Raw genomic sequence first — 133757 nt, forward strand, 5'->3', positions numbered from 1 at the left:
GGTGGGACTGTTAACGGGGAGGCTGATGGTCACACAGCAGCCACAGTGGGGAACTTGGTGGGGAAAGGGGAGCAAGGCCAGCTCACAGGCAGCAGGACCTCTGTCATTCCCTTGTGACTGTCAGCCCTTAGCTTCCTGTTCCCCAAAGAACGGCCTGGCCTTCCGGAGGCATCGTGTGCAAGCATGTGCAGGTACTCTCCCTGCTTTCCTTAGCTGCCTACCGCCTTCGTCTTGGGGATGGGCTCTCACTGAACCTCAAACTTGCCTCTTTGTGAGACTGGCCAGCCCGTGGGGCCTCTGCGATCCACCTGTCTCTGGCCCCAGCGGCGGGTAACAGACATGTGGCCACACGGGCTTTTCCGTGCATCCTCGAGATAGGAACACTTTACTCACTGAGCCTTCTGCCCAGCCTCCTCCTGGGGCTCCTGACTCTGGCCTGGAGCCTGGGAAGGCTTCACGTCTAAACAACTGTAACGGCGGAGGTTGGAGAAGACAGCTCAGACACCCAACACCACTGGGACAATAGGCCCCTGGTGACCTGCACTGCCGGGCTGTGGGAAGAAGCCCGGACGATGTGTGGTGGGCCTCTGGCTCTGCTAGGTCTTGTGGGCAAGTGGGCTGCTGGAACCCATGAGGGAATGAGGCCAGAGCTCCCTGCACGCCTGGTCTGCAGAGGAAGCCAGAGGCCCCCGGCTGCGGGGGGCGGGAATGGAACGACACAGCAGGCAGTTGTGGGATCATAGTTTCTTTATGGGCTCCAGGGGTCACCAGGCTGGGCCAGGTGGCGGGTCACCGGTACAGGTAGTCGGCCTGGAGGTTGGCGGCAATCTCCGCCTCCCACTTGTCGCCGTTGTTGAGGAGCTTCTCCTTGTTGTACAGCAATTCCTCGTGCGTCTCCGTGGAGAACTCAAAGTTGGGGCCCTGCAAGGGCGGGCACAGATGGTCGGTCAGCAGGCAAACCCTTCCCAAGGGCCTCCGTGCTAGCCGCCTCGCCCGGGCTCGCTCACCTCCACGATGGCATCCACAGGGCAGGCCTCCTGGCAGAAACCGCAGTAGATGCACTTGGTCATGTCGATGTCATAGCGCGTAGTCCGGCGGCTTCCATCGGCTCTTGGCTCAGCCTCGATGGTGATGGCCTGAGGGAGTGGCCACAGGGCACTGGCAGACACCTCCGGGCCCCGGGTCTGCCCCTCACAGCTCAATCTGGCCCCTGGGGGGTATGCGTGGATGCCCCACGGCCTCAGGCCTCAGCCCTCCAGAGGGGCCACCACCCACATGGCCCCATTAGCCTCTGCCAGCTTTCTGCTTGGCATTTGCCTGGGTGACCCTCCTGTCCCACAGGAGAAGGCTACTATGATCTGTTTTGCTCCTTGAAAAGCTGTGGCCCTAAGAGCAGGAAGTGCCCAATGACAGTCATGTAAACAACCTTTCTAAGGATCCCCATTTATGGGAGAAAATGAAGACTCAGGGAGGTTGAAGGACTTCCTGAAGACACATAGTAATGAGGTACATAGGCTAAATTTTGAAAGTATATTCTTAACTATTGGTTTCTGGGGGCTGCATGCCAGCCAAGGGTAAGAAGGAACAGCCTGGGAACTACAGGCCAGGAGGACCTTTAAGGAACTTGACATTCCCTAGTGGCATGCTCAGTACCCACAGTGGAGTCTCAGAGCCACATCTGTGTTGTTGTTGTTTTGGTGGTTTTATCTATTTATTTATTGAGACAAGGTTTCTCTGGCTACTCTGTAGACCAAGAACTCACTCTGTAGATCTGCCTGCTTCAGTATCCCTGAGTGCTGGGATTAAAGGTGTGCACTACCATGACCAAGCCAGAGGTACATGCTTTTAATCCTAGCATTCAGGGACAGAGAGTGAGTTCAAGGCCAGCCTGGTCTACAGAGCTAGATCCAGGCCAGCCAAGGCTAAGAAACCAAAGCAACTAACCAACCAACCAACCAACTCTCTGGAAAAACAAACAAAAATTCTCTCCGGGCTACTGCTGCAGTTACAGGGAGGATATGAGAAAGGAGTGAGCTTGTCCTAGTGCACATGACCTGGGAGCCACGCCTGCCACCTCTGGTGCTGCTGGGGCGCCCCCAGGAGCTGCAGCTAGGCACGGCAGGCTAGCTAGTGTCACCGGGTAGGTCTGAAGGCTGCAGCTGCTGGGGCTCCTGCTGGGCACAACAAAGCCACCACTGCATCTTCCTGTTTGCGCCAACAGCCCCAGCTGCAGACACTCACATACTGCCCACCAGCACAATGGAAAGCCAGGCTCTGAGGAGCAGCCACTCCTTGGCTGCATGTCTTCGATGCAGGATGGGCACACAGACAGGACTCTTGATACTACCCCATGGCTGGTGGGCCTAAATGTCACATGATCTACTGGCTCCTAAGCTGGGATATGGGTGCGCGACATGGCCCGCTTGGGATGGAGGCTGCTCCTGGCTTCCCGGCTCAGCACAAGGACATCAAGGACTCACTGTCTCAGTTACAGGGTCAGGGTTGGGTCAGGCAGGAAAAGAACCTTTGTCAGGTGCTGTGGCAGTGCACACTGCTTCTATCTTAGCATTGCAGAGGCAGAAGCATGCAGATATCTGTGAGCTCCAGGCCAGCCTGCTCTCCGCTGGGAGTTCCAAGCCGGCTGCTCCTACAGTGAGACTCCATCTCAAAAGATAAGGGAACTTTCCAGGGGTCGTGTTATCAAGGTAGGGGTCGGATTTAGGGCCCAGCAGTCAGACGGCCAGACTCACCTGTGCAGGACAGATGGCCTCACAGAGCTTGCAGGCGATGCAGCGCTCCTCCCCGGACGGGTAGCGGCGCAATGCATGCTCCCCGCGGAAGCGCGGGCTCAGGGGGCCCTTCTCAAATGGGTAGTTGATGGTGGCAGGCTCCCGGAAGAGGTAGCTCAGGGTCATGCCCAGTCCTGTGAGTAGCACAGAGCTGGCGAGGTACTGCGCCCCTCCCCAGCACACCCACGCCCGCCTCTCCCCACTGGCACCCACCTCGAAAGAGTTCCGTCCAAAACAGAGTCTGAGCTGCGCGGTCAGTCACAGACTTCATGTCCATCTCGAGCTTCGGTACATTCACATACTCTGCGGGAAGTCACGTGGGGAGGTTAAGGAACCCGGCTCCGGAGAGTGAGGCCCGACTCTCGGCCCCAGCGGCAGCAGGTCGGCTCTCAGTGAGGCGCAGGAAGTCGGCCTGCAGCCCTGGGAAGCCAAAGCGGGCCCTGATAAAGGGGCACAGACCTGGCATCTCCTCCCCATCACACGCCTCCCTCCTTCAATGCCACAATGCCTGTGAGGCACACTTGCTCTTGATCACCACCATCATTTTCAGAGTGCGAGTGAAAGCTCACAGAGGTTCCCTGGCAAAGCAATTTCCCCGGCCTCAGGTGTGACCATGAACGGGAATGCTCAAGCCAAAAGATGTCAGCTTGTACTCACTGTAGGTTGCGGCCACTGCACTGCTGTGGAGGCTTTGGCCATTAAGATGCCCTGCAAGGAGAGAGGTGACATTCTACGGCTGGGCTTCAAGGCAGGAAGCTTGGCTCTCCCACCCCAGGAAAGGCCCCCAGTCCTACCTGTGCCCATGGCCTGGGCCAAGGCCCGAGGCAGCATGGATGAGGTCAGACGGTACATCTGGAGCGTGGAGAAGAACGAAAGTAAAGGGTCAAACACTGCCCTCCTCAGGACCCCTATCTCACGCCCTACTCACACACCATCCCATTGAGACCAGTAACCCCAACCCTCAAGCCAACCTCACTCTGCTGACTCACAGCATCTGGACACCCCAAGTTCCTTCTATTTCAGCTCCTAAGCGGCCTACCTAATCCATTTCCCCTCTCACTCAGTGTCAGTTCACACCAAAGCATCCTGACCACCACCACAGTGCACCGATTTAACTCGGAGCCAGGCTTCACGCCAGACGTCACAAGCCCTGGGATCCTGTCATGTGAAGTGACTGCCCCAAAGTTAGCAGGGGTGTTGGTACCAGGACAGGAACCCAGGGTCACCTGCGGTAAAACCTTAGAGGTTTACAGAGTCCTCGGGGTCAAGTCCCTCTCCCCAACCCGGGGATCTTCTGGAACTACCCCCAGCCTGCCGAGTGACCTTGGGCAAGTGATGTCCCCTTGCTTCACTCTTCTAACTTCCGACCTAGGAAGGGGGGTCCCGAAAAGCAGGGATGTGTGCAACCTAGGGGGAGTTGGCCGTGAGCCTGGGGTATCACCAACGCTCCAAAGAGCCCCCTGTGACCTTTGACCTCTAGCGGATCTGCCAATTCTTGACCTGTCACCCCGGGCATTCCTGGAGCCCAACCTACCACTTTCCCTCAGACCTTCCCCTTGACCTCTGACCCTATGAACGCAGAAGGCAGCCGGCGAGGCAGCGCATGCGCCTGAGGGTGCGAGCGTCTCGGCCCGCAGCTCGCAGAAGGACGAACGCAGAGGCCGCGGGTCCCGAGCCGACCCGGTGGACCCCAGGACTTCACGAGGTCAGCCGTGACACCCCGCTCGACCCAGTCGTCGCGCCACCCAAGTCCTATCTTCGCCGCCTTGCCCTGGACACCCACCTTGAAGCGCACCGGCTCCTTCCCAGGCGCTGGTGCGGGTCAGCCGGAAGGCGGAGCCTAACTCCGGGATGCTGCCATTGGCAGGATGCTCACGCCTCTTTCCGCGGTGCCCTTTTCTTCTGTGATCTGATTGGTGTGTGGGTGTGTTAGGGGGCGGGACAAAACAGTATTTTCCTCTGATTGGCTGATGGGAGCAGGGGCGTGAAGTTTTGCAGGGAGCTGCCATCTTGTGTCGAGAGGTTAATCCCGAAGACTTCCGGGCTGCTGAAGGCGGGACTTCCTGGGCGCGGTTTAGGACGCCGGTACAGCCTTGGGGGGCGGGGCGGGCCTGTGAGTTTTGTTTTGTTTTTTTGAGCACTGTAAAGATAGCAGCAGCTGTCTGCTTTGATCGCACGGCTTCATCTGGGCCTCGTAACAGCCGCGGGTAGCAGGACTTTTGTCAGATCAGCTTCCTGGGACTAGGAGCCATGCGGCCGTCTGCATGCCTTGTCTGGAGTGGTCATGAAAGGCTTCCTTAGAAGATGGTGTCCTAGCTGACCGTGAGGAGTCTGACAGGCCAGGAAGGACATGTTGACTTAGTCAAATACCGGGTCTGGCACGGAGAATGGATGTGAAAATTTTAGGTTTTAGCAGTTGAACGGCTGGCTGAAAGCACCGTCTCGTGGGGCATGGGGCTCAGACAGGTGGAATGTTTCACCCCTGAGTAGACTCTTGAGAAGTCCCCAGGGGACATGATGGAGATTCCATGTGCAGGGCTGAGAGGAGTAGGTAGGGGAGGGATCTTTGACTTACCGTGGAGGCAGAACCTCCACTCCAAAAAGGACAGGATGCTTACAGTTTGGGGTCAGCCCTCAGAGTTTAATACTCCCTGCGACCACAGGCTGTTAATTTATCTCCACTGTGCAGATAGAAAACCGAAGCTCAGAGGACTCAGACATGGGGGTCAGGGAATGTGGCCTGTACCAACCATCACTGCTTCCCCGAGGCACTAGCTGCAAGAAGGTGGGTACTTCGGATGTGACATTTTCTCCCAGATTCCAAGGCTAGCACTGGAAGGGACGGACAGGTCACTGCACCCCTTCCCACATTCCTGCCCTCAGCCTGTCCCATTCAGAACAGTCAAAGGTCCAAAAAGGGAAGCCCCAGAAGGAAGGGAGCTTCACAGACAAGGGCTAAGCAAACTGCTCTGTGGCCTGGGCCCTGGCAGGCTTCTTCCCTAGCAGCTGTGTTCCAGGGAGGGCTCCTGTGGCCGGCAGCCCCGCTCAGAGTAGTGTACAGCTGCAGCTTCTTTCCTCCATGGCCACCAGCAGCACCCTGAGGTTGCGCCTGGAGTAGGGTGGGTAGCGGAAGTCATTGATTTTCTCCATCCCTGGGCTGCGCAGCAGACAGGCGCGCTGGTTGGAGAAGGTGTCAAAGGAGAACTTGCCGTGGTATCTACCCATGCCGCTGGAGCCTGTGGACAGAGTGGAAATTGGGGCCTAGGTCTTTGAAGAGCTCCGACAGGTGGGCTTTCTGACCCTCTGTTTCCCCAGCTGCTGAGTGGCCTTAATCACAAGACATCATGGCTGGAAGGGTGAGCACCGAGCCTGCCCTGTACCAGTTGACCAGGTGCCGTGCAGGACAGGCAAACTGAGGCCAAGGGCGGGATTTCTGGAGCCAGGCTACCTAAAGTTGAATCCCAGCCCTGTCCTGCCTGAATCGGTATGCCATTTTGGGCAAGTGACTGTCTCAGGCTTCCCCTCTGTGAGAGTGACACCCTCCTCCTACGTTTATGGCAGACATCTTCAAACCTGTGTAGGTCCTGCTGTCTAGGAAGGGATAAGAACTCAACCCAGAAGGTCCAGGGTACATGGCCTGGATGGTTGGTAGGGAAGAAGCTGGCTCGTTGAAATGAGTGAAGCCAGAGGAACGCGGTATCAGCCAGATAGAGTGTGGGCAGGGAAAGGGGGCCAGGCCTCAGGCTTGGGGACAACTCAGCCTTGGAGATGGGGACAACTCAGCCTTGGACATGGTGACATGTCAGGGCCGGGCTCAGCTGTCTCAACGGACTAAGAGGGAGGGACGGGACTTCTGCACAAGACTAGGACTGGCCAGATGATTCCGTCACCCATGAGCAGGTGGAAGGACCAGGGCACTTTCAGTGAGGAAGTAGGACTGAAGGAGAGGGTCACATGCGTGTGGGTCTTGCTAGGACACAGCGGTGAGGTTTGCAGGTGCATGGGGACAGGGCATCTCCACATCCCAGGCCTCCTGGAAGCAGAGATACCCAGAGCTGGGCTTGCAGGGACCTGGGGAGGCTGACAGAGCATCATTTGGCACTAGCACAGAATTGAAGGCACCAGGACTGTGTGGGCATGGGTGGGCACAGACTGCAGGAAAGTTGAGGAGCTTAGTGGCCGGGGGAACCTCGTGTGTTTTCACAAAAGCCAATAAAATTCTCTCTCTCTCTGTGGCTTCTCACCCACGTGTTCAAGGGCAAGCACACCTGGAAGTTCCCACCACAGACTGTGGGGAGGTGGGAGGGAGGCTGGCTAGAGGGGACATGGCGGGTGGAGAGGGCTTCCTCGCCTGCCCAGAGTGGGCTGCATGTTCGGCATTAGGGTAGCAGATGGGATGCGACCTGAATCAGCCCAGCAGAAATCTGCTGCCACCTACCCACTCCTCCGAAAGGAAGGCTGGACAGCGTCATGTGCATGAAGCCATCGTTCCCGCAGAAGCCACCGCTGCTGGTCCGGGCCAGCACCTGTTTGACCACCTGGGAGAGAAAGGGAACCTTCTAAAGCACACACCTGGATGTGCCTTGTGTCAGTGAGTGCCTGAGGTCCAAGGTGGGCCTAATGGGACAGACTCACAGACATATTCTGTCTGCCTGTATGTGTCCCTGGCAGGGTGTTGGGACACAAGCCCAAGGAGAGATCATGAGATCTGGCATCACCTAGGGACAGGCATAGTGAGGTGCCACGTGGTCAGGGTTTCCCGGGGGGGAGGAGGTGGTGGCTGCTGAGTCTTGTTTTAAGTGAGACAATTATTCAAGAGAGAAGGGAAGGGCTTTGTGGGGCCAGTTTGGGCTGCTAAGGTCAGATTGGAGCTTAGCAGCTTGAACTTAGCTTTGCCTGACTTCCTGAAGGGTTTTCCTCCTGTGTGCAGGTCCCTGAAAAGCTGAAGAGGAAGGAGATGGGTTTCCCTACTTAATTTAATGCTGTTCAGTTTGGCCTTCTGGTGACAGCTCTGAGTTGGGCCTTGTGTGGTGAAGTGGATCCCAGCAGGGTGCACACTGCCTCAGCCCAAGGCTGCCGGTAACAACAGTGACACCAGAGGATGAGCAGGCTGGAAGATAGCCTGACCTCTGACTAGTGCTGGGCTCAGGACACTTTGAGGGACAGTTGGCCCTCAGTGCCCAAAAGGCTGTGTTGTTTTCCCACAGAGGATGGCTGAGTTCATAGGTGAGTCTGAGACGGTCCCTCACTCACGAGAGGAAGTGGTCACAGAGCTGGGACAGACTGGTGGCTTGTGTATTCACACAGAGAGATGGGTATGGTGGTGTGTGCCTATAATCACACCTGTGCAGGGAGGAGGGCCAGAAGTTCAAGGTAATCCTCAGCTACATAGTGAGTGGGAGGCTAGCCTCAGCTTTTTGAGACCTGTCTCAAAAAAAGGGCTGATGAAGCCAGGTGTGGTGGCAGAACTTGGGAGACAGAGGCAGGTGGGTGATCCCTGTGGGTTCCAGGACAGCCAGGGCTACACAGAGAGACCCTGTCTTAAGAAGGAAAGAAAAAAAAGGCTGAGGACATAGGTGGCTCAGTGAGTGAAGGCACGTGCTGCCTGACAACCTGACTTGATCCCCGAAACACACGTGGTAGGAGAGCGCTGACTCCCTCAGATTGTCCTCTGACACCACACAAATGCCATGACATGCTCACCTGAAGACGCGCGCGCGCACGCGCGCACACGCACACACACACACTAAGTAAATGTACAAAAAGAATACTGTTTTAAAAGCGGGGACCAGTGACATGTTTCGGTGGGTGAAGGCCACCAAGCCCGATGACCTGAGATTGATGCCCAGGAGCCACAGGGTAGAAGGAGAGAACCAGCTCCTGCAAGCTGTCTTCCGACCTCTATGTGAACACAAAAGTATACACAGTGTAATGAAAAGTGTTAAGCCAAGACCGTGCACAGCGCGCATGGATACACCATTCAGGTGTCGCGGCTCATGGGAAGATCTTGCGGGGGAAACTTGTCGGAGTCTGCGCTTTCACCACAGTCTTGGAGACCATCCAGGTCATCAGGCTTTGTGACATCTCTACTGGCTGGGCTATCTCACCTAGCCCCTCATTTGGTAGGTTTGTTGTTGTTTGTCTCTAATCTTTGAAGAATTATTTATTTTATGTCTATATTTTGCCTGCATGTATGTGTTATGTGTACCACATATGTGCTTGGTGCCGGAGGCAGTCAGAGGAGGTCATCAGATGCCCTGGAATTGGAGTTATGGATGGTTGTGAACCACCAGGTGGGTGCTGGGAACCAAACCTGGGTCCTCTGCAAGAGCAACTAGTGCTTTTTTTTTTTTTTTAAATCACCGCACCATCTCTCCAGCCCAGTTTGGTAGGTTTTAGCTAGTGTGCAAAAAGCCTTAGGTTTGATTCCCCAGGATCAAATGTCATCGGGTGTCATGGCACACATAATCCTGACACTTGGGAGGTGGAGTCAGGAGGATCAGATTCAAGTCCCCCTGGACTGTATAGTTTAAGGCTAGCCTAGGCTATATGAGACCTCATCTCAAAATATTGTTTGGCCAGGCACGATGGCACCCAAGAAAGTTTGGCTTATGGGAGGGAGGGCAGGGACAAAGCCAGGAGGCCACCATCCCTAAAGTTCTGTAATTACCCAGAGGGGCTATGCTCTCTGTTGCCACCCCTCCCACAGGCCAATTCCAGCACTCGATCCCACCTGGCTTCTTTTAGAGAAGGCATACAGTGCAAGAGGCTTCTCCCGCCGGTTGATGAACTCAACGGCCTCATCCAGGCTCCTCACAGTCACCAGGGGCAGGATGGGCCCGAAGATCTCCTCCTGCATCACAGGCTCTGTCTCCTGCACATCCACTAACACTGTGGGGGCTGCAATACGGGGGGTAACTCAGCCTCTCCACAGGCAGGACATGGCCTCCAAGAAGGACAGAGCCTGCACCCCACACAGGGAAGCCCAGGGTCTGACTTCCTAGGACCGCAGGCTTGGGGTCTGGAGTCTCAGAACAACAGAAGCTAGAACAGAAACTCTGAACCTCTAGAGTCGGGTCACAGCTCAGTGGATCCTGAGTTTGAGGAGCCACAGTGATGGGGTGCTGTGGCACTGTGCTCAGGCCAGGCTCCGGAGGTAGGGAAAGGATTCAGACATAGGCTGAGACCTGCTGTCCAGCGTGGGCGCCTCCATCTTGGAAGGGTCTCAACCCAGGTTAGAGGGAGACTCACCAATGTACAGATCGCTCTCATCGCTCTGGCCACCGATGGCCACGCGGCCACAGCCCAGCAGTCCCTGGAGACGCTTGAAGTGTTTCTGGTTGATGATTCTGCCCAGGTTGGGGGAGGTCTGCGGGTTGTCTCCGTAGAAACGCGTGATGGCATTCTTCAGGGCAGGCAGCAGCCTCTCCTGCATCTCCTGGCTGCACAGGATGTAGTCGGGGGCCACACAGGTCTGGCCAGCATTGAAGTAGCGGAACCAGGCCACACGGTTGGCCACGATCTGGGGGTCGCAGCTGTCATCCACGTAGCAGGGGTTCTTACCCCCCAGCTCCAGGGTGACGGGAGTCAGGTGTTTGGCTGCGGCGGCCATGACGATCTTGCCTACCTGAGGGTTCCCTGGGCACATGGAAAGGGCTTATATGCCTCTCGTTAGTCAACTGGCCAGGTGGATGGCCTCACCTGGCTGGGTCCCTGAACAGGGGCTCCAAAGGAGGAGTTTATTCTGCACTCCCAGCAGGGACTCTGGCTCCCTTCCTGCCCCTGCCCCTGTCTGCTTCTGCCTCAGGCTCACCTTGCAGCTTACTCTTCCACCCAGCATAGGACTAACCACCTCTCTATCTTCAGAAACCTTCCATTTCCATGTCTTCTGCCTTGTCCTCTAAGGCCAGAGCCAGCTCAGCCTGACTGATGCTCAGGCCCTGCCCCTGATGTCCTGGTCTACAGGCTCCTCTCCGAATCATCCTCCCTCATCTGCTCATCCTCCAGGCTGCTGCAGCCCTTTCCTGACACACATAATTCTTCCATTCCTTGTTTACTCTGCTCTCCTCAAACCCTGCAGAGGCACGTTAGGGACGGGGACACTTGCCTGTGATCAAAGTGCTCAGGAAACTGAGATAGAAGATTCAAGTTCAGTCCCAGTCTGGGCTACCGTGTGAGATCCTATCTCAAACAGTGGCCGAGGCAGCAAGGGTGGAGAAGGCTCTAATCCCCGTGCTCAGAGGCAAGGGTATTGGGAGTACAAGGTCACTGTCAGCTGTGAAGTGAGTTTGAGGCCAGCCTGGGTTATGTGACACCTTGTTTGGAAAAAAAAAAAAAAACCAAACAAGAGCAACAGGCCCTCTCAAGGCTGAGAGTTCAGCTCGATGGAGCACATTTGCCCAGCATTTAGGAAGTTTTGAGTTTGATTCCCAGTACCTCAAACACAGATAAAAGACTCCTGGACATACAGCCTCTGACAAACAGTCTGTGTACTCAGCAGAGATCCCCTGACTGAGGGAGGAGAGGTTGAGTGAACACTACAGACTGTATGCTGGATAAAGGACTTTCTTTTCTGGCATATCTGTGACTCAGATTTGCAGATGAGCAAGGCTGAATTAGTCATGGGACCTTGTAGCAAGATCATAGTCGGGTTTTCTTGGAACCTGGCTTAGTAACTGGCCTTGGGCTTTGCCTTGCCTCTGCACCTGGCCCTGGGGACCCGAACCTAAGGGCCACCAGGGCTGAGAGTGTACAGGTGACACCTCCTGCCTTGCCTACTTATGAGACTGTACCAAGGACTTTTCCCCACAAGAAAGACCAATCTGCCTTTGCTCCAGCAGCATTCCCTGTCCCCAGCTGGGCTTTTCCTAGGCTTGAAGGAGAGTCTAGAGTAAGTTCCGAAGCCCACCTCTCCCCTGCCCTAACCACATGCAGGTCACAGGCTACCCAGCTTGGGCTTAGGCCCCAGAAACACTACCCACTACCTCCTTCACCTTTTATGTCTTCCAGAAACTTCATCCTGGTCCCTGGAAACAGACACCTGGGACCGGGGACATGATAGTACAATGGCAGGTGACCTCTGGGAGCTAGCCTCACCAAGAGCTTGGGGGCAAATCCTATCCTGGCCAGCTGGGCAGCCCTGGGTTGGGCACCGATGCACTTCAGCAGCCTGAGCCAGCCTGTCAAGGCCGAAGGGAAGTCATGGGGTCTGCTGTCAGGGCCTGGTGCACTAGAAGGTTGGCATGCGCAGACTTTTGACTTGTGAGGTTGGGGGGGGGCTGGTGGACGTGGACCTGGGATTCTGCCCCTCTCTCTGAGGCGCTCAAGGCTGGAACCCTACCCCCCAAACCTTACCTGTGAAGAAGATGTAGTCAAACCTGTGTTCCAGCAGCTTGGCGCTTTCCTGGGGCCCACCCAGCACCACAGCAAAGCAGCTCTGCGGGGGCAGACAAAGGTCCTCAGACCCAGCTTCTGAGTGCAGATGTGGCCCACCCTGCCTGGGGCCCACCCACTTGCTTCACCCAGGCATGGACAGGCCCACTGAGAGCTTCCCCGGACAGGGGAATGTCTGAACACTGCAGACCTAGAGCAAGAGTGAAGCTAGGGCCAACTATGGGACCTCAGGGAACAGACTGCCCTGGCTAAATCCTAGGAGGGAAACTGAGGGTGAGAGAAAGTGACGTAGCCAAGGCTGTGCAACCCAGACGAGGTACTCTATGCAAGTACAGAAACTCATTCCTTTAATTCGGCACTCAGGAAGCTGAGTCAGGAGGATCACTATGAGTTTTGAAGCCCTGTCCAAAACAATATGGAGTGAGAACTCAGTAGGAAAAGTGCTTGCTGTGCAAGCATGAGGACCTGAGTTTGTGCCTGAGGACCCACTGAAAAGCCAGGTGTGATGGCAGGCACTTGTGACTCCAACACTGGGGGCAGAGAAAGATCCTAGAGGCTCACTGGTCAGCCAGGCTAGCCAAGCTCTCCAACCTCAGGAGCCAGTGAGAGACCTTGTCTCAAAAAACAGAGTGAACATCTCCAGAGGACCACCAGAAGAACACCTGTGGCCTCCACTTGCACATACATGTGTGTGCACACACACACACAAACAAGCTCATACACTCTCATATACACCTGCACACTAAAGGCTCCTCTGAGGTTGGGTCATGTCCCCTCGCCCAGCCCTAAGCCTCGACATACCTGGTCCAGATAGCGGGGCAGGACCTCAGCCAGGATCTTCTCAATGGCCTTGCTGGTCTCTGAGGGCTTGAGTACCACACAATTGCCTGCAGCCAGCACAGAGGGAATGCTAGGAGAAGGTAGCCACGCAAGGGATGTGCCGGCAACACCCGCCTTCACGTGAGGACTCAGACAGAAATCATACATAGGCCCTGGCCAGGGGCCACCTGGGAGCAGGGCCAGTGCCCCTGTCTTTCCTTTCTGGGTTCCTAGGTAGCCCTGAGCTCTCCGGTGAGCAGGACTGTGGGAAGGTGGAGGTCTCCTCCTTACCTGCAGCAATAGCCCCCACCAGTGGCACGAGTGTCAGGTTCAAGGGGTAATTCCAGGGCACAATGATGAGCACCAGGCCGAAGGGCTCCTTCCGGATGAAGGCTGAGTCCAGCTGTGTGGCCTGGGCCAGGGTGGGCAATGAGACTCTGTGGAGCCACGCTGTGGGAACAAGCGGTTCCCGAAGTCCACCTGCTCCCAGCTTACCAGGTTCTTGGACACTTTCTCGTCCTTCATCCAAGAACACAGGTTCCTGAGAGCTAGGTCCACCTCAGCCTGGCTGATGGCAATCTCAGACACCTCCGACTCAAAGACTGACTACAGAAAGGAACGAGGGTCAGGGCTGAGTCCTGGGGAACCCCAGAGAGTGTGGAAAGGGTATAGCTTCCTTCCCAAAGGTCCTCACTCTCTCTGTTTTTTTCAGACAGGGTTTCTCTGCGTAGCCTTGGTTATCCTAGACACTTTTTCTAGACCACGCTGGCCTTGAACTCAGAGATCTGCCTGCCTCTGCCTCCTGAGTGCCGGGATTACAGGTGTGCTCCACTGCACCCATCTGGTCCTGCATTTCTTCATCCTTTCATTCACTCATTCATTTGCCCACTCTTGAGAGCCCTGGGCTCCTGGAGGCAGATACAATGGGAAGAACAGGTGCAGAGGCCCTGTGGCTGGCAGGGCTTGCTCTGCTTCTGAGTAGCACGAAGTACAGAGAGTGGGGCGCCAGACACAACTCTCCCACCTTAGTTCCCACAGCCCAGCGGGACACTGCCAAGGGCTCTGGTGGCAGATGAAGGCCTGGAGAATGCCAGGCAAGACCATACAAGGGGCTATTCCATGCCTAAGCCAGGGCATTCTGTGTTTCCCAGCAGCTGGGCCTAGTGCGAGAAGGCTCTGCCTCAGACCCTGCTTTTCCTGGCTGCATGTCTCTCGGCAAGAAACTGCCTTCTCTGAGCCCCTCTCTGGGGCTAAGTGGCTGTGACTGTCCAACAGGAGCAGTGCTAGGGGTGAGGCGAGAGTATGGCCACAGCTGCCTGCCTTCCTGCCGAGGGCAGAGGCAGTGAGCCATCTGACTGGATGAGAGGGAGGCACCAGGTTGAATTTTCTGGGCTGCTGCATCCTTTGTAAGGTCCGGGTTTCTGGAGTCGGATGAGAAAGCAGAAGTGGAACCTGAGCTGAAGGGGGAAAGGTCGGGTCTCCTGGGTGCTGGGCGGGGCAGGTGAGAAGCTGCAGCAGTCAGTCCCAGCAGAGCCATCAGACTGGGTGTGTGGGGAGGTGTCTCTAGGGTAACAGGAGGGGATAAAAGGAAGAGGAACTCACTTTGGACAGCCATCCCAGGACTGGGGTACCCCGTATGGCTGCTGTTGGAACTGGGAGAGAACCCCAGAGCCTTTACGTCCAGAATGCCAAATGAGACCCAAGTCCTCCAGGGCAAGGTCCACTTCCTCAGGCCTTCTCTTCCATATCTCTCTGTCTCTCTCATTCCCTCCAGCCACTCTGGCTTCTGCAGCTCTTCAATCACAGACTCACAAGCTCTCCCGCCCCAGGCCCTTCGCACATGCTGCTGGTCCACTTCCTGGTATCCATGCAGCTCTTTCCTCCTCCTTCCTGTTTCTGCTCTGAGCCCCCCCCACACCCTTCTTAGAAAAACCTTCTTTGACACCCACATAAAAACCGGCATCGTGGTCTGGCCCCTGACTCGACACTGGAATGTCTGCAGCCTCACCTGCTGGTAAGCATGTAGCAGCCACAGCGTGGATCTGCTGCCATATTGTCACCAGCCCTTGTAGACACAGCTTTGTTCTGTGTGCCCAGAGACTGGCCTGTACCGGCATCAGGCACATACCAAGTTTCCCATAAACAGCCGGAGAGTAGATGGAGGACAGATGGGGGTTGGGGCAACAGTCAGCTGTGGCTCAGGGAAGGAGCTGGGGTCCCCCGGCTTTCAACTCCTCTTCCCAGAGGATGTGGCTGAGCTGTGACCCTTGTTCCGGCTGCACTGCCCTTGCTGACCCGGGGACACCCCCCACCCCGCCCCACCCCACTGTCCCTGCTCCATGCCACCTTGTGGAGGTCCTGAGCCAGCGCCTCCTGCAGCTGCTGTTTGTTGTCCCGCAGGAAGTGGCCCAGGCCCCGCAGCTGTGCAGCCCGGAACTCAGCCGGCCGAGTCTGCCCCGAGTTGAAGGCCTCCCGCAGCTGCCGCAGCTTGTCTTCAAATGAGTCCATCCTGCAGGGCAGTGCAGTGTGAATCAGGGCTGGGGCTGCAAGGGGGCCAGAATTTATGACACTCTTTAGCCCCTGCCCACTCCCAGTGGCCCCCAGGGTCTTCCCAGGGTCTGTCTCCCTTGAATAACTCCATCGGTGACAAGAGTGGCCTTTGGGCAGACACAAGAGGCATGTCTCCTTCTGCCAGGTGGATTTATAGGGGGCTACAGGCCAGGGACAGGCTGGAGACAGCTGTCCCCCAGCCTTCAAGGCTGAGCATTAGGGCCAGGGCTCTGCTTCTTCTTCAGTGAAGATTAGCTCTGACCCAAGGCCCCTTCTGCTCTAGTGCTCTCCCAGGGACTACCCTCCACTCTACCTGGCCTGGGTGGAGTGGACAGGAATGGGGTACAGTGAGGGATACCACCACAGCCACCACAGCTCAGGGACGCTGCACAAGAGGAGCCAAGCTGGCTGGGAGCGGCTCAGAGACCTTGGGTGACCTTGGGCAGAGTAATTTCTAGACCTTTGTGACAACTCTTGCATCTCCTTGGCACAAAGGGAAGAATGGCCCTGGCTTCCCAGAGTCCCTCCTGCCCCCTCAGCCATGATGCCAGCTGGAACACAAGAGAAGGTGACAGCTGGAGACAAGAGCCAGTAGGGCTGATGGAGAGCCACCAGCCAGGACTAGCAGACAGGGCAGGGGCCTGCTATTCCCCTGGGCTCATGCTGTTTATAAGAGGCTCATCTGAGGCGCCCTGTGACGCATTCACTCCTTGGCCTGGTATCAAGGACCCCATTGGGAACCATTTCCTCATTCCCTCCCTGGCTTCAGCTCTCAGTGTAACTGAAGCCTCTTCCCGGAAGCCCGCTCCGCCGCTCCTCTGTCTACTCACAATGGCCCCTCTGGTCTGCTTGGCCCTGTACGGAGCGCCAGCAAAGAATGGATGCCTAGTTACCTCCCCTTTTGGTGACACCAGGAGGCCAGCTCCACCTTGCCTATCTTAACTCTTCTTGGGGCTCAGTGCCCCAAACTTCCCAGTGTTGCTGGAGGCATGGGGACCTTTTGTTTTTGTTGTTTGTGTTATTTAATTTTTGTTTGCATGTGCGTCTGTGTAATGTGTGTGAGTGTGTGTGTGTGTGAGAGAGAGAGAGAGAGAGAGAGTTCCCATGTCCGTGCACATGCAGGCTGGCGCTGGTGTCTTCCTCAATTAGTCTCCACCTTATTGAGTCAGTGTGTCTCAGCGGAACCCAGAGTTCAGAGACCAGTGGGGCTGGAGAAGTGACTCCCTAGTTAAGAGCTCCTGCTGCTCTTCCGGAGGGCCCCAGTTCAATTCCTGACACCCACATCAGGCAGCTTACACTACCTGCAACTCTAGCTCCCAGGGATCTGACACCTCTGGCCTCTGTATTCACCTGCACTCACACACACACACACACACACACACACACACACACACACACACACTAAAAGTAAAAAAAGTCTTAAAGGGAAACTAGTGTAGCCAGACAGCGCGCTCTGCTGTCTCCACCTTCCGGCTACGGAGTTCCAGGTAGCTGTCCCACCACCCCCCCCTCCACCCCCACCCCACCCCGGCACTTGTGTGTGTCCTAATGCTTGTGTGGCAAGGGCTCTAAGTGCTGAGTCATCACCCCAGTCAAGGGTGTTTTGTTTAGTTTGAATGTGAGAAAAACAGCTCTAAAACTCTCTGTGCGGCGGAGATGGCCTTGAACTTGGGTCCTCCTGCTTAGATCTCGTAAGTACTGGGTTTATGGGCACACGGCACACGGCCTGGCTTAGCTGACAGGTTTTGTGAAGACGGACCCTTGCTGTCTGCTGTTGGGCCCAGCCTGGGACCCAGTTGTGCTACTGTCAGGCAGCTCCCTGGAGGCCTTTGGGACTGGTGTGTGGAGAGCAGTCATCTGGAACCAGAAGCAACCCCAGCGGCCGTGCCGAGGGGCCAGCGCTGACCTTCCAGGCCTCCTGTTCCAACAAGGCAAGCTGAGATGGCCGGGTACAGTACCACCCTCTGCCCCCAGAGTGGTACCAGTGTGTCTCTGGACTCTGTCTCTACCAGTTGTGAGACGCTGGGCAGAGCCGCTCTGTCCTGCCTCAGTTTCTGCTGGAAGATCTAAGAACAGACTACTATATAGACCATTTGTCACTGTTCCCAGAGAGACAGGGAGGCCAGCGGCCATGAGTCACCAGCAGGACCGGGGAGGTGTCTACAGTTCCAGCTCCCACTGTTTGAGCAAGAGGACCAGACTTCAGGTTTCCAGACCCAAGTAAACGCCACTGGGCATGTGAGCTCCTAGAATTCTAACCCCAGAAAGCAGAGACAGGACTCCCTGCAGCAGGCTGGCTAAGGAGGCTGCTCATATTGGCAAGCCTGGGTTTGCCTGAGAGAGCCTGTCCCAAAGAGAATAAAAGTGGGAAGATATGGAGAAAGGTTTCCAACATCAACCTCAGGCCTCCACACACACACATGCAAACAATGTGCAACCCCACACAGTGAACCCACACACGTGTGCAAACACGCACAGCACACAAACCCACGAGGAAAGAAAACAAAAAACAAAAAAGCCAGCACCACCAACAGTCACTCCCTCCCCAGTGCCCTGCTCACTGGAGTCTCTTCAGAGCCCACAAAAATGTAAAGCATGCTACCAAACCCTGTGGGCAGGGAGCTGGGGGCGGGGGTCTGTGCAGAACATTCTAGAAGTGCTCCTAGCAACGCTGGGGCCAATTCACCATGGCAGCGGGACACACACCTCTCCTGCAGGACTGCCCACCTGGCCCACGATGCCCTCTGGGGCTTGGTCGCTGTGGACTGAAACCTGAGGGGGTGCCTTCCAGGGGCTAAGGAGCCAGGCTGGACCCGAGTGCGAAGAGGAGCCAAGGCTATCTGCCATCTGGGATCAGGAGGCTTAGACTAAGACCTCACAGAGGAACTGGGAAGCCACCGTGGACGCACGCTTGGGGATTTCTGTGCAACTCCACTGGGCTGCGCGCACACCCCCCCCCCTCCCCACAGTCATCCTATCCTGCGTCTGTCTGCCCTGACTCCTTTAAACACTGCAACAGCAAGGGGCTGTTCTTCATCTCACTGAAGGAAACCAAGACCAGGGGACAGAACAGTAGCCAGCCTGAGGACACAGCTTCCTCCCTGCAGAGGCACAGAAGGCTGCCCGCTCCTGGTGCATGAGAACAGGGCAGCCTGAGGGAGGGGAGAGGAACTTGTGAGCTGCAGATTCAGGAGCAGAAGGGCACTGAGGGAAGAGGGAGCCTCGGAGTACGAGAAGCTAACCCGCTGGGGGCTCTCCCTCAGTTCTGTCATCCCTACCAATCTGCACTGCACCTTTCTGCCCAAGCCCTCAGCTCAGCTGCTGAGACCCAGGGCTGGGCTCCCCCTGAGGATGGGGTGGGAGTTTCCCTGAGGTCCAAATAGGACTGTGGGCCTGGGGATCCCTCTAAAAGCAGTCATCAGTCTGACATGGTGGGTCACGCCTGTAATCCCGGCAGCAGAGAGGCAGAGGCGAGAAGATTGCTGTGAGTTCTAGCAAAGTCCGTATGAACCAAAGCTACATGAAACCCTAGTTAAAAAAAAAAAATTATGGGCTGGCAAGATGGCATAGAGGGTAAAGGAGCCCTCTATGCAAGCCTCACAGCCCGAGCTTGCTCTCTAGAACCCACATAAAGGTGGAAGGAGAGACCAACTCACAAAGTCGACCTCTGACCTCCACCTGTGTGCCATGTCATGTACCACCCCGCATCATAAACAAATGTTCTTTGCTTGCTTGCTTGATTGATTGTTTTTTGAGACAGGTGTTTCTCTGTGTAGCCTTGGCTTTCTCGGAACTCACTCTGTAGACCAGGCTGGCCTCCAACACAGAGATCTGCCTCCAGGTGCTGGAATTAAAGGTGGACACCACCACCGCCCAGCTATAAACAAATGTTTCATCAAAACTTACACAGAATAAAAAGAACCACTACATAGGGGCTGGCTCTGGAGCTCAGTTGGGAGGGTGCTTGTCCAGTTTGCATGAAGGACTGAATTTGAATCTTTGGGAAGTGGAGGCAGAAAGGCCAAAGAGCTCAGGGTCATCCTTCGCTACACAGTGAGCTTGAGACAGCCTGGGCTACACAAGACTGTCCCAACAAACAAACAGGTGCTGGCTATGGAAGCCTGGGGGCCAGCACGGGCACCAGCTGTGGATACCCAGGGCTGCAGGGTGAGCCTGAAAACTGGAGAAAATGGGGAAGAAGTGAGCACACAGGCCTGTCCGCCAATGCCCAGGGGATCGGCTGCATGCAAGGGCCCTGCCCTGTGCTCTCGGAAGGGTCCAGCTGATGGATTTTCCCTCCACTTAGCCATGCTCTCCTCCTACCCCACTGGGTTCCTATGCCCAATCCCTCATCCTTCCTGCCTCACTTTCTTTATCTCTACCACAGGCCGCCATGGTCAAGGGCTCAGTGACCTGGGTACAAGTCCCAGCGGCTCATTTGCTGTCTAGGGGTCCTTGGGCAGGTCTCTTGGGCTCTTTGGCTCCTTTTTTTTTAATTGGTAAAATGGGTCAGTTCTCCATGGCACCTATAGGAGAAACTCAAAGGCAGAGGTTTAGAAAGGCTTGGTCCAGACACAGCTCCCCACCCCCACCCCCTGGGAAGCACTTAGCCATGATGGCTGCAGTGAGTGTTAGTGCCAGGGGGACTGGGAGAGAACTCCAGGATGAAGACTCGAGGCAACCTTAATCCATTGTGGGGCCAGGCCATGGCAGGGCATCAACCTCAGATGCAGGAGGGCTGGGATCTGGGTGACAGCGAGCTCAGGCATGGTCTCAGGACATGGAGACTTCCACCAGGACTGCCAGAGGTGGGGGTAGGTCAGGCTTAAACACCCCATGCCCTGAAAATGGAGGTGCTCCTGCTCTAATCTCCCGTGGGTGGCCTATGTGTGGCCTTGGCCCTGGGTTTCAGGAGGTTTCCAGAGCTGGGGGCAGCAGCTTCTTTCATCCATGGGTCCCCAGGGAGCTGAGACAAGACACTCCTAGGCCTGGAGACTGAGCTGCCTGCCCCGCCCAGAGATAAGCTGTCCAGAATATGAAGTCCTTGGAAACCACAAGTCCCTCCTCTGGCACGGCGGCCTCTCTTTCACCGGGCTCTGACAAAGTCTATTGCTAAGGAGAATTCTCTCTTATGATCCTTGGACTGTCCCTGGCTAGCCGGGCTAGCCTGATACTTAGTGCCTTGGAGAGGGCTAGTGCCTGAATGGATCTTCAGGGGTCAGGGGTCATGGTCTCTCTTGTGGAAGCCTCGTTCCTCATCCCCCCTCACAGGATGTCGAGTCTCCCAGGAGACGGGCTGGGGAGCCCAGTGCAGACTCAGGCCAGCTGGGCCTGGCACTCCGAGCTTCTCCACCCCCAACCCCCTTCAGTCTCTTCCTTCCCTTTTCTCCTCAAGCTGCAGGCAGATGGGGCAGGGAAGACAGAGGCTGCCTGTGTGTGGAGCTGCCAGTTTCCAGACGAGATAGGGAGCCCGGCACCCCAGAGTAGCTGGGACAAATCGGTAACAGCTCCACTCCCATCTCCCCGGGATACGGTACCTGAGGCCTCACCAAGTTGCCCTTCTTCCTGGCTGTCCGGCTCTGCCCGACACCCTGCCTTTATGCAAGGTCCAACAGCGCCTGCCCCTGGGGCGTGGCTGCCCTGGCCTAGTGCCTGACCTTGGCTTCAGGCCAGGTGGAAGCTGTTAGCTACGATTTTACCACTTCTATCTCGTAGAGGCCTAGAGATACTCTCTCAGACCGCAGACCGGGAGGCAGGGCCCAGAGACGGATGGCACTGGCTCAGTTCAGAGTCACACAGCAGTTCTGAGCATTGATGGGTAATGGGGGGGGGGAGGCTGAGGTGGGAGTGTTTGCAGCCCTAGGAGGTGGGACCCAGAGGCCTGCAAGATCAAGAAAGGCTGTGCACCGCCCCCCAGTCTCGCCTTCTCTGAGCCTCAGTTTCCCCGTCTGTTAAAAGAGGTCGGGACCAGGGTCCAGAAATGCGGTCTCAGGACTAGGCCCTCTGCCAGCTGTGTCCCAGGCCTCTGCCTGCCTATGACCTTCAATCTACCTCCAGATGCAGCCTGATCACAGACTTGTCACCCCCAAACCTCACATATGACAATGAGAAAACGCGACCCTGAGAGAGAACGGGACTTGGCCACACAGCATGTGCATGGGGCAGGACTACAACTACAGCCCTCTCCCCAAAGACATCCCCTCCGCCTGCCACCCCCAGGACAGCCATCATGACACCACGTGCTGCTGAGGTGGCCCCTGGGGTCCCGCTCCTCTGCAGGTGCAGAGCCGTGCCTGGCTCCGCTCCAGGGACACCTGTGGGAGCCAGCACAGAGGGGGATGATCCTTGAGCAGCTGCCGGGGGCCGACAGGCCGGTGATTGGATTACACGTGTGTGTGCATGAGAAAGACATCCTTCTCATGGCTGCCCTGGACCGCACTGTATCTTTCCCCTCGGGTGCCCTGGGCCAGCCTGGGGCCTCTGCGCCGACCTTGCACCTGGGAGACGCTGCTCCTCACCGCCTCACCCAGCTCCCCAGCCTACCTGGGAGGGGGCAAGAGAGGCCTTCGGGCCCACGCCCGGCCGACAGACCTGCAGGGTGCCGATGGCTGGGGTAGGTGCTGGGCTGAGGGGCCACTGAGGGCCTTGTCTTCTGCGTGGGATGGAGCCCCCAGCCGCCGCTCGTCACGTGGATCGGCATGTGACAGCTCGGCTGTGCTGGTGTCTGGAACGGAGCCAGACAGACGCACAGGCAGAGCGGCTGTCAGGTAGGGCTGAGCTGGGGCTGGGCTTGTAGCGTTCAGCCGGAAACTAGGCCCAGAGAGGGTCAGCCACTGGTCTGAGGCCACACAGCAAATAAGGGGCTCGTCTGGGAGCGCTCCTAGCCAGCAGGAGGCGTGTTAGAGGATTCCGAGAGCCTCGTTTCTAGTCAGTGGGCTGCCCAGGATGTCCCCAAGTGTTCAGGGGTTATATTTGTCTCAACTCAGGACCAGCCTGAGATGAGGCCCACCGGAAGTCCACATTTCTAGGGAAAGGTATTCCTCATCTAGAGGCCTCGGACTTAGCTGAATCATTGCCAGCATGGGACAGCCTAGAGTCACATGAGAGAAAAGCCTCAACTGAAGAAACGCCCACTCACTCACCTGCGGCCACGTCTGTGGAGGACTGCCTTGACTGTTAATTGGTATGGGAGGGCCAGCCCGTTGTGGGAGGCACCATTCCCTGGGCTGGTGGTCCTAGGCGACATAAAGCCAGCCGAGCACGAGCCTGTGGATCAGTCAGCCAGGAAGCAGCATCCCCGTCATTCCTGCCGTGCTCCTCTGTACTCTTGAGCCCCTTGGTCAGGGGAGATGCCACGTGTAACCCTGCCCTCAGGTTCCTGTCCTGATCCTGCCTTGACTTCCCTCAGTGATGGGCTGGACCCGGAGTTACAAGCGGAATAGATCCTTTCCTCCTCTTGGCTGTTTGATCACAGCAGAAGAGAAACAAGAACACTCCCCCAGGATGGGAGTCTGGAACACTGTGCCCCATGGTCCTTTCGCCTCCTTGTTCCTTGAGGCTCTTGGGAATGGGGCCTGGAATTCATGGCCTTGCCAACGGGAGCCCAGAGGAGGTGGTGTCATGACCAGAGCGGAGCCTTCCAAAGCTGGAGACCAGCTCAGAAGCCCCCACTGTTTTAACGGAAGGTTTCCTGGGGGACAGGGACAGACGGCTTGGGCCTGAGTGCTCCTGCCCCTTACCTGCAAACAGGACCTGACCAAGCCACATAACCCTCATGCAGTCTCTGTCCTCACCAGGAAACGGGGTTGATCCTATCTGTGTTGCAGGACTCGGTGACGGTAGAGCAGGAACCATCTGGAAAGAGCCTGGTAAGACGCCAGGAACACAGCAGCTCAGGGTGGGCGGCTGGCCTCTTTCCTGCTCTCCCGAGGAAGTGGTGCCTTGCCTGAGCTCCGTCCTCAACACCACGTAGAAGAGAGAAGTGCAAGGCTGGGTTCTTGGCAAGATCCTGTGGTTCGGAGTTCCACTCAGTCCCTTGGGGTATCCGGGCGTGGGCATGGGTTCGGGTGCACACTGAGCCGAGAAGAATGAAGCAGAATCTGACCATGTCAGGGCTGCAGGGTCCAGGTCCAGCTGGGAGTGCGGAGTGGGGTGGGGGAGGCCTTCTCCGAGGCATGCTACAGCCCTTTTGAGCAATTCTAGTTCTTTGCCAAAGGGGACAGGAAGCAGAGTAGTCAGGCGGCCAGTGCCGCCAGAGGCACGGGTCGGTGCCGGGAGCTCAGGTCCCACCGGCAAGGCCACAGGGTGGTCAGGTCCGGGGATCCAGTGGAGAGAGACGGCCTCTCTGAAAGCCTTCAAGGGTTGCCAGTGAAACCACAACTTTCAGAGCATCTTTGGTGAATGAGCTTATGGCCCTGTGTGTGTTCCATCCTAAAAAGCACTATATGAACCTTGGGCGTGGGGCGTGGGTTGGGGGTAAATGCACCCCATTGGTTGTGGCTGGCATGCTGGTGATGCTCTGTTTGCATCCAGGTGCCAGCTATGTGACCATCTGGAGAGCTGGGGGTCGAGGGGTCACGTGGGCCAGGGCGTGCAGGCTCGGTTCTCACTCCTGCCCACCTCACGCTTGACATTTCCCAGGTGTGAGCATGCTCCACCTGGACAGTTCCATGCCAGTTCTCTCTGGTGGCACAGTCCACGTGCCATGCAGACCGCTTGGCATCAGTAAGCGGAGGCTGCCAGTCGCCTGCCCTCTGCAGAGCTTGTGTGGCGCTGGTTGTGCGCTTGGGCCACGCACCCTCCTACCATTCCCAGGCATCTAGCTGAGACTGTAGGCCCAGAGGCGGGGCAGCCGCTCAACCACGGCGCCGTGACAGCACACTGAGATTCACATCAGCTTGGAGTCATCCCCCCTCTGTGAGGTCCTCTTTCCTGGAACCTCGTGTCTCAGTAGACAGCAGCAGCCCTGTTTCCTGGCCATTTGCTTAGAGGAACCAGGCTGGGTCCTTGTGTGGTCCAGGCTTGACCTTTCAGCTGCTCCAGGGCCCGACCTGAAGATCAGCACCACTGGCCTTGGCGTTTCTGAGACAAGATCTCCTTTCGTAGGCCAAGTTGGACTCACATTTGGAGCACTGTGTCAGCCGCTGAGCGCTGGGCTTCTAGGTGTGAGCCGCCACAGCCCACTTTCTCTTCTTCCTGTGAGGGACGAAGAGAATTTAAAAACATGAAATGTAGCCGGTGTTAGTGGCGCGCACCTTTAATCCCAGCACTGGAGAGGCAGAGGCAGGTAGATCTCTGAGCTCGAGGCCAGCCGGGTCTACAGAGGGAGCTCCAGGACAGCCAGGGCTACACTTGAAAAACCAAACCAAACAAACCCAAACCATGAAACATTATTGTAGAGAGGGCATTGGGAAAACGTGTGGGCCGTAGCTGGGCAGTCCTGGGGTGCACCTCAAGCTGTCATGGTCAGACTGGAGGCGGCAGAGACTGAAGTCTTGGCAAGTTCTCTGTTCTGTCTGCAGGTCACACTGGGTGTCTACCTGGGTGACCTCTATCACCCTAAAGCTCTCTGACAGATATTTCACAATCCATCTAAGTGTGCGTGTGTGTGTACCTGTGTGTGTGGTATGTATGTGTATGTGCCTGTGTGTACCTGTATGTGTGTGGTGTGTATTTGTGTGTACCTTTGTATGTGTGGTATGTGTGTGCCTGTGTGTGTACCTATGTATGTGTGGTGTGTGTGCCTGTGTGTGTGGTGTGTATGTACCTGCGTGTGTGTGGGCGAGGGCCACATCATGCTGTGGAGGTGAGAGGATCACGCACAGAAGTCGTTCTCTTCTGCTGTTGGTGCTCCAGGACTGGACTCAGGTGGCCAGATTTGGCGGGGAGACTGGCTGAGCCACAGGCTCTCCTTTCTGTCCTTAGATCAGTGGCTGACTGTGGCAAGGCGCTGGTCTGTCAGGCTGCTTTGTTCTTGAGTTCTCAGTGGAAAAACCGGCCTCCACCTGGAGTCAGTGATAGGCCGGATGTTTTGCCAAGTTCACCTCCTTCTGTTTGTGCGAGGATCACAGAGACAGGTTGTCGAGGTAAACAAGTTTGACTTCTCCATGAACCCCTTCATTGTACTGAGGTGCTCTGCTCTGACTATGAAAAGGGACTATGGAATAAACCGGTGCGACAGTTCCTGCTGGCAGCCCTCTCAAACAGAGCCCATGTGTCCTGTGTTGGTTTTTAAATTTTCCTTCAGTCCTCACTCCCCACTTAGGAACTGTCAACTCTGCCGGTGGGCTCCGGAAGCTGACCAAGACGGGGGCACAGGCTTTAGGGACATGATGCTGGCATCTGCCCTGGCACACAGGGACCTCTGCCAGTATGACTGAATGGGATGCAGTCCTGGGAGGGAAAGGGCTTCTTTCCGGTGCTTCCTCACACCCTCTTTAGAACATCTACATAGCACAAACTACACATATCACACACATAAACTACACACCCATGCACAAACACACATACACTACACACACATCACACATACACACCACCCAGCAAGCACAAACACACATTCACCACACACACATATACACATCTCTCTCACACATATATGACACACACACACACACACTACACCACACTGCCTTTCCCACTCCGTGTCCCAGGCTCACCATGGCCACCGTGTGGACTTTGTAATCACGTGAGACACTGGTGTCCACTCTGACTGCAGCCACACAGCTTCTGGCTTCCTGGTGCCCACTGTGCTGTGTCCTCCACGCCCCACACCCCTGGCACTACCTTTCTTGATGTTCTTCTTCTTCTTCTAAAGACAGTGTCTCGTGTGGCAGTCAGTTCTGATTCTAAACTCGAGATGTGGCAGGATGACCTTGAACCCCTGGTTCTCTTCCCTCCACTTCTTGTAGGTGTTCACAGACATAGAGCTGGGGGCAGAGCCAGAACTCACGAGCCGCATTGGAGCCCTGACTCCTCCTCCCTATAGAGAGCCCCTGGGCAACACAATGCAAGAGCCCGCTGTCTGCTTCGCCCTCACAGCACTCTCTGTCGCCTGGAGAAAGTCCTGTCCCCAGACCTCAGCCCCTAGACTCCCGCAGCCTGTGTGGGGAGCAGTTTGTCAGCCATTCCTCCTTCCGCTCACCTGCTTATTTTCACCTTTGTGTAGTGACTGATACTCTCCACGAGGGGAGCTTGGCAAGCAGTCAGCTTTTTTTTTTTTTTTTTAAGATTTATTATGCATAAAACGTTCTGTCTGCAAGAGGGCACCAGCTCTCACTATAGATGGCTGTGATCCACCATGTGGTTGCTGCGAATTGAACTCAGGACCTCTGGAAGAGTAGCCAGCGCTCTTAACCTCTGAGCCATCTCTCCAGCCCAGCAGTCAGCTTTGAAGACAGTAAAATCACAGAAACCAGATGGGACACGGGGGTTTACACCCCCTGACCAGGATGGCTTCTTACTCTGAGAGTTGATGGTTACAAGCAAGCCTCTCCACCCCAGGGGAGTCACCCACAGTGTATCTTAAGTCACAATAAACTGAGGGATGGGGAGGTGGAAATTGCTTCTTTTTCTTTCCTTCCTTCTTTCCCTTTTCTCTTTTTTCCTTTCTCTCTCTCTCTCTCTCTCTCTCTCTCTCCCCCTCTCCCTCCCTCCCTCCCTTCCTTTCTTCCTTTCTCTTTCCTTCTCTCTTTCTTCCTCACAGGGTTTCTCTGTGTAGCCCTGGAACTCTGTAGAGCTCTCACAGAGCTCCACCTGCCTCTGCTTCCCAAGTGCTGGGATTAAAGGTGCGAGCCACCACCGCCCAGCTGGTTTAAGCCACAAAGTCATGCAAGTGGCTGATTGGCAATAGGAACTAGCATCTCCCTGAGGGTTCCAAGATGCACACCGATTGCAGCACACACACACACACACACACACACACACACACACACTACACCCATACGCCACACCCACACACCATACATTCACAACACACACACATATCAAACATACACACTATACACACACAACACATGCACATATGCACACAAAAATCAGTCCACACAAACCACACACGTACCTCACACTCTACACCACACAAAAGTCACACACCCTACACACACCATACACACATAACATACGCACAGACAACATACATAACACACACATATACACACAAAACCCACACACTGCACACATGCACATAGCCCACACGCAAAACACACACACACACACACACACACACACACACACACTGCTTCTGGCAGGAAGGCGGTCCGCGGGGTGGGGCCTGCTGGACGGGGCGGTCTCTGATGAAGGAAATGCCAACCTGCTGCTGGAGCCCAGAACCGCGCCGCGCGCCCTAGGTCCGAGTCTGGCCATGCAGGCGGAGCCGCCGCTCTACCCTGTGGCTGGGGCCGCCGGGCCTCACGGGGATGAAGACCGCCTCGGGGTTCCTGACGGGCCAGAGGCTCCGGTGAGCAGGGCGGGGAACGCCAGGGGACGGCGGGCCCGCCGCCTCGCGGGCACCTGGATGGGGACGGGCCCTGGGGTGAGGGACGGGGCTCCAGCCGGGGGGTGCACACACCGGGATAAGACTGTCGGTGGAACCCGGCGTGCGTGAGGAGCTCAGATCTCGAGAAGAGGGCCCGGGCCTCCGGGCCGGTGGGCTGACCCCCCGAGTGGGAAACCCGGGCTCCTGGAGGCGGACGGGGGCGGGGCGGGAGGAGCGGGGCGTCGGGGCGTGATGAGTGCTGGGCCCGCAGCTGGACGAGCTAGTGGGCGCGTACCCCAACTACAACGAGGAGGAGGAGGAGCGCCGCTACTACCGCCGCAAGCGCCTCGGCGTGGTCAAGAACGTGCTGGCGGCCAGCGCGGGGGGCACGCTCACCTACGGCGTCTACCTGGGTAGGGCGGACCCTCGGACCCCAGCGTCCACCCCACCCCTCCACTCCCGAGCCCGGGAAAGAGAAACCTTGCGGCCGGCTGGCCTCCTTCCCCTTTCACTTCCCGGGTCACAGCTGCCCGGGGCGCGCGCTCCGGGCGGGGGTGGGGTGGGGTCTCGCAGGCCAGGTGCGCGTGGGTGGGAGTGCTGGGCTGCCCTCCCTCCCCGCTGACCCGGCGCCTGCCAGCCTTGCCCGCGGGCCCCTGGTTGCTTCCAGCCAGACTGCTTAGAGCCCTCCTCGATGCCCTCTGCCCCACCCCCACCCCCAGGCCTCCTGCAGATGCAGCTGATCCTGCACTACGACGAGACGTACAGGGAGGTGAAGTATGGCAACATGGGGCTGCCGGACATCGACAGCAAGATGCTGATGGGCATCAACGTGACGCCCATCGCCGCCCTGCTCTACACACCCGTGCTCATCAGGTGCCAGGCTGCCGACCTTGCTGCAGAGGCCGCTGCGCGGGGGCCACCCGCCGCCCTGGGGTTTTGGAGGGAGGGGGCGGGGCTCTGCAGAGAGGCCTTGCGTGCCTGGGAGTGTAAGAAGGAAAAGGGGAAATCCTCCCTGCTAGGGGAGGAACCAAGAGCCTCCCCCTACACACACACCCTCCGCTCCCCACTCCAGTCCCTGCCCGCCCGGCTGCACATTTGGTTTCATGCAGGCTCTGGCTTGGTGACATCCTTCTACCGGTCACACTGAGACTTCCTGGGCTGGAGCTGTGAAACCCCCAGTCCAGTGAGCCGGGACTGTGGGGAGAGGCAGTTCTCACAGACAGGGCTTTAGCAAGGCGGAGGCTCAGGTCGGAGGTCTTCCTGTGGCCACCGCAGAAATCCCTCCGTGGCCCGCTGAGCCTCCTGAAAGGGTGGATAGGGTGAATGGGTTCTAGCCCTACTTTTTTTTTTTTTTTTTTTTTTTTAAGGCAAAGTCTCATTATGTAGCTTTGGCTAGCGTGGAACTCACTTTGTAGACCAGGCTAGCCCCAAGCTTGTGGCGCCCCTACTGCCATTGACTTCCAACCGTAGGGCATAGGGATTACAGATGTGCTCAGTATCCAGGCTTCCCTGCCATCATTTTGAAATTAAATAAAAGCTGCTCCGTCGGCAAGTGTGGTGGGCCACACCTTTAGTCCCAGCATTGAGGAGGCAGAGGCAGGCAGCTCTCTGAGAGTTTGAGGCCAGCCTCGTATACCGAGTGAGTGCCAGGACAGCCAGGGCTACACAGTGAAACCCTGTCTGTCTCGAAAAAACAACAACTAAAACCAAACAGTCAAATATGTTTCCTAGCTAAGTTCTCCACAGTGCCTTCCACAGGCCTAAGGTTTTCTGGCTCTTTGCTTGCATTCTTTTTTTCTTTTTTTTTTTTTAAGACTTATTTATTTTATTATGTATACAATGTTTTGCCTGTGTGTACATCTGAAGGACAGAAGAGAGCACCAGATCTCACTACAGATGGTTATGAGCCACCATGTGGTTGCTGGGAATTGAACTCAGGGCCTCTGGAAGAGCAAGCAGAGCCCTTAACCTCTGAGCCATCTCTCCAGCCCCCTTTGCTTGCATTCTTGGAAGCAGGGTGTCTTCGTGAGGATTTCTGCTGCTGTGATAAAACAGTGACCAAATGGAACTTGGGCAAGAAGGGTTTATTTCATGTTATAGCTTGTCATCCGCCACCCAGGCAAGTCAGAGGGTAAGAACTGAACCAGGCAGGAACGTGGAGGCAGGAGGCGATGCCGAGTCCATGGGAGAATGCTGCTGATTGCTTTGCTCATGGCTAGCTGAGCCTGCCTTCCTATGGAATCCGGGACCATCAGCCCAGGGATGGCACCATCGTGGGCTGCGCCCTCCCACATGGAGAAGCAATCCAGGAAATGTTAGGGGCATTTCTCCACTGAGATTCCTGCTTCCCAAACGACTCTCGTTCTTGTGCCAGGTTGATGTACAACTAGCCCGCACACAGGGTCTCACCCAGCAGAGCCCACTGACTTTCAGAACGCTCCCGGTTTAGCCTCCCGAGCACTGAGACGACTGGCACGTGTTACCATGCTGGCTGGCTTCCCACCTCTGGAAACTTAGCACCTCAGATGATACCAGTAAACCTTACTTTGTTCCCTCGTACAGCCAGGGTGGCTGCTCTTACTTCAGTCTTTCAGTTTCTACAGGGGGGAGGGTGGTAGCCAGCAGGTTTTCAGATCTGGCTGAAACCCACATGCTTGCTTCCTAGTAATCCAACATGGCCCTCTTTCTCTCTTAAGATTTAGTTAGTTAGTTAGTATTTATATAGTGCTCTGCCGGCATGTGTGCCTACACTCCAGAAGGGGGCGCCAGGTCTCATGATAGATGATTAGGAGCCACCATGTGGCTGCTGGGCATTGAACTTGGGCCCTTTGGAAGAGCAGACGGTGAACCTTTTTCAAAGGGCCATGTAGTCTCCTATCGGCTAGCTGCGCATGCCTTTTTTCTTTCCCCTTTTTAAGTGTTGGTGATTGGACCCAGGGCATTATGCGTTCTAGGCAAGTGCTTTCCCACTGGGCTGTGGCATTGACCCTAATGTGTGTGTCACACATTGGCTTTACTTATAGACAGGGTCCCGTATATCCTAGGCTGGCCTTGAAGGACCCAGCTTCAATTCCCAGCACCCACATGGTGACTCACAACTGGCTGTAACTCAAGTTTCAAGGGATCTAGCACCCCTCCTGGATTCCAGACGCATCAGACACACACATGGCCAGCCTGGGCTATGTGAGGCCTTGAACTTTTTACTCTCTTGGCTCAACTTCACAGTGCTGGCATGCAGGCCTTGTGTGCGCTATGCGGGCGCTGTACCCACTAGCTGTGGCCACATGCCCTGCGTGTCTTTTCTAAGGATTAACAAGATACTTGGCCAGGTTTGGTAACACGCGTGTTTATTCCAGTAACGGAGGCAGAGGCAGGTGGAGCCCTAGGAGTTCAGCCTGATCTACATACCATGCTCCAGGCCAGTCAAGACTCCATGATGAGACCCTGTCTCAAAGTAAAACAAAAAAAAGGATTAACCAAATACTCGTGTGTATGTACATGTGTGTACATATGCACATCTGTACGTAGGCCTGTAGAAGTAGAGATCAGTACTGGCTTTCTTGACCTATCGTCATTTTGATGGACATTTGTCTTTTTTTTTTTTTTAATTTATTAGTGTGAAGGTGTCAGATTCCTTGGAATTGGTGGTACAGACAGTTGTGAGCTGCCATGTGGGTGCTGGGAATTGAACCCGGGTCCTTTGGAAGAGCAGACAGTGCTCTTAACCCCTGAGCCATCTCTGTACCATGTGTGTGTACCATGTGTGTGCTTCGTGTCTCAGAAGAGGTGTATGACCCCTGTTTTGTTTTTTGAGACAGGGTCTCTTACTGGGCCCCCAGGCTCGTCACTTCGCCTAGGCTTCCTGGCCAGTGAGCCCCCGGGGATCTGCCCGTCTCCGCTTCCCAAAGCTGGGATTACAAGTGCACCTGGCTGTTCACACTGGTGTTGGGGGTGCAACATGGGTCCCCGTGCCTCTGCAGCAAGCGCTTTACTGTGGGCACGATCTTCCCGGGTCAGTCCCCTTGTCCTGCATCCTTGCAATGACCGGGAGAGGCCTGGGCCAGGCCCCCGCTGTGAGCACAGGCCACTCTGTCAGTGTCTCTGAGATTGTGTCTTTGAGCCCCTGACTCCTGGACTAAGGCTTCCCCTGGCTCCCCACAGCCGTAGGGACTGGGATCTGCAGCCCTGACGGCTTCAGGCCTCAGCAGTCCCTGCCTGGCCTGTGGTGCTGACGGCCCTCTCTCTCTGTACAGGTTTTTTGGTACCAAATGGATGATGTTCCTAGCTGTGGGCATCTACGCCCTCTTTGTGTCTACCAACTACTGGGAACGCTACTACACGCTGGTGCCCTCTGCCGTGGCTCTGGGCATGGCCATCGTGCCTCTCTGGGCCTCCATGGGCAACTACATCACCAGGTAAGCCTGGTGGGTGGTGGAGCAGATGCTGGAGAACCAGCCGGATATTTACCTCTCTGCTGACTTTAGCCAGGGGATCCCAGGCAAGCCTTTTACTTTGCTGGGCCTCAGTTTCCCCACTGAGACTGGCTAGCCTATAGCTTTAGTTGCAGGAAGAAGGGTGGCGGAGGGCAGGCTGGGGAAAGCCCTTACTCTCTGTGCCCCAGGATGTCCCAGAAGTACTATGAATACTCCCACTATAAGGAGCAGGAGGAGCAGGGTCCCCAGCAGCGGCCCCCACGCGGCTCCCATGCGCCCTACCTCCTGGTCTTCCAGGTCATCTTCTATAGCTTCTTTCATGTGAGTGCTACAGGAAAACCCTTGGGGGGGGTATTCTGGATTCCACACATTACAGCCTAGTCCACTGTCTTCTCCACCCTAATGAGCCAAACCCTGGAGATGGAGACCTCCTCCCTGTCCACGGCGACCATGGGGTGCCATGAACACCCAGTCACCACTACTGGGCTGTCCCTAGGGGGTGGGAGAGCTTCCTTTCCCCCACTGGAGGCCACAGCCAGACTCCTGTCTAGATCTCGCCTCCTGTTTGGTTCTGTCCCCGGGCCCTGATCCCGGCTGCCTTCCTGCCCACAGTTGAGCTTTGCATGTGCCCAGCTGCCCATGATTTACTTCCTCAACTACTACCTGTATGACCTGAACCACACGCTCTCCAACGTCCATAGCTGCGGTCAGTCCTGGGGGAGGGGCGGGACCTCCCAAGCCCGCTTCCCTCTCACCTTTGGTCATCCAGCAGACCCTAGGCCCCCCTTCAGCTTTCAGGGCTGCATGTGTGGAGGTGGGAGGTGGGTGGTGGCCCCTTCACAAACTGCCACCCCAAAGGAGCTCGCCGGAGGGATCCCTACCTGCCCTGGCACCCCCAGCCTCTGCTGTGGCCTGGCTGCAGTGTGTCCTAGTCCTGTCCCCGCCGCCCGTCCTTCCCAGGCACTAACAGCCATGGCATCCTGACCGGCTTCAACAAGACGGTTCTGCGGACGCTGCCGGGCAGCCGAAACCTCATTGTTGTAGAGAGCGTGCTCATGGCGGTGGCCTTCTTGGCCATGCTGCTGGTGAGGCTCGGGTTGGCGGGGGAGCGCTTGTATGTGGGCAGGTCCGGGTTGCAGGCGCCTAAGAATCAGGAGAGCTCTGGGTGCAGGACCGGTGCCCGTAGACTAGGACTGGAGGTGGGATCCCAAGGCCAGAGGAAAAAGGACATAGAGGCGGACATGGCTCATAGGGGTGGCTGTGGTCTTTGAGGGGACTGGGAACACCACCCAGGACTGGCAGTGTGGCTCAGGAAGGCAGAGCTAAAGCTCTGAGGGACCAGGGCGGGGAGGTGTGATTTTAGGTCAAGAGGCCCGGCTAGGGACATGCAAAAAGCAGGGCGGGGCCTCCGGGTGTGTCTGGGCGGAGCCTTGCGGATGTGCCACACTTCGGCTGAGGTTTGTAGGTGTATTTGGGGGCGGGGAGGTGGGGGAGCAGGCGAGGCCCCAGGACTACAGCCCTTTCCTTTTTCTTTTGTTTCGGTTTTTGAGACAGGGTCTCTCATTGTACCCCTGGCTGGAACTCGCTATGTAGACCAGGCTGGCCTAGAATTCATCGAGAGCCTCCTGCCTCTGCCACACCCGGATGGTCGCCCTGTGCGGCCCTGTGGGCGTGTCCGGGGTGGGGTGCCTGGCCGCTGGTCCTTTCACCGCTCCGTCGGCAGGTGCTGGGCCTGTGTGGAGCGGCCTACCGGCCCTCGGAGGAGATCGACCTGCGCAGCGTGGGCTGGGGCAACATCTTCCAGCTGCCGTTCAAACACGTGCGTGACTTCCGCTTACGCCACCTGGTGCCCTTCTTTATCTACAGCGGCTTTGAGGTGCTCTTTGCCTGCACTGGCATCGGCCTGGTAAGTACAGACGGGACGCGCGGCCGACCGTGAATTTCAGATGCACAGCATATTCGGGATACACGCGCAAGTGTATCCCGAATTATCCCCCTCCCTCTTTCTCCTCCCTCTCTTGTCCCTGTCGCCTTTTATACCCTGAACAAATAATTTTCCACTTTCCATAGTTAGAATGGTGATGCTCCCGCTCTTTCTACCAGCCTTAGAGAGAGTTAGCACCAGGAGACCCAGAGAGGACAGGTGTGCCTCCGGTTTGGGAAGGTCCCGGACCAACTGGCCTTCCCTCGCTCTCCTCCTCAGGGCTACGGCGTGTGTTCCATAGGGCTGGAGCGGCTGGCCTACCTGCTCATCGCTTACAGCCTGGGTGCCTCAGCCGCCTCGGTCCTGGGGCTGCTGGGACTGTGGCTGCCTCGCTCTGTGCCCCTCGTGACTGGGGCAGGGCTGCACCTGCTCCTCACCCTTAGCCTCTTTTTCTGGGCCCCAGCGCCTCGGGTCCTCCAGCACAGCTGGACCCTTTACTTCGTGGCTGCCCTCTGGGGTGTGGGCAGTGCCCTCAACAAGACCGGACTTAGCAGTGAGTACAGCCTTAGGGACCGGCATACCTGGGGGGGGGGAGGGAGGGGTGGCCAGTGACCACCTCTAGGAAGTTAGGGACTACCTAGTAGTCCCATGGTTTACTTTTCCAGGCTTCTGTGGAGGTTACTTGGCATAGCCTGGGGTGGAAAGGATTCTGTGGACACTGTGGAGATGGTCGGGGAAGTCCTGTGGACGCTCTGGAAGGGTGTAGGAGTTCCATGCCGTGGCAGGCATCACACTGAGGGGCATACGTGTGGAATATTGTGGATACACAGGGTGGGTGAGGGCTCAGTGAGGAGACCTGGGCACAGGATATAGAAAAACACACCAGCAATCAAGGACTATGTTGGCATAATTTCGGTGCCACAGGAAGCAGATCCCAGAGTCCAGGGCCCAGGGAGGGGAAGATGTTTGTCCAAACTCTGGGGTTTGGGTAGAGAACTGGACTCTTTCTTCTCTGTTTCTTTTTCTTGGGGCTCACTATTTAGCCTCGACTGGCATGGCATTCACCATACAGATCCCAGACTGGCCTTGAACCCATAGAAATTCACGTGTTTTCACCTCCCCGGTGCTGGAATCAAAGGCGTGGGCTACCACACTCAGCCTTTGCCTTCTTCTTTTTTTTTTTTTTTTGAGGATCCAGGCATCTAAACCCAACTTGCCCAGCCTCAGATCCATGCCCAGATCTGGGCTGCTGGAGTGAGACCCCGAGAAGAGCAGCTACCGAAGGCCAGGCTTCCACTGTGGGGGGGCTCTCTGGGTGTGTCAGTGACATGCAGCTTGCCCACATGAGTGCAGCCCTGAGGCCATCCCTCAGGAAACCAGCCCCGCCCACTCCATTCCAGGCTCGAAGTGTGGAAAGTTGATGGCTGAAAGGAGTTCTGTGGGGAAACAGCCAGCGACTGGGCGCTTGATACATTGAGTCCTGGGGTCAGTGTAGGCTGTAGGCTCATCTTGACAGTGTAGTAACCAAAGTATCCACAAGGGGGCAGGCAAGGATCGCCACACAACTTTTGTAGCTGCTCCTGGCCATGAGCTGGACCTGGTACAGGGTCTCTTAGCAGTCTTGCCCCTTCTGCCTGCAGCACTCCTGGGCATCCTGTATGAAGACAAAGAGAGGCAGGACTTCATCTTCACTATCTATCACTGGTGGCAGGCCGTGGCCATCTTTGTTGTGTACCTGGGCTCCAGCCTGCCCATGAAGGTGAGGATGGGTGGACTCTGGTGGCCGTGCCTCCCTGGGAAGCAGGCTCTGAGACAGGACCCTTTACTCCGTAGGGCACACTCTAACCCGGCACCCCACTTACTGCTTTACCTGCTAGCCTTGGTCCCTGTGGGCATACCCAGCTGAACTGTGGCTTGTTCTGCTCAGCAGCTTCTAGGCTCCTGGACACCCAGGGTCTCTTGTTTCAGATGCTGTAGGAATGAGCTCCTCCACTTTTATGTTGGTTTGAAACAGGGTCACACTACGTACCCCTGGCTGTCCTGGAACTCTCTATGTAGTCCAGGCTGGCCTTGAACTCACAGACAACTGCTTGCCTCTGCCTCTCAATTTCTGTGATTGAAGGCATGCGCCACTACACTGGTCTTGTTTTGTTTTTAAGACAAGGTCTCACTAGGAAGCCCAGGAACTCGCTGTGTAGACCTGGCTGGCCTTGAACTCACTAGAGATTCCCCTGCCTCTGCCTCCTGAGTGCTGGGGTCAGAGGCAGGTGCCACCATGACGCCGTCTTTTGTTTTGCTTCCAGCTGTGCTGGAGATGGGCCCTAGGACTCATTCTTGCTACTCATCAACTGTACCTGAAGCTTCTGGTCTGCTCCCAACCCCAGCACATCATTTTAGTGGGTCCTTGTCACATGTTTTTGTCCCGTTTGTCTGTGTCATTGGCTCAGGGCCTCAAAGGTAGCCAAGCTTGACCACAGCCTTTTGTGGGCTGAGATGACAGGCAGGCTCTAACAGACTCGGCTTTGTGCAACGTTTTTTAGAAAGTGAAATGAATTGAAGTAGCAAAGAATTGGAGTACAGATGCAAATGTATTTGTATACATACACATTTATATACATATGCAAATATATATACACACATATATACATATATGTATACGCATACATACATAGTCTCAAAATGTAGCCCTAGCTGGCCTTGAACTCTTAGACCACTTAGACTTCCCAAGTGATGGGATTATAGGCGTGTGCCTCTATGCTCACCTGTGTGCTATTGTGTTTAGCGCCAGGGGATAATTCACCTGTGGTCAGGGAAGCCAGGCCTGCTTTTAGACTTTCTCAGACCTTCCTGTTTTCTCTGAGACAAAGGGATTAGCCCCCTTTGGCTTGTGAAACTGAGTCCTGCTAGAACATGGTGACTCTAAGGTCAGTGTGGGGATTTGAACCCTGTCCCCAGAAGCTGCCTTGGTAATCCTGGGCGAGGGGGCTGCTGAAGGGAAGAGCCAGGAGGCTCCCGGTGGAGGAGGAAGGCCCCAGGAGAAATGTGGTGTCTCTCCTTTCCCTCGATCCCAGGCCAAGCTAGTAGTGTTGCTGGTCACCCTGCTAACAGCAGCTACCTCCTACCTGTGGATGGAACAGAAGCTGCAGCAAGGGCTGCTCCCGAGACAGCCACGCATCCCGAAGCCACAGCACAAAGTGCGCGGCTACCGCTACCTGGAGGAGGACAACTCCGACGAGAGTGAAGCAGAGGCCGAGCAGGGTCAGGGGGACTGCTCGGAGGAGGACGCACCCAAGGGGGGCTCCCTCAGTGAGGAGCCGGCTGGTTCCTGCCGCAGGCCCTGTCCCTACGAACAGGCTCTGGGTGGTGATGGGCCTGAGGAGCAGTAAGGGGTCCCAGGAGGCTAGCCTGACCCTCAGACTCAGCTTTCCAGCTTCGCAGCCCCAGCTTACTGTGTCTCAGGTCGAGGATCCCTCCTGAGTCACGCGCCGTAGGCCAGAGGGCATTCTTTCCCCTCCCAGGGCCTGGGGTCACCTGGAACTTCTTCCGGGGAGATGAGGGTCACCCCCCAGAACCCCTATTCCTGTTCAAGGGGTACCTCTACCTAAATCAGGTAGATCCCCTTCCAGCATGCCTCGGGCCACTCCCTGCCTCTGTCTACGGTGTGACAGCTTTTGACTGGAGTTTGCCTCTCTTGCCCACAGGTTCCCCCACTGCAGAGCAGGGGGCCTAATCGTTTTTGATAGGAAATAATAAAGAGTTTTGTATTTCCTGGAGAGGGTCTAGGTTGTGTTTCTGTCAACCTGTTTGAGTTTCTCTCCACAGAGCAGCATTCTTAGCTGGCTGTGGGGATGGATGGTTGGGTGGTTCAATCACCCTGTAGAGGAAACGTCCCCTCTTGGCCCCGTACAGACCCATGTCTTCTTCTGGAAGTATAGCCTAGTGGCTGCGCCCCACCCACCCAGGAGTGAGGTCACAGAAACAGGTTGCAGGGACCTCAGCAGAGAAGCAGAGTCTGTCCTGAGCCCAGAGAACAGGACAGGTGCTAGAGGCTGCTCTTCTCCATGTGGCCTGTGCCAGCCCACCCGTCACCCACCCACCTCAGCCCACAAGCCTGGCCTTTCCCCCCATGACGTGTATCTGCTCTTGCTGCTCAGGGGCTGCCTGGACAAACGTGGTCACTGTCCTTTTCTTTGACAGCCTCAGGCAGGATGCCCAGAAGCACAGAAGGGGACACACTGCTGTGCCCTGTCCATGTCCCCTTCTTCACCCCCACCACTCACTCCTTCAGAGGAGATTGAGAGCCATTGTGAAGAGCCCCCAGTGGCCCGGTCAGGACAGAAGAGCTGTGGGAGAGTCCTGGGGCCCCAGGCCTGTTCTGGCAGGCTCTAGGGCAGTGTCTTTTCCTCTCCTTACAGAGTTGCACACCTGTAATCTCAGCACATGGGGAGGCAGAGGTAGGTGTATCTCTGTGAGTTCGAGGCCAGTCTAGTCTCCAAAGCAAGTCTAGGACGTCCAAGGCTGTTACAGAGAGAAACAAAGAAACCCTGCTTCAAAAAGCAAAACAAGCCAACCACCAACAAAGACTCCTAGCCCTTGGCTGAAGCCAGACTCTGGCCTGATCTCACAGCCCCACACCAAGCTCTCCCAGGTCCTCCTGCCATGCCCCAGGCTTCCTTCCATCTCTCCTCCCTCCATCTCCTTAAGTCTCTGGCCATCCTTGGAGCCAGGCTCTGTGACCTTGGAAAGGGTCAGCCATCAGAGCCCTAGGCTGCCTCTCTGTGGACCGTGTCTGCATAAGAGAACAGTTCAACCCTCAGATGCCGGCAGATGCTGGAGGGAACTCTCAGAGGCACAGCTGGAGACTGTTCTATTTCTTTAAGTTTTGGGGGGACAGCAGACAGTCCCACCGTGCTTCAGGCAAGCTCAGCAACCAGCCTGCGTTTCTGCCTGTGAATTTAGTCGGGGTGTGGTCTCCCAGTGCTCAGGGGGGCCTGAGGAACGAGGATCTGCTCACCCACAAAACAAGTGTGAAGCTGACTTACACTGCGCCATGAAACTCTGTCCCCAAACAAACACCCAAAACAAACCGAGCCCACAGACACACTCCGTGGAGGCAGGTGTTGTGACATGCTGGTGGCAGGATTCTAGGAGAGTGAACACACTTGCCCTGACACACCCAGTCCTACTCACAGGGCTATGATGGTGCCCAACCAAAATCACAGTATTCGGGAGGCTAAAGTGGAAGGATTGTGAGTGGGGTTTTGAGGTCAGCCTGGGCTACCTAGTGGGACTGTCACAAGAAAGAGAGAGCGAGAGAGAGAAAGAAAGAAAAACAGACAAAGGGGGGAAGGAGGGAGGAAGATTTATTCAGGTAAGACCAGTGTCATTAACTTTCAAAGCTAGAGAGCATTCCTATGTTTATTTAGTGCTAGTTTTAATGTTTGTTTTTAAAAATTATTTTATGTGCATTACTGTAAAGATGTCAGATTCCTTGGAACAGACAGTTGTAAGCTGCCACGTGGGTGCTGGGAATTGAACTTGGGTCCTTTGGAAGAGCAGACAGTGCTCTTAACCACTGAGCCATCTCTCTAGCCCTATTAGGTTTTTTTCAAGACAGGGTTCCTCTGTGTAGCCTTAGCTGTCCTGGACTCGCTTTGTAGACCAGGCTGGTCTCAAACTCGGAGCGATCCACCTGCCTCTGCCTCTCTGAGTACTGGGACTAACTAATATTTATTAAGATTTCGTTTATAAGTATTTATATATCTTTTTATCTTAAGCATTTTTGAGTATTTATGTGGGGTTCTGTGCATGTGCGTGCAGTGCCTGTTGAGGCCAGAAGAAGGCGCTAGAATACCCCCCCACCCCTAGAGCTGGAGTTAATGGGTAATTTGAGCTACGTGATGTAGATGCTGGGAACCGAACTCAGGTCCTCTAAAAGAACAGGAAATGGTCTTATCAAGGGAGCCGTCTCTACTACCCCAACCCTATTCTTTATATCTCAAACACCTAAGAATTGTATAAGGTGTGAAGGAAAAGGGAGGGTTCATGTGTTTCAAATCTTAGGTTCTTTGTATAAAATTTGGCTTGGATACTTTTCCACGAGTACAGGATTCTAAAGTTCACTGGACACAATAGTTTCACGTGCTTTGATACATGCATCTCTCCCTTACAGTCTCATGGGTCCTGATAGGTGTCCTTGGATGCCTAGACACAAGGACTGAGATTTTGGCCAGCAAGATGATGTGTGAAGCCAGGTGTTGGGGCGCACACCTTTAATCCCAGCACTAGGGAGGCAGAGGCAGGTGGATCTCCATGAGTTTGATGCCAGCCTGGTCCTGGTCTTCTACACGGTGAGTTTCAGGACTGCCAAGACTACATAGAGAGACCCTGACTCAAAACAACAACAAAGATGACGTGGCTCCCACTGAACACTGTTGCCATAGGGGAAGGTAGCTGCTGCTGCTGCTGCTTTCTCCCCCTCCCCCCTCTTCCTCCTCCTTTCCCTCCTTCTCCTTCTCCTCTTCTTCTTCTCTTCTTCTTCTTCTTTCTTTCTTTTTTTTTTAAATTAATTTATTTTTATTTTATGTGCATTCAGTGTGAAGGTGTCAGATCCCTTAGAATTGGCCTTACAGACAGTTGTGAACTGCCATGTGGGTGCTGGGAATTGAACCCGGGTCCTTTGGAAGAGCAGACAGCACTCTTAACCACTGAGCCATCTCTCCAGCCCCCTTCTTCTTCTTTCTTTCTTTATTTTTATTTTGAGCCAGAGTCTCTCTATGTGGCTCTGCCTGTTCTAGATCTCACCAGGCTGACCCCAAATCCACAGAGATCCACCTGCCCCTGCCTCCCAGTGCTGGGATTTAAGTGTGTGCTATCTATCCTACCCAGCCACAGTGATAGCTAGCTTCTTATGTCACAGCTTTGGTTACCATCTGCCTAGGGACCCCACACCCTCAGCCACCATCTTACAAGGCTCCACATCTCAGCTTCATTTTGTGGGGTCTCTGGGCTGGGGACAATGGCACAGACCTTTGTCTGTGACCTCCTCCAAACCACAGGCCCCTGACCAGGAACAATGCTTCAAAGCTTCTAGAAGAACTTCTCCTGATTTCATTAGGACTTTGTAACTTCAGGAGACTGGTGCCTTGTTTTCTTTTCTCTCCAGATTCTATGGATGATGTTTTAGCTTCTTCTCTGTTGCTGTGATAAAATGGCCTGACAGAGACCACGTGAGGGAGAAAGGGCTTATTTTGACTTATAGTTCCTAAGGCACTCCATCCACCATGGTGGGCAGACATGGCAACAGGCAAGGAAAGCAAGGGGGCAGGAGCATGAAGCCATCTGACCACACTGCACCCACACTCAGGAAGCTGCTCACCTTGGTAGCCTGACCGAGGTGAAGACAGGTTCTTTTATTTGTAATCTTAATTACTAATATTAATTATACTTAATTACTATACTATACTTAATGACTAATATTAATTCGTATCACACAGGTAACTATAATCTAAATACATGTATATACATGAGTTTATGGATTAATAAAAGTTCAAGAGGAAGTGGGTTGGAAGGAATGCGACTAATGTGTTGATAACATGAGAGAGGGCCGGATGGGGTGGCAAACAAATGTAGACCCCGCACTCAGGGGCAGAAACAGGCTGATCTCCGTGAATGTGGGGCCAGCCTGCTTTACCTAGCACCTTAGTTGGGGTTATGATTGTTGGGAGGAAAGGGTTTATTTGGCTTCTGCTTCCGCATCACTGTTCATCATCAAAGGAAGTCGGGACAGGAACTCAAGCAGGGCAGGAACCTGGAGGCAGGAGCTGATGCAGAGACCATAGAAGGGTGTTCCTTACTGGCTTGCTCCCTGTGGCTTGTTCAGCTTTCTTATAGAACCACCAGCCCAAGGATGGCACCCACAATGGGTTGGATCCATCACTAATTAAGAAAATGCCCTGTGGCTGGATCTCATGGAGGCCTTTTCTCAATTGAGGTTCCCTCCTTTCCGCTAACTCTAGCTTGTGTCAAGTTGGCAGAACTAGCCAGTTCACTTAGTGAGTTCCAGACCAGGCAGGGCCATACCCTGAGACCCTGTCTTTAAAAATGAGAGATGTTATTGCTATGAAATCAGACCATGGAAGAGTCAGCGCTGAGAGCACGGATGTAGCCAGCTTCAGAGACAGAGGCCCCCAAAGCAGGGTTGGCAGGTCCAAGGCTGATCAGACTGACAGCGTGAGGAGGCCAGTGAGTGGGTGGAGCCAAGCTGAAGCCCCGGGGGCCGCTGGGAAGTCTCAGTGGTCATTGCTGCTACACTCCCTGGGTGTCGGATGACCGGTTGGTGGGCTGTCCGCTTGCCGTTGGGTCAAGAGTCTACTACCTTATGGGGTCCAGGCAAGGGAGTTCCACCCTTTCCTTGGTCTAGTTTGTGTGGTAAGTTTCTGGCCTTGTTTTAACTGGTACGATTTTGAACATGCCACGTGTCCGCTACCGTCGAAATCCACCCTGATAAATGTATGGGGCAACAGCATTCCTACTTCCAAGCATAAATCATTATCAGTCTAGTTCTGTGGGCGTGGTCCGGGCGGTTGACGGTATCTGTGGGTTTACCCTGGTGAGCAGCCACACCCTCCACCCTCGAGGTGGAGTGAGGAAGGGAGTAGAACGGAGTCTCCCGGCATGGCACGGCACAGCTGAAAAGCCAGCCCACACGATATGACCTGACCAAGCTGCCTCGTTTCAACCTGAGCCTGGAGAGGACATTTTATATTTAAACCACAAGAAACGGAGAAACCACTGAGGCACAGGGCTTTCCGGGGAGAGCTGAACTGGGGGCCGAGAAGGAAGCCTGAGATCTCTCACTGGACCCCTACAAAGGATTGGAACAATCCATTTTGTTTGTTTCAAGATAGGGGTCTCATGTAGCCCAGGCTGGGCCAGAGCTCAAGGATGACCTTGACCACCTGATCCGACTGTCTTGCCCTCAAAAAACTGCTGAGATAACAGGCGTGTGCAAACAGACACAGTTTACAGTGGCACGTTTTCAAATCTATCCAGAGCACAAGGACCCGGAACCTGGTGAAAATGCAGATGCCAGGGCCCCTCGCTGGGAATTCCAAGGGGTGAGAGGCTAAAGGATCAGACTCAACCTCCTGAGTCCTGGATAGGAGGCCACAGGTCCAGGAAGTGTGAACACAACTATTTCCCTCTCCACCAAGGAGGCTCCCAGACCTGGACACTCAGGAGCTTGTCCACCTTCTCTCCTCCCTCAGACATGGGACCATCCTCTCTCTCATGGCTCAGCAAAAACACCCCTGGACCTGGGCTCAGACATTTCACGGTTCTGGTGTCCAGCTGGGCTATTCCAGGTGAGCACCAGCTTCCTGGTGGATGGTCTCCCTCCACCGTGTCCTGTCCCCACCCAGGAAGATGGGGACAATGCCAGTAAGCCCTTTAAGGTCTATTCCTTTTTTTCTCTCTTTCTTTCTTTCCTTTTGTGTGTATGTTGTGTGCACTGAGGCCAGGGGAAATCTCAGCTGTCATTCTTCAGGGGCTGTCCACCTTGTTTTAGGACACAAGGGACTCCCACTGGACTGACGTCACCAAGGCTGCCTAGTCAGTGAGCCCCGGGGACCCTTCTGCCTCTGCCCCACCTGTGCTCTGGGGTTAGCGGCATACAGAACCACATAGCTTTTCCACATGGATTCCGGTGCAGGAACCCAGCTCCCCCTGCTCACAAGTCAGGCACTTTATCAGCAGAGGCTCTTCAGCCCTTTATCCTCCTTTTCCAACAAGGGCATCCATCAGATCCCGACAGCCCTGTCTTCATGGTCGAATCTAGCTATCCCTGCAGGGAGCCACCCCCAAATACTGTCACCCTGGGGCTTAGGCCTTCAGTATATAAACTTGGAGGGGGCACTGTTTGGCTCACAGCCATGTGTCATCTCACGGGAGTGTCTGCTGACTGTTTGCCTGTGTTAACAAGCCGCAGCCACCTGGTGGCTGGTCACTTCATGCAGAAGCCCCCAGAGGAGAGCTAACCTGCCCCACCTCCCCACTCACCCCCATGTTCACCCTGCAGTAATGTCTTGTCTCATTAGTGCCTGGAGATACCCCACCTCACCCCACCGGGTACCAGCCGCTGGCTTCATTCCTTCAGCCACAGACGTCCATGGACGGACCATGGAGATTGTGGTTCTCCACAGGCTGTGAGGTGACTTCAGGGGACATTTTGCAATAGGTGGAGCCAGTCTTGGTTTCACAGCTGGAGGATGTTATGTGCCGAGGCTGAGCGTCTGGGCTCAGCTGTTAGCCCTGCACATGCTGGTGACAGTCACACCTGGAACCTGCTGAGACCACAGCTTTCCAACTGCAGGAACCTGCTGGGTCAGAACATGGCTGCCACCAAGGGCCAGCCTTGCCAGGCGTTCCTCTGACGCGATCCAAGTGGCAACCTCCAGCTCTATCTAGCCAATTTGTCTTCATTGACTTGGGTGTGTCCAGATCTGACCATTTCAACAACACTTGTCTTGAGATATCCCTGGCCTCTTTCTTTGTTTCTTCCTTTGTTTCTTTGTTTCTTTGTTTCTTTGTTTCTTTGTTTCTTTCTTTCTTTCTTTCTTTCTTTCTTTCTTTCTTTCTTTCTTCCTTCCTTCCTTCCTTCCTTCCTTCCTTCCTTCCTTTCTTCCTCCCTCCCTCCCTCCCTCCCTCTCTTCCTTCCTTCCTTCCTTCCTTCCTTCCTTCCTTCCTTCCTTCCTTCCTTCCTCTCTCTCTTTCTTTCCTTCCTTTTCTTTCCTGGCTTTTCAAGACAAGGTTTCCTTTGAGTATCCCTGGCTGTCCTGGAACTCTTGTTGTAGACCAGGCTGGCTCTGAACTCACAAAGGCTCGCCTGCCTCTGCCTCCCGAGTGCTGGGATTAAAGGTGTGCGCCACCACTGCACAGCATGGCTGCCCGTTTTCCATATTCCCTCCCCATACGCTGCCATTGCCCAAGATGGGTTGAAGGCCCTACTGCTGGCTTTGTCCCTGAGCCTCTGACTGACACTCTGGGCATCTGTTTTGTGTCTCACTGGACACCACTTGCACCTCTATCCAGACAGGGCTCAGGGTCCCTACCTCCTGGGGCACTGAACCTGAGAGCTAGGAAGTGACTTTCAGTCTATCTGTGTTCTCAGCAGAAACCCAACCAGCCCCTATTTCTTCCTCCCCTTTGCCCCCCAAACCCTGGCCCCCAATGTAGGACAGTCCTTGAAGTCCTTCCAGGAAGGCATTCTTTTTCCCTTCAGATAAGGTCACATAGCCCAGGATAGCCCGGAATTACAGATGTGCTTCTCCATGACCAGCCCACCCAAGGCCACTGAAACTCCGATAGTGACCTGTTTGAAGTCCCCTTGGCTTTGGCTGTGGTCTGGGTCCAGTTCTACCCCTCCTAGTAGACCAGGTGTTGCTGGCTGTCTCCTGCTACCCAACCTGAGCCCTCTGCTGTGTCTTACGGATGACCCAGGGCAGCTCTTGTCACCTGACTGGTTCTCTGTGTCTCTCCCTCATTCCACTCTTTGCCTCCCCTTTGTGTGGGTGTGCCAACGAAGGGGTAAGGCGGCTTACCCAGTCTGTGGACACCTGAGTGTGTTTCTGAGAGCTGTGATCCAGTATACCCTAGGGACGATGAAGCAGTGGTGTTTGCTCCCCGTGTGAGATAGATAATAGTTCCTGAAAACAACACCTCCCAACTCCTGGGGCCTATGAAAGGGACCCCATGATGAAGTTAAGGATCTCGGCAAAACGGTTGTCCAGGTGGGTGATAGCTTGAGTCACGTATGTCCTCATAAGAGAGAGGCAGATGTGCCGAGGATGGGGCTCAGGCCTAGGGCACTTGCTGAGCATGCCGGAGGCTACGGGTTCCATTCCCAGCACTGTGGTGGGTGGGGGTGAGGGTGGGCTGGACAGGACAGACAGTAAATGTGTTCTGAGATGAAGGTCACATAAGGACAGAGGCAGAGAATGGAGTGATGAGACTATGAGCCAGGGTTGCTGGCTACCTGAAGCTGGACAGGACATTAGCCCTGCCCTCCAAAGAACCAGGCACTTCCCAACCTCAGCTGTCCGCAGCTCGTCTCTTCTCTTCCTCTCTCTCTTTCTTATTTTTTTTTTTTAACTTTGAGACAAAGTTTTGGTCTATAGCTCTGACTAAACTGAACGTTTTGTGTAGACCCGGCTGTTCTCAAATTCCTGCCTCAAGAGTACTGGAATTATAGGTGTGAGCTACCACACTCAGTTTGGTTGTGGATTTCTGTCTTCCCTGTTGTGAGAGAACACAGCTCTGTCCTCTCGGCCACTTTGGGACATTTGTCCTTGCGGCCTGCACAGGACAGAGCAGGGTACAGGACGCACCCTAATGACTTGATTTCACACTCTGACCATTGCTGTCGGGATGACAGCTGTGCCTGTGCGGGCTCCTCTCTGGCTCAGTTTTCCTTAAGCTGCATCTCTACTGCGTTAGGATCCACACAGCCTGCAGCCTACACAATGGGCAGCTTCACAGCCTGGGACAGGAAGTCATCCCGGGACCCTCTGCTGCTGTCAGGCAAGGCCCCCCCGAGACGCCATCCTGTGTCCCCTCAGCTCACACTGTGCTCTCTTCCTGGGCCCGCATGGACATTTAGCTCTGAGAGCAGCAGAGACTCAGGGGCAGAGGTTCTGAGTGAGCTGTGGCTCAGCTCCAATCACAAGACAAGGTTATTCAGACACCCGCTGGCGGAGATGCCCTCTCTGCAACCCTGAACTGGGGGTGTGCTTGATGTCTGGGTCAGGGAGGAGTGGGGGACAGGGTCTGGCCACCAGTGAGGGCAGGGTCAGGGCTGAGCTCAGCCTGCTGCTCCTCAGACCCTAGGAGGTACTCTGTGAATGCACACAGAAACAGGGGAGCCACCAGCTCGGCAGCCCCAAAACGCAGACTTGTGTAAGCAACTGGGTTCATGTCCTCTCAGCCCCAGGAAAGACTCCCAAGACAATCACAATTACACTCAGGGAGGTTAAATAATTCAACTTGGTATCACACAGAAAATAGGAAATAAAGATATGAATGACGTCCACCTTGGCATATTCACCCTCTCCTCTACGAATGTCAGGGCCACTTCTTCTGCCCCACATGTGCCATTTGGTCATAGAAAAGTGGGAATAGGGCTGGAAAGATGGCTCAGAGGGTAAGGGCACCGGCTGCTCTTCCAGAGGTCCTGAGTTCAATTTCCAGCAACCACATGGTAGCTCAGGACCATCTATAGTGAGATCTGGTGCCCTCTTCTGGTGTGCCGGTGTCCTGCAGGCAGAATTCTATATAAATAATAAATGAATAAATCTATAAAAAAGAAAAGTCGATACTTTGCGTGTGGACGGAAGTGGTGACTTAGCCTGTGGAGGCTTCTGGGAAGAGGTAGCATTGTTGGCAGAGCTCTGGTGACATTAGTCCCGGCACCCCTCTGGGGTCGGGGTGGGGGGACTTTTGTCCTCGAAGCCAGCTTCCTGCCTTCCCCTCCATGTCTTGGGATCCCACAAGGCAGCTTACCCTTCCTGTCATTCCAGTTCTCCTTGGTGCAGCCAGGGGAGAATCGGCAGAGGAAGGGCGTGTGGGGTTTAAAAGCAGCTGCCTCACTGAGCTGTCAGGCGTGGGTGTAGGAGTGTGGTCCACTGGCACACAGAGGGACTGGCAGAGGCAGAGGCAGGAGCCAGCAGGGGAGGAGAGGCGCTGCACATCTGGAGCCAGAATGTCCACTAAAGGCAAACAGCCAGAACCCGAGCAAGGGTAGGTGAACCTATTGGCAGAGGAGCCTCGGGGCCATAGGTTGGGGCCCGGGGCTGATGAAAATGGGATGCTGGGGTCACAGGACAGGGGATGACCAGAGCCAACGGCTGAGACCACCAAGGCACCTAGGACTGCAGAGTGATAGGTGGACCAGGGCTCATAGTGGAGGCGTGGCCTTGCCCTTCCCTGTCTTTGGGAGCCTTGCACCCCTATGAGAGGTTCCTGGAAGCACCAGCTTTCCTGGGGTACAGGCGACAGAAGGCAGCTGGGGTACATGGGGACCCAGTTGAGGTGTGGCCAGGTTGTTAGGAAAAGGGGATTTAGCTGGGTGGTGGCCCACGACTTTAATCCCAGCGCTCTGGAGGCAGAGGCAGGTGGATCTCTGAGTTTGAGGCCAGCCTGTCCAGGACAGCCAGAACTACACAGAGAAACCCTGTCTAAAAAGAGACAGAGAGAAACAGAGAAAGGGACTTCTTGGGAGATGAGTCCAGAGCTGAGTTTCTGGTTTCATGTTTAAAAAGCCACATCGGGACAGAGTGGCACAAGCCTGTAGTCCCAGAGCTCTAGGGACTGAGGCAGGAGGAGTCTCAACTCGAGGACTGAGTTATGTAGTAAAATTCTGCATCAAAAACAAACAAAAAAACAAAAGAAAGGTTCCAGGCATCTCAGTACATGGAGCACTCACCCAGTGCGCAAGAAGTCCTGGGCTTCATCCTAGCACTGTGCAAATGGATCATGTAGACACATGTCAGTCTTAGCTCCGAGCACTGGGAGGAGGCAGAGGCAGGAGGATCAAGTTCAAGGTCATCCTTGGTTGCATTTCAAGTTTGAGGCCAGCCCAGGCTTCGTACATTCTGACATTGTGCTGAGGGTGTTTGAAGGGTGTTCCTGTGTTTCCTGAACTGTTACATTCTTTAAATTTTATTTTTACATTTGCTTAATGTGTGTGTTTGCACCAGCAAGAATGTGCAAGCGCTGTGGAATGGCTGTGGAGGGTGGAGACAGCTTGCGTGAGGTTTTCTCTCCTTCGATGATCATGTGGGTTCTGGGTATCTGAACTCAGGGCGTCAGGCTCGGAGGCTACTAACTGAGACATCTCACCGACCTCAAGTGTTACATTCTTACTGTAGAAAATCTTGAAGGGACAGAAAGCTGTTGATAAAAGGCATGGTCCTAGCACTTAGGAGCAGAGACAGGGGGATTACTATAAATTCGAAGATACACAGAGAGTACCAGGTAGCTAAGGCTGCATAGAGGACCTGTCTATAAACACACACACACAGGGCTGCAGTGATGCCTCTGGGTAAAGAGCTTGCCACACAAGTATGAAAGCCAGGGTTGAGCTCCCCTCCACTCAAGAAAAAGCTGAATGGGTGTAGCAGCCCACGTGATAATCCAGTGCTCGGAAGCCAGAGAAAGAGGACCCCTGGGCCGGCCTAGTTAGCTAACCTTGCCAAATTAGTGAGCTCTGGGGGCAGTGAGAGACCCCTCCCTGGTAAATAAAGAGGACCATTGGAGAAAGCCGTGCTAGGCCGAAGCCTCCACACACATGAACCCACATACGTTTAAACACACACACACACCGCGGACTTCCCCCTGGCACATGATCATAATGTTGGTGAGAGAAGAGGCCTGTGGGGGTCCAGAGACCCACTGTTTAGCAGCCACTGTGAGCAGGACAAATCCGTTGGCCTCTGGGAGCCTCAGTCTCCTCATCCTTACAAGGGGGTAGCAGAATCGGACAGGCACTTTTACCCCACTCAGGAGGAGTAGACATCACTCTTCCTTCCAGCTTTGCTCCTCGTCGTATCTGATGCCCACAGAATCCACACCAGCTCCCCATGTAGCAGGCCCCATCAACGCAGCTGGCCCCGCCACACCCCATTCCTCAAGATCTGCACCGCAAGGCCTCTGCAACTGTTGTCCCACATCCACAACGCCCAGTGCCCCCATATCCTCACTGCAGTCACTGCCAGATGCCTGCTCTGGACATGCCTGTGCCTGCTCTGGAGATGCCTGTGCCTGCTCTGGAGATGCCTGTGGCGCGCTGAGCCTGTATAACTACAGTCCAGTGCCCTGTAACTGACATGTCAGTTGTGCACACTGACAGCCAGTGTGCACAACAGTGATGCTGTAGATTATAACCAGGCTGAGTGAAGCAGCCTGCCCCATGTGGAGGAGCCCAGGGTCCTCAACACACCCCAGGTTGAGCCCCACGAATAAGAGGAAGAATGGGCCATGCTAGAGCAAGGGCAGCGTGGCCAGGAGCCTATGCAGCTCGGCAGGGAGCGCTGGTGAGCACTGGTGACACTGGCACCCCAGAAGGAGCTCTCCTGTAGAGGCCCGGAATGCTCTAGGGCATGGATCATGAGCCAATTGTTCCAGCTGTCCAGGGAGGTGGGAGCCAAGCGGCCCCAGCCAGGCCCAGCTTCCCCAGGGAGTCCCTGCAGGGAACGGCCCCTGGTCTTCCTGGGAAGGGTCTAGGTTGGGTCCCATCTAGCCCTGACAGGAGGTGAGTCTGCTCAGGGACAGCCCTCACCAACAGTGCTGTCACCTCCCACAGTCCCCAGGGGAAGGGGTCTGAATGTGGAGGCCTCCGGAAATCAGCAGCACTCGCTGCCATGGGGAGGAGGCCATGTCTGCGTTCTTCTGTCTCCCCGCAATCCTCAACTGGGACGGCCCCTGAGGGCCTGCAGTGGCTGCTCAGTTTTGCCTCTGGTTCTCCCTTTTTTGTTTTTAGTTTAGTTTAGTTTAGTTTAGTTTAGTTTAGTTTAGTTTAGTTTAGTTTAGTTTAGTTTTGGTTTGGTTTTTTGAGACAGGGTTTCTCTGTGTAGCCCTGGCTGTCCTGAACTCACTTTGTAGACCAGCTGGCCTCGAACTCACAGAGAGCTGCCTGTCTCTACCTTAAGGATAGGCTCCACCTTTCTGTCTGTCACCCCACAAGGGGTACTGTCCTGAGAGCTGTGTCCACAGGGAGCACTGTCCTGAGAGCCCTGTCCACAGGGGGTGCTCAAGAGTTCTGTCCACAGGGGACACTGTAGTGAGACTTGTGTCCACAGGAGGGTGCTGTCCTAGGAGCGCAGTCCACTGGGTGATGTTATAAAATCTCTATCCACTGGTCGGGGAGGGGATGGAAAATGGGGAATTCTGTCCTGAGAGGACAGACGACTCTACACAGTGATGTTTAAGCCTGCCAGATACCGTTACCCCATTGGAAGGATGAGGAGACTGACACTCCAAGAGGCCCTACAGGAACTCTGCCCCAGAGGGCCCTGTTTCCTGTTTTGTAGCTGTTCACTGAGGGGCACTGTTCTGACATGAACTCTCCACAGGAAGTGCTGTTTCAAGCGTTCTAGTCACAAGGGTCTGTTGGCGTTAGATGAACTGCGTCCACAGCGGATGTTGAAGAAGGTGATGGCCTGCTGAGGCCCAGGGGAAGCGAGAGATGTTGGTGGGAAAGGGGCCTCAAGGACATGCAGCAGGGATGACGTTCCCTGCTCCCTCCAAGGGGAGCGCCTGACCTGTGAGGTCATCAGACAGAGAAGACATCCCGGGGGACTATGAGCTTCTAGGGGTGGCACAGACCATGGGTAATTGGAGTGTATTAACTGCCCCATGTTGTAGGATGGACCCTTTTGAGGAAACGCTGCAGAGGCTGAAGGAATCCTTCAACACAGGGAAGACAAAACCGGCCAAGTTCAGGGCTGAACAGCTGCAGAGCTTGGGCCGCTTCCTACAGGACAATAACAAGCAGCTGCATGATGCCCTGGCGGGGGACCTGGGCAAGGTGTTGTGGGCTGTGGGGGCGGGGGGCAGCATGTATCCTTGGAGACCCAGAGGGGCTATTAGATCCCTCCCAGGCCAGCTACCGCCTTTCTGAGTGAAGCCCTGAAACGTGGTTGGCTGTTCACAAACTGTGTCTTGCTCATGTATTCCCTGCCTTGTATGCAGTGAATACAAGGTCACCCAGGAACAGAGACACTGTCCCACTCTGTCCCTGAGAGCCAGCTTGATGGCTGTTCTCAGGTCACCAATAGGGAAATTGAAGCACTTGGGTTACGCCGCTCTCCCAAAGTCTCAAAGCCAAGCAGTGGCGCTCCAGAACTGCAGTCGCCATGGGACCACCATGCTGTCCTTACACTGTTCACATATGTGCTCAAGGGGGCTGCCTCATGCCCTATCCAAGTGGTAGAGCCCAGCCCAGCCTTGAACCTGCTCTCCCCACAGTCAGCCTTCGAGTCAGACATGAGTGAGATCATCCTGTGCCAGAATGAGGTGGACCTGGCCCTCAAGAGCCTGCAGACCTGGATGAAGGACGAGTCTGTGTCCACCAACTTGGTGAGCCCCGTTGGCTGCGTCACGGTGGGTGAAGGTGTCAGAGGGATGGCAGGGCATGGAAACAGCCTGCCCCAGGCCCCTTCCTGCCCTTGAGACCAAAGTAAGACAGTCTTCTCATTTGGGGACTCCATTACCCAGGGTTGTGAGGATCTCTCTCTCTCTCTATCTCTCTCTCTCTCTCTCTCTCTCTCTCTGTGTGTGTGTGTGTGTGTGTGTGTGTGTGTGACTGTTACTCCCTAAGCACTGACTATCCCCCTGCATCCTAGCTCACGAAGCTGAGCTCAGCCTTCATCCGGAAGGAGCCCTTTGGCCTGGTGCTTATCATTGCACCCTGGAATTATCCTTTGAACTTGATGATCATGCCCTTAGTGGGAGCCATCGCTGCAGGTGAGTGGGCTTTTGAGCCCTCACAGTCTGACAGTCCTTCCCAAAGAGGGCATCCGGAGTTCCCTGGAGGGTGCAGGCACCAGCATCCCCTCTCTGCTTCCCCATTGGCTCCTGCAGGGAACTGTGTGGTACTGAAGCCATCAGAAATAAGCAAGAACACAGAGAAGGTGTTGGCAGAGCTGCTGCCCCAGTACCTGGACCAGGTGGGCATGGTGCTGCCTGTCAGCACCTGACAGCCCCACACCCCTGTCCCAGCCAGTGGGGAGGTCCCCCTGCCCTGGGTCTGCCTCCTGAGTTCTCGTCCTGCCTTGCAGAGCTGCTTTGCTGTGGTGCTGGGTGGGCCCGAGGAGACCGGGCAGCTGCTGAAACACAAATTTGACTATATCTTCTTCACAGGTGAGGGCAGCCCTGGCCAGGATCCTGGGGATGGGGGACAGCGGAGAATATATGTGAAGGACTTGGGGGATGAGGCCACAGGCCAGGGTAGGGAACGAATCAAGTGAGGGTGGCTGTCCAGGCCTCCTGAGAATCTTGGAGAATCTGGGGTGGCCAGGATGGAGACAGACTCTAGGAGGTAGGTGGAGCAGCCCAGAAGTCGGGCTGGGGAAGGTCTCTGTGGAGAGAGGAGGTCAAAGTTCCTGCCTAGACCAGCTGACCAGGTGAGGATGGTGCCTCTTGGCCATGCCCTCAGGGAGCCCTCGGGTAGGCAAGATCGTCATGGCCGCCGCAGCCAAGCACCTGACGCCCGTCACCCTGGAGCTGGGGGGTAAGAACCCCTGCTACGTGGATGACAGCTGTGACCCCCAGACTGTGGCCAACCGGGTGGCCTGGTTCCGCTACTTCAATGCTGGCCAGACCTGTGTGGCCCCCGACTACATCCTGTGCAGCCAGGAGATGCAGGAGAGGCTGCTGCCTGCCCTGCAGAATGCCATCACGCGTTTCTACGGAGACAACCCGCAGACCTCCCCCAACCTGGGCCGAATCATCAACCAGAAACACTTCAAGCGTCTCCAGGGACTGCTGGGCTGTGGCCGCGTGGCCATCGGTGGCCAGAGCGATGAGGGGGAGCGCTACATTGGTGAGTCTCCTGCCCTTCGCTGGCCCACAGCCCACCTGGGCTGAGACCCTTCCATTCTGGAGAGGGCCCTCTGGATCTCAAGTGTGAGCTTACAGCTGACTTCTAGCTTCTGGTGCTGGGAGTTCCCCGCCCTGGTGGTTCACGGTCTGTGAACGCTCAGTTCCAAACAGCTGTTTCACAGCTCAAACCCACGGAGCTACACCCATTAGTGTGCAGGGGGTGGCTTAAGTTCCTGTCCTACTCTCTGTTGTCCCATATCTTATAAGGCCAGAATCCCCGACACTCAGTCTGGAGTCCTCAGAAGTCAGACCCTGATCCCCCATCCTGGAGCCCAGGCTATCTCTCTGTCGGAGCCCCTACCCCTCAGCGTGTCCTGCCTGTGGAGAGGCTGAGTTACCCCCCCGTACTGCAGCCCCCACAGTGTTAGCGGATGTGCGGGAGACGGAGGCTGTGATGCAGGAGGAGATCTTTGGGCCCATCCTGCCCCTGGTGACTGTGAGGTGCCTGGATGAGGCCGTTGAGTTCATCAACCGGCGGGAGAAGCCTCTTGCACTGTATGCCTTCTCTAAAAGAAGCCAGGTGGGTCCAGTCTCCAGGAGTGGGCAATGGGTGAGGAGGCAGCGGAGAGCACACAGGCTCTCTGGACAGTCACAGAATTTGAGGGATGCTGGCTTCGGAGGCCCTGTTCTTCCCTTGCCTTCCAGAGGCGCTGAGGTCCCCTCCCACATTCTATGTAGATCACACATGTTTTCCTGGGCGCCACGCCTGGCTGAGCCAAGTGTCCTATTTTTCTCTTTTTCTTTTGAGACAAGGTCTCATCGTTCAAGCCTCATACTCACTATGTAACTGAGATGGCTTCGAACTTCTGATTCTCCTGCCTTCATGTCCATAGTTCTGGGCTAATGGAGGTATCCATATCTAGTTTCAGGTGGTATAGCGATCAAATTAAGGCCTCAAGCGTGCTAAGCCAGCACTAAGCTACAGCCCCAAACCTTCAGCAACAGTTTTGTATAACTTTTTATTTGTAATAACTTTTTTTTAATAATTTCTTTTTTTTTTTAAGATTTTATTTATTTATTTCGAATGTTCTATCTTTATCTACACCTTAATGCCAGAAGAGGGCAGTAGAAGGTATAGATGGTTGTGAGCCACCATGTGGTTGCTGGGAATTGAACTCTGGTCCTCTGGAAGAGCAGTCAGAGCTCTTAACCACTGAGCCATCTCTCCAGCCCCGTAATAACTTTTTATTTGTATAAAAAGTTAAAACCCAGCAGCTACCTCATGTCCCTACCCTGGGAATCCTCCGTGACCCCCTGTACCTCACTGACACAAGGCACATCGGGGTGTGTGCTTTAGAAGGTTCCCTTTCTCTCCCAGGTGGTCAAACAGGTGCTGGCCAGGACCAGCAGCGGGAGCTTCTGCGGGAACGATGGCTTCATGCACATGACGCTGTCCAGCCTTCCTTTCGGAGGAGTGGGTAGGTGGCAGCAGATTTCTGCTGGGCTGATTCAGGTCGCTTCCCATCTGCTACCCTAATGCCGAACATGCAGCCCACTCTGGGCAGGCGAGGAAGCCCTCTCCACCTGCTGTGTCCCCTCTAGCCAGCCTCCCTCCCCCCTCCCCGCAGTCTGTGGTGGGAACTTCCAGGTGTGCTTGCCCTTGAACACATGGGTGAGGAACAGAGAGGCCGTTTTGTGGCTTTTAAGGAAACACACCCGAGGCTGCCAGCCACTGAGCACATTGACTTCTGTCAAGCAACGCTTATCCTCAGCCATCCCTCCCCCACACAGCCGTGGATGTTTTCACTCAATGATGGGGCTGCACCCTTGCCCCTTCTGCCTTCCCACGTCCCTGTGAACCCATTCCTGGGCGTCTCCACTTCCAGGAGGCCTGGGATGCGAAGATGCGAACCCCACAGCCGCATGGGTGACCACGGCGTCCCCTTTCCCTGTGAACCTACTTCGTTACTGAAAGGGTATCCTGGTCCCTCTACCCGGTGACTCTCAGTGGTGGAGTGAGTGACAGAGGGCCCTGACCCTCCTGGTCTGTCTAGAGGACCACCTCAGTTCTGTCTTCCGTGGCAGCCATTGGGCTTGGTCCTAACACGTCACCCACCGCCCAGGCTCTTGTCACCAAGCCTGAATCCTTCGGGCGCTCACCCACACTATCATCTAATTGACAACCCCCTGGCTTCTTTCACTCCAGAAATCCAGGCTTCATACCTCCCCCCGAACACACACACACACTTCAGCCAAGATGTTCCTCTGGACTTCCCAGGCTGGGTCCTTGTCCTTTCTTAGACACTGGAAACTCTACAAGTCTGAAGATGCACTTACTGTCTACCACAGCCCTGGGAGGAGGGTGTCACCATCACAGAAGACCGAGGCAAAGTCACACAAGGTGGCATAGTTCTTCAGGACAAAGCAGGGATCCCACACACACACTCCCACCCTGGCGGCCTGGCTTCACTGCCTGTCTATCCTGCACCAGCAGCTGGTGAGCTGCTGCCGGGGCAGGCTCAGGGCTCAGCCTTTTATTCACAGTGCTTTATGTAGCCCACTGGATGAGCGAGGAAATGGGGGCTGAGAGCCAGGTCTGTGTGATGTCTCCTCAGCCGTCCACTAAAGGCTTGACCCTGCGTCCTGTGCTGCCCACAGGCCACAGCGGCATGGGCAGGTACCACGGCAAGTTCTCCTTCGACACCTTTTCCAACCAGCGCGCCTGCCTGCTGAGCTGCCCCGGGATGGAAGAGCTGAATGACCTCCGTTACCCGCCCTATAGTTCCCGGAACCAGCAGCTGATGAAATGGGTCTTGGGCTCCCAGAGCTGCACCATCCTGTGAATGACACCCGACTCCTCCCTCCTGCTGCCCCCGCCCAGAACTACCTGAGCTTTCAGCTGCTCCCAGATTCCCAGTGGTTCCCAGGAGGCAGGTGACTGGGCCAGCCTGTCACTGGTTGATTCCTCTGAACAGACCTGCAGCCAGGCAGGACTTCCTGGTGGCTGGTCCAGTCCCTTCCCACAACCCAGCGCCCTCAGCAGCCTCCTGACCCTCTGCTTAGACAGGTCTGCTGACAGAGGAGCCCCTCCCCACAAGGTTGGGCAGATCTGTTGACTGAGGGGGGTGTGGAGAGGTGGGGGGGGCTTTCTCTGTCAGCTCACAGGGTCCCAAAAGACAGAGCAGCTTCTCACAGCTCCATCCACAGCTGGAGGGTGGCTTTGTCCCCCCTGAAGAGACATGATCTGGAATCAAGACCAGCTTAATTGGTGGAATCTGTCTGAAGCGTGTTCATTAGTTCCTTTCCTGTGCTTTCTATCAAATGACCCAACCTAGGCAAGTTCAAGGGGGAAGGATTTCCTTGTAGCTCACCATCAGAGGGTCCAGTCCACCTCAATGTCTGATAAAGTTCAGGGTCTTGGCTGAGAAGATGAGAGAGGGTCATCCATAGAGTGCTAAACTGAGTCACAGACATCCTCAGGAGAGAGAATCTGAGGGTGGGGATGTAGTTGGCTATCTGCCAAGCATGTGAGAGGTCGGGATTGCGGAAAGAGAAAGGTGTGTGGGGGGTGATGTGTTCTGAGAGAAGACAGAGAGCAAGGATTAGAGGAGTCCCGAGACAAAGGTTAAAGAGAGAGGGGGACGGACTTCAGTGAAGTGGCTTCCAGCCAAGGATTCTTGGCAGTCACCAGGAGCTGGAAAAGGCAGGGCCTCCAAAGGGCCCCCACAGCCTTTGGTTTTTCAAGACAGGGCTTCTCTGTGTAGCCTTGGCTGTCCTGGCTTTGTAGACCAGGCTGGCTCTGCCTGCCCAGGTGCTGGGGTTAAAGGCATTCGCCACTCTGATGGCCTGTACCCTACAAGGCTTTTAGGGAACAGGGCATTAGCACATTTTTAGGTTTGGGGTTTTTTGTTTGTTTGTTTTTTTCCTTTCTGAAACAGTTACAATAGGTAGTCTTGGCTATTCTGGAACTCATAGCAATTCTCCTGCCTGAGCTTCTCTAGAACTGGACAATAGGTATGAGCTACCACACTTGGTTTGGTTGTGGATTTCTGTCTTCCCTGTTGTGAGAGAACACAGCTCTGTCCTCTCGGCCACTTTGGGACATTTGTCCCTGCGGCCTGCACTGGACAGAGCAGGGTACAGGACGCACCCTAATGACTTGATTTCACACTCTGACCATTGCTGTCGGGATGACAGCTGTGCCTGTGCGGGCTCCTCTCTGGCTCAGCTTTCCTTAAGCTGCATCTCTACTGCGTTAGGATCCACACAGCCTGCAGCCTACACAATGGGCAGCTCCACAGCCTGGGACAGCAAGTCATCCTGGGACCCTCTGCTGCTGTCAGGCAAGGCCCCCCCGAGATGCCATCCTGTGTCCCCTCGGCTCACACTGTGCTCTCTTCCTGGGCCCGCATGGACATTTAGCTCTGAGAGCAGCAGAGACTCAGGGGCAGAGGTTCTGAGTGAGCTGTGGCTCAGCTCCAATCACAAGACAAGGTTATTCAGACACCCGCTGGTGGAGATGCCCTCTCTGCAACCCTGAACTGGGGGTGTGCTTGATGTCTGGGTCAGGGAGGAGTGGGGGACAGGGTCTGGCCACCAGTGAGGGCAGGGTCAGGGCTGAGCTCAGCCTGCTGCTCCTCAGACCCTAGGAGGTACTCTGTGAATGCACACAGAAACAGGGGAGCCACCAGCTCGGCAGCCCCAAAACGCTGACTTGTGTAAGCAACTGGGTTCATGTCCTCTCAGCCCCAGGAGAGACTCTTAGAAATGGTGATTCCAAGGGGCTAGGGAGATGGCCCAGTTAACAACACTGGTTGCTCTTCCAGAGGACCAGGCTTCAGTCCCCAGCACTCACATGGCATGTCACATGATCTGTGACTCTGGTTCCAGGAGCTCTGAGGCCCTCTGCTGGTCTCTGTGGTCATCAGGCACGCAGCACGGTGCACAGACACACATGCAGGCAAAGCACCCATGTGCAGAGAAGTTAGGTAACGTGGCTGGGATTTCACAGTAATAGGAAATGAGGACCCAAGTGGCCTTTCCCCTCTGTCTGTAAAGTCTGCTCTCCAACTGCCAGAGCCCCGTCCTCTGCCCCACGTGTGCCATTTGCTCACAGGAGAGTAGGAATGAAAGTCCTACAATTTCTCTTCTAGCCGGGACCACCCTGACGGTGCACGTGTGCGAGGGTGGAGATGATTTAGCCTCTTGGGGCTTCCTGGAGGAGGTGGTATTGCTGCTGCGGACCCGATGAGGTTCGCATTCACTGCCCGTCCCCATGACTTTTCTCCTCACTAGCTAACTTCCTGTCATCATCTCCAGAACATTCAGACCCACAGAGAAGCCTGCGCAGCCTGCCATTCCGGTTTCTAGAGCTGAACCCAGGAGGGAGGGTGTGGGATTTGGGAGGCAGCTGCTACACCTACCATCTGTTAGAGCTCCAAGACCGGGCGTTGCACTGCCTGGAGTGTCCCGCCGTGGTCCACCGAGAAGGATCAGCAGAGGTGAAAGAGCCTGCTAAAAGAGGAGCCAGCTGCACATCTGGAACCAGAATGTCTGCTGTGGACACAGGCTCAGAGCCCTCACCAGGGTAGGTAGGGTCACCGGCACTGGTAGCAAAGGGGCCTCGGTACAAAAGGCCTCGGTGGGCGGGGGGGGGGGGAGGCAGTTCTGGTGGAAATGGGATATGGAGTCATAGGTGAGGGGCAGGGTCACGAGCCAAGGTGTTGAGACCACCAATGAGCCTAGGACAATGCAGCGACAACAGGACTGGGGGCCGAGGGCAGAGGTACACAGTCTGCTGCCTGGCTGCGCTTCTGAGCCTCGGCTTCCTGTGACGGGGAGGAAGCACCCCAGGACTGGGGATAAACCCCAGCCTGTCTGGAGGAGCCCCCTATTGCTGGAGGCAGCAGCCATATGAGCAGATGGAGACCTGGCAGAGGACACCAGAGCTGCGACCAGAGTGTCGGAAAGGAGGGGACTTCTCGGGAGGCAAGGCCAGAGCGGAGGGTTTTGTTTGTTTTTCAAGACAGGGTCTCACTGTGTAGCCCTTGCTGTCCTAGAATTCACTATGTACACCAGGCTGACCTCAAACCCACAGCGATCTGCCTGTCTCCAACTCTGACGAGCTGGGTTAAAGACGGGTACTACCACACCCGATGCAGTTTTAGGCTGAATAAAAGCTACCTTAGCCACGGGGCACAGTGCCATACGCCTGTGATCTCAGCCCTCTAGATGTTGCAATAAAGGAACATGGATTCAGAGACAGTCTGGAGTGCACAGCGAGAGTTATTTCAAAGAGAAAGAAAACAAAGTGGCTGGGAATGGTAGAGCGCTTGCCTGGCATGTGTGGAAGCGGCCTGATCCCCAGGAATGCATTAACTGAGTGAGGTGGCTCAAGCCTTAATCCCAGCCCTTGGGAGATAGAAGCAGAAGCATGAGGAGTAGGGTGGTTCAAGGCCATCCGTAGCTAGATATTTGAGGCTAGCTGGAGCTCACTGTGGCCCCCGAGATGTTACATTCTCTTAGAAAATCTAGAAGCAACTGAAAGACATTGAGGAGATGATTTAAAAAAAACAAAACACAAACATGTGACTAAAGCTTAGTGTGGGGGGCTGGAGAGGTGGCCTAGTAGTTAAAAGCACTGGTTGTTCTTCCAGAGGTCTTGAGTTCTATTCCCAGCACCCACACAGTGAGTCACGACCACCTATAATGGGATCTGATGCATCTTCTGTCATGCAGATATATAGGAAGACAGAACACTCATATACATAAATAAATAAATCTTTAATTAAAAAAAAAAAAAGCTTAGCCTAGAGGCACACAGAGGTCACCTCTGTACAGAAGGCAGAAGGATTACTTCAAGTTCAAGGTTATATAAAGAGTACCAGTCCAGGGCTGGAGAAATGGCTCAGAAGTTAAAACCACTGGCTGTTCTTCCAAAGGTCCTGAGTTCAAGTCCAAGCAACCACATGGTGCCTCATAACCATCTCTAGTGAGATCTGGTGCCCCCTTCTGGCCTGCAGGCACACAGTTAATAAATAAATAAATCTTAAGAAAAGAAGAAAGAAGACCAGGACAGCTAAGGCTGCATAGTGAGACCCTGTCCCAAACTCCCCATAGACACAGTGATCCCCCCCTAGGCCTCACCGACTCATGAGCTCTGGGGTTATCAATGGGCCCTGCCTCTTTAAATACAGGGGACCTGAGGAAGAAAGCGGATGTTGACCTTTGGCCTCCACACACACCTGCACGTGCATCTGCAGGCACACACCTCTTCGATCATACACTCTACACATACATACACGTATGACTCCTCCACACACACCAAGTGCCGGGCACATGTCGGAACACGGTCACAGCGTTGGTGGAGGAGAGAGCCTCGGGGACTGAGAAGCACCCACTGTGAGAATGTGTTCTCATCTCCTTTCTGTCTCTGTAATAAGACAGGCACTCTGCCCAGGCCTCGTGGTGGTGGGGCACACCTATAACCCCAGCACTCGGGGAGGCAGAGGCAGGCGATCTCTGTGAGTTCGAGGCCAGCCTGGTCTACGAAGAGACAGGATGACCAGTGCTACCCAGAGAAACCCTGTGTTGAAAGAGAGAGAGAGAACACTCTGCTTAGAGGAGGAAAGGGTTGACGTCAGCTCACTGGTCACAGGGGAAGTCAGTGCAGGAGCTAACTGAAAGCCAAGGCTGTACAGCAGAAACCATGGAGGAAGCCGCTTTCCGATTAGCTCCGGGGCTTGTTCTCAGCCAGCTTTCCTATGCAGGCCAGGGACTCAGGGAACGGTGCCTTTCTATATCAACTGACAATCGAGACAACCCCACACAGACATGCACGCGGTGTGGCCTGGGCAGTCCCTCATTTGTCCCTTCTCAGGTGACCCCAAGCTGTGTCAGGTTGGCAGTCAAAGCCACATAGGACAAATCAGCTAGCCTCTCCAAGGCTCATTTTCCCATCCCTGGTATGAGGCAGTGATACTTGCAAGGCTTAAATGAGATGGCACATGCTACCCTCTGTCCTGATGCCCACTGATGTCCACAGAATCCATCCCTGCTCCCTGTATAGCAGGGCCCATCAATGCAACTGGCCTTACTGCACCCCATCTCTCAAAATCTGCACTGCAAGGCCTCTACACCTGTTGTCCCACATCCACAACGTTGTCCCACATCCACAACGCCCAGTGTCCCTGTTTTCACTGCAATTACGGGGAAGTGGGGACCAAGCGGCCCCAGCCGGGCCCAGCTCCTCCAAGGAATCCCTGCAGGGAATGGCCCCGGGTCTTCCTGGAAACACCCACTCCCACCAACTCACCACAGGAGACACAAGTGTACAGACACTCAGGTGTAAAGATACACCCACCGATAGACACTTCCTCCATGTATGTAGACACTTGAAAAGAGGCACACAGGGACACAAGCCCGCAAACACATGCACGCACAGCCATAAATGTCAGCTTCACAATTTGAGGCAAGCCTGGGCTACTGTTGTGTGGCAAAACTTTTCTTGGGGAGACAGAACACATATGTCTACTCACCCCAGATAGGAATCCTCTGACAGACGGAAGTATGATAACCACCAAAGTCCAGCTTGGGGAAGCAATCACTTTCATTACAGGTTACTCTCAAGAGCATGGCAAGGGCTGCTGCCAGTAGCAGAAATGACTCAAATAAAGCTCCATCACCAAGGCCCACCCAGCGCGGTTGACAGCTCATAACAGCTGGGAAACCCATTCGGAGGCAAAGGCGGGGGAACTCTGAGTTCAAGGCCAGCCTGGTCTATAGAGCTAGTTCCAGGACAGCCAGGGCCACACAGAGAAACCCTATCTTGAAAGACCAAAACAAACAAAACAAAAAAACCAACCAACCAACCAACCAACCAACCAAACCAGCCAACAATAAAAACCCAGGAGTCCTGGAGCACACAGCACAGCTTACAGGCAACTCAATTGGTTGAGCAGTGTCCTTTCAAGGTGGCTCAGTTGGTCATAATCTCTGCCAGGCAGCTCTTCTCTCAGGTTCCTTGCTGCTGGGCTCTATGTGTCTCTACTTACTCTGGCAGAGAGGAGCCTACTGAATCTGGTCCGTTTCTCCTTCCCTCCCTCCCTCCATCTCTCTGTCTCTCTCACACACACAGAGATGGGGAGGGACTAGTGCAATGGCTCAGCAATGTGGCTGTGGGAGCTCTGGTGACCTGTTTGTCGGGACCCACAGAAAAGTGGGAGAACCAACTCCATAAATTTGTCCTGTGACCCTCACACACACAAGTTGTGAGAGCCTCTCTTCACAACCAATAATAAAAATAAAACGTAAAAGAGGGGGAAAAGCTATGACATTGCTTATTTCAAACAAAAAAGTCATAAAAACAAAACCCAAACCCAAACTCCTAATAGGTAATAACGCTCACGTGCACACAACTCCATTATGTAGCAATTGGTCCATGGGAGGGCTACTGGAGGAATATGAGGCTTAAAAAAAACATTTATTTATTATGTATACAATGTTCTGCCTACATGTACACCTGCACACCAGAAGAGGGCACCAGATCTCATTACAGATGGTTATGAGCCACCATGCGGTCAATGGGAATTGAACTTTGAAAGGACAGTCAATGCCCTTAACCTCTGAGCCATCTCTCCAGTCCCAAACAATTTATTTCCTTTTATTTTACGTGCATTAGTGTTTTTTTCCTACATGTATGTCTGCATATAAGGTGTCAGATCTCCTGGATCGGGAACTACAGACAGTTGTGAGCTGCCATGTGGTTGGTAAGAATCGAACCCAGGTCCTCTGTAAGAATAGCCAATATTCTTAACTGCTGACCATCCCTCCAGCTCCCCATTAGAGGAAACTCAGGGTAGGAGGTTAGAAACTTGGGGGAAGGGGAATGGGAAAGTGGGTGTGAATGACGTGTACTGGGGGCCTGCTTCAGCCTCTGGGGCTGCTGAAGCTCTCCCCAAAGGTTGAGTGGGACACAGGCCACCAATGACCACTGCCCCATCCTCCAGGGTGGACCCTCCTGAGGACACACTGCGGAGGCTGCGGGAGGCCTTCAGTGCAGGGCAGACACGGCCTGCTGAGTTCCGGGCAGCACAGCTGCAGGGCCTGGGCCGTTTCTTGCAGGACAACAAGCAGCTGCTGCAGGATGCCCTGGCTAAGGACGTGGGCAAGGTACTGCGGGGGGATGGCAGGGACATCTAGAGCAGCTGTGCCCTTCCCAAGAGGCGCCACATCCTCTATGAGACCGTGTGCGCTTGAGGAGGAGCGAATCTCCAGGTGTTTGTTAGCTGTTCTCAGGTCACCAATAGGGAAATTGAAGCACTTGGGTTACGCCGCTCTCCCAAAGTCTCAAAGCCAAGCAGTGGCGCTCCAGAACTGCAGTCGCCATGGGACCACCATGCTGTCCTTACACTGTTCACATATGTGCTCAAGGGGGCTGCCTCATGCCCTATCCAAGTGGTAGAGCCCAGCCCAGCCTTGAACCTGCTCTCCCCACAGTCAGCCTTCGAGTCAGACATGAGTGAGATCATCCTGTGCCAGAATGAGGTGGACCTGGCCCTCAAGAGCCTGCAGACCTGGATGAAGGACGAGTCTGTGTCCACCAACTTGGTGAGCCCCGTTGGCTGCGTCACGGTGGGTGAAGGTGTCAGAGGGATGGCAGGGCATGGAAACAGCCGGCCCCAGGCCCCTTCCTGCCCTTGAGACCAAAGTAAAACAGTCTTCTCATTTGGGGACTCCATTACACAGGGATGTGAGGACGTGTGTGTGTGTGTGTGTGTGACTGTTACTCCCTAGGCACTGACTATCCCCCTGCATCCTAGCTCACGAAGCTGAGCTCAGCCTTCATCCGGAAGGAGCCCTTTGGCCTGGTGCTTATCATTGCACCCTGGAATTATCCTTTGAACTTGATGATCATGCCCTTAGTGGGAGCCATCGCTGCAGGTGAGTGGGCTTTTGGGCCCCCACAGTCTGACAGTCCTTCCCAAAGAGGGCATCCGGAGTTCCCCGGAGGGTGCAGGCACCAGCATCCCCTCTCTGCTTCCCCATTGGCTCCTGCAGGGAACTGTGTGGTACTGAAGCCATCAGAAATAAGCAAGAACACAGAGAAGGTGCTGGCAGAGCTGCTGCCCCAGTACCTGGACCAGGTGGGCAGCCCCACACCCCTGTCCCAGCCAGTGGGGAGGTCCCCCTGCCCTGGGTCTGCCTCCTGAGTTCTCGTCCTGCCTTGCAGAGCTGCTTTGCTGTGGTGCTGGGTGGGCCCGAGGAGACCGGGCAGCTGCTGAAACACAAATTTGACTATATCTTCTTCACAGGTGAGGGCAGCCCTGGCCAGGATCCTGGGGATGGGGGACAGCGGAGAATGTCTGTGAAGGACTTGGGGGATGAGGCCACAGGCCAGGGTAGGGAATGAGTCAAGAGGTACAGGTGTCCCTGAGGGTGGCTGTCCAGGACTCCTGAGGATCTTGGAGAATCTGGGGTGGCCAGGATGGAGATAGACTCTAGGAGGTAGGTGGAGCAGCCCAGAAGTCGGGCTGGGGAAGGTCTCTGTGGAGAGAGAAGGTCAAAGTTCCTGCCTAGACCAGCTGACCAGGTGAGGATGGTGCCTCTTGGCCATGCCCTCAGGGAGCCCTCGGGTAGGCAAGATCGTCATGGCCGCCGCAGCCGAGCACCTGACGCCCGTCACCCTGGAGCTGGGGGGTAAGAACCCCTGCTACGTGGATGACAGCTGTGACCCCCAGACTGTGGCCAACCGGGTGGCCTGGTTCCGCTACTTCAATGCTGGCCAGACCTGTGTGGCCCCCGACTACATCCTGTGCAGCCAGGAGATGCAGGAGAGGCTGCTGCCTGCCCTGCAGAATGCCATCACACGTTTCTACGGAGACAACCCGCAGACCTCCCCCAACCTGGGCCGAATCATCAACCAGAAACACTTCAAGCGTCTCCAGGGACTGCTGGGCTGTGGCCGCGTGGCCATCGGTGGCCAGAGCGATGAGGGAGAGCGCTACATTGGTGAGTCTCCTGCCCTTCGCTGGCCCACAGCCCACCTGGGCTGAGACCCTTCCATTCTGGAGAGGGCCCTGTTGGACCCTGAGTGTGATCTCCAACGCGAGTCCTTGTGTTCTTGAGTTCACCGGTGATTGTGGTGCCATAACTGTTGCTAAGCCTGTGACTCCTCAGTTCCAACCTTAGGCCCCACAGCTTTAGGCTTACTGAGCTGGGACCCCAGTTTCATGAGCTTAAACTTCCATTCTTTTTTCATTGCCCCATGAGGCCAGGTCCCTGGACACTCAGAGTCCTGAGAGGTCAGATCCCGAGACTTCCTAGTCCAGAGCCTTGTTTCCATCCAAGCCCTGATAACAAGCAAGGCTGTTTCTTCCTTTGTCCACAGCCCCCACAGTGCTGGTAGATGTGCAGGAGACAGAGCCTGTGATGCAGGAAGAGATCTTTGGGCCCATCCTGCCTTTGGTGACCGTGAGGAGTCTGGATGAGGCCATCAACTTCATCAACAAACGGGAGAAGCCACTGGCATTGTATGCCTTCTCCAACTCCAACCAGGTGGGGCCTGGCAGGAGAAAGTGAGAAGGGGACAGATTAGCCATGCCTCCTGCCTGAGGCTTTAGACTGATGCTGCAGGTTTCAGCAGCCAGCCTGGTTTCGTTGAATACTTGGTTTCGTTGAATACAAAAACACCTTAAGAAGGGTCGAAGGGCTGGAGAGTTGGCTCAGAGGTTAAGAGCACTGACTGCCTTTCCAGAGGTCCCGAGTTCAAGTCCCAGCAGACACGTGGTGGCTCACAACCATCTGTAATGAGATCTGGTGCTCTCTTCTGGCGTGTAGGCACACATGCAGGCAGAACACTATATACATAATAAATAAATACATCTTAAGAAAAAAAAGAAAGAAAAAAGAAAGGTGGGGCTGGGCACAAGCAGAGGCACAGGTGCCAGGTGTAGAACTGGCCAGCTATCTGTCCTGGCTGGGGTAGCCTCCACCTACTGTATGAGGTGTGCCAGGGAGGCCCCTCCCCGCTTCTGAGCTGTGAAAAATTCCTCCCAAGCCAAACTCCTATGGGATTGAAGGACGCAAACCATGATCTCCTCGTGGTTATGGTAATGGGCATGGCCCAAAAAGTGCGCCCCCTAGCGGGTGCTTAAAGTAAGGGACTGCTCAGTGCTGGGAGAGGCAAGGTGGAGGTGAGGACTCTTTGCTCTCCCAGGGGGACTGTCAGGACTCACCCGCTCACCGCTGCTCACTTCCGCCTCTTTCAGGTGATGAACCAGATGCTGGAACGTACCAGCAGTGGTGGCTTTGGAGGCAATGATGGCTTCCTCTACCTGACCCTACCAGCCCTGCCCCTGGGGGGAGTTGGTGAGTTCCTGGACCCCTCCACAATCCACCCTCAGTCTTGGCTACTCTACCTGGATCTAGGCTCTGGGCCTCTTAGGCCTCAGTTACCCTATCTCTAAACTTGGTTGCCTGCTGTTCTTTGAGCTCCCTTGCAAGCACAGGGCTTCTGCCCTAACAGGTGGCTGCTGCCCAGGCTGGCCAGCAGGGCTGCGATGATGCTGCCCTACAGCCTCGCTCTCTGTGTCCTTACAGGCCACAGCGGCATGGGCAGGTACCACGGCAAGTTCTCCTTCGACACCTTCTCCCACCAGCGCGCCTGTCTGCTGCGCAGCCCAGGGATGGAAAAGCTGAATGACCTCCGTTACCCGCCCTATAGTCCCTGGAACCAGCAGCTCATAAGCTGGGCCATGGGGTCCCAGAGTTGCACCATCCTGTGAATGACACCTGACTCCTCCCTCCTGCGGCCCCCCGCCCAGAACCACCTGAGCTTTCAGCTGCTCCCAGATTCCCAGTGGTTCCCAGGAGGCAGGTGCTCCTTGTCACTGGTCGATTCCTCTGAACAGACCTGCAGCCAGGCAGGACTTCCTGGTGGCTGGTCCAGCCCCTTCCCACAGCACAGTGCCCTCAGCAGCCTCCTGACCCTCTGCTTAGACAGGTCTGCTGACAGAGGAGCCCCTCCCCACAAGGTTGGGCAGATCTGTTGACTGAGGGCCGGAGGCTTTCTCTGTCAGCTCACAGGGTCCCAAAAGACAGAGCAGCTTCTCACAGCTCCATCCACAGCTGAAGGGTGGCTTTGTCCCCCTGAAGAGACATGATCTGGAATCAAGACCAGCTTAATTGGTGGAATCTGTCTGAAGCATGTTCATTAGTTCCTTTCCTGTGGCTTCTCTCAAATGACGCGAACATAGGCCAAGTTCGAGGGGAAAGTTCGTGGCTTCAGAAGGTTCCACACACACACTCCACCCCTCACCCCCCCCAACCCCCCCAACCCCATTGCCCATGACTCAGCAGAAATGACATGACAGAGCACAGTTCAGTTCAAATGATGGCAGGCCAGGAAATAGCATGAATAAGAAGGAAATCGAGGTTGATTAGTCATGTCTGCTCTGGACCCAGGCAGGGCTGTGTACATGTGCTGGCCAGCACAATTTCCCACCTAGAAAGAAATAATGAGAGGTAAAACATGAAATTCTTGGAGACTCGGTGGTTAAGAGCACTGGCTGCTCTTCCAGAGGACTAGGTTCAATTCCCAGCAACCACGTGGCAGCTCACAATCATCTGTGAAGAAATCCAACACCCTCTTCTGGCCTCAGCAGGTACCAGGCATATGATGCACAGACATTCGTGTAGGCAAAATACTCATACATGGAAAATAAAATAAAATAAAACTTTAAAAATGGAGGCTTTGAACTGGGTGTGTTGATTCTCTCCTTTAATCCCAGCACTTGGGAGGCAGAGACAGGTGGACCTTTGTAAGGCTGGCCTGGTCTGCATAGTGAGTTCCAAGGCAGTCAGGGATATGTAGAGACCCTGCCTCAAAAAACAAACAAAAAACTGGAAACTTCCTCTGGACATGGGGAAACCGAGGCCTTGAGTCCAGTCAGGTTTGTGCTGAGTTCACAGAGGAAAGCAGGGATAGAACCGAGGGTTGCTGGCCCTTGCTGAGGATCATGGGACAGAAGGCTGAGTAGACAGGATGTCAGGCCCTGGGATTGGCTTCTTGTTCTTCCTAGCCCCTACCCTGGAGCTATTCCCATTCCCAGCCCTGGCTCTCTGGGCTCCTCATCCTTAGAGTCACAGGAAAGCTGAGCTAGTGGCCTGGGGTTGAGAAAATGAAAAGAAGTGTGGTCTTGGAGATGTGGGGTGATGGCACCTCCAGAATAGAACATGGGGTCACAGCAGAGGTATGTAACAGGGACTTATAGGCAGGTGGACAAGATAATAAATAGATGAGAGGAGGTACCTGCTATGGCTAGAAAAGCGGAAGATGGCTGGCGGGGTGGAGTGTTCGGATGTTGAGACTGGTGGGTTAATGAGCGGGTGGGCAGGGGAGTGGCAGGTCTGCAAGCCACCTGGGGCTCCAGAGGGGTCATGGTGAAATCCAGCTGTAGCTGCTGGGCCCACAGTAGTCATCAGCCACAGGATCGGCCATCAGAAAATCGACAATACACGTGAGTCATCCTTCCCCATCCAAGTCCAGGACATCAAGTTAGCAAGACTGGAGCAGGAGCTGAAGGGACTCAGAGGCCACAGAGAAGGTGTTGGAGAGGCAGAGCTTGCAGGACTCCAGGTCTAGAGTGTAAATGGGCTTTGGGAGGCCATGTCTGGTAGTACGGAGGACGTGGGTAGGGGCACATATCTGTATGAGACCATGACAAGGGCCTTCCCTCTCTTGTACGGCCTGTGCTGATAGTCATTTGACAACCGGACATAAACTAGAGTCATTTGGAAAGAGGGAACCTTAATTAAAAAATGTCCCCATCAGTTTGGCCAGCAGGGTTATTTCTTCGATCAATGAGTGACATGGGGAGGGCCCAGGTCACTGTGGGCAGGGCAATCTCTGGGCAGGTGGTCCAGGGTTGTGTAAAAAAGCAGGCTGAGCAAGCCACAAGGAGCAATTCAGGAAGCAGTGTTCCTCCACGGCCTCTGCTTCAGCTCCTGCTGTCAGGCTTTGCCTTGAGTTCCTGCCCTGACTTCCCTCAGGTAGATTTGCAGAGGCTTGTAAACCCTTTCCTCCCACAGGGCTCTGGTCATGGAGTGTTGATCACAGCCACAGAAAGCAGGATGCTGCCCCTTGAGCTGCAGCCTCAGCTCCCTGAGGCAGCACCAAGTACAAAATGTCTTGCCTGACAGGATGCAGAGGGCAAAGGACAGAGCTGTTCCCCGGGGCCGCGCCTGTGAACCACAGAGAGTTCTCAGTGCCCTCCAGAGGAACTACAAGGAGACTTTCCAGGCCTCTCTACCCCAGCATGGCCACTGAAGTCCTGCCCTCTCTTCTCACCCGAGCACCTGATCACTAGAAAGCAGACAAAGGACAGAATGTCTGTCATGCCCCCGGTACCCAGCCAGAACCCTGCAGGTGGGGGAGTTTCGAGGGGCAGGGAACAAGGTCACCCCTCCGCTGCCTCCTGTCTCTCCCTCCCCGCAGCTAGCCATGCACACTTTGAGAAGTGTCCCCATCCTCAAGGCCAGATCCTGGCCCTGAGAACTAGTGATGGCGGCCTGGCCACAGGGCTCCTGGTCAGTCCACACGTGGCTAACCTCCTTATAGGTCTTCACTTCAGTGAGGCTCAACATTAAACGTCTCATTTGCTGAACCTTTTACCCCAGCTGGTGCTCTCCTTTCTCCTGCGGCGCTGGCTACGCTCCCCTCCATTCCCAGGCCTTTTCTGACCACTCCCTCCCCTCCTTCTCCAGGTGAAGGCTGCGTAGTCTCTGAGCCAGTTGGCAAATCCCACCCTCTAACCTAAACTTTCCAGGGCAGGGGCTTCTCCTTACCATGTAATACACATTTTGGTGCTCTTATCTCTCTCTCTTTCCTCTCTTCTTGAACTCTCTACCTCGGTTTCTCTCCTGGGGTCACCCCCCACCATGTCTCTCTCTCTCTCTCTCTCTCTCTCTCTCTCTCTCTCTCTCTCTCTCTTTTTCTCTCTACCTCCATCCAATGAATCTCTTTCATATCACATCTGTTGTATGTGGTATTAAAAAAAAAATACTAACAGCTGTCCCAGAAGGAAGCTGGAGGAGCAGCTACGTGTCTCCTATGTCACCTTGGGAGCCACCAGAAGAGAGATGGGAGGTCAACTGCGAAGGACAGACAGAGGCATGGGTCTGGAGATGCTGGGAGGAGAGTGGCCATGTCACTTCCCTGGAGGGCTCAGCAGGCCAGGCACAGGGAGCAGGGCTGTCCAACCTTGATGAAGATGTGCCTGGCAGGCAGGCCAGAGGAGCTGAGCGCTGACAAAGGGAGCCACAAGCCTAGTCAGGAGAGTGGAGGGGCAGGCTGGGGCTCCAAAGCCACTGGGTCCCGATCCTCAGGCGTGGATCCCAGGCCCCAAGCACCTCTTGGATCAAGATTTGCAACTTGGGGTGGGGTGGGATGGGGGTAGCTTAGTTCTGACATCTCTCTGGGCCTCAATTTCCCTACCTAGAGAGATGTTGGGCTCTAGCCCTTGCTCATCTTGGGGTGTCCTTGCCCCTACTCCCCCCAGCTGTCTCAGTCTCAGAGCTGCCTCACCCTCATTTCCCATGCAGGTTCCAAGGCCCAGACAAGGCACTGCCTTTTCTCCAGGTCACACAGCTTGTCAGGGGACCCATCTATTTTCTGGGGCTCAGGGGCATTACTCATTGGGCCTGCCATAGCCTCTGTCCATAACTAGAAACAAAAGAAGCTAGTTCCAGCACAGGAAGTGGGGCCCATCCTTAGCTGGAGCCATGCACCTCCTGGCAGGAAGGACCCTGAACCCACCACCCCCCTCAACAGCCAAGTTAAGCAAGCAGTTCCCACTTCTGAGGCAGAGCAGGACTCCAGCAGGTGGCTGGCCTTCAGACTAAACACCCAGGCTTTGGGCTGGAGCAGAGCAGGGATTGGGGTTGGGGGGAACAGGCAGCCTGACTCACCCCGCCAACAGCCCCTGTCACCAGGGGAAGGGCTGGGTGTACAGCTCCCTGAAAGTGTTGATGAAAGGTTCTGTGACCCTCTGCATAGGCCTTATGGAGGTCCCTGGCCTCCCTCAGCCAAGGCCCCAGACAACAGAAAGAGTTCCTGGATAACATGTCACCGCCTCCAGCCATTCACTGAAGGACAGCTGCCCCTGCAAAAGCAAAAGTAACCCACAGGGCCCCACTGTCCCCAGTGCCGTGGGGTTGGGGAGGGTAAGAGGGCACGTTCAGGCTAGAGTGTGATCTAAGTGGCTTTGAGGAAGGCTAGCACAGAGGCCCCCTGCCACCCAGAGCCCCCAAACTGTCTGCCAGGCTTGGCTCTTCAGCAGGAACTCAGTCTTGTTCCTCCAGGACGTGAGGACATCCTGGAACACAAGGCCTGACCTCAGCGCCCAGGTGTGGACAGCGAGTGGACATAGTTAATTGGATGGTTAAGTGGGCTGCATGGTTCACCGCCTCCATCTTGCTTCTTTCTTCAGTGACCTCTGAACAGCGCTCTGTTCCTGCCAGTGGACAGCTGAGCTTGGTAGGAGGGCCAGCCCTGGGTCAGGGAACCAGGTCTTCTCCTCTGTCCTCCCCCAGGGGGCCACAGAGGCAACAGGGAGAGGAACAGTCACAGCCCGTCTTCCAGGTCCATCCGTCCCCTGTGTTCAGCGCACCCTGAGCTTCTCTGCTGAGCCTTAGCTTCTACACCTGTAAACTGGGTCTGAAGGCTGTTTCCCAAAAGGGAGCGAGCAAAGCCATTTCAGTTACAGCGTCCCTGACGGCCACCACAAAGACTAGGAGGCAAAACATTCTGCAATTTCGTTTGAGGCATCGGTGAGCTAAAGGTATGAGACCCACAGCCCACAGGTATCGCGAGCTACAGAGACAGGGAGATTCAGAGGAAAGGCCATGGAGGGAAGGGGACTCCTTTTCTGGTGGTCCCTAAAGTACAGGGCTGGTGTGGCCAAAACCAAATCACTACCCGCTGCTGTCTGCCTTCAGTAGCCTCAAAAAAAGCAGCTCTCTGGGTGGATCTGGGCAAAACACCATGAGGGCTTTGGACCGGGTACTGGACCCCCGGTGCCTGCCAGTCAGCAAAGCCAAGTCCTTTCTGAGGACTGAGAGTCATGATTTCAGGTCGGGAATCTCTGATTTATTTTCCAAGGGCAAGTATAGCTTATACTAGGAGCCCTCCCAGGCCCTCGCAGGTGGAACTGTCCCAGTTCAAGGAGCAAGGAGCAGAGGGCAAGGGGGTAAACCTGCCCTAGGGAGCTGGACCCAGCAGGCTGTGGTGGGTGGGGGCGGGTGGAGCTTAGGGGGTGGGGGCGGGGCCCTGTGAACTTTGAATGCCTGGCTCTCAGCCCAGCAGCCCCTGGTTCTCAGCCAACACAAACACTTCCTGCCACAGGCCTGCAGGCCCATAAATCCAGCCATCCAGGAGGCCGGTACATCAGGCCTGGGCCTAGGGAAGCCCAGAAGGTAAGCGGCCTCTTGGAGGCTTCCAGCCAGTTCAGAGGAGGGTGCAGAGGTAGCCTGGAACCCAGACACTTGCTGCACAGCTAAGAGAACGACAGTCTTCTCTCCCTGGAAAGCCTGGCATTGGCTTTTACCATCTGTGAAATGTGTGCATGATTCTCCTATGGTGATGGGGGTGTGGGTGGGACCAGCCCGCCTCCTGAGTGTCTGAGTCCCTTCTCTCAGCTTAGGTGAAAGAAACTTCCTTCTCACAGCATCAAGGGAAGTGTCTCCTCAGAGAGAAAAGCAGAAAGGGGAGCGACACTCACCCTCAAAGAATGTCCCAGAACAGGGACCGAGGTTTCAAGGATAGAAAAATTGTCCTCAGGTTCTCTTGAGCTTGGCTTCCGGGTACAGGTGGGACACAGCTGACACCAACACCCAGCAACCTCTTCACAGGCAGCCCCCTGCCTCCGACTCCTCAGGGCCTGGGGAGCTCACCCTCCTGTCTGGATACTAAGCTTCACATCTCCACTGTGGGATGACCACCCTGCCCGCGCCCCGGGAACCCCTGCGCCGTGTGGCTGTGGTTGGGGGCACCCACGGAAATGAGATGTGTGGCGTCCACCTGGCCCGGCACTGGCTGAAGGCCCCAGGGGAGCTGCAGAGAGCCAGCTTCTCGGCCATGCCGGTTCTGGCCAACCCGGCAGCCACTGCTGCCTGTCGCCGCTACATGGACCGAGATCTTAACCGTACTTTCACCCTTACCTTCCTCCGGTGAGTACCCTTGGCCAGGTTGGCTGAGTCACAGGCCGGTAACTAGTACCCCTACAGATCTGCCTCTGTGGCCAGCAAGGCACCTCTGCCTTCGCTCAGTGATCCTCTGGGTTAGAGAGATCCAAGCCAATGTCACCTCTTCCAGGAAGTCTGTCCTGATTGTGAACCTTACTTAGGCCACACTCTTACCAGTTGGATGGAGTGAGACACACATGGGGAATAGGAGCAAGATGCGAGCCTCAGGTTACTGGGGACACAGAGGAAGAGCGGGATGGCGGGGGGGGGGGGCGCGTGAAGCCTCCGACCTGGCCAAGAGTAGCCTTTGTAGAGGTGGCCTCTCAGCCAGTTTCCCCAAGGGGTGAGAAGTTAGCCACGGAAAAGGAGGCTGACTGAGGTGATGGGGACTGGCGTCCCCTGTTCCTTTCCCCAAAGTTCTGAGGCCACCCCCGATGACCCGTATGAGGTGACGAGAGCCCGAGAGTTGAACCAGCTCTTGGGGCCCAAAGGCACAGACCAGGCCTTTGACTTTATCCTCGACCTGCACAACACCACAGCTAACACTGGCGTCTGCATCATCTCCGAATCTCCCTACACTGTGTTCAACTTGCACCTGTGCCATTACCTGCAGGTAGTCAGATGCTGGGGAGAGGGAGGGCAGGGAGGGGGCAGAGTGACCAGGGTCACCTCAGCCTGGCCCTTGTTCCCGGGGGCCTCCCGCTTGCAAGGACTCCAGATGCTGCTCTGGAACCATCCAACCAAGGGAGGGATGTCGGACCGGGTGGGTGACCCTGTGCTTCCTGTACGTCGCTCTCCCAGCCTCAGGGCCTGGGTCCTGACTGGCTCATCTCACCCCACAGATGCAGAACCCGGACCTGCCCTGCCGCTTCTTGGAGTACGAAACATCCCAGAATGAAACCTACAGCTTGGAATCTGTGTCCAAGAATGGAATCGGTGAGGTGGGGGTGGGAAGAGCGGGAGGGGGAGGGGGGAGGGGGAGGGAGGGAGGGAAGAAGGGAGAGGAAGGGGCCAGGAGGGGTGGAGTCAGCCTGGAGAGGCGGAGTTGGAAGCAGGTAGATCCCTTGGAGGATGGAACCAGGCCCCAGCCTGGCAGGATCTCTCCTATGAGTATCGAGTCACCTCCAATGGGGCACCTGCCTGACATCTCCCTTCCTGGCCCCAGCTCTGGAGATAGGCCCCCAGCCTCAGGGCGTGCTGCGGGCTGACCTCTTCTCCCAGATGAGAGCCCTGGTGATGTCCATCCTGGACTTCATCGAGCTCTTCAACCAAGGTGAGACCCTCCGATAGCTTTGCAGGGAAACAGGTCTGGGGAGAGGGCTGGTTCCAGAAAACCAGAGGTGGTCACACCCAGCCTCTACCCAGGCAAGGCCTTCCCCGCCTTTGAGATGGAGAGCTACAGGAAGTTAGGCGCTGTGGACTTCCCACGCACCTCCGACGGCGGTCTGGCCGGCACTGTGCACCCTCGGCTACAGGTTGGTGTTAGGGAGGGGTGCGGGAGGATACCCTGAGCAACCAAGCCTCCAGTACCTCAGAATCCCGAGCTGGGCCCAAGGCTGGGCCAGTCCATACCTGCATCTAGAGCCCCCTCGGGCCTAGCATTTGGAACCACTGTCCTCCTTCGACTGGAGAAGCAGAGGGGAGGGGGACAAAACCCATGTCACCTGCTGGGCGGTGCAAATATTCTTTTCCCATGGCTGCTTGAGCAGCCCCGTGTCAATGAGTGGACTTTCCACACGGGGTCGCTGTTGAGCAGGAGCTTGTGCAGTCCTGCAGCCCTGCAGCCTTTTTCTGCAGGAGTCTTAGTAATTTTCCAGCTCATTTTTGACACCCGGGAGAGCATCTCACACCAGACCTGCCCACACGCTTTGCAAATGCTATGTAACAATAATTATTTTAAGCCGAGTGCGGTGGGGCACTCTTGTAATCCCAGCACTCGGAGGCAGAGGCAAGTAGATCTCTGTGAGTTCGAGGCCACCCTGATCTACAAGGTAAGTCCAGGATAGCCAAGGCTACACAGAGAAACTCTGTCTCAAAAGAAACAACATAAAACAACAAACAAAAATCAAAACAATAGTTATTTTAGGGATTTTTACCTTTAAAAATATAAGCATGTTTTATATTTTTGTCCAAAAGACTATATACAGGAACGATTCTGGTGAGAGAGTATTTCTTGACCATGTCATAGCCATCTTAATTTGCATAATACACACCATGATGTTCTTTTTTTGATTAAATTTTAATTTTTTAATATTAGTTACAGTTTATTAACTTTGTATCCCAGCTGTAGACCCCTCCCTCATGCCCTCCCAACCCCACCCTCCCTCCCTGATTTCTTCCCTATCCTTTTTCAAGTCCACTGATAGGGGAGATCCTCCTCCCCTTCCATCTGATAGCTTATCAGGTCTCTTCAGGACTGGCTGCAATGTTTTCCTCTGTGGCCTACCAAGGCTGCTCCTCCCTCGGGGGGGCAGGGGTGAGGTCAAGAGCCAGCCTTTGAGTTCATGTCAGAAACAGTCCCTGTTCCCCTTACTGGGAAACCCAGTTTGGTGATGTTCTTGAAACAGCAAAACCGCCTGGTGACACCTTTCTCAGAACTGTCTCTAAGCAGTGCTTCTTGGCAAGGCTGGGGTTACTCCCTCTTGGGGTAGGGGGCAGAGGTCACAGCCCCAGCAGCTTTGGCTTTGGCTCTTCTCTCCCAGGACCACGACTTTGAGCCGCTGAGGCCTGGTGATCCCATCTTCAGGCTATTCAGTGGTGAGGATGTGCTGTTTGAAGGGGACTCCGTCGTATACCCTGTGTTCGTTAATGAGGCCGCCTACTATGAGAAGCACGTGGCTTTCCTGAAATCTGAGAAGATCCACATCTCGGTGCCTGCCATGCCAGGGCTGTCCTCCAGCCCCACCGTGGCTTCCTAACCCAAGTCATACCTCAGTTTCCCTATCTGAACAATGGGTCCCAAGGCACAGTCCCAAGCCCAGGATCCCCATCCCACCCTGGGCACCATGTCTTTGCCAGACAACCAATGCCATGATATAAAATGGAATGTGCCCAGAAACCACGGTTCCTGTTCTTTGCCCATCGAGGTCTCTCTTTGATTAGGGAGGTGAGTGGAGGAGGGGAGGGATGTCCCCCAGGATCATGCGTGGACCCGCACATGTGGGCATATTTAAAGGGAAACTGGGGGAGGGCCAGCCAGTGTAACCTTGAACCTGGGTCCAGTGGTAGCCTTCTCTGTGCCCACATTTGGCCACACATCCTGGGGATAGAAATCTTCTATGTGGAGGAAGATAGAGAGGGACTTTCAGGGGTGCCGGGGGGATCCCCAGCCCCTACAGACATGTGCCCAAGTAGCACACACAGCTGCGCTTCTCCGGGGGTCCTTAGAATATGTGTGCGTTCCCAAGAGTCCTAGGCCTACAAGCGTTCTTTTGGGGTGATCTGCATGAGGCAAATTTCCAGGTGGTTTAGAGGAGTCAGGATGCAGATAGGGTACTGCCCAGCTTCAAGGGTACTGGGGGAAGGTGGCCTGGGCTGGGGAAGAAGAAAGCCCAAGAGAGAAGGCAGGAAGCTGCCTCACTCCCCCCCACCTTCTCCACCAACCCTCATACATCTGCGTGAGGGGAACGGCCCAGTGGTGTGTCCTGCTGGGAAGGCACAGCATTGCAAGCCCCAGAGCCGGGGCCCAGAGTTCAGCCCTCCCTCCCGCAGCCTCGCTGTCTGGGCCTCTGCAGTCCGCCTGGCCCATTCATCTCCCTGCGGCCACGGCTGCCATGCCGTCTGCTGGTATTGAGCTGTGAGATGAGGAGGTGTGAAGGATATGGCTGCGCCAGGGACCAGCTGGCAGGCAAGATGGATGAGAGGGCATCGGGGCCAGCAGGAGCCTGGGGCAGGGAGGCAGAGCAGTTAGGGAGGGGTGCTGGATGGCTCCTTGCAGGGTGTTCATGTGCCGGGCTGTGTGAGGGACTACACACGCAGAAGCCCCGTCCATGGTCCTGTCACGGGTGAGCCTTTGAGCTTGTGAGTGTGCATGTAGACATGTGAGTTAGCGTGTTTATGCTCATGTGTGTGTGTGTTTCCTATTACATGTATCAAAAGCAGGCGCACACACGCATACACACACGTCAAGAGCCAACAGAACCTAGGCTGGCCAATTCTGAGGATGCAGGCGGAGGAGGAGCTGCTAAGACTGGGACAGGATCCCCAAACCTCTCCTGCCCTCCACCCACCACACTGAATTCCGGAACAGGAGGGCTAGGGGTATACTTTATCAGAGGCCCTTGAGATGCTGGTGCCCTTTGACTAGCAGACAACACTCCTTTCTTACCTGGCTGAAATCTCCAAAGCCAATGTCAGTGGAGTTTAGATCTGTGCAGGGTTGCCTCCGGCAGAGACCATGGTCTCTATGAACCTAGCCTCCCAGCACCAGACTGAGGAAGCCTGGACGCTCCCCCAAGGGTTGGCTGAGGTGGCCTGGGAAGCCCCACCCTAGAGCAGTGACTCAGTTTCCCTCAGGACAGATGGGGAAGCTGGCTCGGAGGAGGTGCTCAGGCTCCCTCAGTCTACCCGTGAACATCATGTGAGAGGACAACCTCTGCTCTTCTGCTCTTCAGCTGAGGCTGGATCATCACAAGCAGAGATTGCTCACGGGATGTAAATACATTACCACCCAGTCTGGGGCTCTCCCTGCTCTCGTGTTTCCTGCTCGTTCCTTGCAGGGATGCACCGTAGGCTGGTGGGAACAGCACTAGTCGGCTAAGGTCTTAGGCTAGGAGGGAGGGCATCACCTCTGCACCCAGCCTTCCTGCCTCTCCTGCTGCCTTCCCTTCAGCCCTTCCATCTAGCCAGAGCCCCTGTGGACACCAGGCTGTCCTCAAGATGGCACCCTGCCCCCACCTGCACTGGGGCCCATTGATCAGGAATAGCTGGGGGGCTCTTAGCCGGAGAGGGGAGACAGGACCAGGAGGGGCGAAGGGGAGCTTTGCCACGTCACAACCTCCCCACCTGCCCCCTTCCGCACGAGCCTGCCCCCAGAGCTGAACCCAGCCAGTGGCCCAGCTCCAGAGACTACAGTCAGAGGTGGTTTGGAGACGCCTCCCGAACATCCGGGAGCCGGGATTTAAGAACATCCAGAGCAGGTGCCAAGCTCAGGAGGACAAGCCTCGGCCAGAGACCTGGACGGAGGACAGCTGAGGAGGGAGCACTGAGAACTGGGGGCTGGTGCTGGCTGGTGCGCAGGAGCCGGCCCGGTGTCCCTCACTGGCCACCCCTCCCTGGGTGAGGCTGCAGCCCAGCCTGAGCTGTCTGCATGGCAGGTAGGGATGGTTCGGGCCGTAGAGGTGGCCTCGTAAGTGGATTGGGAAACCGGATGGGCAGCTCCTAAGCTGCGGCCTCAGGTCCTGCAGATCTTTCCCAAAGGCCTCCATCTCTGCTGCAGTGAGGGTTCTTGGGACAATCCACTCCTTGTGGGTCAAGGCGGTCAGGGCTGCGGAAGAGGTGGCACACACCCTGTGCCCTCACGCTCCGTAAGCAGTCCACGATGCCGTGTTAGACACGACCCCTCCAGCCATCTGCCTTTTTAATTCTCTGTAATTATTGCATGCGCATATTCTTGAGCATACATGCATGCAAGTGTGCACCGTGGAGATGGGATAGCCTCGGAACGCACGTGGGGGTCAGAGGACAATTCTTGAGGAGTTGGTTCTCTCCCTTCCATCCCGTCCGCTCTGGAAATGAACCTCGGGTTGCCTGGCTTTCACAGCATCCGCTTAACCTGCTGAGCCAGCTCACCAGCCCTCCATGCCTGTCTCTCCAGCTAGCGGGCCACCAGCGCCCTTTGCTCGCGCTTGCCCCCTGACTCCTGGCCGCAATGACGTCTGTGGGTCGGGTCCTGCCATCCTCAGCCCCCTTCCGGAATGTCACCCACAGATTTTTGTTTCTGTGTTCTAAACAGGGTCGCATGTAGCTAAGGCTGGCCTTCCATCAGTGTGTAGGTCAGGGTGACTTCAGTTTCTGCAGTGGAGTATGGATGCGCACCACCCACCACCCACCACATCTGGCTCAAAATAACCTTCTTTAAAATCCAGCGCTGGGCACTGAAAACAGATCCCCATGCATGCTAGGCAAGTGCTCTGTTGTTGGGCTGTGTGTCCAGCAGAATCCTTAAGTTGTGGCAGGCGTACATACGATTTGCCGCGTTAACCATGTTTAAGCATGTAGCTCATGGCATTAGGATGTTCATGGCTGTGTACCCTCACCACAATATTTATAAGATGCAATCTTTCTGCATCTTATAAAGCTGAAACTCTAATCCCCATTGGACATTTCTCCTTCTGGGCCCTGGCCACCACCACTGAATTTTCTCTGTTTCTGTAAAAAAAAATTTTTTTTTTTTTTACCTTCTGTAAGTAAAATTATACAGACTGGCCATATGTTTGGGGCCTGTCTCATAGTTCTCACGGTCCCTCCTCACTGCGTTAGAAAGGCCTTTCCTTTGAAGGGTGAATAGTATTCTGTTGTAGGCTACACTTTATCTGCTTATCGGTCAGTGGACACTCGATTACTTCTGCCTTTTGGCCATTGAAGCAGGGCTGTCCTGAGGGGGGTGTAGACACCTTTGTGTGGGTTCCTACTTTGGTGATTCCGTGTTTAGTTTTGTAAGGGACCTCTGACTTCTGAAAAGGCTGCACCATATTAACTTCCCACCAGCCCGAGGATTCCAATTTCTCCATAATTTTGCCCATACTTGTTAAGTTCTACATTCTTTTCTTGTCCTAACAGGCATCTTGATGCTGGGCTAGTGTTTTTATTAAGATTAATGCCATTGCTTTTTTTTCTTTGAAACAGGGTTCCTCTGTGTAGCCTTGGCTGTCCTGGAGCTCACTCTGTATACCAGGCTGACCTCGACCTTATAGCAATCTGCCTGTCTCTACCTCCCAAGTATTGGGATCAAAGGCGTGCACTGCCCATTACTTTATTTATAGTTTTTAAATCATGGTCTTAGTCTTAACCATTTTGTTTGCTTGTTAAATTTCCTTTCCTCCCTCCCTCCCTCCCTCCCTCCCTCCCTCCCTCCCTCCCTCCCACTCTCCCTCCCTCCCTTCCTCCCTCCCTCCCTCCCTTCCTTCCTTCTTTTTTCTGGAGACAGGGAGACAGGGTTTCCTGTAGCCCAGGCTGGCCTCCGTTCACTACATCACTGAGAAGAGCCTTGAACTTTTTCTGATCCTCCTGCTTCCACTACCCTGTTGTGTGTTTGATGTCATGCTGGGGATCAAACTCAGCACAGCAGGCAAGCAGTCTACCAACTAGTTGGTACTTAGTTATCAGCCTAAGGTCATTATTTTGTTACTGTTTATTTATTTGGTTGTGTGCTGGTTAGTTGTCAACCTCACACAAACAAGCCATTTTGGAATCGGGAACCTCACCTGAGGAACTGTTTGCATTAGACCGGCCTGTGGGCATGTCTACGGGGCACTTTCTTGATTAATGACTGACGTGGGGGATGCAGCCCACTGACACGCAGCGCCACCAGGGGCAGGTGGTTTCGGGTGGTCTAAGAAAGCAAGCTGAACAAGCCAGGAGGAGAAAGGCAGTAAGCAGTGCTCTTCGGTGGCCACAGCTTCACTTCCTGGGTCTGCACCCTGACTCCTCTCAGACCTGTGGGCCAAATTAACCCTTTGCTCCCCTAGGTGCTTTCAGTCAAGGTGTTTATCGCAGCAACAGAAAGTCAGCTAGTACAGTGTGTGTGCACACGGAGGTCAGAAGACAAGCAAAGTCGGTTTTCTCCTTCCACCACGTCGGCTCTGGGAATTGAACTCTGGTACTCAGGCTTGATGGCTAGCTCCTCTACCTGCTGAGCCTTCTCACAGTCCGAGCATCAGTACTTTAAACGGGAGGCTGGAGAGTTTGGATGCTTTTGGCCAAGGCTTGTGCTGCAAGTTATGACTGGGACTGTCTAGAACATGAGGGGGTGGGGTGGGGGTGGGGCGTACATAGCTGTGAACATTCTAATGCCATGAACTGTACGGTTAAACACGGCTAACACACGGTAAATTTTACGTTAGGCACACTGTAGCCACAGTTTAAAGGTTTTGCTGGGTCTCAGGGTCTAGGGAAGCTAATTTGGATGAGCTTCCTTCAGTCTCCTCCTTAAACAGGCTGCTGGGGCTCCGCAAAGCCGTGTAAGGTCCTGTCGTACTTCCTGCCTCCTCATCTGTACACCGTCTGTAAACGTGTCACCCTGTGTTCTCCTCACCAGTGTGTGTGTCTGCCCTACGAGATGGGGAAACTGAGGATCCAAGAGGTGAAACAACTTCCCAAGGCCATGTAGCTGCTTGTCTCTTTCCTCCGGAATCACACTGGGGAAAGATTGTAAATTAGGCAGAGTGGCCGTAATCCCAGCACTTGGAGAGCAGAGGCAGGAGGATTCCCGAGAGCTTGTGGCCAGCCTTGGCTACCAAATACAACTATGCCTCCACACTCCCACCCAAATAGTCGGGGTGATGCATGCCTGTAACCTGAGGCCCTGGGAGGTGGAGGCAAGAGGATCAGCAGTCCAAGGCTGTCTTTTGTTACAGGAGTTTGAGGCCAGCCTGGGCTACATGAGACCTTGCCAGGGTTCGGGGGGGGGGGGGGTGGGGGGCGCAAGTTAACTGTAACTGAATGTGTGAATGTAGGCTGACAATACTAGGAACAGAAGCCTGACAGGCAGGAAGGCCTTCCAGAGGAAGAGGCACACACAGACACTGCCTGAGATTTGAAGATGAACAGGTAGTGAGTCAGGCAGGCAAGGCCAGGGCTCAGGATTCAACCTCTCTCCACAGTCTTCCTGTCTGCTGGCCTAGGGGTACTCGCTCCGCCGGAGACCTATCCGGCGCCACCGGAGACCAGTGCCAGCTGGGAGTCCCGGCTGGGGATGCCAGTCCCCTCAGGTTCCTGCACCATGTCCACAGAAGCCCAAGCCATGGCAGAGCCCACCGGGCAGGGCCCCAAGAACCCACGAGTGTCCAGTGTGATGGTGCAGCTGGAGATGAAGCCACTGTGGGAAGAATTCAACCAGCTGGGCACAGAGATGATCGTCACCAAGGCGGGCAGGTGTGGGCATGGACGGTGGGGGCTGGGCAGGGAGTGGTGCCAGGGCCGGGCTGAGCATCTCCCCGCCTGCCATCCCCAGGCGGATGTTCCCAACCTTCCAGGTGAAGATCCTGGGCATGGACACACTAGCCGACTATGCTCTGCTCATGGACTTCATCCCTCTGGATGACAAGAGATACAGGTCTGGGCCTGGCTGGGGAGCGGGGCTGCTGAGAACGGGACTGGACCCCAAGAGTAGACAGGGTGAGAGCTGGAACCCTTCTGAGTCCATGCTGTAGAGGGCCAGCCAGGCAGAAGAAAGCCCCGAGGGGAGGGACGCAGGCTGAGGTGTGGGTCCATGGTTGGGTGGACTGTGCAGGCCTGGGGGAGGCTCGGCCTCTTCACCATCGGACTCAGCACCGAGTGGGGGCGTGGGGGCAGCCCCTGACCTCTCACTCTGCTCCCACAGGTATGCCTTCCACAGCTCTGCCTGGCTGGTGGCGGGCAAGGCTGACCCCGCCACGCCTGGCAGGGTGCATTTCCACCCTGACTCCCCAGCCAAGGGCGCCCAGTGGATGCGGCAGATCGTGTCCTTTGACAAACTCAAGCTGACCAACAACCTGATGGATGACAACGGCCACGTGAGGGCACAAGCCACTGGGGCCATCACGGGGAGGGACTGAGCCAGCTGCAGCAGAGTGGGACTGGGATGGTGATGAAGCCTGGGGACAGAGCTGGCAGGGCTGATGTGGCATTTGGACGGATAGCAACAGGAAGAGAGGGAGGAAGGGAAGGTAGAGGGGAAGCAGTTTGGAGCCTAGGGGGCAACCTGAGCAAAGGTCTTGAGGCCAGAAAGCATGGAGTGAGTTGGGAGACTTCAAGGAGACTCCCCATGGGGCTGAGGTAAGGAGGAGAGAAGGAAAGCGGCAGGTAGCCTGTCACACAGGCCCAAGTGCCTGGGCTGAGAGCCCTGGCTTTTCCTCTCTGTGGATGGGAGGCAGAGGATTCAGAGCAGGTGTGTGCGTCTTGCCCAGCTGCGGTGTGGAGAATGGGCAGAAGGGCAAGGTGGGGAGCAGGGAGGCCAGCTTGGAGGCAGCTATGGGGACTGGGTGAAAAATGACGAGGGCTGGCTACAAGGTGAGATGGGTCGGCGGGATGGTCGGATTCCACAGTTCACAGATGTCACAGGTCAAGCTACAGTGGGACGGGGGCAAGGAGCGGTGTCAGTGTTGGGCCCAGGGAGGCCAGCTGCATCAGCTCCACCCCTGCACTTGGCTCCCACCCTGTTGCAGATCATTCTCAACTCCATGCATCGTTATCAGCCCCGTTTCCACGTGGTCTTCGTGGACCCGCGCAAGGACAGCGCCCGCTACGCCCAGGAAAACTTCAAGTCCTTCATCTTCACGGAGACACAGTTCACGGCTGTGACAGCCTACCAGAACCACCGGGTGGGTCACACCAGGGCTCCTGAGGACCGGCCCATCTTGAGGGGTGGAGACTGAGGCTGGAGGTTCCTCCTGTCCCTTGGACATCTGCCTTCCTGCTGGCTCTGGAGGTCCTGGGCTGAGGGCTCCTGCTGACTGAGAGTTCCCAGGGGACAGAGTGGCTAAGTGTGGGTTCCCCAGGGCCCAATGGCTGGAGGCCAGTCCATAACTATACTTCCTCTCTGTAGATCACACAGCTGAAAATTGCCAGCAACCCCTTTGCCAAAGGCTTCAGAGAGAGTGACCCGGACACATGGTACCGTCTCAATCCCGCCTTCTTGCTCTAAGCCCAGTGCTGGCCATGGCTCCATCCCCTAAGACCTTCACTTTTGACCTGTTTTATGGTCATGTCTTCTGGTTTGCTCTGATATCCCCTATCTGACTCTGACCATAATGTCCGGGGGTGGGGGTGGGGATGGGGTGCCTCCCTTGGCCTCCTATCCCATTCCTGCTTGCCCTATCTTCAGGCCTGTGGCCCCACGGCCATTGCTCAGCATCCCAGCCCGGAGTCATAGCAGCCTCACTCCCTGTCTGCTTAAGGGCTCTGCAGAACGAGGGAAAGGTGAGGACACAGCCCAGACACAATGGCAGACACACAGGCCCTCCAAGAAGGGGCTTCACCATGATCAGCAACACCTCCACCCCAACCTGGGCAGGAAGGCACAGGACAGCAGGGACAGGGAGGGTATAGAGCACAGGAGGGGTGCCTGTTGGGTTTCCTGGAGGGGGTGGATTCTCAGCTGGGCATTGGAAACTGGAAGCTCTGCTTCAGACTGGCAGACAGTTGAGTAAGAAGGTAAGGGAAGAAAGCCCAGGCAGAGAAGAGAACAAGGACAAATATTGAAGTAGGCCAAGATGAACGGCCAGGGACAAGACAGAAAAAGCAGGCCTCAGTATGTGGGGATGTGAGGGGAAATCGGCCGTCCACTCAAACCATTTTCTCCCTCAGCCACCAGTAAAGCTTCAGCTTCCAACTCCAGGACTCCTACTCAGTCACACCATCAGCTGCTTCCCACCTCTGAGGTCCTGCTGGCGCCTGCCACCTACAGGCCCCTCCCTTACCAGAACCTGTATCCTGGAGCCCCAGGCCACGTTGGCATCCCAAGGGCTCGCCTGGCACCTTACCCTCTCCCCAGTATCGGCACTGATGGAGATCAGGAAGACCCATCCCTCCCAGCTGGGCTGGGGCTCCTGCCCTCCTCTGCTTTGTGCTTAGGGCCTAGCCAAGATCCCCTGTGACGGCCAAGTGCCATGGAAGCCCTTTACCCTGTGTCCCACCTCTCCCTCTCTGTCCAGACATCGCAACTGGAAGACTGGTGGCAGGTGGTTCCTGTTTCAAAGCCATTCTGGGGCCTGCCAGCCATAGAATCAGGCCTCCTACTTCCTACCCCAAAGCCCTCAATCCTGCCTGGAAGATGACTCCTCTAAACCTTGCTTCAATTGTCCGTCCCCCACATTAAACCATTCGACACCATGGGGTCAGAACACTTCTGTACAAGGGAACTCCCAGATCAGACAGTCCCGTCGCCTTTATAGGTATCCAAAAACTGGAGCCAGGAGCACAGAGATATGGTAACAGTGACGACACCAGCAAGGCTACACTCCCCCTGGTCTGTCCCCTACTTTGTGTACCCATAAAAGGACATCACTGGCTTTGAGAGGGTTAGGCACACAGGGGCATCGAGGGGTGCGCAATGTGATAGGCAGGGATCACACAGACCAGGGTAGGGATGAGTGTTGACTTGGAAAGCCGATCAAGGCCGGAGGGAAAAGTCCAAGTAGATAGGGGCTGGAGTCCTCGCGATACAGTCCGGGGGACTAAGGCTTCTCTTGGAGTGGGAGCCCAGGGGCCCGGAGGACTCCCATTCTGCTCAACCCGGAGCTCTTCCTTGTGAAAACACAGACACCCACAGGGACGAGAGACAGGGAGCCCAGAAGATCTTCAGCAGCCACATATCCCAAATCCCGAACGCGAAGTCACGACCCACTCAACCCAGGTCACCCAGGTCTTCCGGAAGCAATGAGTAGGCCGAGGGTGCCGTGTGGATAGGGAAGTCACGCCCCCGGGAAGGAACGCTAATCAAGCCGATCCGCTTTTCTGGACTCGCCTATCTGCTCTACACCAGGCCTTTCCCTCCGGTGGCACTTTGCTCCGGGTACACAAAACCGCTTCTGCCCTCACCTAGCAAGCCCCGCTCCAGAGGCCTCACCCCCAACCGCCTCCGCCCTTAGCAACAAACCCCGCCGTAAGCCCCGCCCCGGCATGCCCCGCCCCGGTAACCTCTGAACCTCAGCCCAGCGGGCCTCGACTAGTACGCCTCTGTGCCCCACCCGAGCGGCCACTGTCCCGCCCCTCTTAGGCCCTGCCCCTCAGGCCCAGCAACACCCCCTTCCGGCTCTCTCTTAGAGCCCCCCCTTCTCCCCCCGGCCGGAGCCTGCGCACCGCTGCGCTCCTTCCCTCGCAGGCCGGCGCCCTCTGTCTCCCGGTGGTCCGGGACATGCTGCCTGACTGCCTGTCCGCCGAGGAGGAACGGCGCTGCCGGCAGCTGCTAGCGGGGACCACTGCCAGGCTACGCTCGCGGCCGGCGACGGCGGCCGTGCTCGTGCCGCTGTGCCTGGTGCGCGGGGTCCCGGCGCTGCTGTACACACTGCGCTCTAGACGCCTGGTCGGGAGGCACAAGGGGGATGTCAGGTACGCCGGCCGCGCCGGCGCACTGCCTGCGACCAGCATACCCCTCTGTATTTTCCCCTTCACGAACAGGACCCTGCCCCTTACCGGAGCCGCGGCTCCCTTCCTTTGGCTTCGCCCTCAGGAGAAGTTGAGGACACCCCAGGGTCAATGTCCCACTGGGACACCCTAGGCAGACCTTAGGTGTCTGAGCCCCAGCACAGTGTTAGGCCACTGCCAGATCTTAATGCTCTAACCTGCATCTCCAGTGCCTGTCCGTCCCCTTAGCCTAATGGCAACAGGGAGGTCAAGGTGCCTCCTGAGGGCCCACGGTCCCAAGACATCCTCTGCCCATTCAGTTTCCCAGGCGGTAAGTGTGATCCCACCGACAAAGATGTAATACAGACGGCCCTTCGGGAGACTCAAGAGGAGCTGGGTCTAGAGGTGACCAAGGAGCAGGTGTGGGGTGTCCTGCAGCCTGTGTACGACCGGGTGAGCCATCCTCATCCTGTCACGCTCGCTCTATCCCAGAAGGGGTCCGGGAAGGCTTGCCTGCCTTGGTCTGGGCTTGAATGACAAGTGGGAGATTTTAGGGTAGTACAGGTAAGAGAATGGGGTTCCAAACACCTCACACCGTGTCAGTCAGCATAGCTAGAGACCAAGGACAGGGACGGGAGGGCTTGCCCATGACTGCCCAAGGCCTCTGGATGGCAGAGTGGCGTCTGCCTCTTTAGTTTGCCCCTCCTGACGGCTCACCCTCCTCCTACCCCAGGGAAAGGCAACCATAGTCCCTGTGCTTGCCAACGTGGGCCCGCTGGATCTGCAGAGCCTTAGGCCCAACCCTGAGGAGGTGAATGTGGGGAGCTGGGGAGCTGGGCTGTCCTCCCAGGGGCTTCAGAGGCAGCCCTCTGCCCGACCTCACTGTCTCTTACCCGCAGGTGGATGAGGTATTTGAGCTGGCTCTGGCCCACCTGCTGCAGACCCAGAACCAGGGCTATACCCACTTCTGCCAGGGTGGCCACTTCCACTACACACTGCCTGTCTTCCTGCACGGACCACACCGGGTCTGGGGCCTCACAGCTATCATCACTGCGTTCGCCCTGAAGCTGATGGCCCCTGGCATATACCAGCCCTGCGTAGCTCTTCCCGAGCTGCCTAGGGGTTGAGTCCTGCTTGGACTTTAAGTGCCTCTTTCTTCAATTGGCCAGGTTACTCCAGAACGGATTAAAATAGAGTCTTTGACCACTCTACCCTGGTGTCTTGTGTATGGAGAGTAGAAACCAAGGCATGATGGCACACCCTTGTTATTCCAACACAGGGGCAGCAGATAGGTGGATCTCTTGGGGCTTCTGGCCAGCCAGTGTAGGCTACTTGGTGAGACCCACACCAATGAAAGACAGAGAAGGTAGGGGCCAGTGAAAGGCCCCCGCCACAAAGCCTGATCTTTGGGACCCACATGGAAGGCGAGAAGCAACTCCTGCAAGGTATCCTCTGACTGTGACATACCCGCTCACATGTGTACATGTATACACATACACAGGAGAAATGTTCGAAGACTGAAAGAAGCCATGTATGTGGTACACGCCTGTAATCCTGCCCTCCCGAGGCAGAGACAGGAAGATGGAGAATTCAAGGCCGGCTTGTGCTTGGGTTAGGCAGTGAGACTTTGTCTAGGAAACCAATAAGCTATTGGGGGGAAAGGGCAGCTGCTGCCAGTGAGGTTCCCTGCCAGGAGCACATCAAACAAAGTGACCAATGGCCAGGATGAAGGTTGGTCCAGGGAGAAGGTACTGCCTGGAACGTAGAAGATGGGGTGATAGGCCAGTTCCACCGCACACAGGGCCACCATAAGGGAGACAAGGGGAAATGACTGCTTCCATTTTATTCCCAGCCAAGGGACAGGGCAGGAGTGTGACATCATCGCCAGCAGGTTTCCTCAAGGGCACTAGAATGTAGGGCTCCACATACTGTGCCCACTTCTACAGAAGTGACCCCTCCCTTCACACCGGCACAGTCCTATATCCCTCCCCCCTCTGTCCTCCCACATTCCTGCCCTTCTCACTTATTTCCTCTCCTGCCTACCCCCAACACACCCTTTTCATCACCTCTGGCCCTGCAGCCTCCTTACCCAGCAGCAGGGCCACATGATGGTGGTAAAAATAGCTCCTTGTAACAGTGTGTGACTGGAGGGGCAGAGGCAGGAGACAAGGCCGGCCCCCCAGTGCTAGGGAAGGGCCCTTGGGAGGTGTGGGTGCCTGATCCTCTCCCTGCTTGGTCACACACTGGGCCACCTCAGTCTCAGGCTCCATCACCCAAAGCATACACCTGGAGCCAGCAGCAGCAAAGCAGTGTGACACGGCTCTCAGAGGTAAGGATCCCAAGGGCTGACTACAGCTCTGCCCCTCCAGGTAGAGCCCCCAACCCTGCCCTTTTAGTCTTAGGACACACTGTCTATCCTAGGGCAGCCTTGGTGATGCGTCTTTATTCTATCTTGTGGGCAGGTGTGGCCCCCAGTGGCCCCAGGAGGTGGAAGTTTCTCTGAGTTTCTATGTCTGAGCCACCATGGCGTGTGCGGGGCCAGCCGGTGGGCGACAACGGGTGAGCATGCAGGAGCACATGGCCATCGATGTGAGCCCTGGCCCCATACGGCCCATCCGCCTCATTTCCGACTACTTCCCACACTTCTATCCCTTCCTGGAGCCAGTGCTGCGCGCCCCAGACCCACGGGCAGTCTTGGCCCCTGCCGTCTGCTCTGTACCCCAGCTGCAGCCCGACTCAGAGCCAGAAGCAGACTCAGATGACAGCAGTGAGTAGGAGATAATGAGGGGTTGCGCCCTAGGACGGCGTCAGGGGTGTCTCTAGCACCCACTGTGCCATGTGGGACAAGTGGGGTGCAAGAATGGGGTGATCATGCCTGGCACCTGCCATCTCAGCTGTCCTAGGCACCCTGGAGTTCACGCTTCTCTTTGATGCGGACAACAGTGCCCTGCACTGCACAGCACATTGTGCAAAGGTGAGGATAGAGGCAGAGTTCCCGGGATGGGGCAAGCCACAGACCTCGCTACATCCATTTTCTGTTTCCAGGGCCTCAAGCCACCAGCCTCAGGCTCTGTGGACACCTACGTCAAAGCCAATTTGCTGCCAGGGGCCAGCAAGGTGAGGGTAAGATCCAGGCTCCTTAGATAGCAGGGCCACCTTAGGGTACTCACTGATCCTCCTTCACCCCAAGAACTAGAGCTCAGTTGCTAGGATCCAAGGGCCAGGGCAGGTGGCCAGGAGGGTGCCTGACCTGCCTGCCTGGCCCCAGGCCAGCCAGCTTCGGACACGCACTGTTCGAGGCACGAGGGCCCCGGTCTGGGAGGAGACACTCACCTATCATGGCTTTACTTGTGAGGATGCTGGAAGGAAGACCCTGAGGTGAGGACCCAGGTTAGGGCACCAGTAGGGAGGCAGGGAGTGGGGCTTGGATGACCAGGACTGACCCGGATGGCCACCAGGCTATGCGTGTGTGAGGACTCACGGCTGAGGCGCCGGCGGCATGCACCACCCTTGGGGGAGCTACGAGTGCCCCTGAGGAAGCTGGTGCCAAACCGAGCCAGGAGCTTTGACATCTGTCTGGAGAAGCGGAGGCTGGTGAGTGGGGCTGAGGCTCAGGTTGGGTCTATAGGACCAGGAGCTATGTGATGAGGAGAGCGGGGGAAGGGACCTGGACAATTATCTACTGAAGTGACCAAGTGCTCTGCTTTTTTCAGACCAAGAGGCCCAAGATCTTGGACACAGCCCGTGGCATGTCTCTGTATGAGGAGGTGGGTAGGAAAGCTTGACTGAGCAGGAATGGAGTCAGGCAGGCCTAGATGGCTCAGGCTGGGATCAGGGGTGAGCTGGGCAGGGGTCCAGGCCCTTCAGGCCTTCGAGGAATTTGAGTCCATCTCTCTCGTAAGTTCTGTGACTCCTCAACTGCCAAAGTCCCAGTGGCTGGGCAGGGTGCCACTGACTCCTTTGCTAGGGCAGCCTGGAGATAAGGAACACTAGGAAGGGGCTGCAGAGTTCTCAGAGGATGGGCAGGCTGAGATCCAGCAATCTAGAGGCAGAGCCTGAAAGGTGGTACTTGTGGCAGGGATGGGAGGACTAGGCAGAAGAAACAAGCTCCCAGGCTGCTTGTCTGCCACTAGTGTCGGGGCTAGGTCAGCCTCTGTGTCTGCCTCTCAGGAGGCAATGAGGATGACTTCTGTGCTTACTCAGTCCCACCTGAGACCCTGGCCAGAACACTATGGCACAACAGGACACCTGCAAGCCTGGGAGGCGGGCCCTCCACCTGCTCCTGTCAACAGTGTAGGTGCCCTGCCCCCTAGTGGAAGCCCAAGTTTCTGCAGCCTCTGATTAGCTTAAGCCCAAGCCTGTGAGATACTGAAAACCCTCAACAGTCCTGACCAATCCTAGTGGACATCACTGAGAACCCTAAAACAGTCCCGCAGACCTAGAGCCCGTGTACAATTGTGCCCCAACACACTGTACTGGCAGAGCACTCCTTCCATACTGAGCACCGCCAATGATTGGAAAGTTTGGATCTCTGCCATCAATTCTACCCCAAAGGTGGGAAAGAAGGCATGCTTTCCCAGGCCATCATCCCGGCTGTGGGGGCTCCAGTGTCTAAGAATGTGGCAAATGGTCTTCCAGGCAGTGGGAGTGGAGGTGGGGTTAAAAGGTAAGAAACCTGTCCCTGCCTGATGAGTCTCCCAGAGCTACTTCCATTGCATGGGGCGGCCGGCTAAGTCCCTGGCATGGCTGTCACACTCACCATCAGTTCCCTTACTTGCCTTGACACGAGTAGCAAGCTCTTACCTTTCTCGGCCTTTGGAGGGTACAAATCTCTGAGTCCCACTATAAGGTCACATGACTGGGTACTGGGAAAAAGGCTATCTAGGGAAATAAGCTTGACACCCTGGTTTCTCTGTAGCCATTTGCTCTCACATTGGGACCTGACGCCTGTAGGTGGGGGGTTCAGGCTGGACAGGGTCTGACCACAGCTTGCATCTGCAGGAGGAGGTGGAGGTAGAGGCCTCTGGAGAGGAACGTGGGCGCATCCTACTGTCCCTGTGCTACAGCTCCGAGCGCGGTGGCCTGCTGGTGGGTGTGCTGCGCTGTGCCCACCTTGCTCCCATGGACGCTAATGGCTACTCGGACCCCTTTGTGCGCCTGTGAGTACAAACAGGCAGGTGGGCATGAAGAGTGAAAGAGGGTCCTTGGTTCTGCAGGGCCTAGCCAGCCCATCTCTCCCTCCAGTTTCCTGCATCCAAGCTCTGGGAAGAAATCCAAATATAAGACCAGTGTTCGGAGGAAGACCCTGAACCCCGAGTTCAATGAGGTGGGTCCCGGCTGGGAGATCCCCGTTATGTGTCTTGATTTAGCAAACCAGGTCCCACCTGAGCCTGTTTCTTTTCCTTTTCTTTCTTTTTTTTTTTTTTGGTTTGGCTTGTTTTGTTTTTTGAGACAGGGTTTCTCTGTGTAGCCTTGGCTGTCCTGGACTCACTCTGTAGACCAGGCTGGCCTCAAACTCACAGAGATCCACCTGCCACTGCCTCCCCATGTGCTGGGAGTACAGCCACCGTGGCTGGCCTGAGCCTGTTTCTGAAGCTGTGAAGAAGTCACCTCTTTGCTGTTGCTTTTCTCACAGGAATTCTTCTACGCTGGTCATCGGGAGGAGCTGGCCCAGAAGGCATTGCTAGTGTCTGTGTGGGACTACGACCTGGGCACAGCCGATGATTTCATCGGTGAGCAGAAACACGGGGTGCTGGAGGGAGCCTCGTGCGCCTCCACTGGCTCCTGACCCATCCCTCGGCAGGTGGGGTGCAGCTGAGCGGCAGAGCCAACGGGGAATGCCTGCGCCACTGGCGTGAGTGCCTGGGCCGCTGTGACCGCCGGCTGGAAGTGTGGCACCTGCTGGACAGTGTGCCCCCAACTGGTGACTAGCCAGCGCGGGACCCTGCCTGCAACCTGTTCAGGGCCAAGATGTCCGCTGCATCCGGAGAGAGCTCTGGGTTGGCCCCATCTGCTATGCGCATTCTTGTGTCCTTTTAGCCACGCCACCCCCAAAACACAAAGCAAAATAAACACCTGCTTCTGCCAGCCAGGATCCTGTCCCTTTCCCAGGACTGTCTGCTGCTTCTACGCCCTCACCTCACAGGGTAGATCAGGCCCGTTTCCTGTCTCCCACCCCTCAGAGCAGTGGTCCTCAACCTTCCTAATGCTGCGACCCTTTTAATATAGCTCATGTTGTGGTGACCCCCGACCATAAAAAAATAATTTCATTGCTACTTCATAACTGTAATTTTGCTACTGTTATGAATCCTAATGTAAAGATCTGATATAGGACCCCCAAAGGGGTCGAGACCCACAGGTTGAGAACCACTACCTCAGAAGCTGCACTGGACCAAGTTCAGGACTGGGAATACAGCTCAGTGGCAGCACGCTCACCTAGCATGCCCACAGCCCTGAGATTGATCCCCTAGTGCCACAAAGAGAAGCAGGCCAAGCCCAGCCTTCTTCTTCTGCCTAGTGAAGGAACAAACCTCCACACGTGGGTGGGGACAGTGGGGAGAAAAGCAAAGTCACAGACAGGCTGTGATCAGAGAACGGGCAGCTCCTGTTTATTGTCCAGCTTCCCAAAGGGAAGTGAAATCAGCAGGCTAGGGTATGGGCTCAGGAGGCTGCCTGCCAAGCCTGCTGCTGCTGGGCAAACCGGTGCATCCGATCCTCAAGCTCTGGCCGGAAGTGTCGGATCAGACCCTGGGAAGGAGGGAGACACCGCATGAACCAGAGTTCCAAATTCCCAAAGCTCTGGGCTCTCAGTGTCACCACTTAGCGTCACATAGCAGGGCAGTGTGTACCTGTACTGGCCAGGCGGCCCCATCGCCCAGAGCACAAATGGTGTGGCCCTCTATCTGCTTGCTGATCTCCCAGAGGGAGTCGATCTCAGCGGGCCGGGCGTTCCCCTTCACAAAGCGGGCCATCACCTTGTTCATCCAGTCAACACCTACAGCAGAGCAGCAAGACCGGTCTGAGGGTCTCCCACCAGGGAGGGACAACACTGAAGGGGTACAGGCCTCACGGGGGAAAGTTAACAACAGCCCAGCAACTACACCCCAGGCTTTCCAGGAAGCTCACCCTCACGGCAGGGGGTACACTGGCCACAGCTCTCGTGCTTGTAGAACTCAATGAGGCGAGCAATGGCTTTCACAATGTCAGTCTAGGAGACAGGGAACAGGGCAAGGCACCTTAACCTCCTGCAGCACCCCTGACCTGGGTGTTCCGGCCCACATCCCCACTGTACAGGGATCAGGCTGTTGGAATAGGGAGCCACAAGCTAGTCAAGAGAATTTTCAGAGGCCTAAGGGGATCTTTAGGTTTGTGAGGTAGGAGGACATTACCGAGCGGTCCATGACGATCACTGCAGCTGTGCCCAGGCCAGTCTGGGCCTGCACCAGTGCATCGAAGTCCATCAGCACTGTCTCACACACAGATTTGGGGATCAGTGGAGTGGATGAGCCGCCAGGAATCACAGCAAGGAGGTTGTCCCAGCCACCTGTGACACCACCTGCGACAATCCCAAAAAGGCTTGTCATGGCTAAGCCTGGCACACCTGCCTAGGCTTGGGACGGGACCAATGCCAGCACTTGAACCTAGTCCAGCTCCTGAGTTTCCCACCATGCCCTCTCCAGCACGCTGCCCTCCTGGCTGGGCCCCAGGCTCACCCGCATGCTTCTCAATCAGCTCTTTCAGTGGCACAGACATCTCTTCTTCCACAGTGCAGGGGTAGTTGACATGGCCAGAGATGTTGAATAGTTTGGTCCCTGAGTTACGTTCTCGGCCAAAGCCAGCAAACCAGGCGCCCCCACGACGGCAGATGGTGGGGGACACAGCCACTGTCTCCACATTGGCCACGGTTGTGGGGCATCCAAACACTCCTTCAAGGAAATTGCAAGAGACTGGCGGCTTCCCGGAAAAGGGAACGTTTTGTTTTTTGAGACAGGATTTCTCTGCAGAGCCCTGGCTGTCTCAGAACTCACTTCATAGACCAGGCTGGCCTTGAACTCAGATCCGCCTGCCTCTGCCTTCCGAGTGCTGGGATTAAAGGACTGCACCAGCGCCTCACTGGGAGCATCCCCAGCAGTGGGATGTCCTGCTCCCGCAGCAGTTCCTACTCCTGTCTTCTCACTCTTGGCCACAATGCATCCCAGACTCGAGGAGAGCTATTTCCCATTCACTGCAGTACCTCTAGCTCCCGGGACAGAGAAAGAAAGAGGGGACCCACAGGGGACCTGGGTGTGTGATGTCAACTGAGGGCTGCAGGTGCCATCGGCAGAGCCTGTGTTATTAACCCCTTCCCCCTCAATCTGTCTTCCCCTCCAAAGGGCATGGAGAAATATTGTAAGAACCACCCAGAGGGCATCTGGTCAGATCCAGGACCCCACAGAGCAAAGGCAAGGCCTCACCCAGGGCCAGGCAGGGTCTTACCCACATCTGCTGGAAAGGGCGGCTTCAGGCGTGGCTTTCCCTGCTTGCCTTCAATGGACTCAATGAGTGCCGTCTCCTCTCCACAGATGTAGGCCCCAGCCCCACGTACCACAAACACATCAAAATCATAGTCAGAGCCACAGGCGTTCTTGCCAATCAGACCTGCTTCGTAGGCCTCTCGGATAGCTACCTGTGGGACAAGGTGTGAGTTCCCCAGCCCTACCCACAGTACTCCAAGAGTCAGCCTCCACTCCAGAGCCCATGGAACCCTCAAGACTCCCTAAGTTGAACTTTGGAGCACAAAGAAAGAACTCTAGGGCCAGGTCCTGTTTGTTGATGGATGCAGGAACAGAACAGCCCCCTGCTAGACCAGACACTGGTACTACCATCTAAAAATGGTTGTGCCAGGAAAGGGAGCATGTGAGGTGTGCATGCACTGTCGGCCAATACCCACGTGCTCACCTGCAGATTGGAGGCCTCGTTGTAGAATTCTCCTCGGATGTAGATATAGGCAGCCCGGGCTCCCATGGCCCGGCCTCCCACCAGGCAGCCCTCCACCAGCTTGTGAGGGTCGTGGCGCATGATCTCGCGGTCCTTACAGGTGCCTGGCTCCCCTTCATCAGCATTCACCACCAGATACTTGGGCCTGTGGGGTCCTGCACATCAGTCAGGCTACAGACCCACCAGGTCCCAGCTCTTAACCAAAATCCACTCCTTCTGCACCCAGAGAACCTCAACAGCTGATTCTCTCTGCCCTACCTGAGGCTCTCTTTTTGTCACCATAAGGCACACGTTGCCTATTTAATCTTTGATCAAGTATGTCCACAAGAAAATATTTTTTTTCCTTAGAGGACAAATCCAGTATCTCTCCCTGTGCTTTCCCTTGAGAGTCAATTCAGTTCTCAGTCATAAGGATTCTTCTTCAGCCTCTACCACAGCCCTGCAACCAACAGGAAGTAGAGTGGCTGACTTTTAAAAAATAAAATAAAATAAATTAGCCAGGCAGTGGTGGTACACACCTTTAATCCCAGCAATGAGGAGGCAGAAATAGGCAGCTTTCTTGAATTCAAGGCCATCCTGGTCTCAGAGAGAATTCCAGGGCAGCTAGAGCTACACAAAAAAACCTTGTGTCAAGAGGCGGCATATGCCGAAACACACGTGAAGTTCAGGGGACACCCTGTAGGTGTCATGTCAGTTCTGTCTTTCTTCCCTGAGGGTCCTGGAGATGACTTCAGGTCACCAGGCTTGAAGGCAGGTTCCCTCACCTGCTGAGCCATTACGCCAGCTCAGTGGCTAACTTTTATAATTTGCATTCTAGGTGTTAAGCTGAACCAACTTTATCTTTTTTTTTTTTTTAATCTTTTTAATTCCTGCATATCATACTCAGGCACAAAAAAATAATAAATAAATAGGGCTGGAGAGATGGCTCAGCAGTTAAGAGCATTGTGTCTGCTCTTACTAGAGGTCCTGAGTTCAATTCCCAGCACCCACATGGTGGCTCATAACCATCTATAATGAGATCTGGCACCCTCTTCTGCTATATATGTAATAAATAAATAAAATAAATCTTTAAAAAAAAAACTCTTTAGAAAGAAAGAAAGAAAGAAAGAAAGAAAGAAAGAAAGAAGTTGAGATTCAAAAGGGCCAGATTCCCCAAAGCTTGACAATTACTAAAAGGCATTTGAATAATAAGGCCTGCCTGAATAAAAATCTTGTATGGATTGATGGATTGTAGCATCCTGAGTCTCTACTGACGCAATCCCTTAAGTTCTGACTATCCTCTCACAGCCTGCTAAGTTTCCCAGAATCAGTCCCAAAGCCCAGTGCCTCATTGGCCCCTAGTCTGTCCTGCAACCATGGCTCAGGATACTCCCCACAAACCTGCCATCCGAGGGCTTATTCATGAAGCTCCACTTGAGGCCAGTGGGGAAGCCAGCGCCACCACGGCCCCGTAAACCGGATGTCTTGATCTCACCCAAGATCCAGTCTGGCCCCTTCAGCAGGATCTCCTTTGTCTTGTACCAGTCACCCCGACTCTGGGCACCTTTCAGCCTGGACGGAGTAGAAAAGGATGTGAAGGAGAAGATACACTAGGGGACCCAGCAGGCTGAGGGCACTTGTCTCACCTCCAGTCATGGCGGCCATACAGGTTGGTGAAGATCCGGTCTTCATCCTTCAGCGATCCAAATGAGGTTTTCTTGGGTGCTGTCTGAGGAGATGGAAGGTCAGGAGACCCAGCAGAGCTTGGGGACCATGAGGAGTTAGAACAGAATTTTCAGCTTCTTGGGCCCTCCTGCATAGGAGGCTTCAAAGTCTCTGCAGCATCCATCATAGCTTCCTACCATCTCTTATCTCAATGCTTCCTATTTAGAAGTTACTGGGCTCAACATTCCACATCTCATCTCAATTCATCCAGGTTACAATTCTGATATAGGAACGGTTTCCTCCATCTTACAAAGGAGGAAACTGAGGCCCTAAGCAAAAGGAACTTAGGAAGGCCACAGAGCTGAAAGCAGATGGCTCCTGCTGAGCCCATGTCACAGTTCAACTATAGCCCCAACCATGCTTCCCCAAGCCCAGCATTCATTTGCCTAGCTCTTCCACTAGAGCAAAACCTGGTTAGAGAGGCTTGTAGCTCTGCTGAAAAGAAGTATGTGCTCATTGATGGAAGAGGAATGCTTCACTGGGGCTCGGCACAAACGGGATGTGGGGTCTACCTGAGATAAAGCGAAGAGGTGTGGACTGGGATGGTGACTTAGTAGAAAGTGGCCCGACACCCACCCCTACCTCCTTAAAAGCACTTCTCCTCGGGTATGGTGGTGCACGCCTGTTGTCCTAGGAACAGCCCGGGAGGCTGAGATAGGAGGATCACCACTAGTTCGAATACAGCCTGGACTATATAGTGAGCCCCTATCTCATAAAGCAAACAAAATCACAAAAGCGCTTCCAGGTCACTATAAGAAATAGACCGCCGTCGGGGGAATGGTTCTTCAAAGCTGTTTTCTGCATTTTCAAATTGGGCAATGGCCTTGATACCAGGCAAGACTTTGAGGAAAAAAAATAATAGACTAAGATGCCACAAAACCTGCAAACCCTCAAGCTCGGACAAGGCTGTTAAACAACAGAAGCTGGACTGGAGAGCGTCAGCCCTGAGTTAGGACCGTTCGTTTTTATCTAGGACGGGCAGTACCCCGGAGAGAGGACTCTGCAGACGGGACCACAACCCCACGAGCTGTACGCCGCACGGACACCCCAAGCCTGAACCAGGACGGGCCTCACCGAGCCGCTGCTGAAACGCACAGACGCCCGCACGGGAAGCGACCCGCCGAGAAAATGCCGGGCCGCCAGCATCGCGCAAGCCAGGCGGGTCACCTCCCGCTGTCACCTTCACAACTTCCAGCCGCGGGACCGAGGCGACAGAAACGCACGGAGGGGGGGGGACGCACAGGAAGCGCGTCACACGACCGGCAGCCAGCTGCGCCCCCAGGCCACCCCGCGCCTTTGCTTTCTTCCTTCAGCCCCGCCCACTAAGAGGCGCTGACACAGAGACCGGAAATGTACTCTGGTGTTCAGCCTTCTGGGAGATGTAGTCCATCCGGCTCGGCCTCTCCTTACTTGGAGACCAGGTTCCTCTTCCTAATAAACAAGGCTCGTGTGTCGCCCTCTGCTGGATCCCGAGTATTTCACTTCCTACAGGCCCTGCGTTTTGTGTACACCTGCTGTATGCGCGAATGGACGCTGGGGAGAGATTTAGTCAGGCTAATTCACTGGTGTAATTACGCTGACCCAGCAGAGTCCTACTGGACTAAGAGTTCCCTCTGGGCATCCGAGTGCCTCGGGAAAGTACTCATTAACTCGTGGACCTCGCTCTCCTCGAGTGAGCGCGCGCGCGCACACACACACACACACACACACAGATCCCCCCACCCCAACACTCACACACTCCCTCAAAAGCTGACCCAACATCTTCTCATTGGTCTTCTCAGGGCAGGATGTCTGCCGGCCCTTTGGAGTGATGCAGAGACCCGAGGTGGTCAGTGGGTGTCACAAGCTCCAGCCCACGCTGCAAGGCTTGCTTGCCCACCCTTGGTACTCTGGCTACACACTTCAGCCTGGCTCCTCCTGTCGTCAGAACCCAGCCCTCCCTTAACATTTAAGGATTCCACCATCTTTTCAGCATGGCTCATCCTTTGTGTCTCCCAAGACCCTTTTCTGGGCCTCGCTGGACGTTAGGGCGTGAGTGTTGCTATCGCTTTCCCCATGCTTTCTCTGTTCTTTTCACTCCCAAGACCTGGGCGCTTGATCCATCAATGCTTGTCTTACTCAGCTTTTGGAATCTTGCTCTGGTTCCCGTATGGTTTTTAAAGGATGAAACTAAAAACGTTTTGCTGGTTTTTCTTTTAAGATAGGATCTCATTTAACCCAGGCAGGCCTGGAAAGAACTATGTGGAGTAGGCTGTGTTATGCCCAGATCCCAAAGACCACCAGGAGACCGACCACATATGTAAAAACAAAGAACCTTAATTTTGGGCTTAAGCTCGGACTCCCCACGGTCCAGCACAGTAGATCAGGGAGGGAGCCCTGGGTAGCTGCAAAGCTGGGTTTTTATTATGGTTTGAGCAAGGAACAGGATTTTCAGTTACATGATTGGTTCGCATTTTGCAGAAGCAAGCTTGTCATAAACTGTTTGCTGCTGATCTAGGGATTGGGGAGGGGGGTTACTTCATGGAGTGTCCCAGTAACAAGGTGTGTCCAGGTAAGAAAGAGTGCTAACAAAATAAGTGTCCAGGTAACAATATCATTTTGACTAAGCAAAGGTTTCTGACTAACCTTTAATTTAATGGGTCAGGTGCTTGGGGACTTTCTAAGGCAGTTACTAGATTATTGTTTCTGATTTTCAGGGAGGTTATCGAGTTATTGTATCGCATTTCCATGGACCATAGTTACATGTTTTGAGGAAGAGAAACATGATCTAAGCAACTGTGGGAACTTTACCAGGAAACAGAAACTTGGGTCTGCAGTATCTTATGAAGCCTGTCATGGCAATACAGCTGCTTGGACCCTTCAGGCTGGTGTTGTGGAAGTTTGGGATTATGATACGTAAAGATGTTTTTTTGTTTTAATCCCAGACAGATTCAGATTGTCCACAGCAGAAAACTATTTGTCTCATGTGGGCTGAGAGGGTTTCTTTGCTAGCTGCAGATAGTTTAATTTGGAGGATTCTAAGAGGGAATAAAGGCCAGAGCCGAGAGAGAAAGAAAGGGGACTCCAAGGAAGAAGAATGAATGCTGCTGGTCCTCCCACCCTGCTGCTCCTGGTTGCCATCGATGCAGTATGAAAAGTTGGAGATACCCTGGAATGAGGATTGGACTTGCCCCAGTGAACCTGATGACCCTAGCCAGCAGGAAGTAGCTAAGGAAAACTATGCCCCTTCTCCCTGCTAACCTTCTTTAGCTCCTACCTAGTGTCGGAAGGGATTGGTGTGCAGCAGGAAGAAGGAGGCAGAAGAAACAAAAATAGTTTTATAAAAGTACACAAAAAGGCTGGCTTTGAACTTGCTGTGGTTCTCTGATTTCTTAATGCTTGCAACACAGGCACTCTGCATGCCTGCCTCCCTCCCTTCCTCTCTCCCTCTCTTCCTCCCTCTCTCTTCCTTCCTTTTTTCCTTCTTTCCACTTTGACAAACAGAGTCTCACTATACAATCTTAGCTGACCTGGCACTCGCTATGTAGGTTGGCCTCAACTTAAGCTTAGAGAAATCCTCTGCCTCCCATGTACAGGGATTAGAGGTGTATGCCACCAGATCTGCTTTTCTTTTTGTCCATTTTTTTCCTAATTTAACCTTCCATTCTGGGTGGGAAGGAACTGTTGCTGTCTCTGGAGAGGCGGCCCAGGTGAGAGGACTTGTTGCACTTGCAGGGGATCCGGGTTTGGCTCCCAGCACTCACGTGGTGGCTCACAACCATCGGTAGCTCCAGTTCCAGGAGATTTGGTGCCATCTTCTAACCTCTAAGAGCAACAGATAGCCATCCACACAGTGGATTAAAGGTGGACGCCTTTAATCCCAGCATTTGGGAGGCAGAGGCAGATGGTCAGCCTGGTCTACAGAGTGAGTTCCAGGTGTTAACGCTATGTCTGACTTAGAAATGTAGTATGTAAAAAACCGATGCAGGCTTGTTCACACACACTACCGTACAGTGTGTGCTGGTTAGATTTTTTTTTTTTTTGTCAACTTGACACAATTTAGTCATCTGGAAAGATTTAACTAAGGCATTGCCTCCATTAAATTGCCTGTGAGCAAGTCTGTGGGGGCATTTTCTTGATTAATGATTGATGTGGGAAGGCCCAGCCCACTGTGGGTGAGGCCATCCCTGGACAGGTGGTCCTGCATTGCGTTAAAAAGAAAGCGGAGCAAGCCAGGAGAAGCAGGCCAGTAAGCAGTGTTCCTCCTCGGCCTCTGCATCGTTTCTAACGCAAGGATCCTGCCTTGAGCGCTTGCCCTAACTCCCCTTGATGAACCGTGACACAGAAATGTAAACCTTTCTTCCCCAAGTTGTTTTTTGCTTGTGGCATTTATCACTGAAATAGACCGCAAACTAGGACAGTAGCCCTAGCTGGTGTTCACTCCATGGGAATGAAAATGAGCATTTCTTCCCCGACTGGCATCGTTGCACTCAAATCCATGCTTTCCTCCCCATAGTGCTGGGCACTCAGCAGGACGCACAGCACTACTGACATGCCTCCAACGGTCACTGCATGCATCAGTGCTCCTAAATAAGACCATCCACATCGTCGGCCTTCCTGCTAGGATGGAAGAGTATCCCGGGGCTCGGAAGCCCAGGACCCACACAGCTCTGAGAGGGGGACGCCTCGGCAGCTCCAACACTTCCAGCCCCCAGGGGAGAGTACCCTAGCCGAGCTCAGGAGCTCAGGAGCTTCAGCCCATCTCCTCTTCTCTTCATTGCTTCTTTTCTTCGCTTCTTAGATGAGAGAATCGCAACAGGCAGTAAATCCCTTAATAGAAATTTACTGGAGGGACCAATCCAAGCACGGACCCAGAACAGGTCACCTCTGCTCCTGAGAGAAGGCAGCAGGGACCTAGACAGACACAGCCTTTATAGAAGATTTCTTAGGGGGCGGGGAAGCAGAGCGGTAGGGCAGAGATTTCCAGAGTGAGGATTGGTGAGATTCAAGTCCTGAGCTTAGGGAGCTCAGGGATTGGTGGGCTTTCCAGTTATGGGATTGGTGAGTTTTTGTCCAGACTTTTCACCTCAAATTAGCATAATCTTCAATGACTGAGGTTGGAAATACTATTATGACAGAGAAGCTTTGGGGAGGGGTCAGGCCACTTTTCTCCCTTGAGGGTTTACAAAGTTTATAAAGTATACAAAGTTTACGTAGTTTACCGAGGGGAGTCTGGCAACTGGTTGGGGAAGGGGGCAGGAGGGCAGGGCAGGGCAGGGACAACAGGCCTCTTGACGGCTGTGCGGGGTCTACACACACCCTCCTGCCTGAAGTTTCACAGCCTGGCAGGGCAGCTCCAGCCCCCGCTCACACCCCTTTCCCGGGCAGAGAAGAGATGCCTGGTAGAGCGAGGGATTACACAGCTAATCCAGGGCTCAGACTTAAATCTGTGGATCTTTTTAGGGCAGAAAGAGGGGGAGAAGGATGGAGCCAGAGTATTCCCCAGCCCCTCTCTCTCATGATCGAGTACTCATGCCAAACAGAGAAGTAGCAGGGGTGCCAGGGACAAGGTGCTGGTCGTGGAAGTGGTGGAAATGTGGAAGGAAGGACAGCACCCACCTTCATTAGTGTCGGGCTCAGTGCCAACTGCTTACCATCTGTTATCCCCTTAATCCTCCCTCATATGGAGCAGAGGAGTAATGAACCCCTTTTGCAGAAGCAGACGCTGTAGCTCTGATGCCAAGGGGGCCCATCCAGCACGGTATGGCTGCCAGTTCACTTGCTTACCAGACTCCTCAAGTAAGGGAGGGCTAAGGATTGCTACATATTCAAGACCATCCTTGTGTACTAGTGAGTTCCAGGCCATCCAGGAATACATCCTGAGACCCTTTCTCAAAAAAGATTGTTTTTTAAAGGAGGCAGCTGGAGACTTCGCTTAGCTAGCCTACCATGCTTAAGGCCCCACCTTTGACCCCAGTAGAGGTGTGTGTGTGTGCCACAGAGAGAGGCAGAGCGAGAACAAGGAGACACAGAGGTCTGAGCTGGTTGTGCAGGCTCACACCTTTAATTTCAACATTTGGCAGACTAAGGCAGGAGGATTGCCATGAGTCTGAGGTCAAATTAGGCTAGGGGGAAAAAAAAGGCTTTTTAAAGGTCCACTCTGGTGTCATTTCTTAAGCAGTTTCCTCTGGCGTGTCCAAGGACTGGTGCTCACTTCTTTCTCAACCTCTTCCTCCCTGTGTAGGGAGAATTCTGGAATTTTAGTTTCTTTAAAACACACAGAAATATTATAAGAACATGCTTCCATTTTAATCCCAGGTGTAGGGATGTGGGACCGCTTTGGACTGTCTGCAGCAGCTGACTCTGATTTACCTCGTGCTCTAGCAGAAGTGTGGTTTTGCCAGAAGCAGATAATTTCTACAATTGTGTGATGTTTGAAACTCAGGGAACTTTCCAGAAGATACATAAATTGGAGGGCCCAGGTGCTTGTTGGTCATGGGGGCGGGAGTGGTCTGGTTGTGGTTTGTTAGTAGTCATGCTCAAAGAAGAAACAAAAGGAAAGAAATTAGATTCAGGGATTTCTACCCCCGTCCCTCCCCCCGCCGGTCCTTCTTTATCTCCTATCTAGTGATAGGGGATAAAATGGGGGAGGGAGGGAAATAAAGAGTGGAAAAAAGAAGAACCCACAAAGTAGGAAAGGCCAGCTACATCCCTGTGTCATTGTCTGTGTAGCTGGCTTGTGTCTGGACAACAGGAAACACTAGAGGTGCCTGCCATCCCACACATTCCACACCCACTGTCCCCTCCAGTGGACACTCCTGCTTCCATGCCCACAGGCCGCTCCTCATAGCTACGGCCTGCACCACCACGCCCAGCTCCAATTTTATATTTCAAAAGTTCAAAATGTAACTTTTGTTTCATTGCATATCAGCACTGTGTAAACTAGGTCTAGCTGAACAAGCCTCTCATCTCTGCACTCAAGAGGTGGGTGCAAGCCAGGCCTCGTGGCACACCCCTGTAATCCCAGCACTCTGGGAGGCAGAGGCAGATCTCTGTGAGTTCAAGGCCATCCTTCCTGGTCTTCAAAACGAGTCCAGGGGAGCCAAGGTTACACAGAGCAACCCTGTCTTGAAAAACGAACAAACAAACAAACAAACAAACAAGAGGCAGATGCAAGAAGATCAGCAGTTCGAGACCACTGTTGGCTACATAGCAAGGTTGAAGCTGGTCTATGTTGCATGAGAGCCTGACTTAAAAAAAGAATAGCAAAAAGAAAACTTGAGGAAAGGTAGCAATGTGTTTTCACCATCCTGACTTAATCAGCACAATCTCTTTTGCTTCTCTGAACTCTGCTGATTTAAAAAACAAACAAACAAAAAGTAAACAAAAACCGCCTTAAAATGGCGTATGGGCTCAATGATCCAAAAAATGTACAACTTGACAGAAGAAACTAAACTCCTTGCCCACCATCCTGGAGCCAAATGCTTCTTAAGCTGAACTTGTCGTGACTCCCAGTAACTCCGAAGCTTGCTGAAGCTTTCAGTTTTTGGGTCAGGCTCAGTGAATGAAGCCTAGCCTGGCCGTGAACTCGCTACAGGACCAAGGAAGGCTTTGGACATATTTCCCTCCTGTCTTTACCTCCGATTGCTGGGTTTCCAGGCATGTGCCGCAACACCTGATTTTATGCAGAGCTTCACACATGTTAGGCAGGACCCCTGGCAGTTGAGCTCTATCTGCCCCATGGTAGAGGGGTCTTGATCGTGTTTATGAAACTCCCGGGAGCACAGATTTATCCTGAAGGGTGTTTGGTGGCTGGCATCTAAGACAATAGTAATTATCAATTTTCCTTTTTAAAAATTATCAATTTTCCTTCTTAAAAGTGCTTAATTACCTCAATCACTCTTCCTTCCTTCCTTCCTTCCTTCCTTCCTTCTTTCTTTCTTTTTTTGACACAGGGTTTCTTTGTGTAGCCTTGGCTGTCCTGGACTCACTTTGTAGACAAGGCTTGCCTCGAACTCACAGAGACCTGCCTGCCTCTGCCACCCAAGTCTTTGCAGCCAGACACAGGCTGGGCTGCTCAACTTCGGCTGACCTTCCTCCTCTTGAGGTCACATGTACCTCCCAAAGGCAATTTCTTCGCATAGGAAAATCTTAAAATTAGGAGGAGGAGCCTCCGTTGCTGCATTGGATCATGAGGTTCTGGCATGATGTGGTCCATGACCCCTGGGGTCAGCCAGTGCTTCGGTTGCTCAGGAATTTTAGTGGTGGGATGACTAGCAGCACAAAGACGTGGCTTTGCAAACCTACACATTAGAGGCAAGCTCTGGCCCAAGGCTCACCAGCACTTCTCCCAGATCCAAGAATGTGATAGCAAAATGTGAGGAACAGCAAAGAGCCAACAGTGGCCAAGATGGCTCCTTTCCAATACTGCAGGTGGAACCCAGGGGCCGGTGCATTCTGGGCAGGGCCTTCCCCACCGGTCCACGCCCCCAGTCCCTCCATGGTGGCTCCTTTGCACAGCCCTACCACCGAATCACACTTTCAGCTATGGCCAGGCCAATGGTAAGTAACAACGCAGAATTATGGGGTGGCTGCCTTTCAGAGAGCCACATAATCAGACAGTAGCAGCTAAGACAGTGATCCTGACACATGGGGATTCGTTTAATTTTAGTTTTTTACGTGTATGGGTGTTTAGCCTGTATGTATGTCTGGGTACCACACACATGCCTGGTGCCTGTGGAAGCCAGAAGAAGGCATGAGATCCTTTGGGACTGAAGCATGGTTCTGAGCCACTATGAGGTGCTGGGAATTGAACCCCAGTCCTCTGCACCTCCTTACTGCTGAGCTGCTCCTCCAGCCTCTGAGCCTATGCCTTTTTAAATCACAATTTTCTAAATGTCTGCTGCCTCAGCCTTGCCTTCTTTATCAGGAGTCTTCCCAGACTGAGATACAGAGACTAACACCGTCTCAAAAAAATTATGGCAATACAGGGCTGTGAGATGGCTCACAGGTTAAAGGTACCCACTGCCAAGCCCGAGTTCGAGCCCTAGAACCCACTTAATTGAGGGAGATATCCTTTTCATCTAGCCCAGGCTGGTCTCACACTCACGATGTAGCCAAAGATGACTTTGAACTTATTGTTGCTTATGCCTCCCAACCCCTGGAGCAGCAAGCAGGCACCAGGACGCTTGATTTTATACAGTCCTGGGACAGGGTCATGCACACTAGGCAGGCCCTCTCCCACATTCCCAGCCATTGATGTCATTCTCTACCCCCAGGCCTTGAAACAGGTTCTCACTATGTCTCCCTGGATGGGGGCTTGAACTCACAGATAGCTGCCTGCCTTTGCCTCCCCAATGCAATACCACAGCTGGCTTGGGTGTTGTCTGTCTTATATCTCTCTCTGGTTGTTTGTTTGTTTGTTTGTTTGTTTTTGAGGGAGAGGGTTTCTGTCTGGAACTCACTCTGTAGACCAGGCTGACCTTGAACTCAAAGATCTGCCTGTCTCTGCCTCCTAAATGATGGGATTAAAAGCATGCACTAGCACCGCTTAACTTTCTTTTCTTCTTAAATGACTTATGTATTTCTATTTTATGTGCATTGGTGTTTTGTCTCTGTGTGTGTCTGTGTAAGGGTGTCAGATGCCCTGGAACTGGAGTTACAGACAGCGATGAGCTGCCATGTGGGTTTAGGGAATTGAACCCAGGTCCTCTGGAAGAGCAGTCAGAGCTCTTAACCACTGAGCCCGTCTTTTCAGTTCCTGGTGTTACACTTAAAAGCCATTTTATAAGGCTAATGTTGCTAGAGTGATTTGTTGCCTGGATTTGTTATTTTTAGTTTCATTGTTTTATAAGAAGCGATTGCTGCCTATATTCTCTTTTGCTGTCTGGAATATTCCGCAACTCTCCCAGGGGCATGGTAGGTGATTATTATAAAGAATGTTCTACAGCAGTTGGAAGGATGATAATTTTCCTGTTGTATTTTGAAGCCTGTGTTTAAACTACAATGTCTTTTCATTAACTTTTTTGTTTATATTACACGTACGTATGTATGTATGTGTCTATCTAGCTACATGTCATTCAGCTATGCATCTATGTGTCTATCTATGTGTGGGTATATGCATGCCATATGTGTGGAGGTCAGGGGACAATTTATAGGAGTCAGTTCTCTCCTTCTACCACACGAGTCCTAAGAGTTGAACCCAGGTCTCAGCAAGCACCTTTATTAGATGAGTCATCATCCTGGCCCTGTTTGTTTTCATTTGTATGTTGCCCAGGCTAGCCTCCAACTCACCCTCCTCCTTAGTCGGCCTGCTGAGTACTAGGGTTACAGGTGTGTCAGCAGCCGGCCTCCCTTTTAGCCTCTGGTTTATGACTTCCAAGCGTGCAGTCCGGTGCTAGAAGCTCAGGACTGTAACTGCTTCACATTTTACTTTTGTGAGAAGCTTCTGCTTTCTGTGATCTCTGCGGTTTGGGAGGATTCCAACAGGGCAGTGGGAATGTCAGCTCTACTACTGATCACGAGTTCTGCCTCCTGTGTGGGAGACTGCAGGCATTTCCCCTGAGCTGATCATCTCAGATACACACACAATGGTGAGCATCGTTCAGAGGAAATCCTCAACCGTAAGGGGTCATTTGGGGCCTCGTTTAAGAAGCACATCCTAGGGCTAGAGAGATGGCTCAGAGGTTAAAAGCACTGGCTGCTCTTCCAGAGGTCCTGAGTTCAATTCCCAGCAACCACATGGTGGCTCACAACCATCTAAAACGAGATCTGGTGCCCTCTTCTGGTATACAGGTGTACGTGTAGACAGAACATTGTGTATGTAGTAAGCAAACAAACAAAAGCAAACAATCAAACAAAAAAAAAGAAGCACATCCTAGGCCAAGGTCACAGGGACATTATCACTCGCTGTCACTGTTTATTTATTCATTTTGAGACAGGGTCTCACTATGTAGCTCAGGCTGGCCTTGATCTTAGAATCTTCCTGCTTCTGCCTCCCTGGTGCTGGGATTACAGGTGACTGCAGATACAATCTGACTGGCTGCCTTTGCTCCTGCCTCCCCATTATGATGGACCCTTGAGCTATAAATAGAAGTGAAGCCTTCCTTCTTTAAGTTGCTTTCGCCAGTGCATTTTAAACATTTTTAAAAATAATTTGTTTATTTTTTGTGCATTGGTGTTTTGCCTCCATATATATCTCTGTGAGGGTGTCAGATTGCCTGGAACTGGAGCTGCAAACAGTTGTGAGCTGCCATGTGGTTGCTGGGAATTGAACCCAGGTCCTCTGGAGGAGCAGCCAGTGGTTTTAACTGCTGAGCCATCTCTCCAGCCCCTCATCAGTGGATTTTATCATAGAAAAAGCAATTAACAGAAGTGATGCAATGTCTTCTAACTGGCCCTTGGAAGCCACTCAAGGTCACTCCCTCGGCACTGTCCTCCCCAGACATCAAAACAGCTCACCCCTTCCACGGAGAAGCCAGAAGTCAAAATACTTTTGAACTTGTTTGAAATTCACCCAGGCCCAGTGGTGGTGGCACATGCCCTTATTTCCAGCACTTGGGAGGTAGAGGCAGGCAAATCTCTGTGAGTCTGAGGCCAGCAGCCTATTCTACAGAGAAAGTTCCGGAACAGCCAAGGCAAAACAAAACAAAACACCCACCCCGAAATCTAATGCAATTCCCTGTTGCCTCCTGCTTTGCTTTTCTGTGTCTCAAAGGTTAATTGTTAGTTTCACAGAATCTAGAGTGACCTGGGAGGTGGGTCTTTAGGTATGCCCATGGTGACGTACCATATAGGTTAGTTAAGATGGAAGAACCCATCCCAACTGTGGACATGCTCATACTCCAATGGGAAATCTGTCAAGTGGAGAGAAGGAGCTGAGTACAGCAGGCACATGCACGCATCCCTCTCTCGTCCTGACTGTGGCCGTGCTGTGACTTACCGATTCAAGCTCTTGTTGCTTTGGCTTCCCGTTGGATGAAAAGATAAGAGACTCAACTGATATTGGTTCTCACAAGTATCACGTCACTATCATAGGACAAGCCACAGCTAGAGGTCTCCAGTATCAAAATACCTGGTGCTTTAATTGGTGCAAATTCAGCCATTTATAAAGAAACTGTGAATATGCCTCCAAAAGCGTCAGGTCTCAAAATACCTGGCGTGTTAATTGTGAGAAATATGGTACTTTGGCAAACAGGCTGTTTCTGGAGGCACTGGGTCCCGGGAAAGAACGCCCAGGCTTCCCAGGGGCTTGCAGATGTTGTGGCGAGGGGTGTCGTTGGACCGATGAGTCCAAGTCCAAGAGAGGTATTCAAGATAATCTCTTTCCAATGGGGAAATGGCTTTGGGGGGCCTGGCTCAAAGCCCCGCAGTAGAAAGTTTGAGCCATTTCAGACAAGAGCAGCCGAGATTCACTAGGTTATAAGAAAAGGGAAAACAAAACAAAACCAAAAACCCCAACAAATTTAGACCACTGACCTGAAAAAAAGCATTTAGTTCATTGAAAAGGTCTCTGGTTTATAATTTCTCAGTAAATGCAGCACAATTAATTACTTAAAACAGAAAAAGGGGAAGTGTAGTGAGAATTTTGGTTTCTTTAAGAACATAGAAACACTATGTTTTTGTTTAATCCTAGGTGTGGGATATGGGGCTGCTTCGGACTGTCCACAGCAGCTGGCTATGATTGTCTGATTTTGCCAGCTGAGGATAGTTTACGTTTGAAGTTCTGGGCACTCCTCAGAGGGTATATAATGCAGAGTCGCTCTGGCGGTGCCGCTCCTGCTGCACCACTTTTGCTGGTCGCTGATCGCTGATCGCTTTTGCTGTTTGCTGCATTGCTGGTTGGAGATATCCCAATGAAGATCTGGCTTGCCCCAAGGAACTCGATGCCCCTGATCAGCAGGAAGTAGCCTAAAGAGCCCTGGCGGCTCTTTCAGAGGCCCTGGGTTCAATTCTCAGCACCCCGGGTAGTGGCTCACTGTTCGTAACTCTAGTTCCAGAGGATCTGATGTTCTCTTGTGGCCTCCACCGGCACCCGGTACATAAGTACTACACAGGTATACAGTCATACAAACAAACATTCATACAAAAAAAATTTAGAAAGAAAGAAGAACTTGGTCTTCCTAAGTGATCTCAAGTTGACAGCAGCAGCCACAATGGTGCTCTAACATGGAAGGGGGGAAGATGAGCAGGAGGAGGAGAGACAGTGGAAACAATCCCCTAAGTCAACATTCATTATTAGGAAAAACATTAAAAAGATACTACTACACCCAGGGTACAAAGAAGAGAAAAAGAAAGGATTTGGGGATCTATTATAGGATCTATTATGAGAAATCCTGGGAGGGAAAGTCGAAAACGTGTAAAATGAAGCAGGTAAAGCTAGTTGTAACCAGAATTTTGGCTACTTTATTAGGTCTTTTTTTTTTTTTCCTCTATCTCCCTACACCACCTCTATCCCTTCCAACCCTCAACACTAGGTAGGAGAGAAAGAAGGATAGAGGGAAAAAGGGGCCATATATTGCTTTAGTCTACTTCCTTATACGGATTTCAACTCACATGTGGTATTATACCCATGCAACTCATTTATAAATACAAGGTTCGCTTCTAATGCTTTTAAAAGATGCTATTAAAAACTGTTTAGGATAGTTTAAAAATATATAAGTTAATGGTTAGTCAACAAAATTCATGGCCTTGTCAGATACTAGTCTAATTTATCATGGAAATATGTATCCTAGATTAAATAGTAAATATCTAAAGCAAGCAACAATTAATTACCTGTTCAGATTTGAGATAGACAGATAAGATTAAACATTATGAAAAGATAAATAGATAGGTAGACGGCCTTCAAAACCTCAGAGACCTACAGAATATGGCATTTAAAGATTATTATCATTATTATTAATATTAATATTAATATTATTTTAAGGATTCTGTGACGAGACATGTCAGCCCCTGGCAGCACCCCAGTCTATTTCAAAGAAGATGATGGGCATCGAAGAGTCTCTGTTAGGAGATGGCTTCAAATGTGGCAAGGCCACTGGGGGAAAAAAAAAGTTCCTACTCAAATGCGGACAGAATGCTGCCTAATATGGACAAAAACTGAATGCAGGGAAGTCAATTGCCAAAGCCAAGACAGGGTAAGCAAGTCCTTCATAGGTCCTGCTTCACAAATATGTCTGCCAGATAGACTGAGCCAGAAGGCTGAAGATTGATGTTCCAACATTATGGGGTCGGGGTGGGGGGAGAAAAGTGGAGGAGAAAGGGACAGGAGATGAGAGGAAGAAGAGAGACCGCCATGGTTTAGCATAAAGAAGAACCACATGGTCAGGAAGAGTTTGCTCTGAGGATCAGCGATGGAGAAAAGCAGCCCAGATAAAAGTCATGAGCAAGTATTGATGGAAATTTTAGACAGGAAGTAGCCCTGATTAAGGCAAATGACATGGGATGTGGGGCTGGGAGGTAACAAGGTAGCTTGGGGGTGGGGTTATATCTGCTCAGCCCCAGATTTTAAGCCAGGTTAAAAATCTAACAGGTGTCTGTGTCTCTTACTGATATGGTGCCAGGTTAAATAGTAACTGCCACAAGAATGACATATGAACTAAGTGTGAACAATAAAAAACCCATTTTCTGTGACACTTCCTGCCGATTGTGGGTATTGAGTTCCTTGGTGCCAGTTTGGTCTTCTTTGTCAGGATATCTCCAACCAGCAACAATCCAGCAAACAGCAACAAACAGCAGCAGCAAACAGCAAGCATCAGCAACAGGGAAGCAGCAGCTGCTGTCTCTCTTGGGGTTCTGGCATTTATATACCCTCAGAAGAGTCCCCAGAATTCCAAAATGTAAACTATCTTCACCTGGCAAAATCAGACCCCTGCCAGAGTACAAGAAAAATCATAGTCAGCTGCTGTGGACAATCTGAAGTAGCCTCACATTCCACACAACATAACATTTCTCTGTGTGTTTTCTTTTTTCTTTTCTTTTCTTTCTTTCTTTCTTTCTTTCTTTCTTTCTTTCTTTCTTTCTTTCTTTCTGATTTGGTTTTGGTTTTTCAAGAAAGGGTTTCTCTGTGTAGCCTTGGCTGTCCTGGACTCTCTTTGTAGACTAGGCTGGCCTTGAACTCACAGAGATCCACCTGCCTCTGCCTCCCCAAGTGCTGGGATTGCAGGCATATGCCATCGTGTCCAGCTACATGACTATGTTTTTAAAGAAACCAAAATTCTCACTACAAGCTTCTATATATGTAATCAGCCTTGGCCATTCCACACGCAGCCCCAGCACCCCATGGCATCTGGACAGATCTTCTCTGCCAGGACACTAATGCCTCTTTCTTGGATCTCTACTGGCAATCCTGTAAAGCCTCATTTTATTACAATGCATTTTGCTTGTTTGAGAAATGGAGGGAGGAAATTGGGTGTCTGGGTGGCCTCCAGCATGTGGGGTCTGCCTTTGGGCCAACAGTGGCTTCTGGCCTTAGGTAAGGCTCCCCAGAGATGTAGTTTTTTCCCTTCAAGCTGTTCCAAGAAGCCCCTTTCTGTTCTTTCCAGCTACCACTGGGAACACTAGAGACACACCCTTCTGGTCCCTGCGGCTGTTCTGCTCACACACGGTGCCTCGGTTTGACCTGGCCTCCCTCCATGCTGACTATCCCACCTCCAGTCACCACTTTATCTCTTTCCCTCCTCCATCCTTTAACAAAATGGGTGATAAAGAGAGGGCAGTCGAGGGTTGGGCTTGTCCAGTCATGACATTCGATTCTACCGGTCAGTTTGGCTCAGCCATGAGATGGACATTATTCCTGGACATTCTATGAGGGTCGTTTCGTAAGAGACTAGCATTTGAATCTGAAAAGGCCTCTCCAATGTGGGTGGGCATCATCTGCTTGAGAGCCTCAGTCGAACATAAAGGCGGAAGTGTTGGACTGACTGTGTCTGCCTGCATAGCTGCCTGCATAGCTGCCTGGAATCCACAGGATCAGTGTTCCAGGGCCTGTAATTACCCTGCTCTCCAGCTTCTGGTGGTGGCGGCGGGTCTCAAGCTTACCCATGTAGCTGTGACGCTCCCTGCAGCCCAGGACACTATAATACATTTCTTTATGTATGTGTACGTGCGCACGCACGCACGCACGCGCGCGCGCACACACACACACACACACACACACGTGAAAAGAACAAGATGCCCTTCCTAATCACACCCCTCTGGCATAGTGACTATTTTGAGTTAGTAACATTTGAAAGATAGCAGGAGCAAGAAAGACCACGCCGGCCTTGCTTTATTTTTTTATTGCTTTTAGAAGATGACAATCCCGCCAAGACAATGCCCTCCCTATAGCAGGCTCTTATCATGAAGGACGGAAGGCATGCTGGCCCATTTCCTTGTCCTCCTGAGGGATGTCTGGCGCTGCTCCCAGCTGCTCAGCATCCTGAGACTCACAAAGCACCACCCAGGTTTGCTTTGAAACCATGAATGGTTCCAAAAACTGGCCTCAACACGTGCAAGGAGCCCTTGCCCTTTCACACCAACACCAACCAAACCTGTGGTACCATTTGAACCAGGACACTAACCCCTTCCTTGTCTGTCTGCCTGCAAGGCCTGAACTTGACTGCAGTGAGCTCTCTCCTGAGTGGAGGAGGGCATGGCATCTGAGAGCTGTTGCTCCTCAATTTAAGGCTACCTTTGGACTAAGATTAAATGAAGGAGAGAATACTAAAGTGGAAATTTGCACAAACGGTTAGCTGAGCCAGCCCTTAGCTTCTGAGTCACTTCTTCACCCTGTTAACCATGCTCCCCTCCCTCCGTAAGCCTGAGGACCTGAGTTCAGTCCCTCACGTCCCTGTAAAGGGCAGGCATGGTCCAACACACCTCTAATCCCAGCACAGTTTACAGCAGACGGAAGGAATCTGGGGCTCACTGGCAGCCAGTCTAGCTGACTCAGGGAGCTCTGGCCTCAGTGAGAGACCCTGTCTCAAAAAAGATGGTAGCAGGGTGTGGTAGCACATACTTTAATCCCAATACTTGGGAAGGGGGGATGCAGCTGCCAATCTCTGTCCACACATACAATCTGACCACACACACATATACACACAACCCTCCTTCTCTCTCTCTGCGTGTGTGTGTATGTCTGTTTAAGTTGGTGGGAGAATCTGGGTAAAGTATGTCTTTGGGGACAGAGGCTCTGGCAGATTCTGCCATGCGAACTCTTGCTTCAATTGGTCCTTTTTGTACAAACAGATACTGTCATTGTTTTCTGTCTTTTATGTCACCGGCCACATGGACGGAAATCATAGGAGAGAAGCCGGATTGGTTCCATGACCTTGTGACTCCAGCCCACCGTGTAGACTAAAAAGCTGGGGTTCTTGCCTGGCCTGCATCTGTGTGCATCAACTTTGCTGTGGGCCACCAGTGCAGCGAGTCAGAGCGTGTCCTGCTTCATATATGTCACAGGCAGAGCCTTTTCCCTCCACAACGCTGGGAGTGTTCTCAGCCGAGGGGGAGAGACAGTTGGCACAGGTCATGTGGTCAGCAGGACAGCCGGGAGCCCAGGTCGTTAACAGTACAGCGGTATTCTATCTGCCTGTGCGTGCCCTCATCATCCGGGAGCAGCATTTGCCTTCCAGCCTGATGAAAACTCCTAGAGCTAAAAGGTGGCTTGGCTCGGAGCTAAAGTGCTTTATGATGTCCCAGAATCTCCTCCTTCGGCTCAGACTGCCTGAGACTCCAGCACCCGGGGACCCACACCCTCTTCTAGCCTCTGAGGGCATATGCCTGCACCCACGCGCACACTTGACCTCTACACTCACCCATGTACATACAAGCACACACGCATGAAAACACACAAAATAAACATAACTAAAATGTTTCTCTTTATTGTGATTTACCTATTTGTTTTGGTTCTTTGAGACAGGGTTTCACTGTGTAGCTTTGGCTGTCCTGGAACTCACTTTGTAGATCAGGCTGGCCTTGAACAGAAATCTAATTGAGAGGCTGCCTCATGGCAGCCATCTCTGACAAGAAACAGATTGGTAAGACAGAAACAGACTAACCTGTTCCGGTTCCGAGCTCGACCTCCGAGTTCAGTCTGATGAGGGTTGGGGAAGGGGCACGCCCTTTCCCGGCCAAACGCACCAAAAATGTAAGACCTGGGGTCTCACAGCTCAGGAGTTCAATCGCGCCCTTCCCAGAAACTCCCCCAGACCAAGACTCGTTGCAAAAGCAAGAGGTTTATTAACCATTGTACAATGGGGTCACCCCTGCTGGTCAGCAAAGAGTGGCACCGGGAGACAAAGGCCTTTAGGTTTTTAAAAGAAAAATTGCGGGAGATTTGAAGTTCTAGTTTTGGCAATTTAGGATTGGATGAGGAAGCTATAAAGTAAGATCATTGGTTAGTCTTAGGTGTTCAAGCTTGGTCAGTCCTGCCAAGTGTGGATGCAGCTGCAATTGAAGGTGAGGGTGGTTAGCTCATCCTTGAAGATTAGGACTGCGGGCTCTTGGCTGGAGGTCAAAAGCTAATCAGAAGAAGTCTGGGTTCGTTACTAAGAAATGCTATCTCAAGGACAAGGGTCTGGTCGTTCTTTTGCTGAGTGAAGGTCATTGCTTGCTTGCCCTTTTTTATATCTGTCCTCACAGATAGGGTCACATTTCTTCACTCTCTGGAAAGGTACTAAGAGGCTTTAGCTTAACCTGGACCTAAAACTCAAAACTATAGGCTTTAGAGGACATATAGGTTACAAAGTTAGCCTAACCCTTTCAAACTCACAGAGATCCACCTGCCTCTGCCTCCCAAGTGCTGGGACTAAAGGTGTGCGCCGCCACCACCGCCACGGCCGCTGCCACCACCCGGCTTCTTTTTTATTTTATGTGTGCGGGTGTTTTGCTTGCCTCTGTGTCTGTGCCCAGAGAGGGTATCAGACTCCTTGGTACTGGAGCTCCCAGACAGGGGTGAGCCACCATGTGGGTGCTGGGAACTGAACTCAGGTCCTCCGGAAAAGCAGCCAGTGCTCTTAAGCATTTCTTCAGTCAAAAATAGAATGTAATTAAAACAGAAGAAGAAGGCTACCTAATGTAATCTAGTTCTTCTAGTTGAAGTAATCCGGATTTTAAAAAATTTTAATTTATTTTAGTTATGTGTAGAAGCTGGAGCTGGAGACTTGTATTCGAATCTCAACATCCATATAGCAGCTCACAACCCTCACAACTCCAGGGCCAGGAGACTCACTGCCCTCATCTGGTTTCCACGGACACTGTGTGTGACGTGGTGCACAGACATGCATGCTGGCTAAACACCCGTACACACAAAATAAATAGGACTGGAGAGATGGTTCAGTAGTTAAGAGCGGACCCAGGTTCAACTATCAGCACACACATGGGAGCTCACAACAGTCTGTAACTCCAGTTCCAGGGTTTCTGACACCCTCATCAAGATTGTATGCAGGCAAAACACCAACGTACATAAAAAAAAAAAAAGTCATTGTTTTAAGAAAGTGTTTGTGCTGGGCAGCACTTGGGAGGCAGAGGCAGGTGGATTTCTATGAGTTCAAGGTACGCACACACACACACATGAATGGACCTGAGGGTGTGTCCCTGTGTTCACAAATAGGCCAGAAAAGGGGCATTGCTCCTCTTCCTCTACCACCCTATCCCTTTGAGGCAGAGTCTCTCCTTGAGTCTGGAGTTCAAGTTTCCTGGGCTAGGCTGAAAGCCAGGGAGCCACAGCCACTCTCCTGACTTCAAGCTAGGGCTACAAGCGCACAGGATCTGCTTCATTACATAACTGCTGGGATCCAAATTCTGGTCCTCCTGGTAGTACAGCAAAGTGCTCACAGCTGCGGAGCCATAACTGTCTCCAGCTTCTGATGCTCATGTTTGAGAGGACAAGAGAAGACACTCTCCTAATAAGAAGCTCAGCTTAAGGACCAGCCAGCTCCCAGGGGCAGGTCTCTGAGTTCAAGGTCATCCTGGTCTGCAGAGCAAGTTCTGGGACAGCCAAGGCTACACAGAGAAACCCTGTCTCAAAATATAAGCAGCAGCAACAACAAACAACAACAACAAAACAAAAACAGCATACATACAAACACACAGAGATAGATAGATAGACAGACAGTAGTGTGGGTAAGAGGTATTGGGTGCTGGGGACAGAGCCCTCAGGAATGCTTTATCCATGGGGATGAGCTCCTTTGCTGGCTCCTCTGTGACACTGTTTCCTTCCTGGGTGTATGCCTTCCTAGCCAGAAGCTGAGTGGACATTCAGATACAGTGTATTCCCAACTCTGAGCCCAAGCAAGCCTTGTTCTTGTAGATAGATCTGTGTCTTTTCAAGTTGCTAGAATGTATGAGTACTAGTCAGCGCCTATTCAGCACTGTCCTCGTCTGCTGTGACTTATCAAGTAATCCCAGTTTCCCCTGACAGCGTGAACGCTGGCAATCGTTTCTTCATCTTAGTCCTAACTAATAACATTAACTCCCAGATTTCTCTTTACCCTTCCCAGGGCAAAAGGGAAGGGGCTGAGACGTCACAGAGGAATCCCTGAGGACAAGACAGTCAACACAGAGGCCAGCCACAGGCCAGTTGGAGGGGGGAATGCAGAGCTCTGGAGCCAGGGGTCCAGAAGGCTGGATGGGTGATGGAAAGCTATTTGCCTGGGCCTCACCAACAAGTGGGGACCAGGCCATGCAGAGCTGGAGCCTGATCAGGGGACACTTAGAGATTCTCTGCCAGTTGGTTCTTTGATGCCCATGCCATGTTTGGGTAACAGGTTGGTAAGGCTACTGCCGTGAGAGGGCACTTCCTCTTATGGGGTTCAGGAGTCTCCCTTGGTCTGGAGTATCCGTGTTAAGTTCTTGGGCTCATTTTTTTTTCCCTCACACAATTTTAATATTCCTGTGTGGCCCTGTGTTCCCGTCAGTGATGTGCCCGACAGTGACCGGTGGGTGGCGCCGGTCAGATAGTGGTGTCTGCACGCACGAAGGAGATGCTGAGTCATCCTGTGTCTGCAGTTCCAAGTGGAATGAATCTCCCAGCGTGAAAGCCGTGTACAAGTTAGAGCATGGTGGTGACTCAGAGCAGTTAGCAATGATAACAATCTCCTCAATTTCCTAGCCTCCGGTGTTCTCTTACAGCCACACAAACCAGGCTAGGGAGGAGGAGGAGAAATCCTTCTTGTCATCAAGCACAGAACACTGAGGCCAAGGGAAATCTGTATGAACAACTGAGGCAGGCAGTCCATAGCTGGGATCATAACACTTGGGAGATGGAGGCAGGAGAATCAGTTTAAGGCCAGTCCTGGTCACACAGAGAGCTCGAAGCCAGCCTGGGAGGTAGGAGAACCTATAAACAATAAAGGAGCTGGGCAGATGCCTGAGCGGATAACAGCACTTGCCGAGCATGGGGTTCTGAGCATGGGGTTCCCCAGCCCTCAAGAGAAAAAGCCAGGCAAGGCCACATGTTCAATGCCGGGTCACCCCAGTGCAGGAAGGGGACAGTGGCAGCGACAGGGACCTGCTGGCTGCCATCCTGGCTGTCTCAAGGGACCAAGGCAGAGAGTGTGCAGGCAGGACACCCACCTGCCCCTTCTCCTCTTGCCTCTACCTGCGAGTGAGCACACGGCCCCACCACACAGAGCAGCACACCTGACACACTGAATAAATGATAAAGGAGGCAGGCAGGGCCAGGGAGCTGTCACACAAGCTTGAGGACCAGAGCTCTGCTCCCCAGCACCCACGTGAAGACTGCAGCAGTGTGCACGTAGATGCCAGCCTGTGACGACAGACAGACAAACCTTGGGTTTTGCCAGCTGAGCGCTCTAGATGAAAACCCAGGCTCCAGGTTCGGTGAGAGAGCCTGTCTCAAAACTAATGATGTGGAGAGAACTCTTCCCCACCCTCCTTCATTCCGCAAGCCAAGCCAAGCCAAGCCAAGCCAAGCCATAGTTGCTTGGCATTCACTGAATCCCCAGTCTTCATTCCCATATGAAACCTCTTGTGTAAAACTTCCATTAAATAAAATTAATTTTTCAGTTTGTTTTTATAAAAAAAAAAAATCCCTCTCCCAGTGTCACTTGTGTGTGTTTTGGGTATATATGGGTGCCCACAGAGGCCAGGAGAGCGCCCGATCCCCTGGAGCTGGAGTTACGGGTGATTGTGAGGTATCTGATATGGGTGCCGGGGCCCTGATATGGGTACTCTGCAAGAGCAATACGTACTTTTAACCACCGAACCGTCTCTCCAAGCACATGTAGCCCTATTTGAGTCAGGGTGCCACCCAGGCTGGCCTTGAACTCAAGGTAATGTGGCCTCTGAGTTGTGATTACAAGTGTGAGCTACCACCATGCCTGGCTCTTATCCTTCTTAAGAACTCTCAGGCCCAGCAAGAACGAAACAAAAAAACCAAAACTCCACTAAAAGGTTAGATACACTTACAGATAAGATTGTATCTTCTGGCTTCCTACTTATTCTGAGAACTCTTGCTAACACGCCTTGGCTTGTGTTCCTAGGGTGCAACAAGACTCAGCCATCACCAGCATGCCAAACAGAAACCCTCTGTACAGTCTGTGACCCTCCACCGGGCTAGCCCGGGTCACAGTGCCTCAGCCTGGCTCAGGCCAGGGAAAAAAGAACTCTGGCCTGCAGCCAGGTGTTCTGTTGAGGGTTCCTGGGAATGACTGGCAGATCAACACGAGACCCTCCTCCCTTGATGTGGAACAGTTTCTCTTCCTATTCTTCTCTCCCCTTTTCCTGTTTCAAAAGGCCCACAGACATTAAGCAGGAAGAAGCCCTGGCCCCAGCCCTGCCCCTGCCCTTGTGTGCATGCTTCCTGATCCTCCCCCCTTTGCCAGTCTGATGGTGAGGGGCTCAGAGGCCCCATTCCATAAAATGACACCTGCGGCACCTCTTCTGTCTTAACAAATTTTATTAGGCCTGGGAAAAGGGGGACAAACAGCTCCTGTTTTCTCCTTCCACTACTGCTTGCCGTTGCCATTGATGGGACGGTTCACGTGGTCGGGGGAGGACAGAAAGGCCTTGATCTTGGGCCGGTTACTGAGGCGAGCCACATAGGCAGAGAGCAGGGGGAAGCTGTCCAGGCAGCCAGGGGCCAGGACCTGGTGGATCAGCAGCAGGTCCAGCAAGTTGTAATCGGCAAAGGAGATCTGAAGGGACAGGAGGTGTGGATATCAGCAGGTGGAGAGGGCTGGGGAGCTGAGGCCCTCCCCAGACCACCCCCCCCACCCAGTAGTTCTGCTCCATTTTGCAAATGGTTCCTACCTGTCTTTAATCTGTAAGGGGGCACTCACCTGGTCACCCACGATGAAGGCTTTGCCTCCCTGGTTCTGGGACAGCAGGGTCTCAAAAGGCTTCAGGTGCCCAGGCAGGGCCTTCACATAGTCATCCTTACCCTCCTCCTGCCAGGGAGACACCCTAAGATGTACTTTCCTCCCACGGTCACAGAGCAGTGGGCACTGCACTCCTGCTGCCCTGGAATGAATTCCTGATATGCCCCACCCCCAGGAACATGGCCTTCCCCCTAACCACCTCCTGGGCCCCAGGAAACAGGAGCCGTAGCTGCCACCCCGGGCTAAGACCTCTTGTCTTTATTATTGTGACAACAGGATCTGGGAGCCGCTGCTCTGAGGATCACTCCGTCCTTCACATTTAGACCTAGCCATTAACAGACTCTTCAACAGCCCCACTAGAGCCCAGGCTGGCTGGTTCAAGGGCTTCAGAACCTGGTTGGCTGACCCCACGTTCTGCCTCCATGGGCACACCCACTCTTCTGGATCTGCAGCCACCAGGCCCTCCCCCTCCCGAAGCTGTCTGTTGGTCCTCTTCACACTGCCCCGGCCTGGTTCTGGGGCTCTGACACAGGGAATGAATGGATGGAGTCAAAAGTGCACAAAGCCCCTTCGCTTACACGCCCCCTCCCCCCCACAGGGGTCTAGGCTCACGTATTTGGTGTAGATGAGGGTGACGTATTTGCAGCGAAGGTCTTCTACCCCATCATTCACCATATCCACCAGGGCAGCCTCCTTCTGATCTTTCCCATAAAGCCCTGCGGGTTGGGGGGGGGGAAAGGCAGCATGATTGACACCCCATTTTCCCCACCCCAGGCCCCTGGCCCCAGGCACGTGGCTGTCTGCAGATCTCAGTCTGGGAGGGAGGGGGACAAGGCCAGTCATGTGAGCCTGGAACTCCTGAGAGGCAACAGGAAAGTGATGGCAGGCCCGATCACAGCTGCAGCCGGATCATGTACAATCTCTGTTCATCCCTGCGTCGCTCTGCCCAAACTAGACTAGAGTGGGCGTGGCTGGGAGGGGGGGGGCAGAAACCCTGGAACACCTGGGGGTTCGGACTCACCGAATGTGCGGCCCAGGTGCCTCAAGATGGCATTAGATTGGTACAGGCTGAGGTCTCCATCCTCAAACTTGGGGAGCTGCCCGTACAGCTGGAGGGGAGGGGCAGGGCTTGGTGAGGCTACACTCTCCCAGCGACTGCCCTAAGGCCCTGCCTCCAGCTCCCTTCCCCGCCAGGTGCGTCACTCACACAGGTGGACTTGAGCGCGCCTTGCATCCAGGAATCTATGGTAACCACCTCCTCCTTCCAGCTCTGGCCCTGGTCGGCCAGCAGCATGCGCATGGCCTCGCAGCGCCCTGTATGGAGGGAGGGTCAGGGCAAAGGTTTGGGGACAGTGTATAGGCCCAGCCTCAGGGCAGCCCGGGGGCGGGGGACTGGCCATGGTGAGCGAGGCAAAGCCTTGCAGAAATGAACCGGAGTTTCCCCCAAGGTGGGTGGGCGGCAGCCCCTACCCCAGGCCTCCCCTTCCTGCGTCACTAGCTCCTACCTCGAACCGGGAAGTAGACGATGGTGTAAGGCGGCACTGGGGTGGACAGGAGAAGGATGTTAGGCGGGAGAAGGAGGATGACCAGGGTTCAGAGTGGTGCACCCTCCTGCCCCATCTCCAGGGTCTTCCCCTCCCCACCCCACCCCACCCCCAATCCCGCAGCCCTCCGCCGGGCTCTGGGCGCAAGCTGCCCGGCGCAGGGCGCTCTGAGTCCCGAGAGGGCCCAGGCCCAGCCCAGCTGCATGCTGGTAGTCCGCCGAGGGCGGCCGGCGCGGACTCACTGACTGCTGCGAAGGCGGAGGCGCCGACTCGGTGCTGCGTGGACGGAGAGGGATTCCGGACGCGGACGCCAGCGCAGGCCCCAGGCCCGCGCCAGCCTTATAAGGGGCACCGCGCCCCGCCCCGGATGCTGAGTCAACGCAGTGGAGGGCCGGTCGGGGTGTGGAGCTGCTCAGCTCGCGCCTCCTGCCCGGGGCCTCCGGAGTCCGCGGCCGTGCAGGGTTCAATTTGGGGTCAAAGGGTGGCTCAGCTCAGAGAGGGTCCAGCGTTTTCCTGCTTGTGCACCTCTGTCCGCCTTCTGTCGGTCCCCAGCCACCGACCTCTCCCACAGACCCCACCAGTGAGCTATCCTAACGCACCAACTTTTTCTTTCTCCTGCCTGAAGAGCTTCATTTGTTCATTTGGCCTTTGTCATATAAGTAGCCAGAAAGTTGCAATCCTGGATCCTCCTCCACGTTTAGGAATCCGAGGAGCTTCAAAAAGGGATGGAAAAAATGAAGCGAAGAGACAAAGTTGCAGTTTAACGTAAAAACAAAACAAAGAAAACCCAAAAAACCTTCCTCTCCTTTCTGTTCTGGACCCTAGTTCTTCCGCCCTTCAAAACATCTGGTGAGATGGCTCAGCAGTGAAGAGCGCTTTCTGCTCTTGTGGAACATCCAAGCTCAGTTCTCAGAATCCACGCGCGGTGGCTCTCGAGGGTCTGGAACTCTGGCCTTCGAGGAGCAGCCGGGCCGCCAGCCTTTCCTCAGGCTGGGGGCTCCTCTTTCTCCCTGGCCTCTCTCCACCCAGCCTGCCACTGTCCTAGCTGGTGTCTCTGTCCCCTCCTCACTCCTTGCACTCTGGTTACTTCAAAGGAGCCCAAGTCAGCTTCTCATTTTTGTCTGAAATGTGCAGAAATGTTTTCCAGTCCCGGCTCTGTGCCTGTGCCCTGCGGATCGTGAAATACTGACCAGTCCTTCCCTGTTCCCACCGCCTTTCCACCCCTTCAACAGAGCTCAGAAACCTGCTTGGGGAGGTAGTTAAGGTACTCCTGGATTCCTGGTCCGCGCTGGGCCCCAGCCGGAGCCCTGTCCTTCTTATGTGTGTTTACTCCATTCTCACCTCCTGGCTGTGTCTGGGATGGCCCCGGGGTGGAAGTGCTGGTCTAAAGGTTTGCGGATCCTTGATTAGTGTAAGTAGAACCAGGTGGCGCTTGGGAACTGCTGTCTGGGCCAATGCAACCTCACAGTCTCAGCTGCTGCCAGCTCCCTCAGGCCCCATTTTACATTACTGAGGGTCTGGGCCCTTCCTGCGTTCTTGAGTCTTTTTGTTCGTTTATTTGTTTGTTTTGTTTTGTTTTTTTTCCTCCCCTTGTGGAAACTTCTGGCTCCTAAACTTAGGCTTTGTTCCTTGAGGTTGCTGCTCTGAGCTCGTAAACATGAGGTCTTTTAATTTTTATTCTTGTTGACTTTTGACTTTGACTTTGTCTTGAACTCACTATATGGCTGAGGGAGGATGTCTTTCAGCTCCTGCCCCCACCTTCTGGTGCTAAAATCACAGGAGCTTGTCACCTCACCAGGTTCATACAGGGTTGGATCTTGAACCCAGGGCTGCATGCATGCTGAGCAAGTACCATACAAACTGAACTATAGCCTTGAACCCTAAACTTTGTTTGTTCCATTTGGAGAGAGGATTTCTTGTAGCCCTGGGTGGCCTGGAACTTGGTAGGTAGGAAGCCTGACCCTGACCTCTCTTATTGCCTTGAGACATTACACATTTCTCTCTTTACTGGATATATCATTTATTAAAGGTATCAAGATTCCTTTCAAGCCAGGTGGGGTGGCACATGCCTGTGATCCCAGCACTCAGAAAGGCAGAAGCAGGCAGATCGCTGTGAGTTCAAGGCCAGCCTGGTCTACAAAGCGAGTCCAGAACAGCCAAGGCTACACAAAGAAACCGTGTTTCGAAAAACAAAACAACAACAACAAAGATTGCTTTCAAAATATTTTTTTGTTGCTGTTAGGCTGTAGCAGTGGATGCTATGTGTATCTGGCTTTTATTTTATTTTATTTTTATTTTTTGAGACAGAGTGTCACTCTGTAACTAGACTATTCTACAAACTTGTTTTAAAGCCCAGGCTGGCCTTGAACTTCTGCCTCAGCTGCCTGTTGGTATTAGAGGTGTGAGTACCACCCCCAGCGTGAAACTACAATTAAGTCTTTTAATAATGTCCCAAATCACAATAGCAACCCTCACTGACTTCTGTTAAGTTTCTCCTTTTATCTCCAGGCCTCCTGGAGGCACCCAGAAGCCTGGGGAGATAAAAATCTGGGTTAGAGTGCGGCGTGGTGCTACACGCCTTTAAGCCCGGCAATCGGGATACCGAGGTAGGACAAGTTTGTGCAGTCCTGACTGCACAGAGCTCACTATGTAGACTGTGTAAGCTGGCCTTGAACTTGTAGCAACTCCTCTGCCTCAGCATCGCAAGTGCTGGGGTTACGGGTGTGTCACTGAACCTCTTGTTCTGGCTGCCAAGGGCTGGGTGGGTGTGAATAAAGAGAGAGGACCCCCGTACTGTCACCTCGCCCCCAACCCCACCGCCTCCATGCTTTGGGTTACTGCCTCATTCAGAGCATCTGGCCTGAGAGCTAGGGGACTTTATGCGGTGTTCTAAGTAGATTTTTGACCTGTAATCCCATCACCTGAGAGACAGAGATGGGATTCCCAGCTACCTAGTCCAGACGAGCTGGGATTGGTGAACTTCAGTTTACCAAGAGACTCTGCCTCAATTAGAAAACAAAACAAAACAAACAAAGAAACAAACAAAAAGCATGATGCTTGGTATCAATTTCAGACCTCTACGTCCAGGTGCACACGAACACACACACACAGATACCGCATAGCTGAGTCTAATGATGCATGTCTAGAATCCCAGCACTCTGGGGGCTGAGGCAGGAGGACTATGCCCTCAAAGGAAACCTTATCTATAGTCCGAGGCCCTGTCTAAAATAACTTCCTCGGGTGCTGTGGCCTTTTCTGTTCCCGCCAACGGCGTGGAAGGAATTCCCGTATCTTTTCCACAGGGACAAACCACATCCTAGGGAGAGGTGAACCCCAGTTCCACAACCTGTGCACTCTCATGCTTGGGACACTCAGAAAAAGCTGAAAGAATGGCCAGGACTAAAGGTGGGGGAGCTTCACCAGGCAAGTGGATGGTGTGTGTGAATGTGATGGTTTTATTGCTGAGTCACGGTGAATTGACTGGATTGCTGCAGTTCATCACTAGCCAGATGAAGCACAGGTGGGCTCATGGGAGTGATGGCCGCACGGGCTGTGCTTGGTGGAACCATAGGGCTAGGCAAACAGTAAACTCACCAACCAGGGTTACTGTGTAGGAGAGACATGGCTGAGCCAGGCAGGAAGAACACGTTAAGATGCCGCCGGGGGAAGGAAGAACACGTTAAGATGCCGCCGGGGGAGGTGGTCCGTTCTCCGCCTCCCCCAGCATGGTGGAAGAAGTCTTCCATCCTCCCCAGCAGCAGCCGTTCTGATGGCTGTGCTAGGGCTCCTCGGTAGATCCTCGTGCCTGAGCCTGGAGGTCTGATTCCAGCACTGAAAACAAGAAGTCCTGGATTCCTTGCTGTGCTCTGCCTTCGTTGTGTTTCCGTGGGTCTGTGTGCACTTCCACACACTGTCTCTGTTGAAGTATCATTTCAGATGTTCTGCATAGCTGGCTGTGAGGTCCCTAGCCTTTCATCTGAGCAGTGAGGACACAGAGACAAGCAGACACGTTTGAGGCCCCCTTGATCCAGGCCAGCCAAAGCTACAGGGTGAGACCCTGTCTCAGTAACTAACGAACTAAATAATAAACCTTCTGCATATTTTAATAGATGTTCCTCCTTATTATTCAGTTCTAATACTTACTTATAAGGGGTGGAGAGATGGCTCAGTGGTTAAGAGCACTGTCTGCTCTTCCAGAGGACTGGGTTCAATTCCCAGTCGACCACATGGCAGCTCACAACTGTTTGTAACACCACTACCAAGGGATCTGACTAATGCAATAAAATAAATTTAAATAAATTATTTAAAAGATTTATTTATATACTTGGTGCCGTGAAATAGATATGACACGTACTTCAACCCCCTTCCAAGGCTTAGGGAACAACTCAGAAGAGGGGGTCAGAAAGGACCAGGTGGGCACACCTGTGGGGGGGCGTGGTGATTCACCAGTGGCTGAGAGAATCATGCTGTATTCTTTCTGCTGTTTTTGCTAATACATAAAAAATATATAGCTTTTTTTTTAGTTTATCTTTTCTGCCAGTCTCCAAAAAACACATGCCACTCACCATTTTATTCTACAGTTTAAGCTTGCTTACATCTATTTATCTATTTATTTAGTGGCCACGTCAACTCTACCACAGACTGACTTCAAACCCTCCATGTATTGGGGAATGCTCTTGAACTTCTGATGCTGCCGATTTTGCCTTCCTAGTGCTAGAAATGCAGGTGTATGCCACTGCACCCAGTTCCTATGGTGCGGGGGTGAACTTGGAGTTTGTGCATTCTACGAATACATTCTGCAAACTGAGCTAAGTGCCTAGCCCTGTTTATTTGCATTTAAGACAGGGTCTTGGGATGGTGCTTAGGTCGGCTTGAGGCTCCTGAGCTCTAGCCGTCTTTTTGCTACAGCTTCCCGTAGCTAGAACTATGAGTGTTCCTTACTGCAACCAGCTTTATATATATACATATATATAATTTTTCAGTTTTATATGGCATATGAAACTGTTATTCACTGTTCCAACTCTGAAAAAAAATCATTTATTTATTGTGACTTTGTAAAGACATTAATGACAAAAGTTGAAGAATGGAAGCTGAAAAAGGAGCTGTAATCATTAATCATTGAGGCCTTCACAAAGTAAACAATTATAAATCAGTTTTTGTAGTTTGCAACAGGAAAATTAAAATCTCGTTTTTGAGAGAGAGCCTCTCTCTGTGGACCAGACTCATGCAGATCCACCTGTCTCTGCTGGGATTGGACTGTGTCTATATAAATATGCAAAAATTGAAATTTCATTTTAAAAGTGTGTGTATACATGTGTGTGCCCACATCTGTACATAGATATGTGCATGTGAGTGCAGTGCCCAGAGAGGCCAGAAGAGGGCATCAGACTTCTTAGAGCTGATTACAAGTAGTTGTGAGCTAACTACTTGAGTGCTAGGTTCCAAACTGTTGTGCTCATTTTTAAGATTTATTTCTTGATCATGTATACAATACATATATACCTGCAGGCCAGAAGAGGAGACCCCCATCTAATTAAAGATGGTTGTGAGCCGCCGTGTGGTTGCTGAGAATTGAACTCAGGACCTCTTAACCCCTGAGCCATCTCTCCAGCCCTGTTGAGCTCGTTTTAGAACTCTATTTCATTTGGGGTATTTAAGCCTCTACCTCCCTTTCATCAACCCTTTAACCCTAAGTAAAAGAGAGAAGGTTGGTGGGGAGAGGGAGCACAGGCCACTTTACTTCTCGTGGCTGTTGAGGGCCGATGGGCTCTTTGGGGGACAGACAATCTCTGTCAACAGCGAACGCAGCAAGCAGTCTCCTCCAAGCCGCTGTGCATTGAAATGTTTCTCTCCAAGCTGCCACACCATCCATCTTTGGTCTTTCTAAACTGACACTCCTTTCTGGGCTCCTGTATTTATATCCCACAGAGGCCTAGAACCATCCCGCTCTGTTCTGCATGAGGCAGGCTGTTATCAGCTGGTGAAGGCTGCAGCCCAAAGGAGGCAAGTATCAGCTGTAGACAAACTGCAGCCCAAACCTGGGATTAAAGTGAAAACATAGTTACATACCATAGCTGAAACTTTTTAGGGAAACCAAGACTTTTATCACACCCAAAATTTGTCTTCTGTTAGGGCATTACGTACACGTGCCATAATTAAGATTTTAATTTTAATAAAATTAAAACCATAGTTTTAAATTTTGTTTGTTCGGTTTTAACTTTTCATCCTGATCGTGCGTGTGTTTGTTTGCATGGTGCGTGCTTGCGGGCATTGGAGTCCCACAGCACACTTGTGAAAGTCAGATGACAGTTTTCTGGGGTCGGTTCTTTCTTTCTGCCTTCATGCGGGCTCTGGGGGTTGAACTCAGGTTACCAGGCTTGCTTCATGAGCCCAACAAAAACACCAACAAAACCACCTCACCAGCTCGGCTTGTGGTTTTGTGTGTGCCAGAGGTCAGTCTCACCAGCTCTGCTTGTGGTTTCGTGTGTGCTGGAGGTCAGTCTCGGGGCTTTGGACACACTAAGTTATTACCCTGTCACTGACCTGACCTATACCCAATGGTATGGTTGTTTGTTTTACATACGTTGTTTGTTTATCTCTGTTTTTTCAGATAGATTCTCACTATGTACTCCAGGCTGGCCTTGAACTAATGACCCTTCCATCTCAGCCTCCCAAATCCTGGCATGTTTTATTACCCAATCCAATTTTATGTAGTTATTGGGGTTTTGTTGCTGTTGTTTGAGACAGGGTTTCTTTTCTTAGGCCTGGCTGTCCTAGAAGGGTTTTTTGTTTTGTTTTGTTTTGTTTTTGTTTTGAAGTACTTTTAAAAAAATTATTTATTTTATGTGCATTGGTGTTTAGCCTGCATGTGTGTCTGTGTGAGGGTGTCAGATCTTGAAGTTACAGATAGTTGTGAGCTGCCATGTGGGTGCTGGGAATTGAACCCAGGTCCATCTGGAACAGCAGACAGTGCTCTTAACTGCAGAGCCATCTCTCCAGCCCCTTTTTTTATCTTTTAAGTTGAGGAAGCAAGACTCTATGAAGAGGATAAGGAGGCCAGGTGCTGTGGCTCAGGCCTGTAATCCCAGCACTCAGGTAGGCAGAGGTAGGCAGAGTTCGAGGTCAGTCTTGTCTGCAAAGTGAGTCCAGGACAGCCAAGACGGCACGGAGAAACCCTGTCTTGAAAAAATAAAAATTAAAATTAAAAAAAAAGGGAGGAGAGGGAATTAATGTGGTTACTATAATCTCATTTCCCTGAGGTATATTGGCAGAGCTGGTGGGGATATTGCTCACTTATGAAGTAGATCAATACAGACTACTTCAAGCTGACAGGTTACAAAAAAACAATAATAAAGAGTAAACCACTCCCTCAAAACCAGCCAACCGAATCAACCAGGGCAAACCGCTGGAAACCAGCTCTAAGAATTTAAATATTCGCCACCAGGGGCGCTGGCCTGCAGAGGCTGAGGCTGAGGCTGTGCCTCCAGGGGGCGCTGGCCTGCAGAGGCTGAGGCTGAGGCTGTGCCTCCAGGGGGCGCTGGCCTGCAGAGGCTGAGGCTGAGGCTGTGCCTCCAGGGGGCGCTGGCCTGCAGAGGCTGAGGCTGAGGCTGTGCCTCCAGGGGGCGCTGGCCTGCAGAGGCAGAGGGTCGCGCCTAGTCACCAGCTCTCCGAAGTATCTTTATTTTTTGAAGAATGCTAATATTCTGCCAGCATGTTTTTACTGTTGGAGTCTTGCATCTTGCAGGCTTTCACGGCCACAGTTGCCAGTGACAAATCAAAGTCTAGGTCCCCAAAGCGCTTTCCTGCATTTGGCCCTGGAAAGGGTGTGGGCATGCCCTGTTACTCTGTTCCTCCCACACCTTGCCCCTTGCAGCTCTTCATCCTGCTTTTTTTTCTGAGTCGTGCCTTTTTTGGCAACTACATAAATGCGAGTGAAATTTTGTTCAAGTTCTGTGAGCCATTCCAGCAAATCAATAAACCTGCAGAGGGGGCCCCCGCAGTTTTCGGCAGCAAAATGTCAGAGCAGAGGAGGTCTCAGCACGCGTTTATCCCACCACCGGACCACTGGAGAGGGGGAGGCAGCTGGGGCTCTGTTGGCTTGAGGCCAGCCTGGTCTACATAGTGAATTCCTTCCTTTTCAGAAGAAACTAGATCTGAACGAGTTCAACAAAAACTGACTACTGTGGCTGTTATCTCCATACAACACAAGATCTTCCCCCTCCAGGCGGAGAGCTGACTGCTGGCTGGGCTTTGGTACCAGTATCCCTATAGCTCATCACCGGCATCATAGTTTGTTCAACACACACTTTCCTCACTTGCTGATTGACTCAATAAAGAGCTCATGGCCAATATCTAGGAGGGACGAGCTTCAATATCTAGGAAGTCCCAGCTACAAAACCAGCGTGCATGAGGCCCTGGGCTCCACCTTCAGTTTCTCATTAAAAATAAAAATAATAAAAATAATAATAATAATAATAATAATAAATACAAGGAAAGAAAAGGGGGAAGGGGAGAGGAGGAGGGGAGGAGGGAGAGAGTGGGAAGGGAGGGGAGGTTAAAGGTGAAGGAGCAGAGTAAATAAGAAATCAGCTTGCCTGTGGTCTGAGCTTGAACTACATGCCGACGAGACACCATACCTAAGTTCTCAAAGCAGTTCCTGGTTACACATCATCAGTTACACGTTACACGTCACCAGTGACTGAAGACAAATTCTATAGATCAGAGGCCTGACCCAAACGTTCTGCCTTATATCAACTCCTTGAGAGATCAGATATCAGTCACCAGGGCGTTTCCCTGCATGCACAGCTTTGGTAGTGTTCACCCTAAGATTTTATTTGTTTGTGGCTTCTCTTCCTTCCTTCCTTCCTTCCTTCCTTCCTTCCTTCCTTCCTTCCTTCCTTCCCTCCTTCCTTTTTCTGGAGGTGTCAAGTAATTCAAGTTGGCCTTGAACTCTGTATGTAGCTCAAGCTGCCCTCAACTCATGGTCCTCCTGCATCAACCTGCCTAGTGCTATGATCACAACAAAACGCCACTATGCTCATCTTGACGGCCGTTTCATTATTTTTAAGAAATAGAATCTCGAAAATAAAAAACAAGAAAGTCTACAAAAAGTTTCCTCGTCGGAGGCTGAGAAAACCCCTTCTGTGATTTTCTACTGCTCTGTCTCTTATGTGTGTATGTGTGTGTGTGTGTGTGTGTGTGTGTGTGTGTGTTGTGCATATATACATGCTCATGTGTGCACACAAGCATTTGTGCACTTGTGTGTGAGGCAGGAGGTTGATGCAGCATACTTCCTCTGTTGCTCTCTACCTTATTTTTGAGACAGAGTCTCGTCATGAACCTGGAGCCTGGTGTCCTGTATGCCCCTCTTCTGAGGTGTATTCTAAGGCTGACAAAGTCAGTGGTAAAATTCCACATGCCTGTCTTCCCACCACTTAGTAGGCTGAGGCAGGAGTTCAAAGCTAGCCTGGGCTATCCAGGTAGATCCTGTTTTAACATTTGTCAACCCACAGCCTGACCCTATGGACCTATGGAGTGCGGTGTGGAAAGTCTGACTTCCAATTGACAATGGCTTCTAGAGACCATCGACTCGGAAAGTGAGCAGAGAGGTGCCAACACTGTTCAGAGGGAATTTTCTCCCCCTGAGGCTGCGGTATAGTCCACTCACTATTTAAGGAATGGAGGAGAAGCAGGGAGGGATGCCATGCCATAGACAGGTTATTCCAGGAATGTTTTATCTGTCCGTTCCTGGTGGTCTCCGACTCTGTGAGGTCACAACATAAGAGAGAAAGTCTTGGCTCAGTAGCACTTCCTTAGCATTGTAAGAACACACACGCACAATTCCTTCAGCAACGATGGGTTTATATATATAGGCTAGTGAACTCCAAGAACCCACTGTTTCCACCTCAAACCTCACAATTGCCAGGATCACAGGCACCTGACTCCATACTCAGCTTTTACATAGGCTCTGGGGTTGGAAGCCGGATGAAGCCTCACTCTTTTATTTTTTGAGACAGGGTCTGACTATGTAGCTCTGGCTGGCCTGGAACTCACTATGAAGATCAGGCTGGCCTCAAACTCACAGAGATTCACAGCCTCTGCCTCCTGCATGCTGGAATTAAAGGTGTGCACCACCATGCTAGGCCCAGCTCCTCATTCTTACAAAGCAAATATTTTACCAACCACCCAGCACTCCACATTTTGAGGCTGTCCTGGAACTCACTCTGTAGACCAGGCTGTCCCCAAACTCAGAGATCCACTTGCCTTTGCCTCCTGAGTGCTGGGATTAAAGGCGTGTGCCTCCACCGAGCCTGGCCCAAGTTGTATTCTCCAAGGGATTCACATGACCAACCAGGAGATGGATGGTGCCAGCTTCTCAAGCCTGGTGCCAAGAACCTAAAGAGTCCCCAATCCTGCCCTAGTGGTGAAGTGAGAAGAAAGAGAGAGAGAAAGAGAGAGAGAGGAGCCACCTCCACCTCAGAGGAAGCTTCCTCAGATGAGGCTCCACCTCAGAGGAGGGTGAAGTGAGGGGCATGGTGGGTGAAGATGCTGGGGACTAATATGGAGTGGGGAGGAAAAGCGGCCCGGACGGTTGCCAGGTCAGAACTGGGCAGCCATCCCAAATGTGTATGCAACTGTTGCCTTGGCTGAATTTATGAGCCAAAGGTCGCAGTCGCTCTATTTTTGGAAGAGCAGGAAAAGCAACTGCTTCAGACTTGCAAAATGGTAACTTTCCACAAAAACAGCCGAG

The 133757-nt window shown here is 53.7% G+C and overlaps 11 protein-coding genes and 1 long non-coding RNA gene across 35 annotated transcripts; 7 read left to right on the forward strand and 5 right to left on the reverse strand.

Moving 5' to 3' along the window:
• Positions 1 to 729: 729 nt before the first annotated feature.
• Ndufs8 (NADH:ubiquinone oxidoreductase core subunit S8) lies at positions 730 to 4705 on the reverse strand. 3 transcript variants are annotated; one of them, XM_021634442.2, is made up of 7 exons: positions 4573 to 4705; positions 3584 to 3641; positions 3447 to 3497; positions 3003 to 3092; positions 2751 to 2923; positions 1008 to 1136; positions 730 to 921 (listed from the first exon to the last, which is right to left on the reverse strand). In XM_021634442.2, exons 2-7 carry the CDS (start codon positions 3639 to 3641, stop codon positions 790 to 792), a joined length of 633 nt encoding a protein of 210 aa, XP_021490117.1. In that variant the 5' UTR covers positions 4573 to 4705; the 3' UTR covers positions 730 to 789. The 3 variants fall into 3 exon arrangements, with proteins under 3 accessions (XP_021490117.1, XP_021490126.1, XP_060239509.1); XM_021634451.2 differs by lacking the exon at positions 4573 to 4705 and adding an exon at positions 4324 to 4545; XM_060383526.1 differs by lacking the exon at positions 4573 to 4705 and adding an exon at positions 4197 to 4221.
• A 704-nt stretch (positions 4706 to 5409) lies between these two features.
• On the reverse strand, positions 5410 to 23275 carry Aldh3b1 (aldehyde dehydrogenase 3 family member B1). 5 transcript variants are annotated; one of them, XM_060383499.1, is made up of 10 exons: positions 22694 to 23275; positions 15348 to 15510; positions 13497 to 13607; positions 13293 to 13413; positions 12984 to 13069; positions 12144 to 12225; positions 10041 to 10427; positions 9523 to 9689; positions 7228 to 7327; positions 5410 to 6025 (listed from the first exon to the last, which is right to left on the reverse strand). In XM_060383499.1, exons 1-10 carry the CDS (start codon positions 22795 to 22797, stop codon positions 5835 to 5837), a joined length of 1512 nt encoding a protein of 503 aa, XP_060239482.1. In that variant the 5' UTR covers positions 22798 to 23275; the 3' UTR covers positions 5410 to 5834. The 5 variants fall into 5 exon arrangements, with proteins under 5 accessions (XP_060239482.1, XP_060239500.1, XP_021490160.1 ...); XM_060383517.1 differs by lacking the exon at positions 22694 to 23275 and adding an exon at positions 22095 to 22239; XM_021634485.2 differs by lacking the exon at positions 22694 to 23275 and adding an exon at positions 21089 to 21206.
• A 4572-nt stretch (positions 23276 to 27847) lies between these two features.
• On the forward strand, positions 27848 to 38156 carry Unc93b1 (unc-93 homolog B1, TLR signaling regulator). 4 transcript variants are annotated; one of them, XM_060383531.1, is made up of 12 exons: positions 27848 to 28008; positions 28298 to 28439; positions 28746 to 28899; positions 32280 to 32441; positions 32648 to 32780; positions 33072 to 33165; positions 33420 to 33544; positions 34183 to 34365; positions 34663 to 34936; positions 36024 to 36142; positions 36687 to 36779; positions 37455 to 38156. In XM_060383531.1, the coding sequence occupies exons 1-12, from the start codon at positions 27913 to 27915 to the stop codon at positions 37767 to 37769; spliced, it is 1890 nt and encodes a 629-aa protein (XP_060239514.1). In that variant the 5' UTR covers positions 27848 to 27912; the 3' UTR covers positions 37770 to 38156. The 4 variants fall into 4 exon arrangements, with proteins under 4 accessions (XP_060239514.1, XP_060239518.1, XP_021490171.1 ...); XM_060383535.1 differs by having other exon boundaries at positions 36687 to 36749; XM_021634496.2 differs by lacking the exon at positions 36687 to 36779.
• A 9896-nt stretch (positions 38157 to 48052) lies between these two features.
• LOC110547153 (aldehyde dehydrogenase family 3 member B3) lies at positions 48053 to 57265 on the forward strand. Of its 5 annotated transcripts, none has more exons than XM_060383553.1 (10): positions 48053 to 48177; positions 51802 to 51964; positions 52405 to 52515; positions 52782 to 52902; positions 53020 to 53105; positions 53217 to 53298; positions 53594 to 53980; positions 54393 to 54559; positions 55358 to 55457; positions 56638 to 57265. In XM_060383553.1, exons 1-10 carry the CDS (start codon positions 48140 to 48142, stop codon positions 56820 to 56822), a joined length of 1440 nt encoding a protein of 479 aa, XP_060239536.1. In that variant the 5' UTR covers positions 48053 to 48139; the 3' UTR covers positions 56823 to 57265. The 5 variants fall into 5 exon arrangements, with proteins under 5 accessions (XP_060239536.1, XP_060239545.1, XP_060239546.1 ...); XM_060383562.1 differs by having other exon boundaries at positions 56595 to 56730; XM_060383559.1 differs by lacking the exon at positions 48053 to 48177 and adding an exon at positions 51453 to 51588.
• A 2064-nt stretch (positions 57266 to 59329) lies between these two features.
• On the forward strand, positions 59330 to 68724 carry LOC110547316 (aldehyde dehydrogenase family 3 member B2). The gene is made up of 10 exons (XM_060383566.1): positions 59330 to 59566; positions 63987 to 64149; positions 64477 to 64587; positions 64800 to 64920; positions 65038 to 65123; positions 65210 to 65291; positions 65602 to 65988; positions 66368 to 66534; positions 67248 to 67347; positions 67579 to 68724. Exons 1-10 carry the CDS (start codon positions 59529 to 59531, stop codon positions 67761 to 67763), a joined length of 1440 nt encoding a protein of 479 aa, XP_060239549.1. The 5' UTR covers positions 59330 to 59528; the 3' UTR covers positions 67764 to 68724.
• Positions 63442 to 67251, reverse strand: LOC132654200 (uncharacterized). Its single transcript, XR_009591833.1, has 2 exons — positions 66670 to 67251; positions 63442 to 66541 (listed from the first exon to the last, which is right to left on the reverse strand). It is a non-coding gene; the product is annotated as an uncharacterized LOC132654200 (long non-coding RNA).
• A 3847-nt stretch (positions 68725 to 72571) lies between the features above and the next one.
• Acy3 (aminoacylase 3) lies at positions 72572 to 77278 on the forward strand. Of its 3 annotated transcripts, XM_021634529.2 has the most exons (8): positions 72572 to 72818; positions 73382 to 73452; positions 73888 to 74205; positions 74638 to 74833; positions 75063 to 75156; positions 75386 to 75493; positions 75586 to 75695; positions 76923 to 77278. In XM_021634529.2, exons 3-8 carry the CDS (start codon positions 73970 to 73972, stop codon positions 77136 to 77138), a joined length of 960 nt encoding a protein of 319 aa, XP_021490204.1. In that variant the 5' UTR covers positions 72572 to 72818; positions 73382 to 73452; positions 73888 to 73969; the 3' UTR covers positions 77139 to 77278. The 3 variants fall into 3 exon arrangements, with proteins under 3 accessions (XP_021490204.1, XP_021490221.1, XP_021490213.1); XM_021634546.2 differs by lacking the exon at positions 73382 to 73452; XM_021634538.2 differs by lacking the exon at positions 72572 to 72818 and having other exon boundaries at positions 73353 to 73452.
• A 5678-nt stretch (positions 77279 to 82956) lies between these two features.
• On the forward strand, positions 82957 to 86244 carry Tbx10 (T-box transcription factor 10). The gene is made up of 7 exons (XM_021634557.2): positions 82957 to 83313; positions 83393 to 83494; positions 83762 to 83933; positions 84585 to 84740; positions 84965 to 85032; positions 85244 to 85338; positions 85726 to 86244. Exons 1-7 carry the CDS (start codon positions 83135 to 83137, stop codon positions 86013 to 86015), a joined length of 1062 nt encoding a protein of 353 aa, XP_021490232.1. The 5' UTR covers positions 82957 to 83134; the 3' UTR covers positions 86016 to 86244.
• Positions 86245 to 87166: 922 nt separating this feature from the next.
• Positions 87167 to 88694, forward strand: Nudt8 (nudix hydrolase 8). 2 transcript variants are annotated; one of them, XM_021634589.2, is made up of 4 exons: positions 87175 to 87468; positions 87804 to 87936; positions 88217 to 88294; positions 88383 to 88694. In XM_021634589.2, exons 1-4 carry the CDS (start codon positions 87275 to 87277, stop codon positions 88608 to 88610), a joined length of 633 nt encoding a protein of 210 aa, XP_021490264.1. In that variant the 5' UTR covers positions 87175 to 87274; the 3' UTR covers positions 88611 to 88694. The 2 variants fall into 2 exon arrangements, with proteins under 2 accessions (XP_060239640.1, XP_021490264.1); XM_060383657.1 differs by lacking the exon at positions 88217 to 88294 and having other exon boundaries at positions 87167 to 87468.
• A 140-nt stretch (positions 88695 to 88834) lies between these two features.
• Positions 88835 to 93570, forward strand: LOC110547187 (double C2-like domain-containing protein gamma). 8 transcript variants are annotated; one of them, XM_060383612.1, is made up of 12 exons: positions 88835 to 89812; positions 89946 to 90250; positions 90378 to 90457; positions 90529 to 90606; positions 90752 to 90861; positions 90942 to 91077; positions 91197 to 91250; positions 91912 to 92149; positions 92485 to 92571; positions 92700 to 92809; positions 93119 to 93215; positions 93287 to 93570. In XM_060383612.1, the coding sequence occupies exons 2-12, from the start codon at positions 90007 to 90009 to the stop codon at positions 93412 to 93414; spliced, it is 1362 nt and encodes a 453-aa protein (XP_060239595.1). In that variant the 5' UTR covers positions 88835 to 89812; positions 89946 to 90006; the 3' UTR covers positions 93415 to 93570. The 8 variants fall into 8 exon arrangements, 7 of the variants coding, with proteins under 7 accessions (XP_060239595.1, XP_060239609.1, XP_060239611.1 ...); XM_060383626.1 differs by having other exon boundaries at positions 91966 to 92149; XM_060383628.1 differs by having other exon boundaries at positions 92038 to 92149.
• A 499-nt stretch (positions 93571 to 94069) lies between these two features.
• Ndufv1 (NADH:ubiquinone oxidoreductase core subunit V1) lies at positions 94070 to 99467 on the reverse strand. Its single transcript, XM_021634600.2, has 10 exons — positions 99238 to 99467; positions 98085 to 98167; positions 97840 to 98010; positions 96421 to 96604; positions 95959 to 96148; positions 95196 to 95408; positions 94872 to 95038; positions 94609 to 94690; positions 94332 to 94477; positions 94070 to 94230 (listed from the first exon to the last, which is right to left on the reverse strand). The coding sequence occupies exons 1-10, from the start codon at positions 99307 to 99309 to the stop codon at positions 94144 to 94146; spliced, it is 1395 nt and encodes a 464-aa protein (XP_021490275.1). The 5' UTR covers positions 99310 to 99467; the 3' UTR covers positions 94070 to 94143.
• Positions 99468 to 121024: 21557 nt separating this feature from the next.
• On the reverse strand, positions 121025 to 123396 carry LOC110560369 (glutathione S-transferase P). Its single transcript, XM_021656232.2, has 7 exons — positions 123250 to 123396; positions 122969 to 123004; positions 122671 to 122777; positions 122485 to 122572; positions 122076 to 122179; positions 121425 to 121532; positions 121025 to 121280 (listed from the first exon to the last, which is right to left on the reverse strand). Coding segments are annotated over exons 1-7 (633 nt in total). The 5' UTR covers positions 123251 to 123396; the 3' UTR covers positions 121025 to 121091.
• Positions 123397 to 133757: the final 10361 nt, after the last annotated feature.

The sequence above is a fragment of the Meriones unguiculatus genome, chromosome 1, assembly GCF_030254825.1.
Source record: "Meriones unguiculatus strain TT.TT164.6M chromosome 1, Bangor_MerUng_6.1, whole genome shotgun sequence".
Taxonomy (NCBI): Eukaryota; Metazoa; Chordata; class Mammalia; order Rodentia; family Muridae; genus Meriones; species Meriones unguiculatus.

Excerpts from the sequence above, each read along its gene's own strand:
- Ndufs8 (XM_021634442.2), bottom strand. The coding sequence starts at position 3,641 with ATGTACCGTCTGACCTCATCCATGCTGCCTCGGGCCTTGGCCCAGGCC. Across the intron at positions 3,498-3,583 it reads GGCCCAGGCCATGGGCACAG|GGCATCTTAATGGCCAAAGC; the intron begins GTAGGACTGGGG and ends CTCTCCTTGCAG. Across the intron at positions 2,924-3,002 it reads TTGGACGGAACTCTTTCGAG|GACTGGGCATGACCCTGAGC; the intron begins GTGGGTGCCAGT and ends TGCTACTCACAG.
- Aldh3b1 (XM_060383499.1), bottom strand. The coding sequence starts at position 22,797 with ATGTCGCCTAGGACCACCAGCCCAGGGAATGGTGCCTCCCACAACGGG. Across the intron at positions 13,414-13,496 it reads AGAAAGTGTCCAAGAACCTG|GCCACACAGCTGGACTCAGC; the intron begins GTAAGCTGGGAG and ends ACCCTGGCCCAG. Across the intron at positions 13,070-13,292 it reads GGTGGGGGCTATTGCTGCAG|GCAATTGTGTGGTACTCAAG; the intron begins GTAAGGAGGAGA and ends TGCTGGCTGCAG.
- Unc93b1 (XM_060383531.1), top strand. The coding sequence starts at position 27,913 with ATGCAGGCGGAGCCGCCGCTCTACCCTGTGGCTGGGGCCGCCGGGCCT. Across the intron at positions 28,009-28,297 it reads CTGACGGGCCAGAGGCTCCG|CTGGACGAGCTAGTGGGCGC; the intron begins GTGAGCAGGGCG and ends CTGGGCCCGCAG. Across the intron at positions 32,781-33,071 it reads TCTTCTATAGCTTCTTTCAT|TTGAGCTTTGCATGTGCCCA; the intron begins GTGAGTGCTACA and ends TCCTGCCCACAG.
- LOC110547153 (XM_060383553.1), top strand. The coding sequence starts at position 48,140 with ATGTCCACTAAAGGCAAACAGCCAGAACCCGAGCAAGG. Across the intron at positions 52,516-52,781 it reads AGTCTGTGTCCACCAACTTG|CTCACGAAGCTGAGCTCAGC; the intron begins GTGAGCCCCGTT and ends CCTGCATCCTAG. Across the intron at positions 53,981-54,392 it reads TGAGGGGGAGCGCTACATTG|CCCCCACAGTGTTAGCGGAT; the intron begins GTGAGTCTCCTG and ends CCCGTACTGCAG.
- LOC110547316 (XM_060383566.1), top strand. The coding sequence starts at position 59,529 with ATGTCTGCTGTGGACACAGGCTCAGAGCCCTCACCAGG. Across the intron at positions 64,588-64,799 it reads AGTCTGTGTCCACCAACTTG|CTCACGAAGCTGAGCTCAGC; the intron begins GTGAGCCCCGTT and ends CCTGCATCCTAG. Across the intron at positions 66,535-67,247 it reads CCTTCTCCAACTCCAACCAG|GTGATGAACCAGATGCTGGA; the intron begins GTGGGGCCTGGC and ends CGCCTCTTTCAG.
- Acy3 (XM_021634529.2), top strand. The coding sequence starts at position 73,970 with ATGACCACCCTGCCCGCGCCCCGGGAACCCCTGCGCCGTGTGGCTGTG. Across the intron at positions 75,494-75,585 it reads CATCGAGCTCTTCAACCAAG|GCAAGGCCTTCCCCGCCTTT; the intron begins GTGAGACCCTCC and ends GCCTCTACCCAG. Across the intron at positions 75,696-76,922 it reads CTGTGCACCCTCGGCTACAG|GACCACGACTTTGAGCCGCT; the intron begins GTTGGTGTTAGG and ends CTTCTCTCCCAG.
- Tbx10 (XM_021634557.2), top strand. The coding sequence starts at position 83,135 with ATGCCAGTCCCCTCAGGTTCCTGCACCATGTCCACAGAAGCCCAAGCC. Across the intron at positions 83,934-84,584 it reads TGATGGATGACAACGGCCAC|ATCATTCTCAACTCCATGCA; the intron begins GTGAGGGCACAA and ends ACCCTGTTGCAG. Across the intron at positions 85,339-85,725 it reads CTCTGCAGAACGAGGGAAAG|CCACCAGTAAAGCTTCAGCT; the intron begins GTGAGGACACAG and ends TTTCTCCCTCAG.
- Nudt8 (XM_021634589.2), top strand. The coding sequence starts at position 87,275 with ATGCTGCCTGACTGCCTGTCCGCCGAGGAGGAACGGCGCTGCCGGCAG. Across the intron at positions 87,937-88,216 it reads TGCAGCCTGTGTACGACCGG|GGAAAGGCAACCATAGTCCC; the intron begins GTGAGCCATCCT and ends CTCCTACCCCAG. Across the intron at positions 88,295-88,382 it reads TTAGGCCCAACCCTGAGGAG|GTGGATGAGGTATTTGAGCT; the intron begins GTGAATGTGGGG and ends TCTTACCCGCAG.
- LOC110547187 (XM_060383612.1), top strand. The coding sequence starts at position 90,007 with ATGGCGTGTGCGGGGCCAGCCGGTGGGCGACAACGGGTGAGCATGCAG. Across the intron at positions 90,862-90,941 it reads GCTGGAAGGAAGACCCTGAG|GCTATGCGTGTGTGAGGACT; the intron begins GTGAGGACCCAG and ends GATGGCCACCAG. Across the intron at positions 91,251-91,911 it reads GCATGTCTCTGTATGAGGAG|TCCCGCAGACCTAGAGCCCG; the intron begins GTGGGTAGGAAA and ends ACCCTAAAACAG.
- Ndufv1 (XM_021634600.2), bottom strand. The coding sequence starts at position 99,309 with ATGCTGGCGGCCCGGCATTTTCTCGGCGGGTCGCTTCCCGTGCGGGCG. Across the intron at positions 98,168-99,237 it reads TGCGTTTCAGCAGCGGCTCG|ACAGCACCCAAGAAAACCTC; the intron begins GTGAGGCCCGTC and ends CCATCTCCTCAG. Across the intron at positions 95,409-95,958 it reads GCCCTTTCCAGCAGATGTGG|GAGTGTTTGGATGCCCCACA; the intron begins GTAAGACCCTGC and ends ATTTCCTTGAAG.
- LOC110560369 (XM_021656232.2), bottom strand. Across the intron at positions 122,573-122,670 it reads GCGCGCTCAAGTCCACCTGT|CTGTACGGGCAGCTCCCCAA; the intron begins GTGAGTGACGCA and ends CCTCCCCTCCAG. Across the intron at positions 122,180-122,484 it reads GCACCTGGGCCGCACATTCG|GGCTTTATGGGAAAGATCAG; the intron begins GTGAGTCCGAAC and ends CCCAACCCGCAG.